General features: G+C 39.2%; 1 protein-coding gene across 2 annotated transcripts; it reads right to left on the bottom strand.

The window, feature by feature from the left end:
- Positions 1-40079: 40079 nt before the first annotated feature.
- KCNN2 (potassium calcium-activated channel subfamily N member 2) lies at positions 40080-109221 on the bottom strand. Of its 2 annotated transcripts, XM_065657635.1 has the most exons (8): positions 108106-109221; positions 107722-107817; positions 87725-88143; positions 61799-61940; positions 49762-49872; positions 47121-47248; positions 42471-42540; positions 40080-40632 (listed from the first exon to the last, which is right to left on the bottom strand). In XM_065657635.1, the coding sequence occupies exons 1-8, from the start codon at positions 109219-109221 to the stop codon at positions 40345-40347; spliced, it is 2370 nt and encodes a 789-aa protein (XP_065513707.1). In that variant the 3' UTR covers positions 40080-40344. The 2 variants fall into 2 exon arrangements, with proteins under 2 accessions (XP_065513707.1, XP_065513708.1); XM_065657636.1 differs by lacking the exons at positions 87725-88143; positions 108106-109221 and having other exon boundaries at positions 107722-107809.
- Between the last annotated feature and the right edge of the window lie 34958 nt (positions 109222-144179).

Below are 144179 nucleotides of genomic sequence, written 5' to 3' on the forward strand. Positions count from 1 at the left end.
TCTTTCTTATGTGGGTCTCCATTTGACATTCTTATGTATTAAGTCAAACTGGTATCTTTTAACTACAGAAAGCTTGTGATACTTTTTCTAGCATTTAGAAGTCTACCACTTGTTCTTTCCAACGGTTATCTTGTATAATCTATGTATGAGTTGGAGGTCTGTGGCTTTCTCTTTCATGTGCAAAGGGTACAGGATCAGTTCCTCTGTAGACAACCATCGGAAAACCCTGAGGCACTGTGATTGCAGGCATGGGCACTGCAGTCCGAGTGCTGTGCATCGCTGTGCCGCGCAGCAGTGAGCTCCCATGCCAGCCCCTGCCCCACAGCCTGCTGAGATAATGAAGCTCACCGCAGGAGCCAGCATACAGCTGGCAGGTGGTGGAGTACATGCTTTCCTTTAAGCAACAAGTAATGTGCCAGTAACTATGTCTGTGTAGTGAAAATTGTTCTTAAATATAGTAAACACAAGATTTTGAGTTTTGCTTTTCAAAAATAGTTATAGATGTGATGTAGTCTTGAAGGAAGAGAAAACTAAAAAGCTATGCTAAGAAGATAAGCATTAGTGTCAGATTGCTAAAATGCTTCTAACTGGCAAAGGGGTTTCCAGTCAGGAGATGGCATAGTTATTTTCCCAGTAGAAAATGCCTCAGAAACATAATGCTAAGAGGTTCTTCATGGCAGCTAATCTACTGTGGAAAATACGGGCAGAATATCTGTTTTAGTGCCAGGCTTGCAAGGCAAGTCTTGCTGACTATCCAGGAGGGTGAAAGTTTGGTATTGCTGTGGCTGTTGTGAGCTCACACATTGACTCCTGGGATAACAATCTTCCTCTCAGTTTTTCCTTTAAAACTGTTGAGGGTATGACTCTCAGCTTTAACTGGGGCTTAAAGTTTTATTCCCTTTCCATCATTCAAAGCTAAAGCTTCAAATTTTCTTATTTTCTTCAAGATGTTAGTTTTCAATAAAATAATTGGTCCTCTGGCCATTTTGTCACGAAACATAGCAAAAAAATATAATAACCTTCAGATTTTCCTCTAATTACTTCCTGCTGTATTAAGGATTTCTTTGAATTCCATGGTGGCATGAAGCACATCAAAATAGCAATAGGATACTGGTTATGTGGTAATAGGTTTGCTAAGCCTATTTGGTTTTTTTGTTGTTTTTTTTTTTTGTTTTTTTTTTTTGTTTGTTTGTTTGTTTTTGTTTTTGTTTTTGTTTTTTTCTAGTTTGTTGTGTGGCCTATTGAACACACCAAGGAATAGGTCCTTGAAAAAAGATGAGAAGATCCCAGCAACCTCAGAAAAAATACTTCAGAGGTCATTTAGTTTATTGCCTTGGCAGTACTAAGAGTTTTTCCTAGTGTATAAGTAGAGCTCTGTACAACATAATTTTAAAACCCCAAGCACAGGATCCCACATTGCTGTTTTACTGCTATGATATGCACTGTTGTACTTGTGATATGCACTCCATCCCACGTCACTCCGGTGGTCCACTGCTTCATTGTACAAGGAATAACAATAAACAAGGGAAACTTTTTGGCCCCCCAAAGATTCCTGATAGCATGCTAATTTTTACATAGAACACCTTATGCTAGGAGTCAGTTACAGTCTAATCAGCTTCTCAAAATTAGTAAGAGTAACGAGGTGTGTCTTGAGGAAGAGCCACAGTAGTGGTTGATGCAGACTATGGTTTGAACCATCCTTTCAGAGATGCTGGAGACTTGGAGCAGCACAATACCCTGCTCTCAGACCTCGCTTGAGGCATGTGTATGTGCATTTCCACAGGTTTCCTACTCCAAGCAGCTGGATGCTCATCTTGCTCCTCACCTTCATCTGAAGTGCAGTCTGTTAGCTGTGCTCATGTTGCACACAACTGCCATGAAGGGACAGGGAGAAGCATGCTGTTCTGTGAACAGCTTGAGCATTTCTAGCAAACAAGGGGAGCATGAAAAGATGATGCAAGTTAATTAGCCAGGTATGGATATTTGACACATAGGGCCTTATCGGCAATGTGAGAAGAAGCATGAAGAAAATTAAAATGCTGAGTAAAATGCTGCTAGCAGCCGTATTTAAGAGAAGGAGCAGTCTGCAAATAAGAGAGGATATGGAGGAGGAGAAAGCAGAGGAACAAATGAATCAGGCCTGGACATGTGATTTAACCTGTGGAACAACAGAGACAAACTTGTGTGTTTCCTCCTTTCTGCCTCCCTGTCTGAGTGCTCAGTCCTGCGTTCTTTGCTGTAGCAGCTGTTGTGGAAATGATAATGCAGAACTGAAACCTGGGGTGCTTCTCAGTTTTGTTACAATAGGAGTCCGTAGAGAAGAGTGGAAGGAAAGTGGTAGAGGAATGTGCTTTTTGTAGCAGTATGGCTGATTTCTCCCACTTTATATCATCAGACATAAATATTTCTGGGCTAGCAGTTCTTTCTCAGTTTTCTGTTAGATCTACTTTTCTTTAAAGTTCTTGTTAAACGTGTGTTTTTAGGTTAGTGATTGCGTTTATGTGTAGGCAATATAGTTTTCTTTCTTAATTATTCCAGTTTTCCTGGAGATAATTCTAGAGATAAATGCTTTGTTTCACGTATGACCACAGTAAAGCTGCTTAGACAAAATTTGTGAATTCCTTTTCCTCTGCAAGGAAATCAAAATTGTGCTACTACTGTTAGAATACCCTGTGGCCCTGCACATGCACGCATTTGCAATTTACCGTTCCTGCCACAATAAATCATTTAGCTGTTCTACCGCCCACGCTCTCCTGACTTTTTCAACATCTTCCTTGCGCCTTATTGAGAAAAGACTTCCTATTATGGGTAGCAAGAAAAACAATTTCATGCCTGTACTCTTTTCAATTTACAACAATTCTTCTTCCTTTCTTACCTTTGCTTCAGCTTGTTAAGTCTTCCAGAACTAGCCAAGTAGAATTACTATTTTGAAATTTAGAATTTTCTGCCTTCCCAGCTTCTACAGGTATGTGATTTGACTAATACATTTTTAAAAAATTCATATAAGTACCTGAACATTTTCTTCATTGATCACCTGTCTCTAGAGCTTCCAGTGGTCATTATGTGAGGATGAACACCCTATTATTTAAAGAGAAAAAAAAGTTTTGTGTCCTATCCTCCTTTGTACTCATGGTTTCTATATGGTGAAGACTTCCTATATCAGTAATTTTCATGCATTTCCCTTTTTTGAGATCTTTGTATGCTCTTAGAGTTTCATCTTCTTTTTATGTAAACAATGGTAAGTATCCTGCAGATCTTCAGGGATACTCATGAGAATTTCCTATTGCTTAAGGATTCAAACAGAGCCTTAAAAAATCTCTTCCTAGAGTAATATCCAGTGTTTGATTTTTTTGTTGCATTGGTGATCTGTGTGTCTACAGTGTTGTCCTACACATTGATTAAGAAAAGAGAGTCTTTATGAATCCAGCTTTGGAGTTCCAGGTAGGAACAAAACAACACCAGTTCTTTGTAGCAAAACTATGAGATATGATTAGCAATCAGATCAGGATTTGAGCTGATGTCCTAAGGGACAAGGTAAGTGTTATGGAGCTCTGTAATGATACCTTGTGATGGTTTTGGGAGTTGGAATCATGCTTAAAGCTAGATGAATGAGCAAAGGAAATACAGACATCCCCTAGTATGCACCAGAACTGAAGTCAACAATTCCACCTCTCTACAGCCCTCAAAGTGAAATTTTGAATCATCTAATTGAGAACAGGTTGAAATCTCTACACCTGATGAAAAGGAATATAAGACCTATGATATCCCACAATCCTACTAGAATTTAGATGAGCACTTTGAATCGTAAGACAACTTTTTCCTGAGATCTTTTAAATCCATGAAGCAGAGTGGTGACGTGATTGGGGCGGGAAGAATCATGTATGAAGCAAAGTAGGTACAGATACAGAAGTATGGCCTTAAAGCAATCAATTCAACCAGGGCAGGGAAAGAACATTTTTCATCACATGGTCTTTTGAAACAGCAAGTCTAAAGTGAAGTAAAATTTAAGTTAGTCTGTTATTCAGCTAGAAAATGCCAGGGATAGGGGTTTGTTGGTGTATGGGGCAGAAGAAAAGGTCAACAAAGAGGAAAATTACTTGGAATCAGCTGCAGCTTGAGGAACTCTCATCCCCAGCTGGCTGCAGCTTATGGCCAATATGAGTCCCATCAGGTAAGTGTCCAATGCAAAGGAATGGACAAGGCACAGAACTGGGAATATGGGAGCAGTTTTCAAGATGGAGCTGGAGGGCCAGTTTGCACAAGGGAAGATCTGAATGAGACTTGAAGACCCTGAAGTTTACAAGACTAGGAGTTGAGAATGCACCAGTATACTTATTGAATAAGTGACCTGGTCTACAGGACCATCTATCTCCGTCTGTACTTCCCTTGCACCTTTGGAGATGTAAATGGAAAAAGGATTATATCTGCAACTCGGGTACTGGCATATTTTTTGATATATTTGTTTTATTGTTACTGGCAAATGTCCAGATGACATTGCTCAGATTTTCCTACAATCCCTGTATCACCATTGAGCCACAAGTGAGGACAAACTATGCAATTGCAGCACTTAAGTTGTGGGTCCTAAATTTCAGTGCTACTGGTTCTTACTCTGTGTCTTTATGGTGAGTTTAAAAACTTCACTTCCCACTGTCATGGTTTAACCCGAGCTAGCAATACAGCCGTGATAGCTGCCCTCTCACCTCCTCCCGCTCCCCCACCAATAAGGGAGAGAATCAAAAGGGAAGGGAGAAACTTGGATTGAGATAAACACAGTTTAATAAAATAACAAAACACTAATACACTACTAGTAAAAATATGTATACATATATAAAATAGAAATAGAATATAAAATAAAAGATACACAATGCAATCCCCCACGAGCTCTGTCCACACTGAGCAGCCAGTCCCAGGAAGCAACACCCAGTCTCAACAGCTGATCTCAAAGAGAGAAGAAAGAGGAAAAAGGCAGAAAGGCTCAGAGGCCTCTGCAAAACGGCAAAAAGCTGAACTAAATGTTCCAAACCAAACTCCCCCAGCTCCGAAAAAAAGAGCAAAAAAGCAAGAGTGAGAAATGCTAGAGAGAGAGAGGGTGGAAGGTCCAACTGTCCCCTCCTTAAATGTGAAGCACGATGCAAATGGGATGGAATATCTTTTGCTGTAGAAAGTTGCTTGGTGTCCTCCATCTAGCCTCCCTCTTTCCTGAAGGGAGTGATAAGAAACGTACTTCACATCCATTGCAGTATCAAAATGCTACTGTACCATAGCCATTTCTCACAAAATAATGCACTGCATAGATATACAATAATTTTGACAACTTACTGTACAAGCAAAAAATAAAAACTGGCTTATAGAAGCATTCAAGAGAAGAATTTACATAATGAGTTGTTCACCATGATGTAAAGCAGCACAGAAGTCATAGATCTGTAATCAATCCTGTGCTGAATTCTTTTGGAAACTTTTGCTGAACTATGCTGTGGGATTTGAATGGTGTTCATTGCCAGACTACAACATTGGAAAAACAGACATTTCAGATTCTTCAGATTAATATTTACCTTCAGGATATCTGAATTTAAGGCATGCTAAGAGTCATTACGTGCAAAGGCAAATTGCTATCAGTGTAGTTAAATACTGTCATAAATCATTCAGTGTGTGTTGCAGGAGAAATCCAGGAATCCAGTTCCACTACGAACAAAACTAACTGGAAAGCATGTGGTTTTTCTTGTCTCTGGATCACTGTCAGTGCCCAATTAGAGGTGGCAAAGTTTTCATGCAAATGTATTTTCTTACTTTATGTCCCCAACTAGAAAAAAACTAACCTGACAAAATCTACTACTAATGTTGCAAGTAGACCAAAATGGTAATTTACTGAGAACAAATACATGGCAGATAAAACGAACACCAGAGGCAATGTAGGCCCACTGACAAATTGGGTGGGTGCCCTGGTGACAGGAGATACAGAGAAGGCAGAGTTACTGAATGCCTTCTTTTTCTCTGTCTACACTGCCTGAGACTTTCCTGAGGAGCTCCATACCCCTGAGGCCCCAGAGGAAGGCAAGACAATGGAGGAGTCTGCCTTGGTTGATGAGGACTGGGTTAAGGTCCAGTTAAGCAATCTGGACATCCATAAATCCGTGGGTCCAGACGGGATGCACCCGCAGGTGCTGAGGGAGCTGGCTGAAGTCATTGCTGGACCACCCTCCATGATCTTTCCCAAGTCTTGGGAAACAGGAGAGGTGCCTGAGGACTGGAGGAAAGCAAATGTCACTCCGGTCTTCAAAAAGGGCAAGAAGGAGGACCCGGGCAACTATAGACCGGTCAGCCTCACCTCCATCCCTGGGAAAGTGATGGAACACCTTATCCTTGGCGCCATCTCAAGGCATATCAAGGATAAGAGGGTCATCAGGGGCAGTCAACATGGCTTCACCAAGGGGAAGTCATGCTTGACCAACCTCATAGCCTTTTATGAGGACATAATGAGGTGGATAGATGATGGTAAAGCAGTGGATGTGGTCTAGCTTGACTTCAGTAAAGCATTTGACACCGTCTCCCACAGCATCCTCACAGCTAAACTGAGGAAGTGTGGACTGGATGATCGGGTAGTGAGGTGGACTGTGAACTGGCTGAAGAAAAGAAGCCAGAGAGTCGCGGTCAATGGGGCGGAGTCTGGTTGGAGGCCTGTATCTAGTGAAGTGCCTCAAGGGTCAGTTCTGGGGCCAGTATTATTCAATATATTCATCAATGACTTGGATGAGGGAATAGAATGCACTATCAGCAAGTTTGCTGATGACAGAAAACTGAAAGGAGTGGCTGACACGCCAGAAGGCTGTGCTGCCATCCAGCGAGACCTGGACAGGCTGGAGAGTTGGGCAGGGAAAAAATTAATGAAATATAACAAGAGAAATTGTAGAGTCTTACATCTGGGCAGGAACAACCCCAGGTTCCAGTATAGGTTGGGGAATGACCTATCAGAGAGCAGTGTAGGGCAAAGGGACCTGGGGGTCCTGGTGGACAGCAGGATGACCATGAGCCAGCACTGTGCCCTTGTGGCCAAGAAGGCCAATGGCATCCTGGGGTGTATTAGAAAGGGGGTGGTTAGTAGGATGAGAGAGGTTCTCCTTCCCCTCTACTCTGCCCTGGAGAGACCTCATCTGGAATACTGTGTCCAGTTCTGGACCCCTCAGTTCAAGAAGGACAGGGAACTGCTGGAGAGAGTCCAGCGCAAGGCAACGAAGATGATGAAGGGAGTGGAGCATCTCCCTTATGAGGAAAGGCTGAGGGAGCTGGGTCTCTTTAGCTTGGAGAAGAGGAGACTGAGGGCTGACCTCATTAATGTTTATAAATATGTAAAGGGTGAGTGTCACGAGGATGGAGCCAGGCTCTTCTCGGTGACAACCAACAGTAAAACAAGGGGTAATGGGTTCAAGCTGGAACACAGGAGGTTCCACTTAAATATGAGAAGAAACTTCTTCATGGTGAGAGCGACAGAACACTGGAACAGGGTGCCCAGGGAGGTTGTGGAGTCTCCTTCTCTGGAGACATTCAAAACACGCCTGGACACATTCCTGTGTAACCTCATCTGGGTGTTCCTGCTCTGGCAGGGGGATTGGACTAGATGATCTCTTGAGGTCCCTTCCAGTCCCTAATGTTCTGTGATTCTGTGATTCTGTGAATATCTAATAGAAAAACCCAACCTGTCCTAAGGCTCCTGGAATGTAGATTTAAAAGGGCAACAGAAGGACACAATCTAAAACCTGAAAATAGCTGAAATAAACCAGAAGCACTAGTTAACTCTGGGATAGAAAAGGAGATTGACAAGTCTAGGATATTGTCAGGGAACAAACACTCTGCAAGAGTCAGGAGCAAGACCTGAGGGTGGTAGGGAGGCCAGCGGGACCATGCCCACATCAGCCGGGGTACAGACCCACTGCGCCCCAACAAGGAGAGTGGTGCAGGGCTGGGACAGTGACATGGGGTGGCCAAGGCATCTGCAGCCACTGCACTAGCCCCACTGATGAGGCAGGTCCACAGTCAGCCACGAAGACAAGTCAAGAGGTCGGAGAAAGCCAGGGGCAATGGCCAAGGAGAGAAGGGTGCTCAGGGAGTCCTCTCACAGGTCTTTCGCACAAGAGCTAACCTCAAATAAGGACACTAAACGCTTGTGCAAAGGGAAAGCATTTGAGCATGTTTGTGCACTGAGTGCCTGATAGATACCAACTTTAAAAATGATAGGACGTGGAGCTGTTATCAGTTTCCTGTAAGTATAAATAAAACAGTCTAGAGTTGACTAACAATGTGGAAGACCCAAGAGAAGATAATTGGTACAGTTACAAAACCAAAAACCTGTGGAGAGATAATTAATGAAGATGATGGGATTATTTATGTCCCAGTAGTTTTCAACATGCTACACATGGAAAATAATTTAGTCAGAAGTGCAAGTTTTGTTTTCTTATAAATCTTTTTGCTGTTTTCGGCTGCTGTTTCCACAATCATAAAACTGGATCAGCAGCGTACCAAGTAACTCAGTGATAAAAATCTGACCTGAATCAAGCACGGCATGTGATTGTACTTCTGAAGAACTTGCCAAAGGATGTGGTAAAGAAAACAGATAAGGCAAAATCTTGAATTTCTTTCACTAGGCAGCATAAAACTAGCCTGACACCTGCTTATGCAAAATTGATCTTTCTGTGAGAATGTGATCTACCTAAGTTGGTTTATACCAGAGCAGGTCTGTGCAATATATGGTTCCAGCATCCTCTTGTCCAGCACTGGGAGTCCAAGAGCTAAAGGCACCGTGTTCCTAGCAGTACACCATTAAACCCTTCATTAACCACTGATTTGATGCCACTAGAATCACATCTAGAGCTTCTCAGTCATGTAGTTTACCCTGCCTTGAAAGAAATAACGTAGCTACTCTTGTGCAAATGTGAAATGTATTTAGAACAGACGTGGAATTTTGTTCTTTCATGGGGTTAGAATGTGAACTGCCTCTTGTTCCTTAGTGTGAATTATTTTTAAGAATGCATTCCTTTAATTCATACCTATTTTATTTTATTTTGTTTTGTTTTTGTTTTTTAATTTATTTTTATTTAAATCTTCTCCGAATTAAGGGTAAGATTTCAAACCTTTTCTGAACCCTTAATCTATGAGGATGATGCAGGATGATTTAGTGTTGGAAACCATGAACCAACCATATCATCTGTGGTCTCTACAATGATGACTGCATCCCAGTGTAAAAGATAGCTTCTGTTTGAGCTATACGTACATTTTATATAGGCTGCAAACCATGTAGTGTGCAACACTAAAGACACCAGTCAGAGTGGAGTGGAAAGCTGTGCTCATAAACTAAGTAGCCTCCAAGCACAGCAGGAACCCAGGCCCAGAAAAGACCTGTTCATGTTCATACACCCAAAGGCATTGAACACAAACTATCCTGAAATGCTGAGTTCTTCTGATTCGGTATTTATATCTCAAACCATAATTCTGGAGATATGAAGGCTAATATGGGAAAAAACAAAGGTTCCAAGGTGAAGGCACCTCAGTTTTAACATCTGGGAGGGCTATAAGCAATTCTAGACAATTTTTTAGCAAATAGTAGAAACTGAACAGAGAGAAGATCAGTGCTGATCTCTGCAAAGGGTGAATCTATACCAGACATTGCACACCAAGAAGCTGTTTGCCCCAAGACCTGGGGTTGTTTCCTACTGAGTTTGTGAAACTCACCATGGGGATTGCTATTACCAAGTGTTAAGGACGAATTGCCTCCTTGAGGCACGAGCCTGTGCATCTCTGCAAAAAACATCAAACTGAAAGGAACTCCACACGCATGCACAGACCCAGGTCTTTGTGCTTCTGAACTGGTTTTCCATTACTGGTTTGCTATTGTATTAAATTCAGTATACACATGCTGCTTTTATCTTGTGCTGGTGTCAGGTTTTGAGGTACAGAGGCAGATTTGTTGTTACATGCCGAAGCAATTGGAGGCAAACACAAATTGAACCAGCCTTCTGTGCTAGTGAACAGGAAGAAAGTAAGTAGGTTCTTACTATCAAAGTTTTGAAGGAAATTGCCTTGGTTGAAATTTCTCATAGATACTGTAAGGAAGTTGCTCAAACAATATTGAAATTTCGTATACTTTCCTTGTCCAATATGATAAAGGGAGTTACCTGTACCTTCCCATTCTGCTAGATGCCTTGCTTGTAAGTTTCATAGACAACTGCAGACATATGGATCACAAAAAATGTCAGGTGAAAATCATTAGCCAACTGCTATTTTGTCTCTTTTATTGGCTAGGCCTCTCCAAGTCTTCCTTCCTATATCTCTCTCTATTCTCATTTTGGTAGTGCTGAAAGGAGATGAAACACTCTAGTAGTATAAAACAATAAGAAAATGCATGTGGAGTCCTACTGGTGTACCTCAGAATTCTGGCACCCTCCAAATTGCGTTATCTTTATTCACTTCAACCCACACCTTTTGTAATCAAATGTTCCCTTCTCCAACAATAAATGTTAAGGGCAGGAAAATGTTTAGTGTCTGTCGAAATTAGAGAGATAGTCGAAACAAGTAGTGCCCGAGTAAGTTACCGCTGCAGGTATTTTCACCTCCTGAAAAAAAAAATCAACCTTCTGTTCTTAGTACTAAAGTTTGAGACCGTATCAGATAATTGCTCTTCCCTTTTCTCAGTCCCTGTCTCCTTGGGAATCATGTTCTCAAAAGGCAATAGTATATTCTGGTAGAAAATTCTGGTAGTACAGTGTGATTACAGAGGACAAGAGTAGCAAGTATTTCAACTACCAGAATCACAGAATCACAGAATCACAGAATGTTAGGGATTGGAAGGGACCTCAAAAGGTCATCTAGTCCAATCCCCCCGCTGGAGCAGGAACACCTAGGTGAGGTTACACAGGAAGGCGTCCAGGCAGGTTTTGAATGTCTCCAGAGAAGGAGACTCCACAACCTCCCTGGGCACCCTGTTCCAGCGTTCCATCACCCTCACTGAGAAGAAGTTTCTTCTCAAATTTAAGTGGAACCTCTTGTGTTCCAGCTTGAACCCATTACCCCTTGTTTTACTGTTGGTTGTCACCGAGAAGAGCCTGGCTCCATCCTCGTGACACTCACCCTTTACATATTTATAAACATTAATGAGGTCAGCCCTCAGTCTCCTCTTCTCCAAGCTAAAGAGACCCAGCTCCCTCAGCCTTTCCTCATAAGGGAGATGCTCCACTCCCTTCATCATCTTCGTTGCCTTGCGCTGGACTCTCTCCAGCAGTTCCCTGTCCTTCTTGAACTGAGGGGTCCAGAACTGGACACAGTATTCCAGATGAGGTCTCTCCAGGGCAGAGTAGAGGGGAAGGAGAACCTCTCTCATCCTACTAACCACCCCCTTCCTAATACACCCCAGGACGCCATTGGCCTTCTTGGCCACAAGGGCACAGTGCTGGCTCATGGTCATCCTGCTGTCCACCAGGACCCCCATGTCCCTTTGCCCTACACTGCTCTCTGATAGGTCATTCCCCAACCTATACTGGAACCTGGGGTTGTTCCTGCCCAGATGTAAGACTCTACACTTTCTTTTTCAGTTGCCCTTTTTGAAGACCAGAGTGACATTTGCTTTCCTCCAGTCCTCAGGCACCTCTCCTGTTTCCCAAGACTTGGGAAAGATCATGGAGGGTGGTCCAGCAATGACTTCAGCCAGCTCCCTCAGCACCTGCGGGTGCATCCCGTCTGGACCCACGGATTTATGGATGTCCAGATTGCTTAACTGCTCCCTAACCCAGTCCTCATCAACCAAGGCAGACTCCTCCATTTTCCTGCCTTCCTCTGGGGCCTCAGGGGTATGGAGCTCCTCAGGAAAGCCTCAGGCAGTGTAGACAAAGAAGGCATTCAGTAACTCTGCCTTCTCTGTATCTCCTGTCACCAGGGCACCCACCCCATTCGTCAGTCGGCCTACATTGCCTCTGGTGTTAGTTTTATCTGCCATGTATTTGAAGAAGCTCTTCCTGTTGTCCTTGACCCCTCTCGCCAGGTTTAACTCTAAGGAGGCCTTAGCTTTCCTAGTTGCCTCCCTACATCCTTTAACAACAGCCTTATATTCTTCCCAAGTGGCCAGCCCCTCTTTCCATGATCTGTAAACTCTCCTCTTCCACTTGAGTTTGCCCAGCAGTTCCCTGTTTAACCACGCAGGTCTTCTGGCTCACTTCCTTGACTTCCTATATGTCGGGATGCTCTGATCTTGAGCTTGGTAGAAGCAGTCCCTGAATGCTAACCAACTATCTTGGGCCACTTTATCTTCAAGCACCCTTTCCCATGGGATTTCCCCTAGCAATTGCTCGAAAAGGCCAAAGTTTGCCCTGCTGAAGTCCAGGGTTGCAATTCTGCTTGCTATTCTGCTTCTGCCACATGAGATCCTGAACTCCAACATTTCATGGTCGCTGCAGCCAAGGCAGCCCTCCACCTTTACTGCTTCAACCAGACCCTCCTTGTTAGCGAGGATGAGATCCAGCAGTTTACCTCTCCTAGTCGGCTCCTCCACCATTTGCGTCAGAAAGTTATCGTCACTGGAGGAACCTCCTGGACTGAGGCTGGCTGGCTGAGTAGTCCTTCCAGCAAACATCAGGGAAGTTAAAATCGCCCATAACAACCAGAGCCTGTGACTGTGAGGCCGCTCTCAGCTGCCTGTAGAAGGCCTTGTCAACTTCCTCACTCTGATCTGGTGGCCTGTAATAGACACCCACAACAGTGTCACCCCTGCCAGCTGCCCCTTAATTCTCACCCACAGACTCTCAACTCGCTCCTCAACTGGACAGTACTCTATACATTGTAGTTGCTCTCTCACGTAAAGAGCAACTCCACCACCACTCTTGGCTGGCCTGTCTTTCCTGAGAAGGACACAGCCATCCATGACCACATTCCAGTCATGTGAGCTGTCCCACCATGTCTCTGTTAATGCCACCAGATCATAATCTCCTGACTGAACGCAGGTTTCTAACTCCTCCTGCTCATTCCCCATGCTGCGCGCATTGGTGTACAGGCACTTCAGGGAGCGAGCTGAGTACACTGATTTCACCCTAGGGGCATGGGGGGCCTCCTGGTCTTTATTGATTCCAGCATGTTGCCCCACTGATGCAAGCCCAGCTACAACCCCATCCCCCTTCAAATCTAGTTTAAAGCCCTGCAAATGAGCCCTGCTAATTCCTGTCCCAGCATCCTTTTACCCTTGTGGGTTAAACCTTTCCCACGTATCACTGTGAAAACTAGAGGACTGTAGAGAAAAGTGCTTCTGAGTTTTTTGTTTGGTTTGGTTTTTGATGGTGGCAGATCTCCAAATCAAAGGATATATCTTCAAGAAACAGTTTTGCTAAAGAATAGATACCCTCCTAATTTGCAGGTAGAGATCGATTCCTGATTCTAAGCTTCCAGCTGCCTAACTTGTTTTGGAATGTTACCCACAGGGAGTCTAACCAGGAAAGCAGGCTGTCAGTGGTTCTGAGGCTCTATGAAATCCAGAGAAACTGGAGAAACTTCTAAAAAATGCCACACTGTTGTCCCAAGCAGTAGTTTGCTCTCTGAAACAATTGAGGAGAAAAAAAAAAAAAATTAAAAAATCCTTGGCTCTGATTTGTCTCCCCCTCCCAGCTCTAAAAAAAAAAAAGCAGAGGGTGAGGAATGGGAAAGAAGAGCCTTTCTTAAATGTTTGTTTATGTAATAAAGGGATAATATTTGATTTAGTTCTGCAGCCAATCAGTTGACCTTAGACTGCAAATGCAAACCATTTTCAGAATGATTTGAGAAGACTGTATAATAACCTTGCTCAGCAATACTAACAAACATGAGATCTGATCTTGCCTCTCTGACTTTGCACGAGGCTGAAATGTGCTGTCTTGCACATTGTCCTCATGTTGGCTTGGAGACTCATTCAGGAAGAAAATTTTTTATCTACAAAGCTTTGGGGCAGGACGAATGCCAAAATCTACTTGCTCTATAATCACTGCAATGATTCCAAAACACTTGGAGAATAACTCTTGCTTGTCCTGCTAGGTAATCTGACAAAAATCATAACTAGAATCCAGTTTGTTGTCCGTACAGCATGTGAAAGAATTGGCAGCAGTGCTGAGGAAAAGCACTTCTGGGTATTTTTTTGCAGCTTTTACAGGGTTAGTTTATCTCAGGCATGCTCAAAGCTGTAATTGTTCATATATATGCATAGGTTGCATCACTGTTATAAGAGAAAGACAGATTTGAGCTCTCCAGCAAACTGTGTATATTGTCAGAAACTCTCTTGCTGTAAGACAACACAAAATAGAACCAGCTATGGAATAATTATGAAGTACCTAAACGCACTTCAGAAGGGTTGTCCTCTGTCTGCTCTTCCAAAAGCAGCAAAGGACCAGTCTTTCACCTAGGAAGCAAGTCAAGTGTGTGAGGAGCAATATCTGGCTAGATATGTGAAGACATGTGAAGCACATGTCACTTCAGTGTACTTCATGCAAGTGTTGCATTACCTTCTGAAGTCCTTGATGCCTTACAGTGATGTCTAGAGCTCATGTTGTACTGTGTCAAATATTTGGACTTTCACCAAATGAGCATAAACAAGTCCTGATAACAGAAAACTTGCATTCTCCTGGAAGAAAAAACAAGAAAAGGTGGGAAAACTTTCTCAAAACAGTTAAAAAAACCCCCAAAACGACATGCTTCTATGCTTCCATGATTTACTGTGATCCTTTCCAAACACAAGGAGTAATCCACTGCTGGTTATGGGCCACAGTATTTGGTATGTGTAGAGAAATGTTAATAAGCACAGAACAATGTCTTCTTTGCAGTGTTGTTGATGCTGTAACTATGCAAAGAAAGCCAAGAGATGCAATAGAGTAACTGCAAAAAGGCAGAGGCTTCTATGGAAGCAGAGCAGTTCTTGAGTGTGAAAAAGAATATTTGGGAGATGTTGGAAAGCTCCGGAAATACATTCCCCTCCCTTCTCACAGTGTGGTGAGTGCTTTCTAAAGTCTTTTGCTGGGAATTAAGGTCAGCTGAGACAGAATAGGGTCCAAGAGCAGAAGATATGATTTTGTTAAATGAAAATGGATGTGATGGGGAAGAATAGAGAGACTATCAAACTAAGAACTCCTTTTTCATAACACTGAGTGACTTCTGGATAAGAAGCAGTAACAACAGGCCTTAGGGTGCAGTGCTGCTGCCAGCTGGATTCTGTCAGTATATAGCAGTTGTTGAAAGCAGAATCTTGCCCAAACACTGTGAAAAATTTGATATATATGACAGAACATGACTGTAATGTGTGTACTGTTAAACTAGTATAATTTTACTAATTGCATGGCTAAAACATCTTAAGCTGTTTTCTTTTGGAAAGCCGGTGTGAGTGGTGTGTGGGAACTCAATGCTTACCCATAAACAGCTGTATTGTTTGAAAATTCAGAGTTTCAGGGTAAAAATCTCTGTTCCTGAAGGAAATCAGAGTTAAAAAAAAAAAAAAGGAAAAAAATAAGATTGAATTTGAAAGATGAGATACCTCAGAGTAGCAGCATTTATATGCAGAAACTTGCAGAAATTTAGAACATGGTGCTACATATTTTAAAAGCAAAAAACTGTGTGCTTACCATAGCAACCTTTTTGCTTCATAGTTCACATGCCAAAAAAGATACATGTAAACTTCTTCAAGAAACTCCCACGCATGCCTTGGCGATGTGACCTTACATATTTGTAAAGATTTTGTGGAGATTAAGAAACAATTCCCAGCATCTAAATACAGATGTTGGGTGAGATAAGAGGAATGTGTGTTCTGTTCTTCTTGTAAAGCAAAAAATTTCTTCTTAAGATCACAAAAAATGCAAAGATTCAATGACGCGGATAACATTTGATTTTTCTGTTGTGCTGTATGAAAACGAGCAGTGAAATAGCAAGTGCCTGACCTACTGGAGTTGATCAAAATCAACAGCATTTTGAAGGTGCTCTAGATTAGACTGACTCTGCTGCAAAGGCAATCCTCACAAGTTAAAAAAAAGAAAGCCTCCTAATAGGCACTTAATTCACTGGAATGATTGCAACCAGTTCTCAGTGAGTGTCTTCAGAGATTTCTGATGTGTCCTGAAAACACAGTCAAAATTACTAATTGATTTGATACCTAGGGGCTGCAGTGCAGCAGAGCTGAAGAAACATGTGAGAGGGAATATCCCTTCCCTGAAGCAGATATAATTTGAGAATTCATCCTAATTTCTGTTTTTGAGAACTCCTGGGATCCCACACAGGCTGTGCAGGCTGATTGGCATACAGTTTTATGGGGAGCATGAGAAGAAAGTTCTGCTCTTCGTGGACTTCCCTACCTGCCACCCCCACTTAAATTCTGAAGGAACCCACCAGGCTGTCCTGCTTTCCACCCCTGGCAAGCTGGCTGCTTGTTAGCCTTGTGACATAAAGTAGGCAGGAGGAGGGCAGGAAAGCTGCTGCTCAGAACAAGGACAGCAAGGTGCAAGGCCAGGAAGCACATACCTGCAAGATGGCTCAAGAGAGCTGAGCTTGAGTGGAACTCCTGAGCCAATGAGGAAGAGGTGCTCCATGAGACATCTGACAGCTCTCCCTTACAACATAGCTGTTTTCAAAGGAGTTTTACCCAAGGCTGCATGGCTGCACCATGACAGAGCCAGCTTTGAACACAGATACAGGCAGCTAAACCCTGAGGAGCAGAGTGGAAAGATTGCAGAGTCTCCCCTCATCAAACAGGGCCCTGAACTCCTGAAGCATTTTTAAGACTTTCTTCTCACTTAATTTTTAGATTTAAACAACTGCAGCCTCATGCTATTATATTTCATGGGTTATTTGTTATACTCATCTTTTAATCCATTACTCTACAGATTATAGACCTGGAAAACATACTAGAAATACCAACATATCAGGCATGCTAATAAATTTGACTTCCTTCAAATGCTCAGTTGCCAGTAAACAGAATAAATGGGTATTATGAAATTATATTCTTCTGACTTGCTCATCTCAGCAGGCCATTGCAACCACAGAAAGTATTAGAAATGGGAAACACAGCTTTGTCTTGGTTGACCACCTTGCCTCCAGTACAATGTGCTGCCAATGGAGATCTGTGCTTCCCTGCTCCCGTTACTGCTGACTCCGCTCTCCAGTTCCAAAAATGAAAGTGGCAGTCGCACAGTCCTCCTCTAAACGCATCCCTTGTAAAACTCCTTCTCACACTATTTCTTCAAGCCAAGCAGCAGAAATGGATGTGGCAGAAATGGATGCAACTGAGCAGCTGCAGTAATGGGGATGGAGGCTTTGTGCAGGCCTGTGAAAGAGCCAAGGCGTTGCTCAGCCTTGACCCTAATGCTGTACAATCACGGTAACTCTGCTTGTTACCATGGCAGATAGGTGCAATGTTGTGAGAACTGGATGCAACATATTCTAAATGGTGAAAATATCACTTCAGTTATGGGGGCAAGGACTGCTTATACTCAAATGAGCTTGACAGTTCCCAAATATGAACTCAAATATCTCAGTTTCCTCTCTCTTCCTCTCTCCTTTTGACCAGATGTAGCATAAAAACACCAAGAAAATAGAAAGGTCAGATTTTGGGAGCATACTACACTGACAGCTCTGTTATGTGTGAGGGTGAAATCAGATTTCATTTGAATTGGTCAGGAAAAAGTATCTTTCTTATTTTCCTTGGCATATGTGGTACCTATTATTATTTGATATTGATTTCTTTCAGCTTTGGGTGTGCTGTGACTAACCAAGGCTGGGTTCTGGCAGACCTATCTAAATGCCATCTTCCTATAAAGGCACTCTGGAGTAGATGCAGCCCTCATATTGTTCAGCCGATTCTGTCTTGTCCTGTGGCAAATAACAGGCATGAGACTGCAAACGGGGTTGCAGACAGCAAGCCAACCCCTTGTGTGAGAAGTGCTGCAGAACCAGTTAAGTGCCCCTTTTTTGGCCGATGGGATGAGAGGGCTGGGGAGCTTGGGACTAATGCAGGGACAGAGGTCACCACCCTTGTTGTGTTTCTTTGCTCCCTTACTCTGTCTGCAAGCTGCCGTCTTGAGTTCAGAGCTGGAAAAGGGCAGAGGGAGGACCAATGCTAGAGTCGTGGAGACTGTCACTGTGCAGAACAGCTGCAGTTTGCTTAAGTCACCTTTAAGTGGTATGATTCTCAAACACCTCAAACCAGGGTTGGGTCCCAACTTGCCATACCCATGCATAGCTAACTCACCTCACTTATCGCAAATATTGCAAAATTCCTGCAGCCTATGTATATCCACGTGGTTTCTGATATCTGTGTGAAGAATTGCTCTTTGGACTCTAAATGGCTTTATACTCTCTGGGTTTGTTTTTGTTGTTGCTGTTTGTTTGTTTGTTTGTTTTTAACTGGGTATGCATCTCCTCTTGCCCTACATGTGCAGTTACAGAAGAGATGAGTTAGATACCGTGCAGAGAGCATCTGCTGCTCTCAGGCAGCTCTTCCTGGGATCTGGGTGTGCTGTGTCTCTGCATATATTATGAAGTTCCCCCTTGTTTAGATTTTGCACAAGTTTCAGTAGAAATGAATTGCTTGCCAGTACTACAAAGCCAATATTATGACCTATGCATACCAAAGCCTCCTATTTGTATTAATTGTGCATCTGGAAACTTCTGTAAAGCAATGTGTGCTGTGATTCCGTGTAAATATGTAGTGGCAACAACCAGAAAAAATGGCTTAGAATTTGGCAATTCTTTCACAATGCTTATAGTTGTCTATTTTTTACCTCATTAGGTAAAAGCAACATTTAGGAGACTTGCATTGTGAGTGATCTTAGATTTTTTTTTTTTTTTTTTAATACACAAGGTCAAGTATTGTCTCCATAGTAGTTGGTGAATTGGCTGTTTAAGTCACTTACCAGTGAGAGAACCACTATCAGTTATTGAAAGTCTGGTGGGTTAGTCTCAGCAAGAAATCAAAACAGATAAATGAGTTTTCTGATACAGGGGGGTTTAAAAAATTCCTCTGATCCTGGTATCAAGAGTGTTCTTTCTCTGTGAGGAGCCTGCAGTTTAAAAGCACTGAAGCTGAACTCCTCAGACACAGCTGCTCTTTACAGGCTATTTTATTTCACAGTCTTCCCTCCAGTACAGTTCAAGTTTCATGGTGATTTCAACAAGCCCTTAACAAACAGCTGCTGTGTTTTAACAGAAAAGACTCCTTGTCTGCTGAGCTTTCCCTCTGAGCTGCTGGCAGAATGGCTAATTTAAAACAAACAAACAAACATCAAAAAACCCCCAAACAACAAAACATGCGATGTTTCATTATTATCTCATTTTCAGAATATGATTTTTGGTACCAGTCTGAGCCAATTGAGCTTCCCTCTTATGACACCAGGATTGACAGTATTTATAGCAACCTAATTTAAGTTTTCACTTCCCCATATGGACATGCAGTTTATACTAAGTTTAAAGAAGTACTTGGATCTCCTAGCAGGCTCAGTTTTCTCATCTGGAAGGCTGTCGTAGGTGGTATTTAGCCAGCTGCTGGAAGACAGCCTTGTGCTCCCAACAGTTCAGTTGGTGAACTGGCAGTAGTGTTTGCTTTTCTCCTTTTAAAATAAATTTGCTCATGTTAATCTTCTCTGGATTTTCAGTCTGTTGGCAGAAATTAATGTCTGCTACAGGGCTACGGATCTACGGGGTTAAAAAACCTTTTTTAGGTGCTGCAGCATTTGAATGACAGGTTTCCTCTCCTGGGTGTGCTGTGAGTAGCAAGTTTTTGCATTTCATGATTATAAGCATCCACTCACTGCCCATCTCCACCTTCCCTTCCACAAACCTCTTTAAAAATGAATTAAGCTTCTTTAATATGGGTGCTGATTTGGGACACCATGGTTGTGTTCTCATGTTTTTCGTAGTACTTGCCAGTAGGTTAAAGAAAAGCTGAAGTAATGCTTGGTCAACCGGATTCCCTGCCACAGATTGAAGACAGTTCAGAAGCTGGTCACAGTATCATTGTCTGCATTTTATTAATGAGTCTTTTCATCTCCTTTATGTCACGCCTTGCCTTTTCAACAGCCAGTTACCTTCCACCTTTGACTGTAGTTTCAGAAAATAAGTCCCGTTGACATCTGATGATCTCAATCATAAACCAGGAGCTTTCAACAGATTCTTCACAAACTGCTAAAAGAACTTTTGAGGTGGGAAAACAAAACAATTCCATATTGTTCAGTATTTCAGGTACAAAGAGACAGATTAAAAAAAAAAAATAAATTCTTCAGTATTATCTATCCTAAAGCAGCAGTCATGCTAGTTTATTCCATTCTCATGAGTGCCTCCACATTCACAAAGGAGAATGAAATGACTCTTGATACTCCTCAGAAATCTTCCTCTAACCATCCAGCAAGTGATCCTTAATTCTGGTTCTGTGGCTTTTGAGAGAAATGATGCTGAATGCTGCAGTCAAAACAAAACTTCCAGGCTTTAGCTAGGACTCATACCATGACTAAAGGTAAAGGAACAAGATTTATTGCCTACTCATGAGCTCTGTTATTTAGATGCTTTCCTTGTTGTTCATGAGGAGACTACAGCTTACACCAGCGCAAGGAGGCTTACCCACATAGAAGCCGTGTTCATTAGGTAGCTCCAAGGCCAGCAGCCATGGTGCTTGGCAGGGGTAGCCACTGAGGTCCTGCATCTGTGGGAAACTGCCGTGTCTTCCTATGAAGATGTGGCTCGGGCCAGAAACACTGCTATCACCCAAACTAACCAAATCTACTTATACATATGAATTAATTTGTCCCTACCTCACTTCCAGTTATTGTTGGACAGACATGGCTGTATGAGGCACACGCAATATTCCTGCAAAGTACTGAACCTTGTCTTTTTGTTGTTGCTGTTTTTTGTGACTGCAATAAGCCTAAATCAAACCCCTTAGTTGCATCAGCCTCTGATCAAGACTGTAAAGCAGCAAAGTAAGATTGCACAGGGCTGAGACTCTCTTTCTTTATTACTGCTTTGTGCTAAGGGCAGAAATACCCAGTGTGTGCTTCATGCTCTAGCTGCACACTCTGAAGGTATGAAAGGCTTATGTCAGCTTGGGAACTCTCCACTATTCAGTGATACTGGGGCAGGGGGAAAGTCTATTTTATGCTAGAAGACAGTCCACAAAGGAACTTACTGCTAGTATAGCCAGAAATGAACTATTATGTCAGTGTAATCATGGCCAGAAGTACCATTGCCTAGACAAGTTTAGACTTAGTTATTTGTTTGCAAAGATAGAACGGCATTCAGTAATAATTATAATTTTTAAAACTGTGATTTTAGCACCTTCTTAAGAAACCTAGTATCTCTGACCTACACTTCTTAAGGTGCAATGTCAGAAGTTCAGTGCTAAGATGAACCTGGTTTGGTTCTGCCCTCTTCCTCTTCCTCTTCCCTCCCTCACAAAGGTCACAAGCATGAAAACACTGAGATATCTTTTCCTTCATTATCTCATATAGGAAGCAAAAAGGAAAAGGAAGACGTGTGTAAAGCCTTTGGTCCTTGGCTTTTCTGAAGCAGACTGTTTAGGAACTCAAAATACACTTATTTTCATCCAAAATGGGATTTCTCTAAATGTAAAAGAAATTTTTGGTCAAATTCATAAAATTTTGATAGAAACCTGTCTGCAATACAAAATTCTGTATTGGTCTCAGATACTGAAGAGCACAGACTGAGTGTCTTTGGACATATTCGATGCTGTCTGAGGCTACCTTTGACATTGTATTGGGGGACAAGAAGCCACAAGAGAAACAAGTGCAGTCGTTCGCTGTTGTGTTTGCCATCACTGGATCTTCACATTAATTCTTGGTTATAGTCACCACTGTATTTTGCTCTTCAGCTGCCACGGTGAGCTGCTCTTCATGTGAGAAGAAGTAGAGGGCTGCTCTCTACAAGGGAGACTGCAGTTAAGATTTATTTTGCAATATGATACTTAAACTTATTTTGCAACATGATACTTAACATTCTTACTTAATATGTACATAATATGAGCCTCATATTTTCCTTTTAGCATTAACTTATTTCAAGAAAAACAATTCTGCAGCAACTCAGGTAGATTTGATTATATCTTTACTTTCAAACATGTGTGAGGAAGACTATTTCTCTGGCAAAGAATACAGTAGTTAAGGCAGAACTGTTTATTCTCATATCTACTTTGACCTTATTGCTAAGGCCTTGTTTTTTCTTTTCATTTTCTGGTACTGTACTGTCAACTATTTATTGAAAAGACTGGAAGCACAGCTGATCGTTCTGCAAATAATTTTGTTAGCAGACAAGAGAAACCTTTCTTTTCACGAGGTCCTGCAGGAGGCCATCTGTCTTTATGTGCCCTAATGCTAAGCAACCCTTCCTCTTGTGTTGCTGGTTGTCCTAAATTTGCTTTGGAGAAGAAAAAAATGGACTATCCTCCCTAACACTTCCTGTTTTCTTTACTAAGTCTCTACCGAAATTTGAAAGATTCAGAAAAACTCCTTGAGATAGATACAGGGTCCCGACTGAAATTCAACCTGTTTAAGAGAATGGGTACTTAGTGTCTGCAATGACAGAAGCAGGTGATTCAAATACAGTTCAAATCCAGTTATTTGGAGGGTTCAGCCAAAGAATTTATAGTTGGCTGGTCAAATTAAACAATGTTTTTTTGTTTAAATTACAGGCAGCAGTTTCCCTTATTCACAGAACACCTGAAATAACTAGTTTAAATGGGATTTTCAAACTTTAGAATGGTATGCTGTTGTTTAGGGATGCAAACTACTATCCAAGTATTACAATATGCAAAGCATCAGGTAATTTGATAGAAGCTCATGTGTTCTCCAACCTCTAAAATTAAGCTGGTTATTTATGTGCTGGAATATTGATTTAGCAGCTATATGTGGACACTTAAGATCAACATGGAGAAATCAATATTTCTCCACAAACTTGCTCACTCAGAAATGTTTCACATTAACTATGTACAAAGGCTAATACTAAGTCCTGCTAACAGCGTTAAAACTTTGAAGTATATTTACTGGTTTAGGAAAAGAAACGTGTACCTTGTACTGCATCAAGCATTTGGTTTATATATTGACATCTGTTTTCTCTACAATTATTTCTCTCATAGCATCATTCTGTCAATTTATTATTTTTTCCATATGCGGCAAATAGAAGCTAGACAGATGTTCATATTTAATGAACTGGGCCCTTTAGGACAAACTCTTGAGGAAAAAGCATCCTAAAAAGGAAACTTGATAACTGATGTGCCAAAGTAATATCTGAAAGATTTTTATTGGCAGTGAAAAGCTAATGCTTTTTTTTGGAGAAGAATTTTGGTTTGTTTGAGTTCTTGCATGCACAAATGCAATGTACATCCTGTGCACTGGAGTAACATATGATTACTCTCTTCAGTACTGTAGACTTACACTGCAGAGGAGTCAGTCTTGGACATGACAGCAAAGATGTAAACAAAAAGTTGAGAATTGTTAGGAATGCCTGAAAATTTTTGCCAGTTTTGCATGTGCAGTGGAATGCATCCCAAAGATGAAAACATATTTCATGGATGTAAATGTTTACGAGGGCACTACTGTGGTGGTGGACTCTCTTCTACCATGAAAGCACAAGTTTGGAATATCTGGCAGAGTGGAGATGGGGTATGAGGGAATGAAAATCTTCAGCTTTATTGTCAGGCTAAAGACAACTGCACAACTTATTTCACTACCCAGCCTTCACATCTTAGGATCTTTAGGGGTGTGGACTGAAGTCTCCTACCACAACAGTGAACATACAAACATTGAAAAATAGAATTGATAGCTAATATCACATTATGTTGAGGAGAAATAAAAGTATCAGTGGTGAATGTGGGATGAAAGCAGAAGGTATATGTCTTCATGTGTACATGAGCAAATGTTGTTGTGTTTTAATATTTAGGTGGCTAGATTGCTCTGGCCTGAAAAGCTGTGTTATAAGAGAGTCTGAGGCATTCCAGATGCTGTGGACTACAATTCCTAAGGAGCTGCTAATGCATTGTGAGTAGTGCTGTAGTTCATGCATGAAGCATGTGTTAGGAGTCTACAGGCAAAAATAACTTATTTTTTTCTACACCTCCACCCACTAGCTGCCTCTGAAAGGTGGTTATGTGCATCATTGCCACAGGTCAGCCAGGAGATTTAATTAACAAATACCTGTGTATGAAAGGAGGCTTGAGGAGATGTCTGAGCTAGACATCCATTTTATGATTCTCTGAAGTTGTAGAGTAACCAGTTTTTGTGACTCAGGCAGTGATTCTCAATTCTGTGCAATAGCTAGCTAGCTACTAGTTTTGGTAGAGATTAGTTTCTCTGTGCTTTTACCTGGCTTCCTAATGCAATGAGGCATACAGAATTATGCAATCAATCAGTCCCTTCTTTCTTCTTGAAAGAGCTGGCTAATTTCAGACAAATTTAACAGTGGAGTAGAAGAGTATAATCCAATATTATTACAAAACTTCCAGGACCTCAGCAGCTGAGGAAAGAGAGGATCTACTAGTGTACTGCTGGAGGAAGTGTAGTGGCATGGTAGCATCCCTTCAAGAGCTGGATCCTCAGCCCAGGTCTGTTGGGCAACCAGTTTTGTGGTCCCTCCACTGATGGAACTGCTTATCTGTAAGTCTTTGAGAATCATATAGAGGGTGTTGAGTAATGTGTTTGGGAAGACTTGGTGGTGGTGGTTTGGAATCCTACACCATCTTTCTTGAGAGAAAAGACATGTTTTAGTCATCTCTTCTAGACCAATTTGTGAAAACTGAGCTAAAACCACCTCTCCAAGGTTTGATAACAAAGTTAATAGCTGTGCAGATCCAGCTACACATGAGCAGAAAGGGTGCTGAGGTTTAAAAACATCCATGACAGCTCCAGTTTGATTAAGTTGACATTCGGAAGTCAGCTGTCTCCTGGCATATCGTTGTGCCTGTTCATCTGAAAGACTCAGCTATTGTCAGAGACCCTCTTGCTGCTCTAACAACTGCATTCAAACTTGGAAATATTTGTCAGGAAAGTTCAGAGATCATGGAAGGGTTTCCCAATATCATTCTTGTCTAACTGGCAACACTGCTTTTAGATGTCATGGACTCCACTCTTTCCTTTCCCAACTTCATCTGGTACTACAAGCATTTTTGGTTTGGGCTCTGTTGGATTCTCCATAGAAGTTCACAGTTTGTTCGGTCTTAGTCTGCCTTCCCTCAGGGGTAAACAACTGTGTAAGGGCTGAAGTTCTTGGGCCAGATTTTCAAAGAAAAGAGATAAACTGGACAAACTGACAGGAATAAAGGACTAGAAAGAAAATACCAAAGATGAAATATGCAGGTAAATCCATTCTGGAAATACATTTTTTCATCTGAATTCTCGTGAACAGGTTGTCTACAATCCTAACTTCTTATTTACCTTTCTTAATTTTAGATAGACAGCAGTCTTCAAATGCATATGACATTTGGTACCCTTCCAAGTTAGTTGCCATGGCCAAGGAAGCTGCAGTAGATTTGTAGGCAAAGCTCAAACCCTGAAACCAACATAAAATGAGAAGTGAAATGAAAACTCCATAAACAGCAGCACAAAAATCCAAAGCCTTAGTAAAAGGGTTTACATTTTTTGCACTATCACTTGGTAAGGTCAAAGAGGTTACTTTGGACAAGAGATATCTTGGGCCGAACGTGCTATCTCAATATAGGACAGAAGCGGTACTAATAAAATTGACACACTGACATAATGGCACTTTAAAAAACAAAGAAACAAAAAAATCAAACCAAAATAAAAACAACCAAAAAAAAAGAAAAAAAAAAAAGGAGAGGACCTGGCATAACAGAAGCTTTGGTCATGTGAGATTTGCTCATTCGCTTGTTTATCCTGTGTGACCCTGACTGCCAAAGTTAGGTGTCAAGGATTTGCAGGTAATGTGTCTGAAAGGTTATGTTTTTTTAAAATACGGTATGCAAATTCCATGTGCTTAGCAGAGAACTGTCAAGAGCTTGCTGGTACAAATGCTGGTAGAGCAGCAGATGGCCTACGAGCTTAGGGGTCCAGCCTTGATGGAAACCTCCAAATTCTGACACAGTTTCATGTGGTGAGCTTGGTGGATGAGTTTCCCCCATGCTTTTAAGCTTGCCTAGACTTGGATGGCTTTGTGAGAGGGTCGGGATAGTCTCATTGCATGCAGTGACACCCGAAACACAAGAAAACCCCAGTCTTTACTGATCCAAAATACTAATAATAAAGAAAATAAACCAGAGAAGGTAGTGCATACTTTCAAATATTTGAGGATGGATTGTTTTCGGTGATCACACCCATTCATTTCAGAAGCCTGTTGCTTTGGTATGCTGCTTTCTGTTTAGTGCTCTGGCAGATGCCCAATACCTTGAAGAAAAGTGAATAAAGTAATTGCAAAGATGAACAGATTTGTGTAAACAGATGTGATTTTGTGCATCTCGAATAAAAGCCAGGAAAGTACTCTGCTGTTAATGAAGAAAAACAAAGGAATAACATATAAGCACCTCCTTTAAGTGAAAAAAAAAAAGTACTTTAAGAAAAAAACCCTCTAAGCTGCGCTTAACTGTAAAAAGATACAATTGAAAGGCTATGGGCTTTTAAACAATGACAAAAATGACATAGTAAGGTGCTAACTGTTCTAGGGGGTGAGGAAAATAGTGCTGAGCATCTTTGTGCCTGTAAACTGTGTTCCCACCTCCTCACTAACAAAATATGCTGGTGTAAGTAGTACTGCCATTTTCTTCCTTCTCAAAAAAGTTTAGCGGGTGTCACAACCAATCGACAGCTAAGAGCAAATGAATTATAATTGCCAGTTTGTATTACAGGTCTGACCTTATCCCTGCCTTTCTAACTTAGTCTACCTAGAAGTAAATACTGCTCTGTGCTGGGTCTGTCAACCAAAGTGTGGCACAGGAAGAGGCACGTGCTCTGTACGGAGAAGCTGGCCAAATGTGTTTTCAGGGAAATCAGTTTTTGTCATTGAGGGCGTATTATTTAATGAAGAAGTGTTGTTCTTCTTCATGACTTAGAAAAAGTGAGCGAGACTTCTGCTGAATTGCAAATGGATATGTGGCTGAAACGTGTCCCATGCAAGTATAAACTACCATTATTTGATAGGCAGAAAAATGCTAGTCTTAGGTATGCTGCAAAGCAGGGATTGAGCCAGCATCTCCAGGAATAACCCAGTACTGTGCCCCTACCAGTACACTGTAGAACCACTTACCATTCACCATGGATACATTTGAAAGGCTTAATTTAATTTCTGTTGTTCTCATACAGAACAAAATCAAGTATCAAAAGCTGAACTATTTCTCCCTGTCCTCTGCAGTTAGATGGCTTCACACCTCCCAGGGACTGCTGCAGTGATGTGGAAGGTCCTCTGCACTGTCCCATAGTGCTGGGGAGCCACACAACAGGCACTGCTTTTATTTGCTTTTCCTTGATTGTCTTTATTTGCTAGAAGCTGTAAAAGTAGTGGACTTCCCTTCTGTCCTCCTAAGGAGCAAACATGCAGCAAAATACCTTCTTTCTTTTGGAAGATGTAACAGGTCATTAAGATCTAGTGTGCAAATAAGTAAAATTTTTAAAGGACTTAAGAAACTGTTAATGCTAACCAAGAAGATGAATTTATACAGTAACACAGATGTGTTAATCTTACAACAATGACAGATGCTTTAGAATGTTAAATTATTTATTCCTTTAAGTATTATTTCTTGACTGATTTGTATTACGTGTGTGTGTGTATATGTATATATATATACCAAACCAAAAATTGAAGTATGGGAGCACCATTCTGCATGAATTACTACTTATTTCCTCTCCACTAGTGTAAGGGAGCAGCAGGATTCTCTTTTTTTATAAAGCAATAAGGCCTACAATTAACCACGCTTACAGAGGGTGCCAGCTATTTGATGTTCCAGTATTCTCCTCCTGGCATTACCTGACTTCCTCAGAACTTACAAACAACCAGTTGAAAATCCACTGGGAGGGTTTCTAGTTAGCAAGTAGGCAGCTGCTGCTAAAGTTAAACCTTTACAACTTGTGGAAGCAGGAGAGTCACTTCAAGAGAGGGGTGAAGAAGTAGTTCAGCTGTAAAGCGCTAGCAGCAGTTGCGTTAACTCCCAGCAGAGTGGAGGGTGAATGCTGTTGTTCATTAAGAACTGAACAGATTATTTCACAGAAACCAGTAAATATATTCACAGTTGAAACACTGTAGCTGCCACAGGTAAAACGACACTGGGTCTCAGCATCTGACCAAGAGGTAAGATGTAGTATTAATATTTACTCTTTCTGGTCCTGTTAAACCATGAAGGGCTTTGTCTAAAACCTGTTGAAATCTGCTTAAAATGCTATCATCAATCTAGACTGACTTTGTTTCTGAAATTCTTCTGTGTTTTTTTGTTTGTTGGTTTACTTTTGTGTGTGTTTGTGGTTTTAATTAATAACCTTTTAAATCTTCCTGTAATTCTGTCCCCTACCTATTCCGTTATTGGCATTCCGTGATTCTACTGGATATTTTTCCCCTTTAGTTGTCTTTGTTATAGAACTGATAGGAACTGGCTGAAGTTAGAGGAACGTAAATTTCCTGTAGTCCAATGAATCTGGAACTTTTTTGGCTGGCCGGAACAGTGAGGTGTTCAGTAACAAAACCATGACTACCCATCAGTTGATGTGCTACTGGTACCCATGCTAGACTTCTGTGTGTTTGTCAGTACTTAAATACAAATGAGAAGTGTGTGGAAGTCCGAAAGAAAGCAGGACATCAACAGTGAAGCAGGAGCCAATTTTTATGTAAGGTTTGAAAGGAGCATCCATATTTTAAAATAAATCTTAAAACGCTGCATGGACTTTTTTCTTCAAACTATAGTGCTCATCTCTTGCCAGTAATTCAAAGAATTATTTTCAGGTAATCTTAAATAATGCAAATCTGAAAGAAGGAGGAAGTGTAACATGTCAACTTAACCCAAGTACTTTTAGATTCTAGTATAGATGAAAATAGTAATGTTGTGTAAATATTTCAGCAGCAAATCCCCGTATGATTCCTTTTAAGTGACTGTTAATGCCCAGATGGTTGCATGTTACAACTTAACTCTGAAATTGTTGAACCTCTTGTAAAAGAAACCGCTTACAGCATTTTACGTATCATTGAATTCTTGCAATGTTTTAAGTGAAAAGTAAACAGCAATAACACTGCTGGTTTAGCTTTTTCACTTCATTTAATGTATAAGCAAGTATTCTAACATTTTTGTTTGTGTGTCTGCTACAAAAATTCCTATATTATGCCCCTACGTTATGCTCTGGGAGTTTAGAGAGACCTCATTTTACTGAGGGGAAATGAAGTTTGAAAATACATTAACGATATTTTAGAACCAGTGCTTTCAAAAAAGTTTGGGTGCCATTCAACTTGGATTTCATATACCTCCTTCCAAGACAGCCAAGCCACCTAGTGGAATACTCAGATCTGGACTTGGCATCCAAAGCATCTCAGAAAATAAAAGGAAGAACTAACTCGGCATACAAAGGTGATGTAGTGGGCCAGCTTGTTTTGGGGTACGGCTTGGAAGGATAGTGGAAGAAAAATGCCCAGATACACAAAGATAGCTAGGTAAATTGGGGTGGGGGAGAAGGATTTGGGCATTTAACAAGTACTTCTCCCTAATTGGGTACATCATTCCACTCTTCTTGGAGTTAAGCTTTTTCTTGTTACATTCAACTGCCTCTCAAATCACAGCTGACGAGACTCTTTATCTCCCAGTTCATCACTAATAAGACAACAGGTGCCCAAACCCTTCTATGAGAAATCAGCACTAAAGTGGTAGTTATTACCCTTAATCTCTGAGTTTAACAACACAGTTTTTGTAACTGTTCTGTAGATTTCATGTCTCAGCAATTTTATCCTTGATCAGACTAACCTTTCCTATAACCATAACTCAAATAGCATACGGTCTAACTTAAACCAGCTTGCTAGGTTTGGCCCATGTGCATCAATAGTATAGTAAAAAACCAAATTTACCATTGTCTTCCTGTTTGCTTATTGCAATATATGCAACATAATATTCCATAAAAATATAAACACATCCTTTATCATAAAGTCAGCACTCCTTAGTAGAATTTTAAGCAGCCATTTCTGTGACCTTTTAAACAAATCTGTTTTCCTAAAGCAACAAAACGTACAGTATGGCACAGACTCTTTGATGATTCATGTAAACGCCTGCATTTCTTGACTATGGGAGTGTTTCATATAAAAGTTTCTAGTCACAGTACTGAATTCTAGAGTTTAGACATCAGCTTGCGTTAACATAATCTTCACTCAGTATTTAAGGCTGTGATGGGAAAGTGGCCAAAATAATCTGGTGGGCCTGATTCTAAGATGGGCCGACATGCCTGGTGTCTCTCGGGGCTGCAGTGGTGCTGCCAGAAGCACCAGTGGGCAGGGCTGGCCAGGGACTGCCAGCCGCAGCCAGGGAGCAGCATTGCGTGTCCAGGCACCATACAAACACCTGCCAGGCAGAAGTTTCTGCCCCGATGATCTGCTGGCTGATGGGTTGTGTTCATTTGTGGTACATTACTGTGCTCAAAAGTAGTGCTTGGACAGGTGAACAGCACAGATCAGTGTTTATTTTCATCATAAAACCAAAAGTACGGGTAACCTGTTGTGCTGGAGATGATCTACGTGTTTCTGAATGCCAACAGGGCAACACAGCTATGGAAAGCAAAAGCACTGAACTTGATAGGGCAACCTGTGAAACTCTTTGTCTTCACTGCTGGCCCCCTATGGGTTTAATCTCCAAAGTGCAAAAGCATTCCATTATTTCTAGAAAAAAATATTATTTGTTCGTTCTTTCTGTTATAGAAGAGCTGTTAAAGCAATTAACTTTTTGGTTCCTCTTTTAAAAAAGCTATAGGCATTTTTTTTTCTTTCTTGACCACAAAATCTGGCAGGCATAGACAAAGCCTAGGACTAACTTCTCAAGAAGCATTTAAGGATGGCAATAGTTCTCAGAATGTTTCTAGCACTTGCACCATTGAGCTGCTCTCTGTCTGGGTTGCTTCCAAATCCCACCAGAAACAGCTGCTTTTTTTTTTGATATTACACTCGCACATTGTTACCTGATGAAAAAGTTCAGACTGACTCTGAAGAGGAATAAGCAAAGCAGCAAGTCACTAGGGCTTCCTCCTAGCCAAGAAGACAAGAACGAGGCTTTAGGAAATATGCACTTATATGTACTTAGTACTTTCTATGGGGATCTGAGCCCAGCCTTCCTGCTTTCTAGGGAAGAACATCCTGTCACAGGGAGAATTAAGCTGATGGATGGGTAGTCATTATAGCACGCACCTGGAAAGGAGCAGGAGAAGGCGTCTTTATATTTGAGTCATCTGAGCACATACAGAAAATTAGACAGCTGAACCAAACCACCTTGCAGAAATTATTTTTTTTTCCTATGAGCATCATTGCTACCCTGTTTTGGGTTAATTCAAATACTTTTCCTCAAAAACAAACAAAAAAAACCAACAACAAAACAACAACAACAAGAAGAAAACAGAGAAACAAAACCAAACAGAAAAGGAAATGTCTTCTCTTTTGGCAGAAGTATTGAATGCCAAGGATATTTACAGGTGTGGGCAATTCATGTCCATCCCTGAAGGATTAGAAATCAAATCGCAGAGAAAAGAGTGGTATTTCCTGTTGATTATTTTGGATAGATAACTTTATTGTTCTCAGGGACTTCCCTTCCATGGGAGAGTTATCTAGCAGAAATGTGAAGGCCTGTAACAGAAATGGAATTACTTGCCATCAAGATTTTCTGACAGTCATCTTGCAAATTACTTGGCGCAATAATACGCGTGTAGTTTCAGGGAAGTTTTTGGCTCTGTTTAAGTAAATTAAACAGAGCAGTGTGGTAGTGCTTCTTCATTCACAAGACGGAAATCACCACACCATTTGCTGGGCTCCTTTGTGCAGTTGCCTTGTACCCAGCCTTGGTACTCAGCCAACATTTATCATGCACTCAGCTGAACTGAGTCAGAACTGTTAAAAAAACTGTAAAACAATTTGTGAAGCAGTGTGAGGTGTGCTATTCTGTAGCTCCTTGCAGGACAAATAGTGTGAGTCAAGGCAGGTGGAACTTCACATCCCAAATTGTGCATTCAGATGCAACCAGCTAGTATCTGGGCATTTCATACACACGTAAGAAGCATTTTCTCCACTGATTTAGGTTACAAAAGGTATCTGACAATGTCTTCTTTACATCCACTAAGTAAAGATCAAAGAGGGGGAGGGTGAAGACAGCTTTAAAACAAAGAGAGAGACTTTGCCAATCTGCTTGTCATTTAGAAAAAGCTTAATGTATAAATGTCATGGAAACAAGCTGTTCCTACTGAATAAAACCAATACTGTTTTTCATATTTCTTGCTTCTTAATATTTTTAATGCAGAGGAAAAAGAAAGCAAATGTTAAACAGTTAAAAGCAAATATTTTCTATGGTAGCAATCTAGCTGTCTATATTTTTTTTGTCTAGCCCTCTTTGAATATTGTATGCTACAGCTGGAGATCTTCGAGTAGAAATCTGGCATGGAAAGTAGATGTTCACATGGGCAAAGTGTGGGCTGCAGACAGATGCTCCTGTGCAGCCATCACACACCAGACCTTGTCTACATTGTGTGTAGAGATGGCCCATGTCTTCTCCATGGCAGACATGGACATGGCATCCAAAGGACAATTCAGGTCTATCCATTGACCACTAAGAGAGAGGCTGCAGGCTGTGCCAGCTGAGGATCAAACCCTCTCTCTATCCTATTTCTCCAAAATTTGTTGCAAAACTTATATGGAAAGCCGACCCGCTATTTGCCCATCTCTCTTCTGTTTCACTTCTGCTGAAAAGAATATCTGCAATTCTGGAAGTGCACATATTTCATACTGCTGTATTACAGTGTTTGCTTCAAATTGAAAATAAATACAGCTGAATCACTAAATACATTTTATAGGCTGGAGAAAACAGGATAGCAGTGCAGGAAATATAACCCTGAATATGGAGTTCTGGAAAAGCAGTCTACTTCTTATGTACAATTTTTATGTTTCTTATCATGCACCTGATAATTGAAATACGTATGGCCTAATTTCCTACCACTGCACTTTCGATACCTGATTAGCTTCCTCTGTGTATGTATTGTAACTGCAAAGTCTGAAAGAACACAAACCCTTCCATCTATTCCTGCATTATCTTCCTAAGTAGCCTGGGAAAGCTACTTCTTTCAAGACCTGATTGGGGATGATGTGCTGAGCAGCCACTGGAAGGTGTTACAGCACCTGCAGGCCAGGTGAATTCATCTTCTGGAAAGTCAGCAGAAATGGCCTGGCAGCGATGCCAGCTGAGCTGCCTGCAGTCAGTACACTCCTCAGGAGCTCCTGAGCCCAGCATCAGGAGATGCTTTCAAAGCATGTTGAAAACACAAATAATGTGATGCATTTGATTCACTGTTATTAGCCAAACTGACTGAAAGCTCAGTTTCAAAGGAAGCTAATGAAGCTAGCTGGCTTGCTAGCACATTTCAGCCTTGGGACCGTCTTCTGAACTTGTGCGCTCAGGAGTGAATCTGCAGGTCTTTTGTCTCACCATCATGCAGCACAAGTGAGACTCAGCACAGACGCCAAGAAGGGCTAATTGACTTCTCCTCTTGTATCATTTTTATCCCCTTTCTCTTTTTTTTTCTTTTTTTTAAGTAGACTTCAGTGGTCAGCCACTTAGAAGCTAGGCTCCCAAATCTCATTGCTCAGCCAGAACACCTTACTAAGGTTAATTACCCTTGATGACTGGTGTGGGTGGAGTGCTGTCGGTTTCAATCTCGAAAGCATGCACTTGCCTGGACGGGCCCTGCTGAGTGGCACAGCATTGCCCCATGCTTGCAGTGGAGCAGCAGACCTTGTGCTTTCCTCGCAGCAGTGGCACAGCCTGTCAAAATGCATGAGGTCTAATCACGCTTGAGAGGTTATGGGAAAAGCATTTTTCAGTCCATAAGACCATTTGAGAAATAGAAGAACACAGTGATACAGTGATGTGGGAGGAAGAACGGCTGGAGTCATTGTAACCCTCAGGTTATGTGCCACTGCCCTGCTGAGGGGGCCATGACCTCCTCCAGGTTGGGTCCTGCTGTCTGGTCTCTCCAGCTACACGCACTGGGCCAGTGGCTTCTCAAGTGCCCAGGGGCCACCTTGCTTTTCAGATCAGCACTGGTGACTGCTGGAGGAAAACACACAGAGCAAAGGGTTGAGGGTGGGTAGGAGCGACGGAGGGAGTGTGGGTGGTGTGCACTGTTGAGAGACCTTTTAGCCAAAGTGTATGCACATGTGTGTGTGGTTAAGTGATGTTTACAAAAATAACGTCTTGGAGTTCTGACCATCACTGCAATGTCACATATTTCTAACTTCTCCAGCAGGAATCTGGACTCAGTCACTTCAGATAGGCATACCACTGTCACAATTCATTTTGCACAGATTTGTGCTACACAGCATATTGTATAGGTGGGGTTTTTTAAAGAGCAATTCTGGGTGTGCAAAACTGCTCCTGAGGGATTTTTTTGTTGGATTTTTTGCTTGAGACCACTTGAAACCTCCTCTTCTGCAATTTTTCTGGAAGCTAGGTGCCTGCCTTTTGAGATAATAATCTAGCAGAAGGTCTTTCAATTTTTCTCTTCATTTCTATCACAGAGTTTGAACACACAAACAGTGTGTCCCTATTGTTCATTGTCTGGAAATACAATTGCACAGTCTCCTACTTCTCATCGATATCCATCGATACCCACTTTTAGACCTGGGAATGAGGCTTCACTTAAACCTTTTCTAAGCTCTGAAGATTGTAGCTGGTCAGTTCACCTACTTGAATGTTTTCTTTTAACTGCATTATTATTCCTGGTCCCATATGGTAATTTGATCATGTATCTGGAGACGCTCTTTGGCTCAGAGACCTGCTTTGTTGTAACCACATAGCAGAACATGAGGCTTCTCTTTAGACTCAAGATATTTGGAAATGCAGCTTTGGAAGGCAATGAGAGGGCAGAACAGGCATCATTTTAAAGTAGAGCCTTTTACTCTAAATAAAAGCTTGTTGCTTGCTTCATGTATAATTGAAAACAGTCTGGATTCTCCTAAATATTTGAAGATACTAATGGCTTTAAATGAATCGGAATGCAAGGGAATTAAGCATAAAGCATTTCATGCTTCACTTCTCCATCTGATGTTGTTACTTGCCATGTTAGATTGCAACAGGCTCATGTTTGTGGCTTACAGGTTTTCTTGCACTGCAGCTGTGTTGCATATCCTCCACTACATAGAAAGCCTTGCAGTCCTCTACAGGAGAATCTTCATATAAAAGCCTGAAAATTATTGACCTAATGGAGCTTCAACTGTATCGCTGTAGTAAAATCTAATAAATAACAGTATGGTCATGCTAACTCTGGCAACTGCCTCCATTTTAGCTTTCTCAGAGCATTTCTACACACCCAAGCCCCAGATTATGTTGCACCTGTTCCATCCATGTGCTGTACTGCCCAGCTGCAAGCAACTCTTGACAGAGAATCAAGTGTCTGCATTAGGCTTGGTGCTACGCTAAGCTGTGAGTCTCGAGCAGAGTTGCATAAATTAACACATCTCTTCTCTCTTGTTTATTGAGATCATCTTGCACATCAAGCTGTTCTTGAGAAACAGGGCTTATTTGCTCAGTGCTGTGCTAACTCACTTTATAGTGAGTGGAACCTGTGGTTTCTGGACGAGAGTTGATATGCAGGTGGTGAGGCACTCAGGCAGGTCAGAGCCATACCTGTGTGCACCAGATTGCAAAGTGTCTCCTAAGCTTCTCTTTTTTATTATTTTCTCAGTTATGGAAATGGCAAAGATCCTTATAGATATTCCTGACAAGGTTTGTAGCAAAAAGTCTAACAGACATCACAGCTCAGTCTTCCTTTGTGTTAACAGGTATAGGATTAGATCCATAAGCCCCAATTGACAGATGTAGGTTAATTTTATTTGCATACATAAAGTTCCACATACGTAAATGGTTGGCTCAATGTGTGTGAGCTTCAGCTCAGGACCATACTGATAGGGCAGTGCTCTTCCTGGGCTACAGCTGGCTTATAGCAAGGCAGCCAGGGGTGCTGCTGGAGGGAATCTCTGACCCTTTCTACTTGATCATGTCCAGACATGCTGAGGCAGGGTAGGTTTCTGAAAGTGAGACACAGCAGTGTTAGCTGTTTCCTCCCTTACCCTCTTTATTTGGCTGCTTCTCACCACTTAATAATTACTTTGAGAGGGTTGGACTAAAAATGCAAAAGGACTCTAAGGACATTCTTTTAAAAAAAGAAACAATATGAGCAACAAAAAAATTGGCAGATGGAGAGAACAGACTTACTAACCAGAAAATCTTCCTTCCATAGATAAAAACTGCTAAGAATTTTTAATAGATTTTAGTTAGGGGAAAAGAGCTTTCAGGCAATTTCCATTTGTACTACTGATATGGGTAATAGGTTTTATTCTGAATATGAAACACTCGTATTTAAACCATTTACTCTTTTATGCTTAGACAGGCATATCAATTTGAATGTCCACATGTGATCCCACATGAAAAGAGTCTTACAAACTGAGCGGCAGCAAAACAGTATGCCTAGCACCTATCTTTCATCTCTGTTGATGACAGTGATTCAGACCAAGTCTGGAGAGCCAAGCTTTTAACCTAGCTCAGAAGGAAATGTATGGACTTCCAGAAGGCATTCAGAGCTCCTAAGCTGGATACTTAACTTTTAAACAGTGTAGCTCTTTCTATATAAGATCCATCCTGGAGCAGCAGGAGGTAAAGAAAGTCTGAGTCTCACAAGTCGGTCTGGGAAGAACCACAAGCTTACAATAGATAATGATTTGCAGAATTAAGAACTGCAGAGCATTTGCAAGTATAATATCTGTGAATGTATTATTCTGATCCTGCAAAACTTAAATGTAACTAAAAAATACTATTTAAATCAATGTACTTAGTTTTAAGCACAGTGAATAGGCCTATTTGTGATTTTACGTTTCAGTCCTTACAGGCAAGATATCTTTGCTATGTGTCATTAAAAATGCAGGGATTAGCAACAAGACTCCAAAGTAACTGATAAATGCAATCGGTGTCTGCAATACAGTGAAAAGGAAAAGTACAGTAGCAACTGAAAACTGAATTTCTCTATTGGTGGGACTAAAGCAAGAGGTGCTAAAGCAAGAGGTGCATGAAGCTTTTCAACTGTAACATGGTAAATATGCCATATGCTTTCAGAAAGATTTCTCGTTGTTCATAAACAATCTTTCAAAGAAAAATCTAAATTCAGCTACACAAGCAGTTTCAGAAATTTATCATAATGCTACTTTTTCCTTTTGGTGAGCTCACATGCTGAACATGGTGAAGGAGCTTAAGTTTTGGAAATAAAAAACTAGTACTGTAACTTGTGGTACAGCAAAGCCCAAAGGAAAGATTAAAAGGAGCTTTGTATCATGAGTGAGAAAATAAAACCCATACTGCTTTGTGCTCTCCTGAATATAAGTTTTTATCTGTCTTTTCTTGTACTGGATTCACATGTAGCACTTAAGTGCTTTTCATAACCAGATATTAGCAGAAAAGAATCATCACTACCAAAAATGCACATAAAATATTTATAGTGAGATTTAGACTAAATTAAGCTATCGAACTGGAGGACTCCATGGTGTCATCATTTATCATTTGCTTTAAAAACAAAGAAGGGAATCCAAAAGAGTTTGGCAGATTGTTACAGAATGCTACTGAAAAGGACAGTTTTGGTATACCTCAGAGCACTGCTTGCATAAAGCTGTTGCAAGAATTTAGAGGGTCAGGCTCCTGAGTCAAGAAATTGAGAGGTCAAAGATGACAGTTGCTCTTTCACATTGGAATAAACCAGCTCAAAACTTATAGCTAGACCTTAATTCAAAATTAATTGTGACAGATTGGCAAGAATTTTCAATGTGGAGCTAGAGTTCTTTAAAAATCCAGTTGTACAATCCAGAGAAGAAGAAAAAACAGGTCTTACAAATATAAAAAAAAAGATGTTGTAAACAACCAAAGAGCTAGTTCAAGCCGACAGGACAAAAAGGAATGTATCCAAGCTACAGCAAGTGTATTTCACAATGACAGGAAAAATATTCGAAATTATTAAAAACACAACAAATGGGAGAACAGAAAACCAAAAATATTCAAAAAAAGAATTCTGAAATCTGACTGCTCAATTCTAGTATTATTAATCACTACTTCTAATCCTGCCAACAGTGTAAAGCAGGTGGCCTCATGACCACTTAAAATATTGTAGCTTAGGACTGGGCTAGCACAGTATTAGCACTAAATAATATCCATATTTTGGAAATGAATTTCATAGAAATAAAAGCAGAACTGCAAATACTGTGCATTCTGCCTATTTTTTCCAGTCACAAAATACCACAGACGGTAACCAAGGCACTCCAAAGGCATGCAATTGTCCTGCTCATCTAGGGGGAAAATATTGCATCATCTTTCTCAAGAACACCAAAAAATATTGGAGAAACTCTTGACCTTTTCATAAATAAGCAATGCCTCTGGATGTAGCTTACATTCATCAGTTATATATTTCGTACCCCACAAAAAGGCAGATCCTTTACCTCAAACAAGCCTAAAATGTCTCCTGTTTTTCACATCATGTATTTGGCTTGGGGAATTTTTGGGTGCTGGGAAGAACAACTCTTCTGTCTTACCCAGCACAGCCCTGTCCTGACTTTCTGCATTACTGTCTTCCTCACCTGTGGCTACTGAACAGAACTCACGTCTCATGGAGCAATCAGCATTTCCTTCAACATGCATCTTAGTTACTTCTAGGCAGACGTAGTATTCCTTGGACACAATCAGCCATGCCTACTTTTTATATTTAGCTATGGTGTCACCCTCGCCTGTAAACTGGGGGGAATGGGACTAGTATATTTCATAAATAGCAAGTACTAAAAAATATTTCATAAAGGCAAATAATTTCCTGTTTATAATTAGGAACTGCAAATGCAAGTTGCATGTGCTGAGCATTTAAACTTACCTAGTTTTGCTACTCTGGAATATAAATCAGGAGAAAAGGCAGAACTTCTTCACAAATGTGTACCAAATGCTTTGTGGGGTTTTTTTAAGAATGCAGAAGACCTTATTATTTGTCCATGAAAGTAAAGTACTGCAGATACTCTACTGCCGTAACACCAATCTACAGCAGAGGTTTTTACAACAGTTTTTGGAAATATTGCTAAAAGTGTCTTGCTAAGCTTGACTGCATAGCAGAAACCCATGGGGATTACCCAAACGTAATATATACAGAACACGGTTCTGCCATCCCGCAACTGTGAATACTATAACTCTGTGTGTTAGTCATTCACTCCAGAAACATTAAACACAAAAAGGGGAGTGGAGAAAGTAGCAACCTAAACACTTCCAAACCCAAATAGTGGGAGGATTCCAGCTTGAAAGTGATGCTTCTGTCTGGACATACTTACCTGGCACAGTTATGAGACTCTGAATAAATGAATGGGACCTTACCTGTGCTTTTGCATGCCAGTAGCTTTACAAATAGTCAGTTTAAAAGATCTTTGCCATGGGTATTGCATAAATAATTTTATATACATAAGTATATATGTATATATATTATCTATGTGTGTGTATAAACGCATGATAAACAAAAGCCCTAAGAAGATTTAAAAAACCCATAGCATACTTCATACTATTTGCTAGGATAAACTATATTTTTAATTAATCACTTCAGAAATCGAAGCTGTCAGTGACCTTTTAAAATGACTATACATATACAGCACACTGTTAGATGAATATTGGTTTTTTTCCCCCTCCACTGCAAGCAATGTTTAGAGAATTAGTTTTCATACTGAGAGATAATTATCAAGCTTCAATTTTGTTTCTTAAAATTTTATAATTAGGCCTTTTGATTGTGAGCATTTTTTAGTTAAGTCCAAGTAACCAAGCAACTATGTGCAGAAATTAACCTTTTTATTATATTATATAATATACTGTAGTAGTAAAGTTTGTTTGAAGTGCATGAATAAAAAGTTAGTGACATTACAGGAGGAATAATCTAATATAGCAATAACAGGTGCATTCACTGTGCATCTGAGAGGAGGAAGGGGGAAAAAAGAAGAGTTTTTACTCATTTTGGCCTAAAATATTTTCAGGTTTCCAGCATTCTGACATCAGAACCCAGATAACACTGGTTAGAACCATAGGGCTTTACAATAAAAGCTAAAATATTGACCATATGATGGCAAAAAGTCTTTATTTTGTGGGTAACTTATTCTCTTCTAGCTACTCTCTGATGAAGTTGGTGGTGCTGTGGAGGATGATCTCCTTCTTCTCGACAAAGACCGTGATCGTTCAGCACTGTAGGCAACATGCTTATCATAATTTTGTATCTGAGCCTCAAGGAAATCCCTCTGTTGCTGGCTGATCGTCTGGCTAATCAGTCCAGGGAGAGCTTGAATGCTACCAATTAAAGTTTCCAGTTTAGTTTCTAGAGTAACAATTCTCTTCTCAAAATCTTCACTTCTTTCATTTAAGTCAGAAATCATGTCATACATGATGTTTTGAGTCTGAAAATAGAAGGATGTAAACAAAGTTTTAGAGAGACCTTACAAACATTGTAACAAGAAGCACAACTCTACAAAGGTTTCTAAACACTTTCGCACTTCACAAAAGATATGAATATTATAACAAAACTTAGTCGTGTGAAATAATTTTCCTTGTAGATCCAGAATAAACTTTCTATCAATTTTCTTTTGAGCAGAAATGTAATGTATTTTGAGCAGCACTTCAGATGTCAAGGTCTAAATGAATTAAACAGAAGACAAGACCTTTTATGGAAGTTCAGGTGCTTAGAAGTGCACCATGCTAAGCTTTGTAAATAGTCAGCTGTTTTAGCAACCAGGAGACTGAAGGCTCTAAAGCCATGATCTATCCTTGACTCTTCTGTATTTCCTCTCATTTTAAACATCCTCATTCTTCTAAGGAGAACACAAATGTTGATCGTTTGCTTTCTCCTTAAACTGACCAGGTTTTCTTGAACTGGCTGTAGTAAGAATTGTCAGGTGGACTGTTTTTGAAATGTAGTGCAAGGAGTAAAAATTCAATTGGGTGCTTCTCTCCTTCTGCCCTCTACAAAACAGCATGCAGTTACAGCAAGTATATAGGGTGTACATTAAAATGCCACAGCGGTCAATAAAAATGTAACCTGAAATGTTTCATTTTATACAGGCTTGGAACTGGTTAAAATAATGACTGAATTTCTCCCTCTGATAGGCTGAGACTTCAGATTAGAAAACGATAGTCAAAAGTGGATATAATTCAGTACACAAACTGATCGAAATTTATAAACCATCCAAATAAAATTAAAATTAATTGAATGACTGACTGCCTGAAGTGTGAAGCACTTCGGTATCAGATGAGTGTCCATAACCCATTTCTTCGCCCCCCTTTTCAAGATGCTAGCACAATCCTTGAAAGCAAAGTAATCTACATTACATAGTATCTGAAAACTCCTTATCAGTTGCTAGGAACATTAGATTGAAATGTATTTTCAGCAACTTCAGTTGTCAAGTGCTTCTCTAAAGCAAAAGGGGAATGAACAATGAAGAGTTTAATCTTTGCTTTGAAACACTTCAAATTGAGGAGGGTTTTGAGGTACATAAAGAGATGTACAAGAAACCCTCAGGAAAAGCCCATTAATGCCTCTAATGTAGCCTCAAGTTAAGATTAAAGTAATTGTTGAATACCGAGGTCTAAGATGAAACCTAGAATGCTATCAGCTCAGCCCTCTAACTCTCTAGGTATTATTTTATACTAATGAGAAATCCCAGCAACAAGAGACAAGCAGTTTGCAACTGAGTAGCCTCTTTTACCTCATCATTAAGAAGATTAATAAAGCCTTATGATATATCGTCAAAGAGGCAGCTATTATTTATTATAAAGACTTAAGCAAATGCAGACCTAAATTCACTTGTCGACAGTCAATGCTGCATAAGACAACAGGAAAAGAAAACCATAACTTGTGATTCCAGTCTGCATGACAGCCTGTGTACTATGGTTCCTCATGGCACAGTCAATATCACTGGATGGGAAATATCTTTACTATTCAGCACTACACTACTATGACCCACTCACAGTACAGCATTTACCGTGACCACTGCAGTCACTTCAGGAGCTCTCAGGATCAGCTTCTCAATTGTGAAATATTTTTCAAATGTACCAAAAACAATATGGTGCACTCAAGCTTTGGTCAGAGCTTTCATTCAGTAGGTGTTACCACAAAACACACACATATTTTCATTTTCTACAAATAACAAACTTGTTAACAATATTTGCATGTATTTTCACTTACAAAGTTTTCATTTTGAGAGGAAGAATATTAAAACAACAGTAATTGCCTACTAACCTTTGCCAGGTCCACTAAAGTGTTGGCTTGATCGTTCAGTTTCCTTTGTTCCATTTTTACGCTTCTTAATCTAAAAAGTGGAATTTTAAGTCAGATTTTTTTGTGTGCGTGTGGTCATGTTTGATTTCTAAAGCATGCAAAAAACTTACAAGAGCAAATAACTGCATGGACAATGCCTTGAGTACTTTTTGTAAAGTCAGAACTGGTCATGTGTCTGCTACAATGAGAAGCATGCTTCTTTAACACCGCAAAAAAGGAAAGAGCAAGGAGATGTGATGTCTTTGAGAATACCATTTGCCATGGCCAAAGTTGAATTCAAGAAGGGAGATAACAATTTATCCAGACTGTATGAAAGAAAGCCAAAACATTCCTCAAAGCCTCAGTATCGTGACAAGTAGATATAGGAAGAAACATAGAACTACTGTTTTTTGTCATTAATGTCGTAGCAATGAAGAATCTTCCCATGCCTACATGACTAGATACAGGTATTAGCCCTGTTCTGTCGGAAATGGATTGGGTTAGCAGGTGTTTGAACCTGATGGAAATACAGTGATAAGTGAGTTTTGCATTACTTTAAACAGAACTTCCATCTGACCAGCAGCTAAATAACCAACTTACTTGCCAGTACGTTTGATTTTCTTACATAATTTGTGAATCTAAATATGATTACATTTTAAACTTACATTAGACATTCCTTTTCAATGCGCTATTTAAACCACAGCATTGAAAAACCATGGAAGAAGCAGCAAGAGTATGTTTTTCTCTTTGATGCCTACCTATCTGCTCTATTATTAGTTATGCACTTTCTTTGAAAGACACATAGATGACCTTTCTTTTGTGTTCCCTGAAACAAAGTCCATGTTTTTCAGACTAACTACTAGAAGAGTGGTTTTTAGATATGATTTTCACAAATAAGCAATTTCTCCCTTAAGTGTGAGTAATTCGTTCATCAATTCCCAACAGAGAAATACTTAGACTTTGAACAACTTTGCTGGTGGCTGTTCTAAGCAGGAAATAGCATTTTTCAAAAACCACATATCAATTTATAAACAATGTGTGATAAGATACCATGCAGTCTACTAGTATATAAAGGGCCAACCAAACTAACCATTTTGTTAACTGTCAAACAAAAATACGTTCGGCAGCATTCTCTGGCAGGTGGGTTGCTAATGCATACTCTGCCTTTTTCTTTGTGATGGTGCTACTTAGAAAGCTAGTTTAAAGAAAGCCTTCTTGGAAATATTCCAAAATCAGGAATTTTCTCCTCGTATCTGTAGTTACTGAGCACTTCCTTTCACATCTAGGCTAACTGTCATGAGAAAATAAGTTGTAAAGAGTGAAATATCTTTTAAAACACGTGGAAATAACTCTGTTAAGGTACAAGCCAATTGTTCACATAAAACTGACATTCCAGTGGGTGGTCACTGGAATGTCACAGGCTCTTCTTTCCTCTGGAAGCTTCCTTCAGGGCATGACATAAATGCAGACCGTAGGAATGGTGCTTTCAGAGGCTATGTCCTGGAGCTTTTCTAAAGTAAAAAACATGGAGGAGTCTACAAGGTATGGAGTTATATAATTACAGTCTCAGAACAGAATAATTACTCAAAGGTAAGCATGTAATGATTTAACCAGAGAATGATAACCCCAGCGTTTTGGTGAGTGCCTCTCAAATATTTTGCAGACCATGTGTTTTCTGCTTTTCTTAAGATTCATTGGCTCATCTGTTTCCCAGTTAGTATTTTAAAATTCCAAGAAATCCATTGTTATTATAGCAATACAAGTACCAGCTGACACCAACACGATAATTCCTCGTGGTAACTAACCCAATACCTATCACAGACTGTAAAAACATATCTCTAGGTAATGGCAAGTCTTTAGCTGCAGCAGCCAGATTTAAAGAAAACTGTCAGACTTTCGTTCCTAAATTCATTAAGAGAAAATATGAAATATCTTGATTTTATGAACTTCACTTATCACAGGAAAAGATCATGATTCTGGACCGTGTTTCCATGGCAGCAATCAGACCACCGAAGTTCACAAATAAAGACTCTATTTTTTGCATGCAGACAGTGGTAAATTCTGCAAATTTAGAAAGGAACAGCTTATACAACTTACTTCCGAGCTCTATTTTCATTTTGTTGAAATAAAAAGACAAAACAAAAGAAAACAAACTGTAAAATATACTAAAACAACAAAATGAGCACAGTGGGCTCGATTCAGCATGTGGAAAGTCCTAGGGAGCTGCTACTTCTTTCAACCAGTAACTGCCTGAGGTGGAGTTTAACTCACTTGCAGCCACAGTAGCTTCAAACCTTCCCATTTACTATCATCTGTAGATTTTTTTATATGTACAATACATAAAATGCCTTTTAATAGTATAAGTTAGAGTGATTATTTCACCTTCATCTTATTTAGCGTGCTTGAGAAGTGAAAACAACCCAGACCAGCTAAAGGCAATTTTAGAGCCGTGACTGTGAGTTTGAGACTGTTATCATGATCTCCTTGGGTTTCTTGGACAAAAATGGCCCTGAACCTTCACTCCTGTTATTTCTGTCTCCAGTGAAATGGTTGGAAAGGTGAAGGAAGGGGATCAAAAAAAATCCAGAAAGATGGAAAAGAGCCATGAGTCCCTTGAGAAAAGCTCAAACATGCAAAGAGAGAAAAAGTAATTTGCACCCATCTACTCTGCTACAGCTGGAAGAAAGCAAACTGCTAGAGCAATGTTTTAATCCATGGCACATTGTTCAGTATGTTGAGAATTTTTTTTTTTTTTTTTTTGCTTAAATACAAAAGTTTCGGGAATATGATGCAAAGTGCTAAAAGACTGAGGGAAATGCATCATTAACACAGCTGTTCAAAGTCTGCTGGCACAGACAGGAAAAAATTACTGCTGCCACCTTCTTCACCCCATCCAATTAATGGATTTTTAAGGCAGGTGCAGAACAATACTTTACATCTTGTGAAGCTCTTCTAGGCTTAAATGATATATAAAGCTGCAGATCAAGCCCGCTGTGCTTTTTAGGTTCTTCGCTGAACATGTGTGTGCATACGCACAGACACACACACAAACACACAAAATAAATAGCAAAGTTAAAATGTTAAAGAATACCCTTTGCAATCAAGGATTCAAGTCTAGCAAAGGATGCACAAGACTTGCCATCCTCTGTTCTAGAACTGCCACTGCTCTCTACCTCCCAGACCTTGAAACTAAGCATGACGACCAAACTGGGAAAATAAACTTTTTATATGCACATAAAAAGGCTTCAACTTTTATTGTCTCTTTATTCCTTCAAGTATTTCTGCAATAGCACTGTAATATATCATCCTGCAAGTCTGCTAAATAATACGTAATAAGGTTAATAATAAGTAATCAAGGTTTATAGAACACTTCATGCCTATGAAAGAGAGAAACAATGACTGCTAGCCTAAATTTACTAATTGGAAATATGATAACCTGGCTTTTCCTTCCTGTCTTTCCTGCAAGATGACACATATGTGTTTTTTTCATGATGGATGCTTCCCTCACATCTCAGCTTAGACACAGACCCACACTAAAAAGTTATGAAAACATCAGTTCAAAATTAAACTTATTTAGTTTATCTGCATGTCCCCAGTATCTCAAGGAAACTAATTTCATAGGCTGTACAAATGGCTGCCTCAGGCTGGATGGGGACATCAAACAGAGCAGACAAGTAGTGGCATGGGTCCTGACCATTCCTCAAGAAGAACCTGTGGTTCCTGGTGACAAAAGTCTGGTTTTTTCCTCCCACATAGCCCACGGAAGAGTAATCAAATCATTGTGCAATTCTGCTGGTTTTGATGTGCTTTCTCACAAATTTGTATTATGAGTTTTAGATAAATATTTATAGTCTGGCAATACCATAATTCAGATTAATCCTACTGCTGGTTCCAGTTCTCAGGCTTGTTTTCAACCCCTTAAGATTTCAGCAGCGGGGAAGAACTCATCTGAATCATGCCAGAGGTGCTCAAAGGTCACATGACTGTTGGCATATACTCCTGTTTTCTAGAACAGATGTCAGAGGTCATGGCTGACATACCAACATTTGATTTTATGCACTCAGAATATGTGGTGGAAAAAGGCAACTAATTGCTGTTGAACTGTACAGTGATGCTTGATGCATATACTTTTCATTAACCACCACATACAGACTCATAGACTCTCTTCTGTCACATCATTCTGACTTTATGTTATTAATGTCTACTACAAATAAAACTTTTTTCATTTTCTTCTGTCTATTGTTGCTTGTATCTTACTACCTGTAAACCAACATGTGACAATAAAGGATAGTCTCAGTGGCAAAAGACAAAAAATCTTAGATAATTCAAGAAGCATGGGAAACTTCTAAAAAAATATAAACAAGTTTGATTTACACCATATTGGACACACACGGCCCATGTACTTTTTTACTTTTTTGTAAACAGGTAATACAGAAAAGCCTTATCTTTGTGTTACTCTTAGAGAAAAATCAACCTCAAGTGTGATGTTCTGTGAAGGAGGAGAGAGAGTGGGAAGAGGGAGAGAAGAGAGGGGGCAGGACAGGAGATAGGGACCAGGAGTGACTGTGAGGGAGAGGGAAACTAAGAGAGAAAAGACTTCGGAGAGGAAAATCAAAGCAAAATAGTACTTACTGATGAATAGCTTGCAAGAATTTGCGTTGATGCTTCCTTACTTTCGCATGGTCTATCTTTTTAACCAGCTTCGTGTTTTTATAAATTAACCATGTTTCCCTGAGTACATTGGCTGCTGCATTTTTCACCTGTTTAATAAAACAAAAATACCAGGCTGACAAAAGTAGCATTATGTTATGTTTTCTCTTTTCTGGTAAAATCTCTTTCTAAAGCACTTAAGACGCTGCCTAACTATGGGAAGTGGGTGCATCAAGAAGCTGCAGCACTGAGGCAGAAAGTAATAATTGGACCAAGGGGATTGCTGAGCGATTTCTGTGTTACTTAGAAATGTGGTATTGGAACCAGCTGTCTTTTGCATCAGGGAATAATTTGTCCTTTTTTAAAGAGTTAGCACTGCCTACTGTTTATGGCAATATAACTTACAGTGAGGAAATACTAATGCGTTATCTGTGTGGTAATTAACTGAATGTATTTATTAAGATCATAAAATTTATCTGTCTTGTTCTAAGGTTAGTATCTCTTATTTCTCTTGGCAATTAAACAGTCTTTTAATTTTACAGAGCTGTTTGACCATACTGGTTTTGTTTACATTTTCATTCTTTTTTCTCTTTTTATCATTCTCCAAGGAGATTAAAAAATATCCCACCTGTTAATGTGGGCAGTGTTCTACCTCATATGTGGTTTCAATATTTTAAAATGAGGCTTTCCATAAAATGTAAGGTAAGAGTACCTACAGTTCCTTCTTAGGCCCTACAAAATTTTCCAGAACACTTGAAAACAACAGACAAAGAATTTCAATGCAATGTTGATTAATGACAGAATGACTAGGTTACTTGCAAAGGAAAACTGTCCTTATTATTCCTCTTTATTTTGTTTCCCTCCAACTTTATATTACGCCAGTCACTGCAGTGTCAGAACTGAGCCAATGTCAAGGGAAAGGCAGTGCAGGGATGCCATGAGTAGCTCTTCCCAGCAAAAGGTCCCCACCTTGTAGCTGTAGAAGTGTCGGAGAACTTTGGTCTTGACTTCAGTGGAAGCACAATCACAGTTTAGAGACCTCTTCACAATCTTTACCTAGTCCTTGCATTTCCACAAGGTATGGCTATCTCCAGGTTGTGAGAAAACTCCTCTAGTATCTGTATAACCAATTTGTGATTTGATGTGCATCTCAGATTCATTTACTTAGTTTGCTTTTAATGCGCTCTGAGTTTCATAAGTTTGAAGCTACCAAAGCACCACTTGGATACACTATTAGACTGAAACTTCGATTTATATGAAGGAATAACTGAATAAAATGAACTTTGAAAGGCACGAATGAACACCAGACTCAAAATCTGACCAATCTTTACAAAGCTTTTTTCTCTCCTGAAAGACATTTGGAGCTCCGCTGTCATACTACACTAGAAAAGTGCCTGAGTTAGGAAGGGACGAATTGTTGTCTGTGGTCTAGTGTCAACAAGACCTTAACTGACTATAATAGGAGTGTAAAACAATGATCTCAGACAGACACTTCGAGTCAGGCACCCTTTATACCTAAGAACTGCCTTTCCACTCATCCTTAATCGTTCCCCACCGTGACTGCGTAGAGGGAGACGCGGCCTGCCAGCAGTGGCCAGCACAGAAGGGAGGGAGCCAGGAGAACCAGAGCGGTGTGCTGACGTCTCCTGGAAGCACGAAATGCGGACACGTGAAAGGGCTCTCCACAGCCCAGGACCCGTGCCAGCGTGGGGCTGGACCACTGCGTGGAGCCGTGCCGGGGCAGCCAAGCTCCATCCCACCTGGAGCAGAGCCCTGGCCTCCAGTGCAAGCATCATCATCCTCCTCTCCGCCCACCAGTAAGCACAAGCTCTGCTGAGCTCCGGCTGCGAGTGTGAGGACCTTCCTCTGCATACCGACTCTTCGCAACAACGAAGGTTAAACACACTGAGAGGACTGCGTAGCTCCTTCTCATTTTCTTGCTCTCTCAACACTGATCTATTTTATTTCAATAAAGGATATATTTTGCCTTGCTTGCAACGTTCTTTCATTATATTATTACATTATTATATTTAGTAAGGAAAATTTTAAAATTTTTTTACAAATTCTAATGGTTTCTAGAGGGTTTTTAAAAATAATCACTTCTGAAAATATTACTATCTGCAAACATCTTTCAAGGCATTTCAGTGCAGTATGCTGCTAAGTGAACCCTGTGTTGAGTACACAAAGCAATTGCAAAGGCTGTTGCACAAACTATGAAGGTCTTTTTCTTAAGAACACCCTTCATGGCTTGAAATTCTTGTATCAGTCTTTTCACCTATTTTAGCTGCAAAAGTTTTATATATTCTTCTCATATGCTGCCTGAAAGTTTTTTAATTTAGTACAATAGTCTTTCGTTTCACAGCATTTAACTGTTGGTTATACCAATTATCTTCCAGCTGCAAGGACTCTCTATAGAAGAATATTTCAAACCTTGAAATCTGCTGAGAACTCACAGTTGCCCTCAATTCAGAGAAAAGCTCAAGGCATTTGATTCCTCCTCCTTGCAAAATTACATCCATGAAAAAGATCAGTAGCAGAATGGAGCAGGAGACTATTTAAAACAAATGCAGAAATAAATTAACACACATTTCCTTCTCAGTTGTGAATATAAAGGGTGACTTACTCTTTTAGTTAGCTGGGTGTCCATCATGAAATTATGCACATGTTTTTCAGCTTTGGTAAGTTCTAACTTCCTTGCCACCACAGCTACCACCAGGGCAGTGCACCCAGCACCCTGAAAACAATAAAACAAACCCCCAAGATGTTACTACTCCATTTTGCAGAGCTTTTAGTGGAAGTTCCTCCTTTGGTGTTGAAGTATAGCAGGCATCAGGTGATTCATCCTTGGTAAATATAGTGAACACGCTACCGCTATTTCGGTTCAGAGTAATAGGAAAAGTCAGTAATTACAGGCTGGTAAACTGTCAAGGCATCAAAATAATTAGTGAGCAGCATCATTTAAAAGTTCTGTTTTCTTTCCTTCAAGGCTTGAAAATTTGAACACATCCCATTTCTAGTGCATAAACAAAGGGGTTGATCAAAACAACTTTTAAAACCCAAAATATTACTAAATAAATACAGAATACCCTGTTCTTAACAATGGTGTCAAGATTTCAGCAACTGCTAAAGAGGAAATAAGATTAGATTATTATTTAACACACACAAAAAAGCTTCTGTAGGGCCTAAAAATGATAATAAATTTAGTATTTAATCACCTCAGTATACTTCCCTGTTGTTCTCTCAGTCTTCCAATGATCTATTCCTATACTATTTATGCTTATCTTACAACCATTTGAAATAGCACATACGCAAGACCATTTATTCAAAACTTGGACAGAGAAGATACCGGTTTTCTAACTTGTGCTGTATATATGTATGCATATGCATGTATATACATGGACACGTATGTTCACAAGTCAAGCCAGTAGGTGTATGTCCCTTTGAAATGACAATGCCTTTACCAGCATCATAAATTTTAATGCCTTTGGGGGGAGCAGGAAAGGAAAAGAGGCTAAAACGAGCCAGATAATGAGAAGTAGCATCTATTACACACATCTAGAGGTATCATTTACTTTACACTATCAATAAATTCTGCTGCCTTAGGCTTTTTTTTTTCCCCCAAACCCTTTGCAGGGTCTTTTGAAAAAAGTACAAAAATCACATTAAATATATAAGGCTGTTTTTAATTTGCAGATCCACCCCAATCCAGTTCTTATTGCACCTGTGTCAGTTACTCTCCAGAATAAAGCAATTTCTTGTTGCATATTGAAGCTTACCACATTTTCATATGCAGAGCTTTCTTCTACTCTTTCTAGATTTCTCCCATTAATTCACTTTCTCTCCATTCCTCACCTCTATAACTGCCTCTCTCCAGAAAATCTGGAAGAAATCACTGAATCTAGCTTCCAAAATACAAGTTCCATTAATACACATATAATAACTGCAAAATAAATTAACTGATTTGAAACCCTTATTCACATGGCATCCTCAAAAAATGAATCTGCTGTCTCTGCTTACTTACTGAGGCACCAAATCAATTTTGTGAGAGTTTCCAACTAATTAATCCTCCATTTCCCTGATAGATTGTTGCAAGAAATCTACCTGCTCCCTCACAAACACGTGATTCTCTGCAATTAGTTCTCACCTATCAAAGCTTCTATCCCCAACAGCTCTCAATATTCCCTTGAATGAGTCCCTTCCAATTTTGCTGCATTTCCTGTTACTCTTCTGTTCTCAATACTAAGCTTTCTGGCTTTGCTGTTCCCTCTCCCTCTGTTCCCCAACTCTGTGTTGGTGGAAGTTTGTAGAAATTTACTTCAAGTCCTGCTCTCTCCGTGAGATGAGTTAAAATGGGGATGCAAGTTCCTTTGCTTCTCCAGATCCCACTAAGAGGTAAGACAGAAGAAGACAGCCAACACGGCCTATGGCTGAGCACTTCAGAAATACATCGAGGCTTCTGAAAAGAGGACTAGGCAGGAGATGACCTACCACGTGCCACACCTCCCCAGAAAACAGACAGCTCTCCTTTGGTCTCCCTCCTGCGGAGGAAGGAAGTGCAAATATGCAGAAGACTTCTCTGTAGGCAAATAAATAAATAAGTAAGTAAGTACATAAATAAATTACCCTATACAATAGCAAGAACACGAAGAGAAAGGCAGACATCTTTTGGCCCGGCATGTCAGGACAACCGAGGCCAGACATTGATTTAATGACGTAACTTGAGTTCTGCCTGCTCACAGCAAGGATGCTAAAACGGAACAAGATCGTTAATACAGACATCACCGCAGCACAGAACAGCCATTTCTGCCAAGTTATCACGGCAGAGAAATATTAGATACCCCTGCCCAGTGCCGCCCCACCTCCCCCCAAAAAGGTGGACAAAAGGAACTTGGTTTGAGTTGAAATAATTCCAGCCTTTCTGGTTTAACTCCCATGCTTCTTCAGAGTGGCACAGCAGTTACAGGGGCCAAACACTGTTAAAAACAGGAGCTTTGTATCTCACATGAAAGACACTGCCCACAGCAGAATATTGTCACTGGCAGGCTGTGACCACCACCTCCATGCACTGCTATCTTCCTTATCTCCAGAACAGCTTACGGCAACAGCAAGGTATTCTAGGTTCTGGTTACCCTTCTTGGCTTTGTGGGATATGAAGGGATCTCAGGATATCAAAATGAGCTCTTTCAGCATTTCTACAACATAAGGAAATATTACATTGTCTGCATGTTTACATTTCGTGGTACCTTGAAGGAAAATGAATGACACTCATTCTTTTAACGACTAACAGCTTACAGAAATAAGACTGAAATTCCACTTCAAGTACATGACGCTAATTAATATTTTATGTTACTGTGCTATGCACTATTATATAGCTCCCTTAAAGAATCAGTATCCTTTAAAATATTAGTAAAGTGAGAATTATTCCATATTGCAGAAATGAAATAGAGGCAATACAGTTACTTTAAAGTGGTAGCATCGTTAGAATCATACTTGCCACGTTTTTGAATATCCTCATCCACATGAAAATCAGTAACATGAATTCTATAACTACTTTTTTATTAACATTACTTAGGCTAAGTAAAAGTACCACAATAATATTTCAAATGCGAGAAGGGCTTTTTTGAGAATAAAATTCTAAAAAGTCTTATATTTGTTTACTGCATTTTATAATCTCCAATATCATTATTTTCATAGTGTTTTGAAGTAAATAATAAACTACATTACTGTTTCAAGCTCTTGCTTAACTTTCAGGGGAACTATGTATCATACATAGGAAATTTAAAAGGCAGGAATATATATATTTTCAAGTATCAACAGAGTAATTAAATATATTCGGAATTTGCACTCCTCAGTCAGCCCCCTGTCTGCCTCTTGAAATACAGTTACTGTAGTGTCTTTTGGCTTGGTAAGCAACACGATTTTAAGGGCACAGTATGCCAAAATTTGAGGAAAAAAGAACGCATATTTGTAATGTTCCCTCATCACTCCACTGCACCTTTAGCTAGAGATACATATAACTGAAAGCCATCAGCTTCTACCTTATTGAGCAGTCCTTTTCAGGTGTGCCTGAAGTAAAAGATGAAAAAGCAAGTCTCAGATTTCAAAGAATTAAAAATCATCGGTTTGTACTAGTTAGTAGATGTTCATATCTAGGTACATCAGAACTGAAAGGTCTGACTTAAGACTATTTCACAAGAAAGGGAAAAGATGACCAAAAAAATTAGTTCAATTTAGTTCATGCTGACTATTCAGTGGGAAAGTTTATCTGACTTGCAAAAATATGCCATTTTATTACTGTGAAAGACAGTTTTTCTTCTTTCCACTTAATGGAAACAGGTAATAACAGAATTAATCATCCATTAATTTGATTTCTTTCAAGTACTCTGTGATCAAGGGTTGGCCAGCAACCACCAGTTTTAAAAGCTGATCTACCTGAATTTTTCTGTTTTCCAGAAAGCATGTACAAACTGAACAAACTTATCTACTAAACCAGGAGAAGCGATTAAAGATCATAGATTTAAAAATGGGCTTCTCTAAAATGGCCAGACCAGGATTCTGATGATGAGCTGAGCAATGCCTGTTTTCTGTTTGCAAGGATCTGCATGCAGAGTCTTTCTTGCTTGATATGAAATTGCGCATTTTAGTCTTCAGTAAAAGCAAGAAATCTGAAAACAAGCATATATTACACATTCTTGGTCTTTCCACTGGGCAAAGCAACAAACACTGGACTGCACAATGGCATCAGATCTTTGATGGTGATGTAAAACCTGCATTTGTGAGCAGTAGAATCTTGAAGCATAAGGTTTACAGACATGTACACTGGACAGAATTCGCCTTGACTGCCGATCTGTTTAGCCGCTGTCCTGTATGAAAACATTGTGATGTATCTGCAAACAACTTTAGGACATTCCTAATATCTTTAATTCTAAACATGCTGCTCCTATTCAGGATAAAGAACAATGTCTCAAATTCAAATGCTCATGCAGGTAAGGAATACTCCATGAAAACTCTCCTTCAGTACGCTCTCTGATGCCTAGAATCCAAAGTGTGTTGCCCTGATAGAAAAACGTGTATGTGGGTATTTGACCCACATATATATGTAGATTCTTGTTAAACACTAGTAGGCTAATTATTTTCTCAGTTATAGAAGCCTAAATTATAACTGATTTTCCTTAGAAATGCAAATGGAGGAACAGACTAAGTTGAGGGGAAAAAGATAAAGTGTCAACAGGCATTGGCTTTTTGATATCAAGCCCATACTATTTGAAAACATTAAGAGAAGAAAGGTGAAATTAATTGAATTTTAAGTTATATTATACTTTAAATTTAGGAACTGAACAAAATGCTTAAACACATCCTTCAGAAAAAACAAAACAAAAAACTATTACTTGCTGTTGTCTTTAACTTTACACTTAGACATCATAAACTTCAACTTTTCTGCCTACACAGTCTCTCTTCTTGGCACTAAGTTCTGAATTATTGCAATCTTCCTTTAACCTGCTTTAACAAAGCAGATTTTCTTAGCCATATCAGAGATTGCTGCTATGGTTATTTTCTTTTCCTGCCATTTTTACTATGTTACTCTGCTCAGTGTTCATTTATTCTCTTCTCTATGGCACCACATATAGAACATTTGCCCTAAGTTGCAATATTTTATGACTCCAGACTCTTCCATCTCATGGATTTGAGCTCCAATAAACCCTTTCAGACAAAATCTTTTGCATCGTCTCTTGACTTAGGAAAAGCTCCTTGGAAACACATGCAAATCTAACATACAGTTTTCTTCCAAATTCATCCCCTTCCTGTTTAGGATATTACTTACTACAAAGTCTAGCAAAACAGTGAAGGTACTTAAGATTCTGCTGTGCCAAGATCAGTGGTTTTGATCCCACATAATGCCTCCTTGTTGCTCACTCTCTTTGCTATATGGAGATGTTAAACTGTTCAGGAATTTGGACTATGTATTTCTACTGTCTTTATACAGCACTGGTATCACCAGGATCAGGCGTTAGTCCTGAAGTGCTACAGAAATATAAATAATAATAAATAGAGATGGCAGGTCTGTACTAACCAAATATACTGTACACATCATAATACTAGACATGAGTTTGTCTTTTTTCTCCTTCATATCCTGCTGTGGTTTACCAAGATGATGTATCAATATACTTATTATATACTACACCAGATGAGATGCCTTTAGCAGTCCAGCCACAGACCTCTGTCCTTCTCTTCACTGATGCAGCCCACTCTGAGCTTTCTGCTGTTATCACCAAAAGCACTAGACCAAAGCTGACTTAAAGTTACCACAGAGAATTTTACATTATGGTAAAACACAGCAGACATAGCCACAGCACCTAAAGGGAAAAAGCTGGTGTTGCCTAAAGTATCCGATGGGGGTAAGGCTATGAAGTTTGGAACAAGACCATGCCTTTTCTACCACTCAGAGGTGCTGAGGGTTCACAATGGTGCAATACACAGTGATTGCAAAACTACAGGGGTCAGGCTTTAATAAAGTCTTGCACTTACATATAATATTCTGGTAAAGGCCCAGTTGTTGTGATAACCAAAGAGAGGTGCTTGCAACTCTTCAACTAAAGGGTTATCTAAGGTAAAGGATGGTTAGCACTGGCTGATAAGCCACACAGAAAACAGCATTTGATCAGCAGAGAAAACCTGTTATCCTTCAAGTAAACACCTCTGGCATTTCCACTTGGTTCTATTTTTTTGTAACATTCAAAAACACCTTCCCAAGAAAACAGTGAATTGCAGCATTTCTGCAGCTGCCTGGAGGTTGATGTATTCGCCTGGGGGGTGCTACTGGTGAGGAAGGAAGCAACACTGTGTATGCATGTCTCAGCTGAAAGCCTCCTGGCAGCTTTGGCTTGTGGGACGGGAAGTTAAGTGCAGTCTTTAGTGCTGTAGTTGTCACAAAAATGTCCTGCTATACTTGCCTGTAGCTGAAAGAAGGCAGTTGCCACATTTCTTGCTCATTTCCCTTGGGATCCACTGAGGGAGAGAGAAGGTCCGCTTTGCAGACATATGGTTCTGGTGGGAAATTTAGCTCTGCACCAGAAAAGGCACAACATTCCTCCTGCTGCTCTGCATAAAATGAAAATCCTGTAAGAATTTAAACAGGTACTCTGTTTATTTGGCTGCCTAGAAGGTAGACTTCCAGGACCATCAGGGAAGGGGAGAAAATAATAATAAAAAAATAAGCTTGCTTGAAGTAAAAAAAAACCTCTCCAAAACAAGCAATGGAAAAGTTGAGGGCGGAATCCATCCACAAGACAGACAGAGGCTATGGAAATGGTGTTGTATAAATGTGGTTTTGCATTTGTCATTGCTTGCTGGAAGAGATGTGTAACCTTGAGCAACACTGAAACAAAATAGGATGAGTAAGAGGACAACAGCTACGCCATCTCAGCCAAAAAGGTGACCTAAAATAGTTTTGCGTTATTTATACTTTCATATATTCAATATTTGCCTGGCTACTATTGTCTTCAGTGGAGTTTGTCTGCACCACATGTACAATTCTATTGCAACATTTTGACTTCTATCTATACAACAGCAGATGAGAAGATTCCTTTACTAGACAATGCCCTCAGACACATGGTGTGAACCGTGGGGTTGTCATATGCAGGGACAGGAGTTGGACTCAATTATCCTTGTGGGTCTCTTCCAACTCAGGACATTCTATGATTCTATGACTTCTAATTAGTACATAAGGTTTTTAGCAATGTTCCAAAAATAAAAATGATGAAGAGTGTGAAATATCATATACAAATACGAAACTGACTAAATAGTCCCAGACACAGTAATAGGTAGTGGTAGCAAGGGTGAAATAAACTCCTTTTCTTGAGTAATGTAAGCTGAGTACTGGGAAAGGCTTCTGGAACAGCACAGAAAATGATGATTATAAAATGAAGAATCTCCCTTCTACAGGGCAACCTACAAATGACAGCAGTGTTAACTCAGAGAAGCCCAGGAATTGAATGCACCCTGGTGGCTGGGCTCCTGGGAAACCTCCCGTGGTCATATCAGCTAAAAACCTTCTGGAGATCAAGACAGCTTCTGCTGATGTGTGAAAAACCTTTCTGCTGAGCAAAGAGGTGAAACCTGATTTCACTAAACGGGCAGGCTCAACAACCTACAATGCTGACGGGAAACATTAATAATTCAGGATGACGGCTATTGATGATGTTCTTGTCCAACACCTGTGTTGTAAATATAAAAGTTTCATGAGAATACATGTAAGAGTATATTAAAATTGCTGTATTAAATATGAAGTTATTGCAGATGAAATTACATTTTTTCAAAACAAAGCCGATGTTTTGCTGTAGCAGTCGTCGGGTTCAGTCATATCTATGCAAACAAAGATATCATGGGACAATTGCTGTTCATTCCAACGAGTAACTAACTGCCTTTGAACTTGCTGAAATGCATCTGTAACTCTTTACTAGAACTAAGTAGGAAACAGTTCCCCTGTCCTCTGACACTTCAAAAACCTCCCTGCTTTACTGGTGCAAACTGAAAACCTTGAGAGGAAGGGTTTTCTTCCTTAATTTTTATAATTCTAAAGAGGGTTACATCTTCCAGGAGATTTTGTTTACTCAAATGGAGGTAGCACCTCTGCCGTTCCCTCAGATTTCAGATTACTGCCCTAACTTCAGGGATCACTTTCTGGAGATTTTCAACTTGATTTTCATCATTTATTTTTCTTTACTTTCGTTAGAAATTTAATCCCAACAAGACATAGCCATTAAATAATCCCAAACTATGTTTGTTCCTTACAGAAGTTTCCCTTTTGGCAATCTAGTAAGCTGGAACAATAGTAGAGGAGCTGAAGAATTTCTCAGCAGCCCAACTTTTAAAAGATTCAACTGTAATAATTCAGACATCACTAACTGTGTTCTCCATATTACATTTCTGCTTGACATGCCAGTTAGGTTGTATTACGTTCGAAGGAAAAAACATAATCTGTTCTGAATCCTGACGTCACATATTTATTATTGAATTCTCAGAACCAACTGAATTAAATTCTACCATTTATCTGAGACATGGACTCAAGATGAATTTCCATGAAAAACTTTCCATATTTTCCTGTACACTCAGGAAAGTACAAACTGAGATCTGTTCTGCATTTCTGAAATTCCTCTGGTAGTCTTCTCATCCACAAAACCATTCACCACATTGCCCTGACCTTTTACCACCAGATATTGTAAATATTACAGTTTCTTGATCAATGTTGAAAATGTTCTAGGTTAGCCTTTAAATAGCAGTACAACTTATTATTCCTTTCCTGTTATTATAGCAAACTGAGTTGCTTCTAGCAGTTTAAACATACCTGTTTGCCCACAAAACAGCCTATTAGTCTTAAACATACCTTTTCAGCTCTTTGAGCTTAATTCAAAATACGCTTCTGTGTTTCATAAACAATTGTGTGTTACCACAACTCATTACAGAATTAAACAATGAAACAAAAGTTTTCACAAAAAATCCCACAATGTTTTAAGCATTATTACGCAAAATAATTTATGATCTTTTTATACACTGTCCATAGACAGTTCTAGAAAATAATTTTCATATTTCATTGCTCAAACATGTTTAGCTTCTTTTTCACTCTTTAAGGAGTCATCCTAGAAGATCTGCAGCCAATGTTAACTATGCAGTTAGAATCTACAGATTTTCTCTTTTTCTTACGATCTAGTAACAATTAAATTTCAAAGATGTTATAGTTAGATGTTGCTACCAACAAAAATCATATGGCTAAAAACTATACTACTTTAGGTGCCATGTTCCTCTTGCAGATCTCTGTATGTATTGGTAAGACCAGGCAGAGTCTGAGATAAAACTGTATGCACAAACACCACAACTGAACCCTAGATGAAGAGTCTTGTGTTCTCATAGCAGAAACACCTCATCCTCATAACTTTTTTCATGATGCATAGGAAACAAATTGTGATTATTTTGAATTAAATGCAGACTTGCACAAGGACATTAAAAGCTGCAGCATGAGAAGCTTCAAAATCAGATCCGATTAATTTTTTATTAATGAAAACTAGTATCCCTAAGTTCAGACTGGACATATTGACTGCATTGCGACTACTCCAATAAGAATTCTCCAGCTACATGAGTGGTGGTCAAATCCTGTAGTTAAAAGATGCTACTTAAAAAATTTTCCAAAAGAAACATCTAGTCTCGTCCACCTCTATGATACAAATTTAAGAAGACTGTCATGATTTATTTGGTTCTTTGATAGGGTTAACGTTCTCTTTGGAGTTCATTACAATAATAGACCATTTAAGCTGCACTTTCAGCATTAGCAAGGCAGACACTCTGAAATAACAGCTGTTTCATTTAAAGCAATTCTCATCCAAGCTATAGTCAACCACCCTGTGCATCCTGTGACAGGGCAATTGCAATTAATTTCATTTCATTGCAGCAACATGTGTTTGACCAACTAGTTCTGAATGTCTGCTTCTAACTGTTGGTGGTTGGCTCTGCAGGAAGATTCTGTATCCTTAGCTTTGCATCATACAATAAATGCACTAGCTCACCACATAATGCTGGATGTAAAAGGAGAAGAATCCTTCTCAAATCTTTGCAACAGATCCTTGTATTACAAGTCTAATTTTCTAAGAAATCTTGTTTGGCTGTGAAAAAGGAACACCATGTGTGCAAATGGTACATAATAATCGATACTTCAGTTTTTTACCAAAGCAATGGAAGCAACCACCATAAATAATTTTACATCTGAATCCAAATGGTGCTATCATAAGCAAAATGACAAATCGATCTTATAATTTCAGCTTCTGTGTGTTTATTCACAGTTGTATAGAAAAACATTTGCAATAATGTAGAGTCCGCTTTTCTGATTTTATTTTTACCTTGTTTTCTTCTTAATAAAATCATAAGTCCACCCAGAGCTATTCATGATAACAGTCCAGATGCTGCTATGATTTGCACTGCATAAACCAAATAGCAGTGTGAAACCCACAGATGATTAGTATCAATGCTACTATTCTAATTGCACTTCTGCAGGGCTTTGAAGCTCTTAGATTTCTGTTACCATGTGTTTTTTGTAATGAAATGCTGAAAAGTGCTGAACAATTTGAGTGAAAAAAAAAATCTGATACCTGCATTTTCAAGTATTTACTTCTTTTCCTCTGAGAAGAAATAAAGCATTATAACAGGGTTCTGTCCCCCTTCTGCACACCTCTGTGGCAATATATACTGCTTGTCCTCGTTTTTTCCTCATGAACTTATGATCACAGTTTTTTCTCTCTGGCATCAATATCCAGCTCAGAAAGAGAAGCAAAGGCAAATACCCCAGAAGATGGCAGGTTTGAGCTTAGCCAACAACCTTTAAAAAAGTCTTCTGAGTAATTTCTCTGCTTTCAGCCTATGCTGTCCAACTAAATTACAAACTCTGTGTTTAAGGGGATATGCACTTGCCACCACCAGCAAAATGTACTGGAAGTCTTCCTCAATAAAGGTCAATCACCTGAAACCTGTCAGATCTTAAAAAAAAAAAAAAAGGCATTCAGAAAAAAATACTTATATATTACTAAAATGCATTGATCTATTTTACTCTTTGGACATAAAATCCAGTCTTATAAATGAAAATTTTACCAAAACACCTGCTAAAAAGGGGAAACTATTTGATAAATTTTTGTTTTCAACCATAACTTCAAAATACCTCTTTTAACAGAAGGTAGATATTGGAGCTGCATTACTTGTGATCAATGGCAAAAATTCAGAAACAAGTATGTATCTTACTGTTATATACAATATCTATGATGCTCGTTCTGCCCTTCTCATTCACAGGGACATTTACACAGGAGTTTATACAAATAAAAGTGTCAGAATCTGGAGCTTTTTCACTTCTAATTTGCTGTAGATATGCATACATTTTCCAGACATTTTAATACATCCCCTCACTCCCTGCCTAACTTTGACCAAATGGTGCAATACAGGAAAATTAAAACCAGTCATGAAGTACAATTAATAAATATATACTGAATATGCATGGACTAACAATTGTTACATCACACCAATGGTAACAAAACCTCTTAAAGTAAAAATTGCACTACCTAAATCCACTTAAAGCAATGGAATGCTATGGATAGGATGCTATTAGACTTATAAGAAATCAAGTAAAAAACTATGCTCAAGCAAAATGCTTTAGAAGACTAGCCACCATCACGTTTCTTTGTTTGTGAGTAACTTAATTTTAAGAAATAACAGTCAGAACTATAGATTCATTATTACTCCTGGCCCAATTACACATGTCAAAAGACAATCAAGATTATATGATACCTTAAGATTGAATGAAAGACTCTGTTGAGACTTTGATATGAAATGATATTATTAGATATGATACCTTAAGATTTAATGAAAGACTCTATTGAGATTTTGAAGTTGAAAATTACATCAGGGTGCAATTCGTTTCTCTGTCTTTCACTACACAGCTGCTAAACTTTACCTAAAGAAGAAAACCCTCCATTCCATTACCAGGAATGAAAGACCATGGGAATGGTGTATAATACGTATACTCTACAAGCCAGCAAATAAATATTTCTTTATGATTATCACAAGTTTGGAGGTTAATTGCAGCAAACTTAATCTCATATCCAGTGAGTAAATTCAGAAACACTCACCATGATTCCAGTGAGTAAACAGACTCCTTTCCCACAGTATGTATTAGGTACCATATCACCATATCCAATGGATAGAAAAGTTATTGAAATCAACCACATTGCTCCAAGGAAGTTGCTAGTAACATCCTGTTGGTCATGGTACCTGAAAAGAAAAAGAAAACCATTTCTTTATTACAAAAGCTTTTGTTAAACTTTTGTGCTGTCATAAATAAATTGCATTAACTGGTCATAAAACCTTTCCTGTATTCTACAGTTATTTCCTTTTTAAAAGCAGCTATAAGGAATTAAATAAAACTCAAATACAATTACATCAGCAGTAAAGAAACAGAAGGTACAACAATAGCACCAGCAGTAGAGATATTCAAGATGGTTTATAATGCAGTATTCTGTTGTTATTATTATTAAAACAGAAGAAACTTCTTGGTTTTTAACAGAATCTCTTCATCAGGGCTACCAGTCCTGCTCACCCTCTGCAGCAGCATAGGACACCAGTCCACTATAGTTGTTGCCGTCTGAGGCAAATATGAAAGTCAGAAAAGGATGTGTGGGCAAGAAGACAGCAGGGCACAGTTACATCTCCTAGGCCTGAATGAAAGTCTGTGCTCAGAAATCTAATCACGCTGTCATGTAAATGCTGACTTATACAACCTAAGATCTCTTGTCCTTCAATATGTTCAAGATAAATAGAAAAGCATGCCACTGTGTTACTCGCCATCAGAAGATCTTTGTGTTAAATACAGCAAAGGCTCGCTTTTGTGTTGAGTCTGCTATTAAACGGAATTTCCCAATTTGTCTTCTTAGTTTTAATACTCATTTTCTCCTTCAAAGAAAAGTTCAGATGAATCATCTTCACATAGCATATATACCTAATCAAGTGGGAAGCCATAAGAACACATTTTAGGGCTAAAACCTGCTGTCACCACTGACTCTGTGGGAGCCTAACGTGGGTAGAATTTTGCTCCCCAGACTGAGTAGCTCTGCAATAGAGACAATCTGTGGCGGTCACGGCAGCCTCAAGGTTGCAAAAACCCCTGCAGCTGCTGTGAGGCCTCAAGTGAGCTATCTCTGCTGTTGGGTCCTCAAGGGTATTATTTTAGCCAGTCCCTAAATCCGTGTCTCACAGTGGGTCATGGAGGTCACAGAAGACCATTAGGGAATTAGTTGACAAATCCATACGCAACCTGCTTTCCACAACTGAAAAAATTGCTTCAGTTTTCTTCCCTTCTGGACTGCAGTCCCCATGGATGGAGCAGGAACTCAGAGCGAGCATAAAGATGCTTTCAGGAAATTCTCTACTCTCCCACTTTCAAGATATTCACTATAAATACCTGAAAAATGTAATCTTCAAAGTCCTATCCACACCCGGATTGTTACAACAACCTAAAAACTCTTTGACTGCCAGAGACTACAGCAATCACTCCAGACAAGTCTGTTCCACATTTCACCTGTACTCTTCGCGTGTCAGTGTCGTCTTTCTCACATTCTTTATAGAACCTTTCAAAAGGTTTTTATTCTGCACCTAGAACAGCACAGTAACAGCTCACATTTGGAGCTCCTAAGGATGACAGTGACACAAATAATGAGAACCACAACAGCAACAACAGGAGTAAGAAAAAAGACAGCAAACTTGATTTAACTCATGACCACAGAGCTCTGCACAACAAAGAGAGACCTGACATTGTTGGTTTTTTTTCTTTCCCCAGGCTACAGTAGATGTTATGGATTTTAGTCTCCCCTTAACGAACATGGCAAATCACAGCTATGAAGTATATGGATGCAGAGAGAGAGAGATCATGCAAGTCCCTACACAGTATCAACATAAGTGACATGGCCCATAGCCTTTAGATGAGCTTCACAGAAGGGAGTTAAATCCACCACACATATTCTAAGCCTAGCAACTCAGTTAAATACCATAAATATTTATAGTACATTCCTTTAATGCCCCTCTTGGGTTTTGAACCTGGCCATTTCCCTACTTCAGACAGAAAACAGTTTTCCTATGAAGATTAAAATGAAATGCAATGTTTGTAATTTTTTTTTCTATATTTTGTTGAAATAGTTACATCCTTACAAAACCAGAACATTCAAGTACAAGTCAGTAAGTTCCTGAAATAAACAGTAGTTTCACATAAAGAATGCCAAAACCTCTCCTTTAAGCCTTGAACAACACAGGGAAAAGATAGTGTAGTCTTTATCCATTTATTCTCCTTTACCCACACCAGAAAACACAGAAACCAATCTACACATAGATCATTTAACAAAAGTGACATAGGGTTAAATTTAAAAACGCACAACAGTCATTTTTCAAGTTTATTTGGAGACACGGATCTTAATTAGTAAGGTCCCCTAGATGAAGTATTCATTAAAGCCACCTGCATCCATTCGTAACAGCACATTTCAAGGACCTGTTGAAATGTTTTTATCTTGTTAGCTGAGTGCTCTTGGATCACCTGCTCTGAATATTTCACCTGGATGTGGTTTTAGGGTTATAGTTCTGTAATTAAGTGGTGCACACTAAATTTAAATACCATAATCAATAATTACAACTTTACTGTGACTAAGAAATAAAGGATACTTTGCACCCTCTCTACGGGCTCAACTGCTCAAGAATGGCAAAGCATAGAAATTACAACCTAATTCCCTCTTTCAACAAAACCAAAAAAGTATTTTTCTCTCACAACTGTACAGGGAAAGTCAAAAGACTGACTTCTCAGGTTAAAAATCTGTAAGTAAAATAGACAGAGTCTAAAAAGATGAGGGGCTGTGTGTGTGTGTGTCACTGTCATGATGATCCCATCATTTCTATGCCAGATTTACAGGAAGGTGGGTTGGTTTTGTCTTGGTTTTTTGCAGCCTCAGTCATGATTTTTTATCACCCTGGTTAGTAATTCTGGTACCTGCCTAAATCCTTCAGATTTTCACAAGATTACAGTTGTGCCGGCATATGATTCCAAGCCTGCTATGTCATTAGGCACCATCATCACTCCAGATTCAATCTTGATTGAGCAAAATCAGATGAGTCTTTGGCTACACTGCATCCGCCATCAGGTAGCAAATTATTACATCTAATATCAGAATAGGAAAAGCAATTTCTTAAAAAACTAGGAATTGCAACATCTTATTTGTACAACCATGGGAATGGATGAAAGTGAGCACTGGAGGCATTTAAATTGCTTTGTTTTGAGGAGGGGGAAAAAAATCTACTCATTGCCTTTTTGACTTGCTTTCAAAGTTATCACAACCCTAAAGACTGAGTTTCTCCATTTGTGCAGGGAATAGTAAACAAAATTCCCATCACTGTATTTTCCAATTCATAATTGAGACTGTCCCAAGTGAAGAGAAAAGCCATCCAGATGAACAGCAGGAGCACAGCTGTCTGGCTCTCTGTCACTTGTCATCAGCCGCTACAGACATCTCCTCCTTTCACCAGCTGGACTGTGACAGACAACTTGGATGTAACACTCCAGAATTCAAATGCAGTTTTCCTAAACAACCCGTTCACTCTGCATCTGAGAACTCTGACAGGAAAATACTGTAACCATGAACAACTCTGAAACTCAAAAGCTCAGGAAGTAAAGAAAAATAAACGGAGAGTTTCTTTCAGCAACAAGTTCCACACAAAGAAAAATCCAGCCTTTACCAACCAAATTCCAACACATAAGCTTTTCGTCATTAATCTTTGCTTTAATAAAGGTTTTTCTTTTTTATAAATATTTTAATTTTCTAAATCACTACAGAAATATTTATTTAAATATTTAAAGCCCTCTATTCTTAGTCAATAACAACTTACACTAGAAACACATTGAGCCACTTGAAGATAAGAGCTAGTATTTATGTTAAAACTGCAGCTATGAATAAAGGGTCATTTAGAAAAGCTGTGTATTCCCCCAAGATAGGAAAATCCTTGGCTGAAATCACATTTTATTTGCTAGTTTTTCTCTCCTTCTCTAACAAGTAATTTGCTACCAGGCAGGTGGTGCTGCAGCTGGAATATGCTACTCACAGGCAATCCACATCCTCTGAAACACAACTATCCAGTTCTCACCAACCAGCATACATCAGTCCTGAGACTACTCTAATTTAAACCAAAAATAGCTGAATGATTAGATTTGCGCAAAAAATAGCATGGCTCGATTCCTTCCGAAGCCAAACTGAGTGGGAGTTTTACCATTCATCTCAGGAAGACATAAATATATTCCTCAGCTGACAACACTGCAGTGGCTTGGGCTGTCAAAGCAATATTCCAGATTCTTTATGAAACAGCAGTCCTTTTCTTCTGGTTTCACTAATGGTATCATGATTTTCAGTACTGCCTTCCTTTAGAACTATGTTCATATTTGATGACATTTCATTGAACTGGTAAAACATCTGCTTTTTAGCTGCACACAGTTATCATGTATTGATGTCTTGACATCTAAGACACATTCATCTTAAAAAGTGATGAACAAGAAGAAACCAAGTATAACATTAAGCTTGACCACTGGAGTGTTAATTCACACTTAGCAGTCTATCGTGCCCCCATGGACAGCCTCTGATAACTTTGCCATCTTTAGGTTTACTTTCTTGAACAAAAGGAAAAACCTGGAAAAAAAAGGTTGAAAAGATGACCCTTTTTGTAGGGCAGAAAATTGCCTGCTTTTACCATAACCATGAAGAAATTCCTGGCCTGCACTACAATGGCAATCCAGGCTGAGTTAGTCTTGTCGAACCTTAAAAACTTTTAGACTAATAACAGCTGGAAACAGGCTCAGCCCATTAAATCAGAAACTTGTCAAGACTGCTGAGACACTGATTGATCTAACCAGCTATTACAGCTCTTCCACAGCACCAGGCCATTCTGCTATTCAGTGTCATTTTAGTCTTAGTTAGATGGTAGGTACTGTCAGCTTTTTATCTGTTAATACAGTGGTGATAATAGATGTATTTTTATTCCCTCTCATTTCCTCCTATTTAAAAGAAAGGAAAAAAAAAGAAGACCACAACAGCACTTGGAAGGAACAGCTGGGCTGACTCCCAGTCTAGGGAAGTCAACCAAAGCAATTTTCCATGCCTTGATGGGTTTATGATCAGAAAAGCAGCTTGAAAAGTGCATGTCACTCCTTATCTTTCTCCTGGCATGGTTGTTGACACCCTCCAAATATTTATAAACAGCAGTAAAAATCTTGTCACAAAAACCACTTCATGAAAGTGCAAAACACCATGGCAAATGTCTGGATTTCATACAGACAGACTCACATCAATAGTAGTTCTGAACCCAACCAAAAGCAATAGATGTCAGTAAGCTGTCCGGATTGCTTCTACACGGGTCAAAATGTTAATGATTTTTTAATTAAAACTATGTGTGAACTATTTATGGAAAACTAATAAATCCACAGAGAAATGTTAAATATTATTACACAAGTAGCATATGTTACTACATTACCTTAGATGATTGGAAAAAATAATCCAAAAGAAAACATGAGGACAGAGGAGACAAATAAATCACACAAAAATAGAAGGGTCTGATGGCATATTTTAAGAATTTTTATCATTATTTTTGTATATAAATTGCAGTTTAAACATAAATGTGAAGACATAGAATTATTTAAACCCCTAGCTGTTGTCAGATAAATACCTCTCAGTGGATGGGCAATGGGTAACCTGCCAGTAGAGAAATAAGGACTAATTGCCATTTTTTCAAAGGGTACCAAACTTTTATTTGAACTCCACTGGTGGAAGTCTTCCCTTGTTTTCCTGGTGCTGAAAAGAGTTGGTATTCTGCTAAATCGATATACCTGTCTGTAGCCATGGTGGATGGAAAAATTTTCCATCTTTCCAAGGGAGGACATTCAGCCACAAACATAATATGAGGATATCAAAGTTGCTGAAGCTCCTTGAAAGTATTATCTGCTACATTTTTTTTTAGCCTGCATATAATAATTCTATTAAGGGGAATCTGTTGAATGAATTCTGCAAGTATTGGGAAATTGGGAAACCTTTAAATTTGTGGCAGACAGCAATCCACTACAAGGAAGAGCAGCAAAAACAGGAGTGCTCAGTTATCAGTACAAAAAAGTACTGCTGTGAATAAACTGATAACTAATGCTTCAGAAGGTCTTAGACTATAAGAAAACACAAATGTGTCTTATGAAAGTCTTTAGTTTGTTCAAGGATAACTTTTCTTGCCTTGATAAAGAAACACACCCACCATCCCCCAAGCCCTACATTTGGGACTTATTCTCCACTATAATAATATTATTATTCCCACTGTGTTCTCTTCAGCAGTTTCAAGCTACTCTGTTAATGTAGTGGCGTAACTGAAGTAAAACCTTTTCTCAGCTAAGGTCAGCAGCAAATATCCCATTGACTTCAGTGGGACCAGGATTTCTTTTTTTTTTTTTTTGGCCACAGTTTCTGCTGACTATCCTTTAAAATATTTCTGTTTAGTGTTTCCATGTTTATCCATTTCAGAATTCTTACTTTGCCTTTGTCTTCATCTCACATTTTGAATGTCAATGAAGCTTTGCTGTTATGAATGTCATTATGCATATCAAGAAACATCCTAATAAAATTGCTAAGCTAACGAAACTAAAAAAAAAAAAAGTAAAAATGTATACTTCTATTCAACATTTAGAAGCATAATAATGAACTTAAATCCTTATTTGGAGATTTAAAACTAGCTATAACATATATTTACTTCCGATATGCTTACTGTGACCCAGTAGAATAATGAATAACACTAAGGATCTTGGAAAGCTGTCACCAAAGTCTTAAAACAACCCTTAACTCCTATAAGCCTGGATGAGCTCTGCTTGCAGCAGGATTTTTTAAACATACATCCTGACTGCTTTGAAAAATATCAGGTTCACTGTGTCTAAACATGGCTCATTTTAAAAAAATATGCACAAGAGAAATATAAAAGAAAGTAAGGCTAGTAGGAATACCTTTCTGTCTCTCAGAGATGAAAGCTGGGACTAATTGTCATGAAGGTCACATGACAGATTCTTCTCATTTCAGAAAATGTGTATTAATTTTCCCTTGTGCAAAATTTTGCCCAATGTTAATCATTTGGACGACCACATTTTATTATAGTCAGACAATCTTCTTTTGCATAGATATATCTCCCTCACGCTGTGGAGCAGGCTTGGGGATTCAGCTTTTCCCAGCTCTACTGAAATTTATTTATATCTGATGTTACTCTGCCTCCAACAAAAACAGTTTTCATGTTTCACAGAGTTGCCTTCTGATTTTAAAAACTCAACTCTCTAGCCTTTCGCAGCACCTATATACGTGTCCAGACTGTGCAGAAATACTAAGCGTGCTGCATATCGCTCAAGTTCTGAGGCAAACTCAGGCTCTAATGGTTATTGTTAGCTGCTGGATCAAGAGTAGCATTTGGCACCAAAACAGTAAGGTCTGGAACAATCTTTATTCATGAACTTCAGTGCACATATTACAATGTCCTCCATAATTCCATGATTGTATGCTACTTCATGAAAACACACTAGTACCTTTTTCAATGCAAAGTGCAGCTCCGCTCCAGGGATTGACAACTGTAGCACAAAATACTTTATTGTCATACAACTTTCTGCCTCATTTTTTGGAAATGAAAAATCAAGTTTTAATTTTTCATTGCTCTCTTACAGATTCCCTGCATGAAGTTAACCGTCTTTATTACAACTTATCATTATTTTGGTGGTCTTCATTTCAGCTGTAATAAAGATGGTTAACAGTTTGATTAGCCTGGGGGCTCAAATCTCAGACTAAAAACCAAAGAACTCAAAGTCCTCTAAAATTACACATATGTTTAAAAATAAGTCTCTTAAATGAGATATCCAAAAGTCACATAACACCAAAATTCTTTCCTTTGCCAAAAATGGCAGCATGTCCCGAAGCAGCAAAATAGCCCTTCAAATGCCTCAGTATCCCTACGTGAAGCAACATGGATGGAAAAATTATTGGGGAACAATTAACCAATCAGGCTTCCCATGATGCAGTGGGAAAAGAGCTGTTGATAACCTTTTTTCACTCTAGCATCTTAATGATGAGAGCATTGACCATGTGGAGCAAATTTGGTTTAAGTCTCTTCTCAAGCACAATGCAGATTCACATCAACACCTTCATCTCACTGTCCTACCTGTTAAGATATAGATTGTGAAAGTACATCAGAATATATTTTTGAAGCTATTTCAACTATAAATTGAATTCAAAATGCAGAGGGCATAACTCTTTAATCTAGTGGAATGAGATATTGCCTAAACGGTTTAGGAAGGATCCGGAGAAGGGAACATGTCTGTTCAAACCCCTGACAAATCACTTTTTTGAGTAAACAATAACTCTGCTTTCAAAGCAAAATTCAAGTAATCGAGAAAGTACTGAGACTGCAAACAAATTGACTAATAGAAATAAACCCCCAAATATCTAAGCGCTGTTCTTTTTGAAGTTCTGTATATCAACTTTATCAAATAAGGTTCAGTAAAAGAAGCTACTATAAACACACAGTTAAAAGAACATTGAATATAAAAGAAGTAAACTGGAGTGACATAAGCAATCTTGAGCGAAAATTTTTATTTTTCAGCACTGCACTTCGTAATCTTATTTTAAAAGATATACTTATGTATGTATGTTTCCCTTCTGCAGCCATATTTTTTACACCATATAATCTTTGAAATCTTTGTCAACAAGGTAAGAACGAATCTTATTTTTAAGGTTTGCTTTGATTTTTCAAAGTCTGTAACAGCATTCATTAAAGCTGTGTTATGATAGAAATATGAATCATTCAAAATCAAAGAGTTTATTAATGAGCTTGACTGTGAAACATTCATTATATTCACTAGCAACTAATTCCCTTCTAAAATTTTCCTGTCTTGCATTTTGCATTTTCTCTGGAGATACTCTGTTCCTGTTTTACAAACAAGCCCTCTGCAGAAGGAGCAAAAGTTTGTATATGGTTCTTTTTTTTTTAAGTCGAGATCATCAGAATCAATTGATGTCTAAAGAATCCAAAGTAATTTGCTGAAGAAAAAGTTCAGAAATAGAAATTTTAGAAATTAGAAATAGAATTAATCATTATGCACTTAAAATTAAGCCCACCCTTTTTCTCTGACATAAAATGGCAGAACTAGGTAAAAATTAGTCTTTCTTTTCTCCTATATGTAGAAAAATGTGGGAAGAAAAGAGAAGGAGGGGAAATTCTACAGCAAAGATCATGCTGAATTCTCAGAGAAGACTTTCTGACAAAATGGGCACTTTGAAGGTATTTTGCTCTCATTGAACTAATTTCATTTATCATCATGCAAATTACAATTTTTTTTTAATATCTTGTTTTGCTACAGTAGAAGATGGTGTGTTGCCTTCCATGAAAAGGAATGAAGTACAAGACTATAGCCATAAAACCTGCTTTTTTTTCTCCAAACCTCGTGAGAATATCAACGGTTTTACCAACATATGCATGTTCTCTAATGCAATGAACACTGGAAACAGATGACCAAAAAAACCAAACCAAAACAAAACCTACAGATTCATCAGAATGTACATTCTGGATAAACTGAAGAATAAAACTTTCTGTATAGCACAGCATCTTACAAGTAACTATTTTACAAAATCTAGGCAGATTTTCTTTAAAACTAACTTTGGATCAGAGTGGAAGCCTGCAGTCAGTGGAAAGAATTTCATTGACTGTCTCAGATTTGGGACTAGGTTCACACCATGTATCATGGACACTGCTGGAGCCATATGCTTAACTTAAATCAAGCTGAAGTGCACTTATTCCTTGAATATATTTCAATTTCCTTTATGAAAAGGAAAGGCTGTATTGAGATTAGCTTCTATAAGTCACACTGCTTGAAGCTAGACAGATTTTACCGAATATTTATAAAGACAATTCCAAACTGAAAGTCTGTGTATTTTTGAAAGTCATTTGAAAGTTGTGCCAGATTTCACTAACGGCTGATTACTGATGTACTGGGGACAGTTAGTATATTTAATGTTATGAAACATAAAAAAACTACAAAAACATAACTATATATTGCGATATAGCAAATGAAACAAGGAAAGCACTTGTAACATAAATATTTTACTAATATTTTTATGTATGAAACTTCAGCATGAGGCTGTCAATAATAAAAAAAATAGAAAAGTATTTTCCCTTTTCCCATTCTGTTCTTTTCATTAAAACTGAGCAGAAGGCTAGGAAAATACCTCAGGGTGAATTTTGTGGTAAATCTAGAGATGCTCATTTATGAGGGATTGAGAAAGGTTATCTATACAGAGGACAAATTTTTGTGTCTCTGTGGTGCCGTATGCCTTACACTGGAGCCAGTGTGTATACAGATCACTTATGGGACAGACTTCTGCCACAAGTCTCTCAAGGCAAATCCAAGCTGAGAAAATACTGTAGTTTCAGTCAAGCTATCAGAAATGTAATACTCTATACATAACGTAATATACTGTATGTAAGTGTAATATATTTTCCATAGTGCTTAACTCTGGTGATGATAATATAGGAATATCATCTTCATTTGCTTATACAGACCTCTACAGTGCCAGATTTGAAGACAGAAGTATTGGCCAGCTAAACATACCCAAAAAGAAAATGCTTAAAAAGCCTTCACAATAGAATATAAAAAACGCCATGGCTTCTTCACTCTGTTTTAGGCCTTGGTCTGTTGCTGTGAAATTCTGTAACACTGGGACTGTGATATTATATGAAGTCCAACTCTTCTATTTTCCTCCCTGCTTTATCATTAAACAGGAGATTAAAATCAGGCTTTTTTGTTTTGTTAATTTTGCATTTTCAAGTTTGCTTGTTGTTTGCTTTTGGGATGGAGTAGCTTCTAAGGTCACTTATCCTGTAGGGATCATTCTCATTTTGATGGCAGTATTTTCTCTAAATATCATGCACATGAAAGAGTTCTTTCTATTTCCAAATTCACTTTACCAAGACCATTTTGTTGCTTGATATCTTGGCCTTCATTCAAGACTTTCAGATTTTTCGTTTCTATTGATTTTGGTGAAGCACTGAAAAAATGAATGAAATTCTGTGCTCTAAATGAACTCCAGCAGGTGACATTGTCAGTAAGAGCTGTTACATATCGCCACTCTGTGTTGTACTGGAGAGGAAAATTCCAGATGGAGTGGCAACTGAACTTAGATTTTGCACTGTCTACACTTATAACATGTGTCTTGCAGTCTACATGTTAAACATGTTGGAAAAATCCTTTAATAAAACAGAAATTACCTAATGCCTACTGATTGGTCTACTGGTAACTTTTATGCAAATCATACAGTAAATGTGTGAACGATCTATGTGACTCGGGCAGGCAAGGACATAACCAGGGGTCATGCTTAACTAAAGATATACAGGGTGGCACCATGTGAATTTGGGCATGCTGTCTGTAACGACACTAGCTTGATATGAAAACTAAATTTAATTTCAACTATTACTAATTATTCCTTTTTCAGACTGTGGAATGGTTCATAAAGGCTGCCAACATAATTAGTATTAAACTGCAACAAAAAGTACAAGCAGGAACATGGAATGTTAAACAAACCTGCAATCTAATTTACAGTGCTCTCTTGGTCCTAGAAATTAAACAAGTTCACTGCCAGGACAAACACAGGCAAGTGTACATATATGCAGAAGCAGGTCTAGTTATAGCGGGAAGAATGCTGTCCTAAGGGAACTATTAATCCTCCTTCTTTCACTCGCTTGGCAGAACTGGCCTTCTGCAAGACTTTACAAATACAATAGAAATTGAATCAAATAGAAAAGAATAAAAAGATCACAGGCATTTGTAGAGCTCCAAATGTGATTGCAGAGCTATAGCTTCTCTGGTATTTTAACTGTTTCAGCTGTCCTACTCAATAAAAAGTATCTGAGATTATAACTTCAAAGCATCACAAAGGACAACAAAAAGATGCTTTTTTTGTTGTTGTTTTTTGCCCCTCATTTTAAATTAATAATGACCATTAGCTTGAAAGTCAGAGACACATTATTCCATTAGCAAACGTCCATGCCATTAAAGAATAAACAAGTCAGAGATACTCAACAGGAGGTGTTTGGTTTGAGAGAGCAAGAAGAGAATGGAACTGAAGATGTGTGGCTCATCCTAGTGGAGCTGGGACCACTTTTATACCAAAGCTGTATTTCTGCAGCTACAAAATACTCACAAATATAAACAAGGCATACTTAATATAGAGTGAAAAATTTGCTTATAGGAGTTCAACTACATTTGAGCGTGACCTTTCATAGATCTCAAGACAATATGTGACTAAAAGTAGAACGATCTTTCATCTTTAAAAGAAGAATATCTTCATTGTCTCTAGACTGCAACTTTTCAGTTCAAGAAATTTAGTCAAGAGTTCCCCAAGGGGGAAGGGGACAAGACTTCCAACTCTACTGATTAAAAATCCCTGAAAAGACAGGAGATCTTACACTCTTATGTTTCCATGCCACTCAGCTTCAGTCAATTTCTCTTTTAGGTTCAGGAGCTGTGACTGAAGAGAAGTAGGTGTGGAGCTGCAGTACAGCCACACAGCCTTCTGTAGGGGAAGGCCTATGTTTTCTGAATATCATTCCCCGAAGTGTGAGAAAGCAAAATGTAAACATACAGAATCAACAGCATTTCCTGCATTTTCACGTCCCTCCCCTTGCTCCTCAGAATGTGTACAGCTAGATTGCATCTCTGCCTGTACACTGATTTTAAATAATATAAAAGCCTTAGCACTGCAATCATACTTCAATAGGGCTTTTTGCTGGGTGAGTAAAATCGTTTTGTTATTCAGTATGAAGACATCACACCAAACAGTAACAGTAAATATAATTCTCTTCATGGAATAGATACAAAGAGCTAAAGTGACTTTGCTCAAGGTCGCAACACGACTGTGGGATGGATTCTCTATTGCATGCTTTAACAAACAGGACATCTTCTGTGACAATAAATAATGGCATTTTCCACTAAAATTGTCCACTTTTAAATACTTTTACAAATTCATAAATTATTTTATAAATTTTGCGTACTTTTTGGGTATACTAAAATCTTTACTTCAATGTTCTATACCACCAACACCACTACTGCTAGTTACCTGAATAACAGCAAAGCATTAGGGTTGATCCTATTAAAACCACATTAACACTATCTTAGTCTAAATTTTTCTCTGAAAGAAAGTGAAAATGAATGGATAGAGTGTGTAGTTCCTGGTGCAGATTGTTTCGTCTACAGCAGACACTAGAACATCACGCCATGGCATCTGCTTTTTGGCCAATTATCTGTGCTAGATCTCATTTTCCAAGAATCAAGAGAAATCATACTCCTTGACATCAGAAATATAATCACTGAAGGACAACAGTGTCCTGCTGCAGTACATCGATTGCATCAGCAGGTCCTCTGCCTCCCAGCACAGAAAGAACAAGGAAAGCAGCCAATGCGATCTGCTTGTGAGGTGACTCAACTGCATGAGCAAATATCACTCTAAAAGCAGTATTATCAAGAATTATCACGCACAAATTTTGTTAAACACTGGTAGTCTTGTAAAAGGAAGAAAATTAATGCTGCAAGTATTACTGAGAGCTGACAAGGGTCTTTTGTGTTAAATTAACTAAATGTAACATATAATTTGCTTTTGAATACCTTGGAAAGAATCTACTGTGAAAGACTGCAATTTAACACCAAAGTTTAAACAGTCGAAGTTACAATTATAGAAGCTCATTAGTCTGAAGGCATATGATGATTTTCTGAGAAGATGAATGATTAAAAACAAAGTCAAAAGGAAAAGACATTTGGGCAAGAATATTTGGTCTGAAACCTCGCTGTTCAATTTCAGCCAATGTTGCATCTCTGTGATTTCAGATTGTGGAAAGTTTTGCAGGTTGCATTTATTCATTCTTTAAAGTATAAAATAACATAAGAGATCACCTATAACGCAATGAATTAGAACATCAAATATCTTCTTTCTGAAACTCGGTGAAGAGATAAATCATTTTTATTAGAAGACTACAACTTAATGTAAATCATTTGCAAGGTCGTTTCCCACATATGCTATTGCACGCCCAGAAATATGCAGTCCAGCCCCTGGACTGACACTAAGATCTCAGAGGAAAACATTCTGGACAATTATCAGGTCAAGCCAACAGATCAGGTCTACACAACAGATAAATCTGCAGTAGCAAAAAAGAATGCGGTGGCTGAAATAGACAGGACAAGGATTAACGTCATGCCTCTGTAATCACCAAAAGTAAGCCTGGAGCAGTGAAACCGAGGTGCACTTGCCAAACAGCACCTGCACAAGAGTAAACTCCACATTCTCCTACCACCACCTCACTGCAAACCCAGCTGTTGGTGTGCGACGTTTTACAAACCCATGTTCAAGTTCCCGCCTCAGATGTACCATAGCCAAATAGTGAATTCAAAACAAAGCCACTGGTCCTTCTGACATGACTGATTATTAACCAAAATACCTTCCATGCCCTTCAATACTCTTCTGCAGAGCTGGACTGAGGGAGCAGCTTCTCCCCTTTAGATCTCATGTCCTACATCCATCCTATATCTACTAGAGAGGTAGCAGCAGTAGAAAACAGGCTAAAAAAGGAAAATGCATTAATCCAAAATCCTCCTCTCCCCTCAATCAGCATCAAGCTGCAATAGGACTAAAATATTTTTTCTTCTATTTACATAAAATCTTTCTGTTTAACACTTACACAGTCAGGTAGGACAACACTGTCTTTTGACTCCTTATTGCTTCTTTTCATTTTAAAAATATCCAGACAGCATGAGACAGTTAATATGTAGCAAACTAAGGGGACAAAAGCATTACTGGCCCATAGTCTTTTTTGCAAGCAAAGAGAAGGTACTTCTGCTAGGTTTTTTTTTTATACTATTATCTCTCATGCTTGTGAAAAATACCATAGCCTTTGAAGACAATAATTAGGCATTGGTTTAAATAGTATAAAAATGACACTTCCATATCACAGAACTGTTAACTCCTAGATAACTTAGCACCAGTTTTTCAACCAGGACCTATTTCTGAACACAGGTTTTCATGGCTCAAGCTGACTTAGGTTATGAGACCATGAGATCACCAGGTCATAGGATTTGAGCCCCAAACTTTTAGAGATTTTTTTATCACAGCTCTACTTAACTGTTTGCTTTACAGTGCAATGACCAGAAGCATATTAGTTTGAAACTATGTCTTTTATATCTTAGTTGGTCTGCTATTGATCCTAAGAAAGTAATACTCAAAAACAGACGCAAAGATGAAATAAAACGGAAGTTCAGCTGCTCTTCCTCAAGCAGCAAGATGCAAATGTTTAATTTTCTACAAATGAAGAACATGCTCCAAAATGGATTAGCATAAGCTAGCTGTTCTTTGGGTCATAATCACTAAATTTTACTCTAACTAGAAGGAAGTACACCTCTGCTTGAGAGGGACAGTTAGTAGCTCAAGGATCCAAGAGGTAAAACCCCAACATGAAAAGGTACAAAGTCCTGAAGGTAAAAAACAGAAGGCCAGTTCCCTACAACTCCAATTATTTTTAATGCAGCCCGTACAATGAGACAAAACAAATGCTATGTAACCACATTCGTATCTGGTCAAGTTTAGAGTTACGAAGAATACTCTTTAACATGAACAGGGCCTGATTTATTATATCATCATAACAAAATAAGCACTGATAAGCAATTCATCACTGCACTCCCAAGACTGGGACACAAGCTGGCAGTCCTGGCACACCAACGATATGAATCCCATTTAGTTGATATTAAGTGAATCATTTGTTTACACTTCTAGGTGATCATGATTATCAAAGAAGACTACATTAACATTAATAAAAATCTTCTATCCTACAATTACATTTTTAATCACTCTGTCATTTCTTGTTTATGTATTACAGTATGTTTTATTGTTTGAAAGACAGCATACACTGTTTTTCACTTCTATTTTCACTTTGCAAGTAGTCTTTTGCAAGTCAAAGTTATGTGTAAATATTTAGTGAGTTAATAGAATAAATAAATCTTTTAAAAACAAAACAAAACAAAGCAGATCTTGTAGCTATTGCCAGAGATGCTTCCCCCTTTCTGTTTCATATACATGTGCATTGAGATAGATATTCCAAGGTGATAATAACATGGCTTTTCAAGCACACCGATGCCAGTAACGGTGGTTGCAGATTTTTTTTCTGCCATGCATCCCTATTTCCAAGCATTACAAAACCTTTTTTTAGACCTGTACACAATTCCTTACAACTGATACACGAGTTTGTACCAAAGGGTCATCTCAACGACTTGGCATGATTTGCATGATTACACATTCAGGATGCAACATTTTAGCTCCATCATCAAAGGCCTTGAAGTCAATGCAAGTTCACTGGCTTCCACAGATTTCGTGCCAGGTTCTAAACCAGGCTGTAGCCCCATGGCAGTGACACCATCTATTACTGTTTCTGCTCTTCCCCTATTCAAGTATCTGCTGCCCTGGGATATCTGGAATGTTTTTTACCTTCACTGCACCTTCCCAGAGATCAGAGACTGGTCTCTTTTGCTGTCAAGCTTGGCATCGGAAGATACACTTAAGCATTGCATCACAGATGCCAAAATTAAAGCATAGCAGAGAGACCCCAGTTTAGCACCAGGCCGTTTGAACTCAGCCTAATGTATGTTTGCAGAACAGTGCTGTGCACAGCGCTTGCACACACTTAACACACGTAATTGACTGACCCTACTAGATAGCGGATTTTAAGGTCCCACCATCAGACCGACATGAACATAGCTTCTCCTCTGCAAATCAGACTCCAGAGCCTCCCAGCTCAGCCTTCTGCACTTTGGGCAGTGGGGAAAAGAAGCCACCTAGCAGGGCCTTACTCCTGCCTGGGCAGCATTCTCAACACAAGCTGTCACCACAGCTGGCATCAATCAAAACTGAAGGGTTCATCTTAAACTGCTATATCAACACATGAAGTCATTCATCTTCATCTGAATATTACCAGTTTCCAGAAGTGTTTAGTCCCTTTTTTCGTCACTAGAAATTATTACATTTATTAATACCGCAATATCATATATATGTTATTCTCAGATGCCACTGTGCTAAGCAGTGTGCAAACACAGAAAAAAGGCAGCCCCTGACACAGAAGCTTGCAACTTGAGTAATCCAAGATACCTGTCCAATTCACAGTGTAATCATAGTTTCAGTTTTCTATTAACATGCTTAAATTCAGTGAACCACTCTTGTGGACACTCATAGGAATTTTGCCAATGGAATTCATTTAACACAGAACAGGGCTTAAAAAGAAATACTGCATATCACTCTGTATTAGAGAAAAATAACTGCAAGTAGATTCATGTTCTATTTTCTAATTCAGGAATGTTCTTGATTGATCAGCCTAAAAGCTCTGAACTAGTATAACACCACTGTTTTGGAAGTGTGAGTGCAGATGATAACGCACAACAACACTTGCACAGTTAAAAGATTAAGACAGTCACATATCATGGCCCTAAGCCTGAATTCATTACTAGTGAGCACTGTGCATCTGAGAACACTGAGATCCCAGGAACACATACAAACCCCACTGATAATAGTAGACCAAAAAAGGCTTAGTTTTAAAAAGAAATCGTAATGCATTCCTTCTGATTCAATGGCCCAAATACAAATGTCTAAAACATACTAAAAATGTTAGAATGTAGGGGATTTTTATAAAAATATTTAAAATAAATTGGTATAAATAAAAGTGAACAAGGTGTCTGGATTTCAGTCCAGAAATATTGAAGTTTACAAAAATAGCAGTAGCAGGATATGGGAATTCCTGTGTTTTGGGCCCAAATGAGGAAGAGCCTTGTCACTTGTACCAAATATAGAAGGCAAAATGTCCTTCCTCTATTACTACATCACTTTTCCACAATCTTTTTTTTTTTTTAATCTATATATATAAAACCATTTACACATCACTCCACTTCAGTAGTGACCGTCTCCTGCAGCATCAATTTCTTCCAGTCAGCAACACAGACGAAGTCACGCAGACCAGAGCTGTGACTATTTCCCCTCCCACTAAGAGAAGGAATCTGCCATTTCTAAATTTGATAGCAATATCTCAATAATAGTCTCAGAAGGGCTGGTGATGGGGCCTTCCCACTCACTAGACACTGGTCTGCAGCATGACACAAAATTAGGGCTCCCTGTAATTGCTGTTAAACTTTGTTGCAGGTTTAAATATCAAATGTTTCCATAGGGATTATGAGCTTGTGTTGATAACTGAGCTGTTCCAAAGGAAACACTGTTGGGGTTCCCTTGAATAAGCAGGTTTAATGTAAAGTTTTTTTTTCAGCTCCACATAAACAAAACAGTACCAAAATACCTGATAAAAAGTGAAGGAACCTGTAAGTATCTAAAGCTATGGGACATACCACTAGTAAAGATTAGTCTTGTGAGCTGTACTCCCCATATATACGTTAACTATATGGGGATATAGTACAGCTATATCCCTGCGCAGAAGTTCTAAACATAGGCTGGCCACTAGCATGATGTCTTTGCAATACTTATTACCAAGTTTCTATAAACCACCTACCATCTCGAGAACAAAACCTACAGCTTTGAATTTTTCAAGGCAAAAAAATACCCAAGCAAAAAAAATCTGAATGTATTGAGACAACAAATTAAAACTGGGAGGAGCACAGAAAATGAAAACAAAGAACATGTAAAATAGTTTAAAAGCATCTTCTTATGTTTCCCTCCATATAACCACTGATTTCTTTAAACTGTGCAATTCTGCCCCTCCCCCTCAACTATCTCCTGTAATTGACCCTACAGACTTGAATTTTTAGGACTGAATTGTAAATTCCCAATAAAATAAATTATTTTATGTCTAAGGTCAGAGTTCATTTAGCATATCACCAATTCATCAGCGCTGAAGTGAGAACCAGGTTACAAACTCCTCACTGTGGCCTGATATCCAGATCAAGAAGCAAAAGAAAACCAGTAAGCCTAAATTCCTATTTCGGTGTGCATTTTTTAAGTACATTAAGCTACTGGAGCAACAAATTATATTTTGAAGTGATAAGAAATCAACTTCTCCTTTAGCATGATCATCTTTTCTAAGAATTGCTTTAAGGATATTGTGATAAACTCCTTTTGAAGCAAAATATTCTGGATAGTTTAAGGTGTGGGTTGCAAAGGAGAGGAAAAATATGAGCTACCGCATTCAAAAATGCAAAGACCAGATGATTTATCTTTGCATCCAGTAATGAAATAGTGATAAAAAATCCATAAATTGCTCTCTTATCTGAAAGAATATGGAATGGATGCAAACATTCTTGCTGAACAGAAGAAAGATCCCTGAATCGTGTTTTCCAGATTCAAGATTAAAGGGGGGAAAAAAAAGGCACTTTGTCCTCAAAAGTAGGTAAGTACTCCTTTGTAGGTATTCTCATTCTTTTCAGACTTTTGCATTTAGAAAAATAGTTTTCACTTTGCTCACCATTTTTATGAGACCTTGAAACTACACATGAGCTTTTCCACTTCATTCTGTTCATAGAACCAACTGTTGGATGTGTAAATCTTTTGTAAATAAAGGGGAATTTAACAAAACAAAAAAATTCCAGCTCTATTTAGTTGACCCTGAAAAACAGATATAAGATCTCTTTTAGGTAAGGAAGGAAATTTTTATGCTTGTTTCTTAACTTTTTGTCTTTTGCGTTCCTTTCCCCCAGGTTGAATCTGCTAGTTTTTGATTACAGAAATACTCATCTATCTTGGCTTGATAAATTTTTGTGAAGGGATGACTATATCCACTGGGTTACCGTACCAGTTATTTTCCGTAGCTATAAGGCTAATTCTATAAATCCAAACAAACTGAAGAATATGTTCTTACTTGTATTCCCAAAATACTGCTACTGAGAATATACAAGCAGCGTTGTTCCAAAGGGAAGAAAGATACGAATTCAAAACAATAGCGATCAAAATCTACCTGCATTAGGATAGGTGCCTCTGCTTAATCCATCACATGGGGAAACCTTATGTGGCCTTTCAGTACCTAAAAGGTGCCTATAAGAAAGATGGGGACAGACTTTTTAGTAGGGCCTGTTGCGATAGGAGAAGGGATAACGGGTTTAAACTAAAAAAGGGGAGATTCAGACTAGATATAAGGAAGAAATTTTGTACAATGAGGGTGGTGGAACACTGGCCCAGGTCACCCAGAGAGGTGGTGGATGCCCCATCCCTGGAGACATTCAAGGCCAGGCTGGACGGGGCTCTGAGCAACCTGGTCTGGTTGAAGATGTTCCTGCACATTGCAGGGGAGTTGGACTAGATGAGCTTTGAAGGTCCCTTCCAACCCCAAACTATTCTATTCTATGAAATATACATAAACTGTTTTGTCCTCAAGCAGCTGAAGAACACATGATTTACCCATTTACCCATTACCTTCTGGATACACCTAGCAAACCAATTTTTATTTGGATCAATTGTTCTTTTTTGGATCTGGGTTATGTATATCAGACATTCACTGATGTACTTCTGTGATAGACTCCTTTGTTGCCTTCACTATTTGATAAAACAATATATCTGATGTCTATTGATAACATTTGCAATGAAAATGCAACCAGTTATATCTACTTTTAGTTATGAGTTGCTTTGACAGGTACATATTATAAAAGAGTAACCTAACATTTACACTGAATCTACCCTCAGTCTGCAAAATCAAGAATTAAGACTAGAAGGCAGAGAATCATTCATTTATAGCATGTGTTGAATATTTAACAGTTAACATTTGCCACCACTAGAGAAACCTGACTGCAAGTAGCACATTTTAACTTCAGTGAGCCAAGAGAAGGTAAAGAACTGTGATAACAGCCACCACTGTCACTACACAAACGTTATTTGATCCATTGACAGTTCTTAGACATATTAGCTAGAAAAAATAAAAACGATACTTCATTGCTTCTGAGCTTTTGGGACTAAAAATAAGCTTAAAACTAAAAACCCAAGCTTCGTGGGGTTTTTTGTGGTTTGGGGTTTTGTTTGTTTGTTTGTTTTCATTTGTTTTTAAACTACTAGGAAGAATCTTCACACTGGCACTGCAGAGACTTCTAAAGGCAATTTCCAGTGGAGTGTGGCCTTGGGATTATATGTGCAGTGCACAACCTCAGATTATGTCCTCAAGACAAGCCAAGAAGTCAAACACATACTGCAAGGAAATTAGATAGCTAAGAAACATTTTTTCTTGCATGAATTACAGCTGAAAGTCTGACTGCCTCCACCTGCTTGTGTCATATGAATCCTTAACATTTGCCGACCAGTTGTCTGTCATGTGTGAGCTGCTTACTGGAAGCTTTGTGATGGCATCATATTTCCAAGAATTAAGAAAGATATTTATTTATTTGCAGAAAACAAGAATGAGTAGAGAGCAGACAAGGATTTCACCTTCACAAACGGATTTTTTTTAGTGATTTTTTGTTTGGTTTTGTTTTTGTTAAAGCAAGGAAAGAACATAGAGCAGAAGCTAATGGGAGGAAGTAATGGTGACTGAACAAACCACTCAATCTGAACTGACTTCATTGCCAGAAGTTAAAAAGAGGTACAAACAGAACCAAAAATGGTGCCAGAAATGTGCTCTTTGGAGAAGCAGAAAATCCACTTCTGTTCTCAGTTATGTTGCTGTAAATCCACAGTAACTCCAGGCATGTGACAGAAGCTGCTCTGGACGTACAAGAGTGTAAAGTGGGTGCATGTGATTCATGCTGCCTTGATACATGGGCATTTTCTGGGCATATTCTAGTCCTTTCTTCCTTTGCACAGAAAAAAAATGAAAGATCAACAAGAGCAACTACCTTCTACTTACCCTAGAAAAGCAGCACACTTAAAGCAGAGACAGGTCTTCTCCAGAAGAGCAAAGCAGATTTGTCAGACTTTTCAATGACATAATCCTATACATACTAACTTTTTTTTTTTTTTTGAGAAACCAAACATTTCTATTTTAACTGCCACAAACAACTGATGACCATGCACAGAGCTATTTCAGTAACAAGATCAGTAAGGGAGCCTGCAAAAAGTAAGCTGCTTACAGGGCTCACAATTCATATATGAAAGTAACATATTCGTAAGTGTTCTAGACCACGTGCCTCCGAGATGTTATAAACACACATATCTACTGAGTTAGACGTAATAAAAAATTTAGATTTTTCATCATGAAGCCAACATACGACTGGCAATGAAAAGGCAGATACTAAAACCTTATGTAATGTAATATTCCCCTCAAACCAGACATAAAAACCTGAGCTATAAAGAAGCAAGAGTTTCTGGCAACATTTCATGCTTTCCCCACCTTTTCCTCCCAAACTCCCTCAGTTAGATTATTCTGCAGCCGTAGCAACCCATTTATACTCAGCTGGCTGTCCACCATCATCCCACATTCTGCCCTCACAGATGGCCTTACACTGCAATCCTGGGAAACACCTTGCTCACCAACCCAACGTGTCACTTGCCATAATTAGCATTCTGGGAGCTAACAATATAACCATCAAGGCACTGAGAAAGACACACGTCCTGCCTTAGTTTGGCCTATATCAAGTGATCAGTCAGATGACCATTGAAGTGGTGAAGTCTTTATTCACACGGCCAACTTGCCTGCCTCAACCTATAACCTGTATCCACAGGGTTTTCCTTACAGAGATGGATAATGATGCTCTTTCATGTTACCTTCCTCTCTGTGCGGTGCTTCCAAATTTCCCTTCTTATTCCCAGGACAGACTGCAGTGGCAAAAATCTGACTTCAAATGGAACGACAGTCTCAAAATCAGGCTGTGATCCTGCAGCAACAGCTTTTGCTGAGCACACACAAATTCACAGTAAGGACACTGCCTACTGCAACCTCCTCCCTCATTGAGGACAAGGAATAGCAAGAGAATGTTTCATCTCCATTCCAAAATTTTAATTTTTTAATCTATTAAATCTTATCACCATCGTCTCATTCCCATTTGGGTGGCCAGCTAACTGATTTAATACACTGAAGAAATACTAAAACCACTAGTGCAAAGCTTCATGTAAAACTACTATAGAACATAAATTGAAGTGCTTGGTGCTCAATGGATACTGAGAACCATTTAACACCATCAAATTTCATTCATGTAAATCTTCTGTCATCAAAACAAAGCCACCAGACTGCTGCTTAATTCCAAATTTTTGCTGAATGTATCAAAATTCATTAGACTTTCATGCATAGTGTCAAGCTAAATAGCAAGTATTCTTTCTAATTATAACATTTATTTTCAGGATGATTTTGTGTACATAGAATAGTCTGTTCCAAGAGACAAAGATTCCCTCTAGTTAAAAAAGAGAAAAAGAAACCAAACCAAACCAAACAAAAACTTAAGAGCAGCTGAAAGAAATGTATTTTGTTGTGTAAACTAAACTTTTAACTACTGATCTTGGGAGACATCTTCTGAGGACTATGACCTCTACACAGCACAGAATGGATTCAGCAGCCACGCTTTCCCTTTCCCACAACAAATGGGTATTGTATCTGTCTCCAGCTACAAAAAAAGGAATGTTTAGCTTCAGAGGGCAGAGTGTTAAGAGCATTCTGATGTGTGGGGTTTGGGGGTTTTCTTCTAAGATCTTTTTCTAAAAATGTACTTCTTTATGGGCTATGGACCTACAGGTTTTTGGTGGACTAATTAGTACCTGAAATCCCAAGCCAGTATCATTCATTTGGCAAAATACTTAGAAGGGAAAATCTGAGGCAAAACAAACAAAATCAGTCGTGCAACTAGCATGAATGACATTACTATCTAATTCCCAAAGCCAAAATATATCCCTTTTAGTGTTTTTGAAACATAAAATTAAGAATTTTGTTAAAAGGATATAATCTTGGACTGGACTCCACTGACAGCATGTAATTATACTAGAGACATATTAATCTAATTCTCACTTCTATATTTAACTTGCTTTTAGTTGTGTTTTGTTTCAGTTTTAGATGAGTCAGTGGCTATCCAGCTTATTGTCCAAACCATTACAGTCACTTCAAGGACAGCAACTGCAAATTAAAATGTGGAAAATACATTACTAGTTTAGCAGAGAGTTGAAGAAAACTCAGCCTTGTTTGCAACCCTGAGTTCAATGTACCTGACCAAACAAAATAAGCTTCTTCGCAGGATCACAGTGATGCAGAAGTCCCTCAGTTTCTAAATAGAAATAAACACACTCACAAAATCAAAACTTTGTGATAGTGTTTTCTTCACTCTCCCTGATCGGAAAATAGCTGAGGTAGTCTTCATTTCTTTTAGTATTACTTATGCAGTATACATTCTTGTCCTGAGATCTTTATACTGGTAAACAAAGATGTTTTACAAATGCATATCAGACAGTAGTTAATATTTTTCAGTAATTTGCACTGTGAGAGGCGCAAGCTTTATAATCTTATACTGAATGTGCATCTATTAAAAAGTTAATAACATAATGACTATTTAATGCTACTTTTTAATAATAGTAATAACAATACAGATTATTAACCAGCAATATGTAAAACAATGACAGCAATGAATGCTGAGGTTATTCAGAGCCACTTCACAAGTGATAATTTGGGAAATGCCTGAGTAGACACTCAGGAATTCCTAAGCAGTAATTCCATTGAAAGAAAACTGCTGGGAACTGAGGTGAAGAATGTGAGACAAAGAGGAGAGGCTTTGCAGAAGTCAGTTAAATCTGAAATGAAAACATGCTTATTAAAATAGAACTATTATAGATTAAGTTGATATCTAGGGTGCTACATCTGCTCCTGCTATGGAGAGTATTGTGAAACTACAATATGTCACTGTTAACATGGCATTTTAAGAACATTCCTAAATGACTGGTCTTGCCATAACATGAGGAAAAAACATTGACACAAAGTATCTACCATAGCAAACCATATTCTACAATTCTGGCAATTTTAACAATAAAAACTACAATATCAACATGATCCCTACAGTCAGTTTATAAGATCAGCTGTTTTTCTTTGTAACAAATTGAGAAGTAATGCAAGGAGTATCTTCCAAAAGCATCATAACCATAACAGTTGGAGTGCAATTTAACTGCTGATTTAAATCAGCTACCTGTCACAAATAACTCCCCTAAACTGACTCTAAAATGGGCAGACACGTAAAGGAAGAGAAAAACAAAATGGTCAACAACTAGCAGCAGAAATGTATGTTGAAGATCTTCCAGCTGAAATAAGGAGAAATTCATTCCAGGATCAAGAGTTGTCCCAGGCATTAAATGCTTCATAGAGAATCGTCCTAATTGTCTCCTCGGAGTCTCATACTCCTAAGCAATCCCACTCAATCAGAAGCTCATTTCTTTTTTCATTAAAGCTATGCCTGAGAAATTAAAGTTCAAGCTGTCATCACTGACAGCCATTTATTCGGCACTTACACTGAAGTCTGTGGGAGAGAGAGGTTGGAAAAATAGCAGTAATGAATGAAAATCCACCTCTGAAATGCACTTCCTCTGAAATTTTTTTTTAACAGCACAAGAAAAAACAAACAACAAACAAAAAATTTCCATTGGGATTTTACATGGTTATTTCATCTACCTTATCCTTAATAAATTTAATTTACAAACAAAATAAATGAAAGTTTATATCAATGCAGAATATCATCAGCTACTCTTAGAGACATTCTATTGTACCTGTCCACTGTGTTTTAGCAAACATACATAAAGTTATATCAAAACACTGAAATCAAATTGCAATGCTACAGTAAACCGTGTGTCACAAACCTCTCTGCAGAAGTCCTTCAGTTTAAAAGGCAAAGCATTCCTGACAATCTGTGACACAGAATCCAACCCATCCAACACTCAAAGTATCAAGGACCTGGAAGCTCCATTTCATTAAACATTCAGGTCCCCCGAATAAAAAACTGAAGAGGTAAAACAAGATAAAAACCAGAAAGGCAGACAGAAGGAACTAAACAAACAGAACAACCTTACCTTTCACAAGCTCGGACAGTCCATGCAGCAATTATCCATAATGAGATACTAAAAACCAACAGTACAGTTCCTGGACATATTGTCATTAGAGTCTTCATAACAAAACGGGTATTGAAGTTTATCTTATTTAATGCTCCAATGCTTCTAGATGAGGCATCAGTGAAAAGTTTGCTATGCAAAAGCATAACTCTGGCAATAAGATATAGTCTTAAGAACATTGGTATAGATAAAATAATATCCACATCAGCTGTTGTTGTGGATGGAGCGTAAGAAAAGGCGAGCCGGGCTGTCCATGTGAATGTATAGTTCCCAGGTATGGGATGTATAGCACACACCAGTATTTCCAAGCAGATAAAGAAAATACGCTCATAAGTCATGGCTATTCTCCAGTCATCTGCTCCATTGTCCACCATGAACAACTGAAATAATAAAATATAAGGTTAACTTTAGTATATCATTAACAAACCTTGTTATAATTCCATTTTAAAATACCATAGTTTTCAGAGCTGCCAACAACCACTAAAAAGAAAATAAATATGCCATTTCAGAAAATGACATTACTACACCACTATGAAGTGAAACATAACTTTGGTTAAGACAAAAATAAATTTTTCATGCATTATTTTTAAAACTGTACCTGAAACCGAATTTTTACATATTATTTACTAAGAATTCCTCATATTTTCTGTAATTGTCATTTCTGACAAAACAAAACTCTGGACCAATTAAGCCTTGTCCCTTCAAAATCAATTGCTTACTCTAAGTTCATAAAATTGAGAAAAATTTAAGAAAGTGTTTTCAGAATAGATATCTAAATTACAATTGAAAATGCTTTCTAAAATGCAATGTTAAGCCTGTTCTAAAGCATATCCATGCTTCAGCCAGGGTGATATTATAGCTTTATTCAAGCTTCAGGCATCAATACAGATCCATGTAGCATGCAAAACTACACGAGAAAAGGCAGAAAGACTCAAAAAGATATCTTGTGGTGAAAATCTGAAAAGCAAAGACCAGCAAATATCAGAGTAGCCCAGGCACCAGGTGGTGTCTACCCATAGCCAAAAATTAAATGTACATGTTGGTTCTTGCACAATCAAGGCCTTCTGTTTGCCACTCAGGAACAAAAGTACAGAAACATTTTATACTGTTTAGTAAATCTTGTTCCTGATGATTTACTAAAGAAATACTTAATCAAACAGTATTTGTCACTAGTAGAGAGTTGCGGTATGCAACAAGATGCAAATAGGCAACTTTTCAAAAAGGAACGTAACCCATAATGATGAAGAAGACACAATCTCAGTGACAGGAGAAGACCTCATCACTTCAGCTATAGTCCAAATCTAAACAGGGCTGTTCAGTAAACAGAGTAGAGGAAATAAAAATTCTTTTGCAGGATTTTAAAAATTAGATTCTTCAAAAGAATGTGCTCCTTAATGTAAGAAAAGTGTTTTCACTTATACACATATACACAGCCAAAAACCCAGTTACTCATCCGCACTGCTCTCTGCCCCTTTCCATCTTTTAAGAGTTTAAAAATACAAGCCTGATCTCCCTGTATATGTTTTTAGAGATCAAAAACATAGTCAACATCTCCTTCCAATACATTCAGTTTGTCTTTCAGAAAATTGCTCCAGTCATTTGTTTAGGAATGTGATAACCACAGATTAACCCTTATTATAATTGAACTGATACTAACAAAAAAATAAAGAAGTTAACCATAGTAAGAAACAAAAAAAAAATAATTTTCTGTATTTGTGCACCCGTTTTTCATCCATTTATCTTCTTTTCCTTCATCTTACTGTATTGGGTGTCAGTGATAAGGGTTTGGTACTGGGAAGGCTGCAGGGGTGGTGTCTGCAAGAAGAGATCAGGGACTGCTCTGCAATGGACCAACTGCAGGACACAGCTGAACTCATCAGTGAAGCTAGTGGTGCTTCTGTGAAAGCATATTTAAGGACGGGTAAAATGCTTCCCAGGCAGTGAGGAGTGGGGGAAAAAAGTGTGAGAAACAACCCAAGAAATGCTAAGGTCAAAGAAGAAGAAGGAGAAGGAGGTGCTCCAGGCACTGGAACAGAGATTTCCCTGCAGCCCATGGAGAGGCCTATGACGAAGAAGATATTTCCCTGAAGCCCATGGAAAGGACCACACTGGAGCAGAAAACTACACTGCAGCCCATGGAGGACCCCCGTGACAAAGCACAGTGGATATTTCCTTCTACTGCGGAGAGCCCACACTGGAGCAGATTCTCCTTACAAGAACTCACGCCCATGGAAGACCCATTCTGGAGCAACTTTAGCCTGAAGGGCTGCAAGCCATAGAGAGGACCCACACTGCGGTAAGGGAAAAGCACGAGGAGGAAGAAGTGGCAGAGAGGAGCTGTCATGGACAGACTCCCATTCCCCATATGCCCTGTGCCACTCATGGAGGAAAAGACAGAGGGGCTAAGAATGAAGGAGAGATGTTGAGCCTGGGAGGAGTGGGGCAGGGAAAGGTGTTTTAGTTTTTGTCTTTCTTTCTCACAATCCTGCTCTACTTTTAAATGGCAATAAATTAAATTAATTTTCACCAAGGCGAGCCTGTTTTGGCAGTGCTGGTAATTCACAACTTTATCTCTACTCATGAACTTTTTAAACTTCTCTCCTTGTTCTGTTGGGGAGGGAGAGTGAGAGAGTGGCTGGGTGGGGTCTGGCAGCTGGCCAAGGTCATGCCACCACACTTAGGTATAGTTCAAGGAAAGAACTCCACTGCAATACTGTTAAAGACAAAGAAACACAATGTTGAATTAAGCTAAAGAAACACTCAGTGAATTCAATGCATACAACATGAGCAGATACACTTTCTTTTACTTGTGGTCATTCTGCAAACTTTGCCTACTAGATATGTGAATTGATACTGGAAGGCCAGTTTATAGATGTGTGTGTATGTATGTATGTATTACCAAAAGAGTGCTGGTTTGCAATTAGCAAACGTACTACTTGGTATGAAGGACCAAACTTTCAAAGTACAATTAAATTAATCAGTATTCCCTGAAAATAAAACAAACAAGTACTGTAAGGCTCAAGTGCATTTGATTCTTGTGACTAGCCTGTTAATGCTATCGGTCAGATCAGAGACGTGCTACATTAGTTATGAAAAGGTCCAGGTATCTAGAACATCTAGAATATAGATGAATAGTAATCAGCTTCACTGAAAAAGAGATAGATAATATAAAATCTCTCAAATGCTGTGTGAGTTTCAGAAGAAAAGAATAAAATAACAACAGTTAAATATTTTGATTCTCAGATACATTTTCAAATACATGTCAAACTGGCAGTGTTTTAAAATTTCCTTTAAAGTTTCAAAATCTGCTGAAAAAAAGCAATGGTCTTTTGTCCTCCCTTGTAACATACCATCTTCATAGATTTCAAAAAGAATTCTACATGCAGAAAGGCAATTCAAGAAAAATGATACCTTAAGTAGTGATTCAATTAAAAAAATGAGAATAGAAGAATGTGTAGTTAAACTTAGGGATTATAATTTGATCTTATAATTTTCATAGAAGAAAATGTTATTTTAATCACTGAGCTTTAAAAAACTTTAAGATGTCATTATGGAATATATACTTCATAACATATTCACCTGTCAGCAGAAGAAATCCTAACATGCTACAAATAAAGAACTTTCTCAGTAGTGCCCAGTGGAACGGGTTATGTTTGCAGACACAGAAGACCCACATAAACTTTCCTTGACCTTAGCTGTGACAATTTCTTCCAAGGAAAATAATATTTTAAAGTGATAATATCTTCAGCTGTCTTATAATGAGATTTAGGAGATGAAAACATGGAAGGTAGAAAACACCAGAATCCACAAAGGACCATAGACCCAGTACAAACATTTCTATTTCATAAAAATGTTAACAGTTCAGACTAATATCTATGAGGAAGATTTCCTTACAATTCTGTGCCTCGAAATTCAACCTATGATGAACATCAAACTCTCTGGAACAAATATGCACCTCTAAAACAAGCTGTGAATATCAATTAAATTCAGACATACCGAAATGACACAGAAATTAGTACAGGATTTCATGTACACTTCATATACTTGCAATTATGCAACCTACTAAATGCAAGTTTCACTTTTAATTTGGAAGATACAGAGCTAGTTGTGTGCACCTGCGTGCTTGGCTAGGTACATTTCCTATTCAGAAAATGAGGAAGGTAAATGAATGAAGAACAGAGAGAATAACTGAACAGCACAGTTTCAAGGGTATGTATACACTCTCTCAGCTGCTTTCAGTCGATTGTGTTATAGTAACCATGCATTAATTTCAAGATACTACTCTCCATTTGAACAGAGAATGATGCTAGCAATAAAAAAAACCCCAAACATAATAAAAGAGTGACCAACTCTTCCTATAGAATTGAGTCCTATGCTCTACAGAGAAGGTCGAACTCCAGTCAAGGTCAAAGATGTTATGCCTGTTCATAGATTTCAAATTTCTTATAATTATTCAGTGTTGAAATCTAATGCAAGTACTTCATCGGTGTTCTGCAAGATTCTTCAAATACAAAATTCTCACATACCTTTACTAAGTCTGCATTCTATATGAAAAATTCTAAAGTTATTTTCATCTGAAATTATGTACTGTATTTCCAGCATGTTGTATGTAAATATGACATAAATCAATCTTTAACTTCAAATAAACTAATACTTTTAATGCCATACACTAAAAACATAAAAATAAATATAATATCATATATATTTATACTGCTATGTGTATATTTACATAACATTTTGTTAAATTCATGTAACACCAGATCAGAAAAAGTGAAACACATTAAAAGCAGACAGATTGCACACGATGACAACTTAGATCAGAGACTCCCTGAAGCTATTTAAAACAAAAGGAGATAAGTTAATTTTGTAAATCATTAGTATATCAAACCAGATTTCTAGCAGGCTATCAGAGGATGTTAGTGAATGCAAACAATAAGGAAACTAGCCATTTTCTAAAAATGCCTTTACAATCCAGGTAAAAGAAAACATCTGAAAACTGTATCACTACCTTGCTGTAATACTGTGGAGATATGTTAACACAGGAGTAAAAAGGAAACAATAAATAGTAATAAAGTAGGATCAGCTGTACTGGAAGCATTCCTTGCGGAAGGGGAATCAACTGTACTCACAAACATATTATTGCAATTGTTTAATTTAAAAATCAAAATTTTAAATGGTTAAATACTGGAGCCATGTAAACCCTATAAAAGGGTTGATGGGATTATGATTCAGAGTACCAAAACAGAGCTGCTGATTTTTGGCCAGACATGATTCTATAGTTTGTAGTCCCCAAAATATTATTTATACAATCAGAAAGACCATTATGACACCCAGAGAGGAAGAAGATACTGCTTTAGTCTCACTACTCCAAACAGCTGAGTTATTCTCTCACAGCACCCCGTTAAATAAAAATGATGTAAAGCCATATGGCAGTGGGAGATAGACATTTCATGCCTCTAACAAAGTTCCCCCTAACTAGGGGATGAAAAAGACCTTCTTTTATCATCAGAAGGCACAAAATCAGGTAGCCTGTTGGTTATCTAAAGGTCTGTCCTTAACCATGGAGAGCCTGCAGCAGTTCCTGAGGGCTGCTGTACCCCTCATCCTAAATACAACGCCACAGAGCAGATACCTTGGTGCATTTAAGTCATGTGTAAAGTCATGAGGCATCAAACACCTTCTGCATGCAAAGTATAGAAGGCAAAGGGCTTGGCTATCTTATGTTTTCCAGAATGTTTCCAACATCCAGAGTTAAAACCAAACTTTCTAGTAGGTCATTAGAAACTGATCCACAAGGTCTTGTGGATATAGCGCTTTACCAAATGTAACACGCTTGGTTCATTAAAATGGGGAAGCTAGACTGCGCTACCACTTATACACGTATACATGCATATACCGCTCCCCGCTCTCCATTATAAAAATGCCGATTTAAACAGAGGATTGTAAAAGTGCGGTACTTAGCTTCAGCATGAAAGTGATTATTTGCATAGTACAGTTATTTAAATTTGGCATCTCTGTGCAAAATGAGTTTTTCATCATTATTGATATTTTGCCATAAACACTGTGTATGTCAATGCATGTAAAGAAAACATGTTAATGTGTGCTGGTTGCTAAGCATGCTCAAAATACTCCGCTCAAAGACTGCATTTTAACCTTACCGTCTCAGGAAGAGAAGCATAAAACAGGCTCAAGCCATTTATAGTCTTTGTGAACAACATTTTCAGAAGTGCAGCATCAAAAACTTCATATGAAAATACATCTGAATAATACATCTTAGTTACTCTGACAGACCACAACCATTTCAAAAACCAGATGTGTTAAACAACAGTCTTATCAGGTTTGTCTATATCTTTTTTTAACCTCTGTCCTTCAGATCAATACAAAAAACTGACCCCAAATACTCTACGAGATTCTTTACAAAGAAAGGATATTTATCATCACATAAACTAACACAGGGTTAAATTCTGCCCAAGAAGACAAAGTTAAATTCTGCCTAAGCATATTTCCCTTCTGTTTTAAATCACATACTGGCAGTATTCTTTTTAGCATTCTCTCCCCAAAGATAGAGGCATTGCTCAATATTTTAAAATGGTACTGGCCAGGCTTCCAGCTCTATCATTCATCTCAAACAACTGTGAAAGAGCTTAACCCCCCAACAGCCTACAATGACAGAAGACCATTATAGCACTCAGCCATTGCTGGGAAATATGTAATTTCTTTTCATATAGGTTTCTCCATATATATGTATGTGTTCCAGGGAACCAAAGAAGGTAAGATGCTCCTAAAAATGCCGTTCTTTCTACCCAGTAACTTTCTATGCAGGTAATAGCGTTAAGAATTTAAATCCAAGGACTACAAAGGAACAAAAAGGATATTCCAAGATATCACGATTTCTTTCCCAATGGTATGGAGAAGAAGAAGCCCCTGAGAAAAGCATAATTATGCATCTAACTAAAAATCATCACAGACTTATAAATATATTAAAAAATAATTAGATAATAGATTTATTATTATTAATAGAAAGGTCTGATAAAAATATTAATATCAAAACAAAAGGGGTTTTTGCTTGTATTATCTTTTGTTATTTAAAAGTTATTTCAAAAGACAATCTCCTAATTTAATGTAGTTTCGACTCTTGCTGGAACAATCACAGGGGAGCTTCCTCAGATCTGTAATCAAGAGGTAGATATTTAGGTATATGAATTTTTATGAACCTTTGAACCAAATTAGAGGTCCAGCAATAAAAGTCCATCACTGAGGGTTACTATATTTATTTGAGATACTCAGCAGACCCACCAGCAAGTGACTGAATTGATTGAATAGGGAGTTTCTACAAAGCAAATGTCCATGACAGATACTTCTGCATTTTAACAGTATTCTTAATTTAACAGCTATTTCATCATAGCAAAATTTCAGATCCCGCCCTCTCCAGCTGCTTAAAACACAGTAAGTTCCTTAGGTTAACACATGTAGAAGGCTTCCATCCAGAACCAGTAGATCCCAAAAGCTTTTGTGACTGGGATTGACAGTCAAAAATGTTCTCCAAGCAGATACAGAAGGAGCATGACTTAATAAAGCTCTGAATAGCACTTAAGTGCAAGAAAAATAACAGAGAAGGAACAGTTGAGATAGGTCTCCTACATATACATGCAAAATGGGAAAATGGGACCAGTTCACTAAAATAGCATTGATCTTGTCTTACACTGTTTATTATTCTGTTATTTAAAAACCAAGGAAGAAACAACAAAGAAAATAAAAATACTATGTACATTACTGCATAACAGATGTATTTGCTACAGAATGCACTGGGTGGCCCAGAGCAATCCAGAATACTGGCTTCATACACTTGACAGAGATGGAATGAAAAAGACAGATAGTTTTCAACAACAGCTTTTTTCCCCAAGAACCTAAGGACTGAGCAAGGTTATTTGGATGCAGCAAGCCCTTAGGAAACATTTCAGCACCTAACCTAACCTAACCTAACCTAACCACACCACAACTTGTTCAGAACCCAACTTCCATTAGCCACCACTCCACACTACCCCCTGCTTTTGCCATCCTGCTCTGGCTCACTCCCCCTGCCAAAAAGTGCAGCAGGACACAGGCCATGCCAGCTTTATGGCATCTGAAGGGAAAGCTGCAAAGAAATAGTGAATTAACTGCTTAGGTTCCCTTTGCACTTTCACAAATATAAACAAATGACCACAGTGAACAAATTACCACGCTAATAAAATAATCCCAAAACAACAACAAAAAAAATCTCCTTAAAAACTTTTTCTGCTCTTTTAGGTCTACTACAACTACTACACTGATCTTGGCAGTAAGGGGATGGAAGATATGGAGAACACAGCACATCTTCCCACAAAATAACTGTGCTATTTTATACATCTTAGAAAGCATTTTTTTAAAGAAACCTAGTGGTCTGTTACATTTTTCTCCATCCCAAGTACCTCAGAAATAAAGTAACTCTGATTCTATAATCTTCTTGCAGAAGTAAAACTCACTGGGGAGAACTATCAACATTTCAATATTTTTATGTTGTCCATTTTAAATTATTATTTTACAGTTCTTCATTTAGGATTTGTTTTTCTTCATCCGGTACTAAAAATAATTTGTTCTACAGATCACTGCACGAAGAAATGCCATCTCCCAAAATGGCTGCCATCTGCCACTGTTCCCAGTGCGAGAAAACCCTCATTCTCTTCAGGGGTGATCAGCTTCATTACTCCTAGGAAAACTGGAACCAATCGAAAAGAAAAATACGTATCCTCTGAAGAAACTGGCAATGTTTTTGCAGGTGAATAGGGGAAACAGAAGTTAAAGGAAGAGACGCTGAATCTGAAGCTAGATAAAGTGGGCTCATTCATTCTGCCAAAGGAGTACACAAGTGATTCTAAACTTAGGAACTTGTTTTTAAGGAATGACTGGTACCAACACATCATACACACAAGAATCTATCTTCTCAGTTCTTCCTTTAGTGTTTATTTTTGACATAAATACTTCAGGTATTTGGGGAAGTTTGCAATTTTTTTTTAAACTGGGCAGATTTTTATGTAACTGACAATGGGTGAACACATATCAGCACCAGAGGAATTACAAAGCCCTTGTAGAGTTTTTACTGTCTCAGAAACACCATTAAACTAGGAACTTCATTTAAGGCTATGTTTAAAATAAGTCCAAATACAGAAATGCAAAATCTAAGTATTTAAGCGTTGTTCTAAGGCATGACCAGATAAATAAGGGAAACCAGGAGCTAGGCAGCAGGAGAGGCAGAGTGGAATTCAATGTACTTGCGGATTTAAAAATCCTAATAAACATAGCGACACACTAATCCTAAGTGTATAGAGGCATTCCTGCGAGACCTGCCTCTGTAATCCACCCTGGCAAGAAAAACTGGGAGGGAGCAGCAACGTTGCAGCTATTTAGTTAGTACTTGTTACTCCTGAAGGCCTGAAGTGGGGTTCTGGATAAACCATACAGCAGATAAAGTCTTCAAACTGCTTCAAAAATTAAGTTAGAATATCTTTAAGAAGGGCAACTTCCAACTAAAAGTTAAACATAGGCACGAGTTTCTTTACAGGTATTTACCTGTTTTACTTTATAGGTAAATACTGTTTTAATTGATCACTACTAATTACAACTCCAGGTGCTTCCTCAGAAAACAAACAAACAAACAAACAAAACTAACAAAAAACCAACCAAACAAAAAAACCCAAAACAAACAAACAAAAACCACCAACCACCACCTCCCCAAACCCACAAATCCCGGCATAGTCTGTCAAACACCTCCAGCATACACAGTTCTTGTTGCTGCCCCATTAACTATTTGAATGTTACAGCTTTGACAAAGCTGTCTAGTTTACAGTAGCTCTCTCTGGTAAAAGATGCTCTTGCTGCAAAGCTACTTTTTTTTTTTTTAAGAAGTCTGCAAACTAAATACACAAAACAAGCCTGCATTGAGTGCTGCCAACCCCCTTATCTTCCATGTTTTAAACATAAAATTGCTCTTCATAAGATTTTAGAAAGCTTAATTTTCACAGCAGTTATGCTCAACAGGACAGTTCATAGCAGAAACGCTGATGTTAAGCAGTTAACACAGGATGATACCAACCACAGCATACATAAAAGAGTCACAGGTGAAATGCACGACTTACTGATTTTAGATGAGCTCATATCTCTGATCACAGGCTGGACATAAAAAAACCCCTGTTCATCTTTTTTATTTTCATTCCAAGTGCCAAATGGCAAAGGAAAAGAATAGTCTGTCAGCTTACAGCCACACTGGTAAATTTCTCATCTGGCTTTGCTGCATCCCATTCTGTTGCTGGGATGTAGACAAAAGCCTGTTTTCCTGTTTGACGGCCAAATCTGGAAAGCGGACTGGACATGGCTAGTCTTCTATCATTTTTTAACCCATTTTTCCATTAAACTATCTTAAAACTATATGGAAGCTGAACCGAGAATCCATCAGGCCCAGCACTGGTCTATCCTACTACATAAGGATGTAGTTATTCTAAACTATCATCCTGCAGAAATCACAACAGAATGCAAGTTATTGACTTTTACCATGAAGCTCAAGCCTGAATGAGAACAAAAGGAGGGGGTGGGCTTAGTGTGAAGCCACTTTATCCATCATACCATTCAGATGAGGATTGTGTTCAGTAGTAGCTGTCACAGGGTAACTTTTCAGCTATACTGGAGTATGGATGGATGAAAATTTCTCCTGTATCAGCCCATTTCTTATGCAGAGCCCAGGAACAACTCTGGCCAATGTTCTACAAGGAATCTACAATCAAAAGAATCCACTACAATCTGGTTGTTGTAGCTGCATGGCCAAAACTGAATGTTACATCTATGGCAGAGAGCATTCAGTGGGCAAAGGAGAAGTTTATTCATAAAGCAATGTCTGTTCAAGAGTTTCCAAGTCTTCTTGAAAAGATATTTTAATAACGACAAAGCTGTCAAGGATCAAATCTTTAGCATTTAAATTGAAAGGCTCTAAAGATCCCACTAATTTAGATACTCATAAATTAAGATTCTCCTCTGAAGTCAAAACACACCTCAAATGCGCATGACATGTAAAAATGTTAACTAACGTTCTATCAAAAATGCAGGGAGAATACTTTCAACCAAAAATTAATTAAACCTAGGTGCTATCAGTGAATGTTCAGTAATCATTATTGCTGGCCATATTTATTATTTGTTTCAGGTAGGAAACAATTTATTTTGTGCTGTCTAGCCACAACTGAACATTCAATCTTTCTCCCGTTTTACAGACTGAAATCAAAAGTCCTATGCATGTGAATTTTATGGATGCAATGGTACAGACTGAATCAAAGCTACTATGCAATTTTTGTTTTTAATCAAAGATATGCTTCATTCCCTCGCTGCAACAGATCTTATTCTTAAAAGCGTAACAACCATCAAAAAGAAATAAATGCCATTCACCACCCGGGATGAATCTTTGTTTTTTTAAGAGACTGAAGATGAAGCATTCCTTCCTAATGAGTTATTCTTGTCAAAGACGCTACTGACAGAGGTCAGGAGTATGGCAGGTGTGAACGTCTGCCTACACCTGTAGTAATGTTACAGAAGTTGCAGTACTGGAATAAACAATTGTAACAGGAATAAAATGCTTCATGAAGGTTCGCAACAGTATCTCATTAGAACATACTGTGGAGCACTGCATTCATTTTACATTGCAGTGTTTGGGACATCTGCTAAAGCAGGATGCTCTTGAAAATTATAGGCATAGCTGGATGGCAACAACAGTGTCTTATTTATGTGACAAAGGACTGATTTGAGCATAAGACTACAAGATAGACAAGCCTGAGCTTCAGATGTAGTTATGAAGCCTTCCCCCAGATTACTTCCACAGCACTTGTACTCTTGGTCTCAGCATACCCTTTTGTAAAAGCATCATTTAAGCGACAGGAGAAAAAAAAGAGAGAAGATTTGTCTAGGTTATTCCCTTTGACAATGAAAACTACAATATAAATGCTTGTTATATATGTGGTTCCTTCTTTACAGGCTAACTTAGACCTACACATCAAACCACAGAACTCATGTGTAATTATTTATGGAAGACACACAGTTAAGCTCTAAAATACTACAATCAACAACAGTTATGCAGACTATAGGTAAGAAAGCTCAGGAAGCTCTTTACACACAGGTGACAGTAAAATCTATAGATTCGAGCCCATATATATTTATTCCTCAATTATTTTTTATTTCAGATATGCTCTTTTACAAGCCAAAACTCTTCCTTTGCCTCTGTTATAATCTTCTGAATACCCAGATCCAGTATCAAGCTAGGTCCCTTCCTTCAGATGAATCCTTACCAGCAACAGTGTTTTTGCAATACAAATTATACTTAGAGTTACACCTGTACAGCCTTTTAACTCTGACCTTCATGGATCCGGCATTCTTCAGTAACTTTGTGATATTCAATTAGAATTCAATAAACAATCCTGTTGGTCAGTCACATAACACAGAATGCAGGTCTCCTCCATTCATCAGGATAGCAGTAAAGTATTAATATGCATAAACGTTTTGAAGGTGCCACTTCAACAGAGTGGGTTTTTCTTTTAATAAATAAGTTTCTTTAAAGAAAAACAAACAAACAAACCAAATGAAAACATAAACAAACAAACAAAAACCAACCCAGAGCAAATTACTCTTAAAAAGACTAAGAGTAGTGACTTTAAAATATAAAGATATTTAAGGTCTAGCCTTTGATTTTTACTTTATATGGAATTCACAGGGGCATTTCCATCTGTCATGGAAAGGCCTAGTATTTGCTTAAAAGGAATTTAGTTCTGAAAGGTCTGTCAGTCTCCACCAAAATGAGTGAGACAAGTAAGCACCTCCGAAGATGCACACAACCTGCTTCAGAATTCATTGCTCTTCTCTCCTTTGTTTTTAAACTGTCAATATAAAACTATGTTTACTAAGGACTGTTTTCACATAGATGACGGAGCACAATTGCAGGGACTGTTCAAGAGGAAACAGCTGAATGAATCAGTAAGTTACAAATGTGTGATTCCTAGAAACTACATTAAAACAGCATTATATAAAATATTAACTGAACATTTTCAGTTTCAAAGGCCTGGGTTCACATACACCAGTTCAAAGTATAAAATGTTCAGGTTCTACCACTGCCTTTACACAATAATTCTTTCTAAGCTGTAAAACATGTTCTCTTGACAATGTCTTATGATCTTCTGAGAGCCATAAGAAGAAATTACTTAATGTAGCTTTCATTAAAATAATGGGACAAAATCAATTTACATTATTTCATTAAAAATATGTTATACTGTGATACATAGGTATTCCACATATCACATTTTTGAATGGAAGTTTTTCCATTCACATTTTTCAATATAATATAGTTTATGTTATTGAGGAAAAAAAAAAAAGTGGGGGGAATGAAAAAACTGAAATTAAATTCTATGGGTTTTTTGTGTTGACATGATAAATAACTTTTCTCTTTTCCACAAAAGAAAGCTGTGGAAACTTCCTCACAAAATTACTTGTGTTTCTGCATACTTATTTTCAGCTAATAAAAGAAACTTTGTGCAATGACCAATATACCCACCTTACCTGAAAGCTAATTACAATATCAATTACAGCCTCTTCTCTTAGGGGTAATTTATATCTTAAAAGGAGCTTCATAGACTCAGCAGTAATTCATTCTCTGGTTAGGGAGTGTGACAACAACTTTCATCACCAAAATCAAGAGTGAAAACAGCTGATTGAAGTTGTGTGAAGCTTCTACACAGCTTTTTAATTCTCCCAAGTCCTAAGCAGCAGCCATTCCTGGTTTTGGTCGTTGCTCAGAACAGACCACAAATAAGTCCCAAATCAAATTCAAAGCCCGGAATACTACATTTAATAGATCACATACAAACCAGAACTAGAATCAAAAGAGCATTAATGGACGCTTGTCAGTCTTGGCACACTTCCACATAACCTCAGGCAAACCAGAGCTGCAGTCAAGTACCTGACAGAATTTTCTGATCTGAAGTCCCGGCATCTGACATGTACAATCCTTTCAAATTAAGATATGCATGCAGAATGCCTCTAAGACTGTAGACAACAGTATCTCTGTTGATTTCATCTAAGCCACACAATTTATACAATTCCAGAATCTGATCTCTGGTTACAAATGTTCTCCTCTAAGAGGGGCAATAACTTACCTTCTCACACTTCATTATGCACTACTATGTCTTGGTAACTTCTAACAGCCTCAATAAAAAAATGCTGAGAACAAAGATGCATGTGAACAGATAAGCCTAGATATGGCCAGTCCAACCATTCAGTGTCCTGAGCATCAGGTACAACCTCCTCCTGCATTCTAATGGAGCCTGTTGGAAATAGAGGCATCTTCTATGTGCCACGTTAATGCAAAAGGCCTCAGATCAATTTGGATGCCAACCAATGTCAAAGGATTCCCTAGCCTGCCTTTAATGCCATACACATTACAGCGTTGTGTTTCGGAGACAGAGCACACCCGTAACATTTACTGTATCCTGGATCAAAACAGCTACACAATGAGTCTTGTTGTTCCCTGATCTAAGGCCTACTAAAATAAATAGGAAAAAAAAAATATCACTAATTCTCAACAGGCTTCAGATCAGAATAAAATTATCACTCAAAGTTTATTTCTTGATTTTCACTCATTATTCTTATTCTCTGTGGTCTTAATCTCAACTCACTTGTTTCTGCAGCTGAAGTTTGCAGTCTGTGTGTGCAATCCCTGATACCTAAGCAAAGGCAAGTGAGACTGAGCACAGAGTTAACAGATTGCCTACAAAACAGCTAATGAGATGCACACGTTCCACCCCAGTGAAGATGAAACAATAATATAAATAAAAACAAATAAATAATTTGGCCTGCAGAATACCCATTACTTCTTATGGCAGGAAACCATAAGGGAGCTTAACTTCGGATTTATTCACAAGTGCAAAACTTTTACTGCAGAACTTTCCACTGATGCCAATAAGATAATGAAACTCCCGTGAACAGTGCTTATTGCTATCATGAACTATGGAATATATCTGTACAATAAACAGGTCAAGATTTGTATTTATTGCCATTCTTTGTCATTCCCTAATACTGCCTGTTCTATTAGTTCAAGTTTTCAGGAACAGGGAAAGAAGAAAAGACTCTTGATTCTTCAGCAAGATATTTGGGCTCTTGGCTATGATAACTTTCCATAAAGCTAACGAAGACTGAGAGTGTTTCACTCCAAATGCATTAGTCGCACATTATTTTCTCACCACTTCAGAACCATCTAGGGACTGAAAGTGCTTTCTCCCTGGAGCCCTGGGAGGCTCTGCTGTGAAAGCAATGGTTTAACCTTAACCTTGGAGTTTGCAAGGCTTTCCACAGGCGTTCTACATAAGTATGAACTACCAATACATTTTAGAAGTGGTTAGAAATAACAACTGACACAGAGAAAATTAAAAAATAAATTAAAATAAAAATACTTCTATTCACTTATATCAAATACCAACAATTCTACCAAATACCAACAACTTTCATGTTTCTGCATGAGTGAAAGCATCTACACCACGGAGAAGGAAAGAGGTTCAGGTTAGCATTACTGAGGTTACTGTTATGCAGGACAGGCAACAGAAAGGTAATGTTTATTTACAGAAGGGATACACTAAGCAGTCCAGCATCAAAGCAAAAGTGTTCCACTGGATATATTCCTTCAGTGACCATCATCTCTCAAGAAGTATCAGGATATGGTATGCCTCCTACTGGCAACCTCAGACATTTTTTATTTTAATCCCTTGCTCTGACTAATACAAGAAAGTGCCAGTAGAACTTCGGGACTGCATACTTAAAAGAACCTTTCTATCTCCAGCAGTACTAGAGAGAAGGGGAGGTCTACTTTTCAATAAAGGTAGAAAAACTGCAGCTTTACAATGTAAAATGCCACCCAAAGCTTTCTTAAATTCCACCTTCTTTTTTGATCTAACAGTGAATTCCACTAGAGAAATATGGAATGGAACAATAAGTTGTGTAGGAACTAGAATTTTAACCATGTTCCATGCTGCTGCTTTAATTATGTAAAACAGTATTAAGTAACAAACTGTTTATGCATGAAGTGGATAATTTACACATCAAAAACTATTATGATAATTGGATCATGCTACCTTCTTAGCTCTTCCCACCTCCCCTTCTTCAAACTCTCAAGTGGAGTAATAGTCAGAGAAATACCTGTCCTAGGCTGGGCTAATGATGAATTACATTTTTCCCATTGATCTTCCAAACAAAGGGCACTTGCTCTGAAGAACTGAATCAACAGCCATACACGCTTGGGGAGAAAGCAATGCGTATTTCATAATTTCCCAAATGTGATGTTTTTAACAGCATTATAGGCATGACAACAATGGACCAAAAGGAGAACACACAGATTTGGGGTTGATTCAACATTGCTACTGTTGTTCATTTGGATTTTTTTTTTCTAGGAGGGGTGAGGGAAATTGCTTATAATTTCTATTCTCTTTCCTGGAAATGACAATGTAAGCTATGAACTGTCATTTAAATCCACCAGGTTTCATTTGACTTTTATTATACTCTTTGCACTAACATTTATTAAATTGAATAATAGCTCCTGCTTTATTCTTAAAGTGATACAGAAAAACTAATACAGCGAGACAACTGAAAACCTATTTGACAAAAGTATTTTAACATTTCCAGCATACCACAAAACTACACAGCACCCATACAGTAATTCTGGTTTAAATAGTGCAGCCGCACCCTTCTGGAGACTTCGGTCCCTCAGATGCAGAGCTCTGGGCAAGTTCCCGGGAATTCAAACACAAAGCCCGGCTGCTGACGGGTCTCGAACGCGGGGCTACCGACTCTTGCCCGGGGGAGCTCACCTGGAGGCGGGGCGGGGGCCCCCGCCGCTGCGGCTGCGCCGGGCCGTGCCGACGCGCGGAGCTGTCTGCGGTGCTGAACGGGCGGCGGAAAACCTCCCCCCCCGCCTCGAGAGACGGAAGGTGCTCCAGCCCCTCCACTGCCCGGTCCAACCGGCCGAAAAGGACGAGATGGAAAACTCATCTGTCTTCACGTCCACAGCTCCCGGGAGGAATCCCTGCAAGTCTTTATAAACTTCCCTTCTAACTCCCTTGAAATGTTCAGCAGGTCTGGGACAAGCAAACTCCAGAGTTTGGTTTAACTGACTAGCTGACCGTCTTCAAAGCAAATCATACCGGCAAGGTCATTTTCAAGGAAAGACTAGAGTCACCTGCTGTGCTGCTAGGCAGAGCCATAGACTTGCTTGCAGCATGGCTGTTCGGACTTCCTACCAATAAATCAAGGTCACATACTACTGAAAAGAATGAGATTGCCCATTTCCATTTGCAAGCATTTTAGACCACCAGGAATTTCTAAATATTAAATCTGCAAGCAGTAATAATTACTAAACTGTCATCTTTTTATTTCCCAACATGTTTTGTCTCATGCTTTGTGGAAAAATCTACTTATGTTTAGGTTGGTTTGCTTCTACCGGAGTATGAAACATAACACACTGCAAGCAGAATACATTGACCTTCTTCTGTTCTATAGAACAATTTTTCTTCTATCAATGAACTCCTGCTTATTTACACTACACCAACTGGTAAAGTCTAAATAAGCTTCCAAGAAGCGTTAGAAAGGAATGTTCAGATTTGAACAGGATTGACAAATAGCTGATGCAAACTGTCCTCCACGACACAGCCAACCATCTGTAGGCATGATTCTACAGACCTGATTCATTCTACTGCACACGGCAGGATATTTCCTTGAATTAAAGGCACGTGGCCTTCAGTAAACTGTCACCTTTAAAAATTATTTTTAAAATATTGCATTATCAGGGTTACACAGTATTTTCTTTGGCCTGGAAAAGATTCCTTATGTTCCTAAGCCAAAGTATTTTAAACATACTCCTTTTCACATGTCAAGTGTAACAAATTTCTGACCATAGGTGGACATAAATTTTGCTCTGCATGTTCTTCACCTTATTTTTTAAAAGTCAAGTGTGTGTACAAAACCAGACTGTGCCTAAATTAAAAGGTTATCAGATATCTAATAGCTAAGGGTGGTACTACACCCTTTCCTTCTAACAGCCTCCTTGAAAAAGAGAACTTCCTTTTCATTTTCAAGATAAATGACAGAGCCCCTTTAAGCTGCAGCTAACTCCAGGCCTTGCCATGACTCCTGCAGTTTTCAGCGTCTCTCAGGCGAAAACATAAAATATTGCTGTTACAGGCAGGTATAGTTGTGTTCTGTACTGTCAGGCAGCACTGAGAACTATATCAACCTTGATTAAGTCACATGATTGCATAACTCCTTCCATGTAGTCCCATACATTAGGAAGTTATTTACAATGAATGATTTAAAAAACGCAAAGAAACAAACAAACAGAATTACAACTTTAGTTCTTTAAGATCGTTTCTTTTCTGATCCATAACATACTCCTAAGGGTAAGAAAATTTGTAACTATTTACCTGAGAAAAAACACAACCAAATCTTGGAGTAACTACTCAGTATAAGCTGATGCATATAGGGACCTACAATCAGTTATCTTGCATAAAATTTTCAATTTAAAGCTTCTAGAAAATGCATAGAGTAATTCAAATGTTTACCTAGATTTTCTTTCAGCTTTGCTCTTCATGCCTCAATCACCACTTGTGGGAAGATACACCAGAGAAGGTGGCTCCCTCATTGCAGCAGCACCACTTACTTGTTTTTATACAGATAAAGAAACCTCTTCATTAGTACTCTAGTAGTTTATAAAGATGCTCTTTCACCAGAACACTTGTTTATTGACTACAATATCATTAAACAGCTTTCAATATCTTTGATATTAATGCAGAGCAACTGCGTTATGAGCCAGGAATAGAAGTTTTGCATATGCAAAGACTGCACAACAAGATCCAATTTGGCAAAGAGTCTTCAGTAACATAACACTTCTCTAACATTACCCTAAGTAGGAGACTATGGTACCACTTCACATTGAAACTACAGCATTCATTTGCATGGAAGCAGGGTACTATACAATTCTTAATCTTTTTTCTTTTCTTTTTTTTTTTTCTGATTGGTACTAATGGAAAAGTCGTCTTTGCCCTTGAAAGCTGTCATTTCAGCTTGTAGCTCAAAGTATCAAAGTATCAAAGCTCTTAAGTAATCTGAAAAAGCAAAAGCATCAATGTACCTATGAGTAAGTTATTTTTACCTTCCCAGCTTTGAAATCTGTTGTAAGTTTCAGCTGAGCCGAATGCTAAATTTTTATTTCTTGGTGAAAAAAATTACAAATGAAATTAGAACTAAGTCCCTTGGACAAAAACCTGTGACAGCATTTGTAAGACTTATTCTGCATCTCTGATCACTACGTTTCTCCTACCTTTAGCCCTTCCATTCTTGACAGTTTTCCTCTGTCACATTCCTAGCAGCTGTGCGACACTAAATAAAACAAGTCAAACATACGTCTTCCCCCTCCTCTTAAACATTCTCCTAGCGTACACTCACATCTGGGACAGTGCAGTGAAGATTACATACCTTTCATGGTGAAGATAATTAACCTTGCCATCAAGAGAGAATGCATGGCATGAAATTTAGTCATTGGGAAACAAAAGATTGTTGCTGTACATCTGTTACAGAAGACAGCAGGCATGTCACCGAGAAAGCGCGTAATAACTTCAGGGATAAGCGATCCTATATCACAACTGCAGGCAACAATCCCTGGCAGGCCAAACTTCCTGGTGAATACATGCCCACTGTGTTTCTCTCCAGGGCTGAGGTTCGTTTACCAAACTTCAGCAGATCAGCAGTGAGCACTTTTGCTCTCTGAACCAGCGCGACGTGCCAAGTACTTAGCACCACTGTGCCCTTACACAAACCACCTTGCACGCGCAGCTATATACCAGCAGCACTCGCCAGCCCACAGAAGGAAACGTTACCTGGATTTCCCTTGCATGGTACACGACGATGAGCCCAAGCAGGATAATCGTGGAGAGGCTAATAAGGCATTTCAGAGCGAGAGAATACAGCGACTCCTGCAAGAGAAAAGACATCGCTGTCCCTGAGACCCACGGGCACGGGTCGCTCCCGCCCCGCCACAGCCCCCAGGAGGGCACCTCGCCTAACGGGGCCGGCGGCAGAGCGGGGGCCGGCGGCACCCCACCGCAGGGCGCGGGGAGCGCCTCGGGACGGGGACGGGACGGGGGACGGACGGGCAGCCCCGCAGCGCCGGGCTCTCCGAGGGGCCGGGGCCGCCCCTCCGCGGGGCCGTGGGGGCGGTCGGACGGGCTGCCGAGGCGGGCCGTGCGTGAGGCGGTGGGTACCTTGGTGTAGGCGCCCCAGGAGAGCTCGGTCTCGATGACCATGACGACGATGCCGAACATGCCGAAGATGAGCGCGTAGTCACTGAGACGCTTGCGTTTCTCGAAGAGCGCCCGGCGGTGCCCCAGCTTGTAGCCGATGTTCTGGTTTTTCTTCTTGCTGGACTTGCCCCCGCCGTTGTTGGCGCCGCCCGGGCCGGGGCCGGGGCCGGCGGGGCCGTAGAGCGCCAGGTTATTGGAGTTGTTGTGCTCGGGCTTGGAGACCACGATCTCCGGGGCGGCGGGGGTGCCGGCTGCGGCGGGGCTGGAGACAGGCTGCTGGAGCGGCTGCGACTCGGAGTCCAGCTCCTGTAGGTTCCTGCGGGACGAGCTCAGGTTGCTGAGCGGCCGCATGACGCCGCCGTTGTACCTGCAGCTGCTCATGGCTATTTCGGTGAAGGGGTTGCTCTCCCGGCGCTGCTGCTGCTGCTGCTGCTGCTGCTGCTGGTGGTGGTGATGGTGGTGATGGGTGCTGCCGCTGCTGACACTGCTGCTGGGGCTGGCTGCCTGCTGCTGCTGCAGGCTGTGGCACTGGTGGTACTGGGGGTACTGGTGAGGCTGCCTGGACGCGCCGGCATGGCTGGAGGGAGTGAGCTCGCTGACGTTCAGCTGGCTGCCCTGCCGGGAGGAGGCGGCAGAGGAGAGCGGCGAGGAGTGAGTCCGGAAGGCGCCCGAGAGGGGCGAGGAGGCGCGGAGCAGCAGGGGCAGGTTATCCCCCGCGGCTGCCGCAGCAGCCCCATAGTAGGCGCAGTTGTTGCACTGGAGGCATGGGCTTTGCTGCTGCTGCTGCTGGAGGCTCTGCTTGTCGTGGCCGTGCTGCTGCTGCTGACAGTGCGGCGGCGGCGGGCGCTGCTGCTGCTGCTGTTGCTGCTGCTCGGAGCCGAAGCCCGCCGGGAACTGCCGCGGCGCGTCCATGCCGGGGCCGTTAAAGCCGCAGCAGGACCGGGCGGTGGTGCACCCTGCGCAATGCGTTATGGTCGGCAGGGGAGAGTCCTGCTGCCGCCACGAAGGGCCCATCCCGGCTCCCGTAGAATCCAGCCGCCGCGTCCGATTGGTTGGGCGGACCAAAACAACGGGCATCACGTCACCTGAGGGGGGTGACCGGCCGCGGCGTGAGGCGGCGGGGGCGGCGCAGGATCCCCCGCCGCCCCGCCCCGCGCAGGGATCCCGCCTCCGCCCGCGCCGCGCCCGCAGGTAAGGGCTGCCCTCGCCCCCCGCGCCCGCCCCGCCCGCCGCGGAAACACGGGGGTTCCCGGAAGCGGGGAGCGCGCTGCTCCCGGGATCGCCCCCGCCAGGAAGGGCCGCCGCCGCGGGTCTCCCCGGCTCCCCCCGCTCCCCGCCGCCGCTCACATCTGCGCCGTCTCCGGAACATGGGCGCCGCGCTCCGGAGCTGTCCAGCGGCGCCTCCCGCCCGCCGCCGCCGCCCTGCAAAACACAGCGCCGCGCTCGCTCCCCTCCGCCGCCCCGGCGGGCCTGCGCCTCCCGCCTCCCGCCGCCCGCGCCGCGGCCTCGGGCCGGGGCCTGCGCGGGCCGCCGGGGGAAACCGGGGCGCGGGGATCCCTCCCCGGCACATGCCGGGCCTGTCAGGAAGGGGCGCGGGGGGCACTTGTGTCGGCCGCGCCTTCCCGCTGGCCGGAGGAGGGCCGGCCGGCCGGCGGGGTGCGAGGCCGCCGCCCGGGCACTGCAGGGGCTGGTTTAGCGGCTGGTTTAGGGGCTGCAGAGCTGCTCCGGCGGCTCGGCAGGAGCTTTACCGTGAAACGGGATCGGTGCCACCGAGTCGCTCCGCCTGGCTCCGGTTTCCTGGCGCGCAGTGCCAATGCAGTCCTTAGGCTGGTCGCCTGCTACCATTTTGCCTTTTCCCCTTCTGTCCTTTCCCTCCCAAACTCTCGCTGAATAATTCATTCCTGAAGCTCCTTTAGGCAGAGTAATGCCTGAACCAGGTAGTCTCTTTTCTGCATTTATTTAAGGGAAGATTCTTTAAGGGAAGGACCATGAAAACGGTAAGTCATTTACCTTGTTACACCTGTGCCATTCTTGTCAACTAGCTGAGATTATAAGAGCAGCTCTAGATTTCTTTTTCTTTTTTTTTTTTCTCAGTCAGGCAGCACTGTTTGGCTTGAAAAATCAGCTGCACGATTTTACCGCATGGAAGGTTTCCTTACATCTTTAACTTTTCTCTAATGTCAAAGACAAAATACACTAAGCCTTCAGCAGATAAAAGCCTACATCCATATTATTTCTGTGTGTCACATAATATTCAGTTTCCTTTGAACCTCTGCACATTTGAATACCTTGCATTTTAGAAATAAGAGTAAGGCACTGTCATTAACAAAGCTTTTATACTCTGCTGTAAAATTTCAATGACTTAATTCCTAACCAAAGTGTACTTTTTGAAGCAAGCAAATATTGCACACACAGAGTCAAACAACCCTCAATAATATTGTAAATATCACGGTTATACCGTATAGGTAGATTATTCAGAGAGTGACCAAAAATTAAAAATTTGAGTATATTTACATAGCATAGGTTATTTTGGAACAAAGCACCCATAAAAATAGTATGTGTGATATACAGCATCATAATGCCTTGTGATAATTCACAGTTTGTTTAACAATCAAATTTTGAATAAAAATCCACACACACATTCTTGTATGAATGATAAAGCACTTTCCAAATACATCAGTCCATGTTTTTAAATTATACTAAAGTGTATTTGGAAACTCCCCATTGCACTCAGTTCTCCTGAGCACCAATGGCCACGACAAAACAGGTGGGTTTATTTTTAAGAATGAACAGTCTGTTTAACACAGCTTCAGATCTTCCACTATTTGAAAGGACATGGTGCCGTAATCCCATCTCACTGGTCCTATTTTGCCTCTGTTCTCAAACACACACCTGAATTGCATGTAGCTTAGTAAATGAAAATTTTATGGAACCCAGGCTGTTATCATTCTGTAAATAAAAGTCCTGCACAAAAATACTGTCAGAATATAAGTTTTGTGCACTGGTTAAAGGCTTAGATAGGCCTGGGTTTCATCTTTCTTTCTCTGTGCATGCCATATCCTTAATATTTGCTTAAAGATACTTTTAAGATGTTTTATTTAGAAGCCACCAAGGCTCTGTCCTGTAATTTCATGTAGTCCAGTCATACGAGGTTTTATTAGAATTGTGAAGAAAAAAATGGCCTTCAGAGTCTTGGTAGACTAAAATATATGATAGCTGTGTTCTATATGGGAAAATGATTGCATTTATTTTTCTAATTCATATATAAATGTTACAAGTCCCAGTTTTACTTCATCTACTGCTGCTATCCTATTTATTTGTAGAACTGGCAAGGACAGTGCTGTTACTAGCTTTTGGATTTTTCGCCTATGTGCTTGATTGTTTCATTATGCAAATAAACAAGTGAATATTCCTGTTTTTTAACACAAGAGGTCATACTAATCACACAGCATGTTATAAAGCTTATCAAACAGATGTTTTACTTCAGTTCCATTGTGCAACCTGGGATTTCTCATCATGGTTTCAAAGTCTAAAATACGAATTGTAGAGAGTTTGCATTTTCATAGCTAAAGAGATAAACCTTCCTCTCTGTGAGACTGATTAATGAGACAGAATAGAAAGATGCTATTTAATCTAACATCTTCCCTTGTAAAGTAATGTCAAAGTTCACTTTTATAAATGAGTGTATTTATTTTCAGAAATAAAATATATTCTTCATGTTAATTAAATTGTTATATTCTTTTGCATCACAAATAAAATTTGCATGGTCAACTTGGAACTACTATATCATACTAAACTAGTAACAGTGAACTCCTCTGAAGCAAACATTATCTGTTTGGGATTGGGGGACTTGTTTTTTTTCTACCTTTGCATTATATACTGGATGGAACTGCTCTTACTGATTATCGTGGGTCCTGCTGCTGCTCTGCCAAAAAGGTTGTTTTTACACACAGGTGTGTGTGTACATGTGTGTGCATGCACACCTTTGTATAAAGTAAGAGAGAAACAACTACTGCAGGTGACATTTGGTAATGATGATTATTGGAGACATTTGGAAAACGTATTTTTTTCTAAACCCACTCATCGCAGGAACAAGATAAATACTGTTGAGCAAAACTGTATCAATAGCAAGAGGAAGCTCAACAGACACAGGAAGAAAAATGATTTCCGAGAGGAAAAAACACTCTGGAATATTTGAAGTGACAGCTAGTGGCTAGTCATTTGAAAAGCTCACGTAACGACATCCAATGGAGATGCAACACCTACAGTCTACAATAAAAGGTATTAGAAAGCTATTTTGGCTGTTATCCTATTTCCCCTACTCATGCCAGACACCTACTAAAATCACTGAGAATTCTGCACTCATAAAAGTGTCAAAAAATACAGAAAGATAGTAATGAAAAGGAAACAAAAGGAATGAAAAGGAAAAAAAAAGCTTAGGAAATTCCATTCTGTAACAGTATTTTGAACTCAAAGTATATTCTGCGCAAGACTAGGAGTTTCTAGAAAGCACTAAAGGAAATGGCCTTGTCCAGTTCCAAAAATGCAAACAGGAACCAAGCTCAGTGTATACACAGACGATGCTATTCAGTGAAAGCAGGGTCACATTAATAAAAACAGAGGTAACACTGGCAGCAGTAGGGTATCACGAGATCATTCAGGAGTATCCATGCAGCAATAAAAATGTTTAGTGAGACAACACCAAAATGACTGCAGTACAGCTGCATGGAAACTAACCATATGAGCCACGTGTGTAAATTGCCTTTTGCATACCATCTGGCAGGGTTTGCTCACCAGATGTCCCTGACATTCACCCCAGCAACTTCTGTTGTCAGGTAGTTATATGTCCTAGCTGGAATCCCACCCCTGCTGGACCTGTGCTCATTTCAAAGACCTTTTGATAATGTTCCACAGCAGTGGGGGAAGGAGAAGAAACACTAAGTGACTCCATGCAGATAGTACAGCTACAGATTAGGAGGAGGCATGCTTTACTGTCTCTACTTTTGATTTTATACTGTTCTGCTAATCTACACTTTATTCTGCTTCTCCTGCATACCACCAATGAAAATGCAGATTCATTCCCGTTTAAAATCTTCGTCTATTATCTGGACCATATAGAATACAAAAGATAAGGGTACTGGATTGACAGCTCTAAATGCTAAACAAAATTTTCAAACATGGGTACACCTTAATTCGTGGGGGTGCAGCTTAAGAAATACCTAGCATTGCTGCACACCTTACCTCGCATCAAGGGACCTTCCTCAAGGGATGTATTTTTTTCAATTCTTTGCTAACAAAATTTTTTATTACTAGTAAACGTTGAAAATATTGCATGTGGTCCACAAAATGGCTGGGAAAGCTATTCATTTTTCCATCCTTTCTGGGTATGTTTGTAGTACTTGGAGATCACACAAACCTAATGATTTCCTTTCTTGCCCCTACTTTTTTCCTCATTATCAAGCAAGGGATACTGCCACCTGTAAGGAATTTCTTAGCTAGCTAATTGCATCAGCATGAATACTATTTTGCACAGCCGTTACAGGTGCTCAGCAGGTGACTATTACATAATGTTTAATCTGACTATCTTTTATTATTGTCACAAATCGGTGCAGTTTTGTAACAGAACTTTAACTCAGTACAATTACATAAATTATAACATCATGCAATATTTCTACTTCAGTCTGTGTGAAAGTATAGAGTGACATTGTGTGTTGGGTTATCAAGTGTGTGAGCTTATGTTTAACCTTAATTATTTGAAGAATTTCGACCCATTGAGTCCAGTGAGACAGTGCTCATACCTAAATATAAGATCATACCTTGCAAAGTTGGTGATGCGTGAATTGAAGATGTTACCAGCACTTTTCCTCTCCATAAAATCTGTCATTTCTGATCCATGTAGCAATTGATTCTAAATAATTAAATTTAATTTGCCCATATTTGAAAAATATTTTTTCCATTGGTCCTTTACTATCACTGCTTCCATTTTACCATGAGAACATAGTTACTATGGATTTGTGCTGGCATTGTCGTATTTGGAAAATCCATTCTAGTTTACTTAATAATATGATCCCTTATTAGGCTGTAAAATGTGAGAGGTGGACTTTGCTTTTATCAGGTGACAAATGTGTGGTGTGTATGATTGCTTTCCTATCTTAAATGCACTGTAGTTCTTCCAGTCAGTAGCCCTCCTAATTCAAAACAAGCATAAAGTGTAAGGTTGCTCCTTTGGTTGTGTTTACTGGGGGCTTTTTTATTTTTTCTGCAGTCCTGATACCCCAAAGGATTCTACAACTTCCACAGCACGTTGAAAAAAAGTCCATTTGCTCATTGTTGTCATCATCATACCTAAACCCTTTTGGATACATTCGTAAAACACACAAATTTCAATGCATGTTGTGGTCCTGTTTGCAGAAATCATATTTCTTTAAAAAAAGGAAAATGTATACATTTGCAGAACAAATGGAAGCAGGTAAAAGATGAAAGGGAATGTCCAATTTTATGTTACCTGCAGTCAGACTTTCTACTGGATATACACTTAATTGTATTTGTATGGTTGTTTTTCTAAGTTATGGGATGGGTGACTTGAGGAATGAATTCGAGACAGAGGAATGGGGCGGTCACAGAGGGAAGAGCATCTCACTCCTTCCTTCCTAGCCAGGTTTATCCGCAGCACCTTATTTTCTCCACTCTCCTTCCTTCCCCATTCCCCCTCCTTCTCGTCCGTCCCTACTGCAGAGGAGATGAGACACTCTTTCAGCACTCGACAGCACCTTTGGGTCAGGTTGTGGGAGACACGCAAGAGTTGCGCAGCTCAGCTTTTGTCAAAGTAGGGAGTTATTCAAGCGATCTCTGCTTCAAGGTGGCTCTGGCTTGATAACCTCAGCGAAGAAGCAACTATTTGAAGAGATATTCCAGAAACTGCTAGGAAGATCTATGAAATTTTCATTCTCTGAAGTATAATTCTTCTCACTTCTCTACTTTATCCCTCATATTTCCATACTACTTGACCAAAAAATAACTATGTTTTTGACAAAAGGACTAGACAGTTTTAATTATAAAAACTAAGTTTAAGGAGAAAGGGCTTAAGACATTTCGCATAGCCCATAAAATCTTATCCCATTCAGAAAACATTTCTGTAGAATTAATCTGCCTTCCAGCTGTGTAAAAGCCATCTCTGCAACCCAGTATATCAGATTCGTAGCTCTTGTATTAGCAAAGTGACATTTAAAAATACATAACACTGTAGACTGCTTTAAAAAATTAACATAACCAGACCATTTCTTGAAGTGAAAACTACAATTTTTTAAGATTCTGTTTACAAATTCACACATTCAAAAGATAGTCTATGTTAGAGAAGTCTGATTTCCCATTTATATGGGAAATATGTGGACAATATGGTTTCTTCACTCCTGACCAGCATTTTAGATTCTTTATCTTTTTAGAAGGTCAAAACCAAGTTTGAACTGGAAAAGATCTTCATCTTTAATTATGAAATCTCTGCTGTAACTGTTATAAAGTATGTCCTAGATGTTCTTTTTCAGACTAATTTTCCTAATATTAAAAATGTATCAGTGTTCAAGCTGGTCTGAATAAAACTAGTTTTTCTGTCTCAGAGAAGCTTATCCTCTGGAGAAGAAAGCCACCCATGTGCATGGTAGGGATCCATTTCCCTCTTTGAGATCATTACTGCAGAACAAACAAGGCACATAGGCAAGAAATCTTCCTGTACCATCTTGGGAAACAGCAATGCAGATGTCAGACAGTGTTGAGAGTAACAAGTCATCAAATTATCACATACTGCTTAGTAATGCAGTTTCTTTTTTTTCTTTTTTCTTTTTTTTTCTTTTTTTCTTCTTTTCAGTATTCAGCCAGCCATGTTCTCTGAAAGGTGGAGATGCAAATCCACCTGCACCTCCATGCTTCTCATTTCTAGGCACCTGACCCCCTCTGCAGAGGTCAAAAACGTGGATTAGAGGAGTTAGCAACCTAGTATGCAGAGCTTGAGCTTGCCAGGAGTGTGAACTGAGGATAGCAATGCAACCTGCAGACCAACAGTTAGCTGATTGATGACTCTCCTGTTCAGAACTCTTTTCCGATGGGGTAGGAGCCTAAGCATTTTCTTGTAAACACCATCAGCAGTTATGTTCTCATCTTAAATGTAAGCTGATTTCTTCTCCACCTAAACACAGTTGAGGAGAAGAGGCTATTTTCTGCTCTGCCAGCCTGCATGGACTCGCATGCACTGTCCATCTCAGAGAGCAGATGCAAAAAATCAAGGTGTATTGTAGGTGGGGAAAGGGACAACCAGTTGTTCTCCTTACAGTTGTCTAGTTGTGAAATGCAAGACGATTCGTTGGGTCAGATGGAATTAGAGTACAAAAGACACACAGATCTATCTAACCAAAAAATGGTCATTCTTGTCAGAGTAGGAGCAGGAATCCCCCTCTAAGAAATGAAGATAGACCCTTTGACAGACGCTTCTCCAAGAGCAGTGTGCAAATACCCACCAAACCCCTGCAACATCCACATCTGCCCCCTTTGGAGGAGCCACGGGAGCCCGCTGACCATCTCTGGACTTCCTCATGTTCAGGCTTCTATGGTTGTTGGGGCATAGTAACAGTGTTTGAGTGCTCAGGGGCACATGCAGCACTTTGAATCCTAGATCTTAAAGCTACTGTCAGAATTGGCCTGAAGCCTTGAGGCTCAAATGGCATTTGCTAGAAATTTCTAACAGTCTCTAAGTGTTTATTCTGACCTTCAAGAATCACTTATACTTTAAAATCCCTCAAACAGTTGTCACTGTTAGTCTTGTGCATGAAAATCCAGCATTTAATCTCTTAAGTATCTAGGAAAAGGAGAATTCACTGCAACCTAATGTCATCATTTTAATTTGTCATTCAGTTAACATTCAGCTGTCAGTTTGGATGAGTTTTTGTCCTGCTGCCCTTCCCATGCACATTCTACATAACTGACAGGACTGTCATTCCAAGAGGTGAAGCTGCTATGTGACTGATAGTTTAAAGCAATTTCAAGTGTCTGCATGTGCTCTTTCCTAACTCTAGAGAGCCTCTTCATCTTTGGCAATTTCTTTTTCAAGTTCATCAAGCTTTTTATGATTTATGCTTATTAATGTGTTTTGCATAGCAGAAAAAAGAAAAACTACTTTATATCTGATGTATGGTATCCATAATTTTATTTATAACATGGGAAGTGTGGCATTAATGAAAAAAGAAAAAAGCTACATTATAAGAGGTTTGGCTGTGTTTATTCACAAAAACTGCCTGGACTATTTTTACTCTAATCTGCTTGAAACTTAGTCTTTAAACTCCTGAAGAAAGCTTACCAAATCAGTATTCAGTGGTAGCTAAAAGGAAATACCACATTTGTCCCTCAGATTTTCCTGTATTCTAGACCCAGTGGCCAGTTTTACAAAAGTTAGTAGTTTCATTCTACTTTGTTTTATTTTTTTGACTGCTGTGAACATAGACAGAATATCTAATTTACTATTGAATGGTATGACTTTGCAGAAAGTACACTCCAGATTGTACTTGCCTATTAGATTAGTCAGTGCTACCATGCAAAAAAAAAGCAATATCAACAAAAATAGATAAGTTTGCAGAACTGTGTGCTATGGCAATTCCATAAAGTCTAGAAGTATTTATGATGAGGAATAAAAATAACATACTGCTAAATACGTTTGCAATGCAAATTAAAATGAACTGTCACCTTTTTGCATATCTGGTTGAAACTGCAGTTCCTCCAAAGATGGATAATCATTTGGGATATTTTCCCCCTGACAGATACATTAAAAAAAAAAAAGCCTATTCCCAAGCTCTTACATGACAGAAGTAAATAATCCGAAATTGTACTGGTAAAAATAAATAAAAACCCAGCTCTACTTTCTCAAATAATCAGCTGTTATTCAGTGATCCCAGTTCAGAGCCTTCTTATACTCCCTTCTGTGCACGAAGGAATTAGAACAGAAATTTTTGTATTTCTCCTTCTGAGGCAGTTACATGTAATGTTAAACAAAATGTCACAGAATGCAGGCGTGCTTTTGAAGTCTGGCAGCTAATACTCAAAGCTGGAAACCATCATTTCTATTCTTGTACCAATGAATAGCTAGCTATCCAGTCCAAAAACATACCCAAAGTGTGGCACAAGAATGTCTCTGTTTAGAACACGTTTTGCTGTCCCATGGGGCTGGATCCTCCAGGCAAAGCCAGAAGTGGACTGAAAGTTTGCCATGTCCTGAGTGACTTAGTCTAACAAAAGGCCTGCTGAAAAAGGGAGAGAATAATGCCACCTACTACTATCAAATTATGTGTTAATCTATTTTCCTTTTATTGCAACAACTAAACCACTTTTTTTTTTTTTCATTTTAATTACATGATATTACATGTAGGATGTTTCTGGTTTCAACAGGGATTAAAAAAATCTCTTAAATCTAATTTGATGTGAACATAAGCTTCCTAATGATCCTGCTGAAAAATAAATTATTCACAGTTTTACTCCTTCCAACTTTGTGCAACTATGTTTCAAGTATAATGCTTTCATTTCTACAGGCAAGTATTTACACAGACCAAATGTGTGTGCCAGTGAATGTTTGTTCATGTCTTTCTACAAAAATATCTCTTTGTAGATGTAGATCTATATTTTGTAGACGTAGTCTGAATGTTTGCTTTTGAAAACTGTCCTAGAAGACAGTGGCAGTTGTAATTCCAGAATCTGGGTCAGGATGATAAATCTACAGCAAGTGAAATGGAGGTAGCATTAATAAAAAGCCATACAATTGTAGGTGCCACTTTCTAATGAAATGTAATGGCTTATATCTGCAGAAAGGTGGCTGCTGTATGGTAGGCACAAACTCTGCCGATATATTTGCATCTACATGTGCAGCTGTAACTTCAGGGCTGCAAGCAGGCTGGGAAGTTAGGTGCTAAAGCACTGGAAATGGATGTCCAGTTCCCACACTGGAGGGAAGAGTGGCACTTCCACCTATTATGAGGCAAAGCGTGAACTTGCATGAAAACGGCCCCTAGTATGCTCATAAACAGTTTCTTTGTAAGTGGCTAAAAGCCATTCAAGTGAATCGGTCTTGCTTTTTGGTCTCTGATCTGTGCTATAAAATATCTCATGACAGTGGAGCTAGAAATGAAAATAAGACAGCAGTCACTATGAAGGAATACGGGAACTATAGACATGAACTGTGTGAGCTGGAAAGAATGGGGATAAAAAAAGCTACAATTCCAAAATAGATGTGACAGCAGATGTTTAAAAAAAAAAAATCTGAGACATGGGAACTGAAAAGTGTAATTACAAGAATGAGAGGTGGTATTTTCGCCAAAAATACAATATACATAGAAAAGAAATTGACTAAATTCAATGTGCCTCCAACGCTGAATTTCTTAAAATGCAAGAATGTCAGTAATTAAATGATAATGATACATTCTGGGAACAGATTTTATCCACGTAGAATACAAATATCATTTTGGCCTAAGTCCTGAACAATGAAAGTTGGCTTGCTCATGTAAGATACGTGCTCTTTTAAGAACAGTTCTACCAGCGAGAAGATCTTGTCGTCTTTGCAAACTTGATCCATGTCCTCAGCAGATGGAGGAGATGGCTGACACATCCCTTCTTCTTGTGCTTGGCCTTACAAGGCGGCTGAGGCCCGCGACCACCAAGCCTGCCCTCTTCATGATCTGTGGGGAGAAGGCAGCACCCAGTCTCCGCATTTAGATGAGTACCCTGTCCCTGGTGGGAGCTAATCAGAGATGCAGTAGACAAAGAGTGCTAAGGGCTTGGCAGTAGATACAGGGATAATCTGTCTCCCTTGCTGATGCTTACAAGGGCAGAAGAACGGTGATGTCTTCGAGCTGACTCTGAGTGGCTTGGGTGACTGGTGCAGAAAAATGGGTCCGTGTGGAGGGAGGGACAAGCATAGCTACTGGTAGGAGCCCCTTTGGTTCTTCCTGTAGGGAAGGGGCTGCCTGTCTGATCTCAGCTCTGTCCCATCGTAGTTTTGGCAGTGATGGCTAGGAGATCGTAGATTGGGTCTCTCTTCCAAGGTCTCTTGTTTGAAATGCTAGATATAAATCTAAATTGATACCCCAACGTCTTGTAATCTCTCCGAGCTAAAAACTCAGGCCAACCAAGACAGTAATTTGCAAAGGTTCATTTTTTATGAAAAAAAGAATCCCATTATACATTTTGAATATTCCAATTTCTGAAATTTCGTTTACTTTCTGCTAACTTTTCTGGTAAGAGAGAGAAGACACAGGTCCTGTTCTTTTTTCTGTAACATATTTTGGCTTTAGGCCCTTTTATTTAAAACACTTTTTAAAACATTTTTTTGTTATAACATTGTGGGGTGCAGATATTTGGAAAGCCACTCCAAAAAGCTAAGGAGTAAGGAACACCTCTAGTAGGTTTTTTCCACAAGTGATTTCTATGCCTTGCCAACTGAAATTACTGCTTTCTCAAAGTCCTTTAGTACTGAAGTGCTCTTCCTGAAAGGAAATGCCCAGTGCAGCACTTCAAAGAAGGCAATTACTACATTCCCTTCAAAGTTATTAGGCTATTCTCCTTGTTATTGTTTGTTCTATTACTTAGGCAGCTTTTGCTGCAACTCTGCAACTGCATATAAAAGCTGTTCACTGAGCTACCTGCAGTGGTGGTTCATATTCCTCCCTCAGGTGACTTTGTAAAAGAAATTTAAAAATTGTTCATTTATTGCTACATTAAAGCAGTAGTTTCCTAAGGTTCCCAACTTCATATTATTTGTTGAAGCCAAGCTTATCAAGAATGTCCAAGCAAAAAACTCGTAATTATTAATGACCAGCCCACTCCAAAATAATTTTTTTTCTGTGAAGGCATGTACAAAGATTAACTCACCTTACTTTTCAGGAGACTTACAAATGTGCAAGTTTTTGTAAATGTATGTGTAACAGAGCACTGCAGTCAAGGGGACATATTAGTTTCTGCTGTACCTGAGAAGTATATGTCTCAAGCACTCAGCAAGTTATGCCTAACTCTTGGAGGGAATCTCCCAAATCTTTTGGAACTTCTTAGGTTATGCATTTTGCCAAACTGACAATTAGATCGGGTGCTGAGCAAGTCTGAAACTTAAGCCAATTAATATGATACTGTCAGATTTAGTAGTTTTTCTTAATTCTAGTACAAAAGTTTATTTTTTGGTTCTAGGCAGAAGAAGGGTATGAGTATTCCAGGCCTAAAGAAAACAGTGGCACAGTGGCTACTTTTCATGGTGGCATTCATTCTCTTGTAGTATTAATGTAAGAGTATTAAATAGATATAGACATCATCTTAAAAAGAGATTGCTGGAATTATGTGAGTTCAGGGAGGAGAGAAGAAAAGAGGTGATAAATACTAAAGTCAGATGTACTGGAAAACTGGAAAGTACTTTCTCAGTAGCAGATGACAGTGGACACAAATAAGACATGGTAGATCAGAAGAACTTTCAAAGAGAAGCCTAAGAAATTTGTATCTAAAATTTGAAGAACTCTGCACAATATTATTTGGTTTGACTATCTGCTGTAGTGGTCTTGCATTTCTGTGTAAAGAGGTTGCATAAATATGTTTGCTGCATGAACGTGTTCTATATGTTCTTGATTGTATATGAATGAATGAAACAGGCAAGGGGATTCAAAGCAGAAGACTCTCTCTACTTCTTACAGGAAGCAAACCCTTAATTTAGTTTTATATAGTTGTCTGGCACAATAAGGCTTCTAAGGAATCTCCAAAAATATAGTTACCTGATAACAATTTTGTGTAATTCTAGAAATTTCCTATGCTAAGCAGTCATCCCTTTACACATATTTTACTACAGAGAACCTCTCATTTTGCCTTCCTGAAGGAAAATGAAAGAATAAGGTAACTGATGAATTTTAAGATGTTTAACAACAATAGGCTTTAACTCTGAATAAATGGTTAATGGTAATGAATAATCATAAATTGCCTGCTAGCATTTTTTCCCCACAACTCCTGCATATAGGAATAATATTTATTGCATTACCATTTCCAGTCCATCAGGGATGTAAACATCCACTTCTTACAATAAACTATAATTATTCTCCTTTGACAAGAGGAATGTCAGCACTTTTATAACTTCTAGTAAAAATCTTCGCATAGTCTTAATTTTCTCTGACTATTTGCATTCCCTGAGTATCTCAAGAGTGAACTTTTGTGGGGTCATTCTTTTGCCACTAAATTCCCCATCTTCAGGCAGATTTTTCAGTGATCCAGTTTAGCACTAAGTACATAAGCAAACTGGGATGAGAATGTGTCATCATCCTGATACTTGAGAAATGATACAGGATCAGTGACACACAGAAAGCTGTCCTGGGCTTTATCAAAAGGAGCATGGCCAGCAGGATGAGGGAAGTGATTCTCTCCCTCTGCTCTGCTCTGGTGAGACCCCATCTGGAGTACTGCCTTTAGCTCTGGGACATTCAACATTAGAAGGACGTGGACCTGCTGGAGCAAGTCCAGAGGATGGCCATGAAGATGATCAGAGGGCTGGAGCACGTCTCCTATGAAGACAGGCTGAGAGAGTTGGGCTTGTTCAGCCTGAAGAAGAGAAAGCTCCAGAGAGACTTTATAGCAGCCTTCAAGTACCTAAAGGGGACCTTTGAAGTTGATAGTTGAAGAGGGACTTTTTACAAGGGCGTGTAGTGGTAGGACAAGGGGTAATGGCTTAAAATTGAAAAAGGGTAGATTTAGATTAGATATAAGGAAGAAATTCTGCACCATGAGGGTGGTAAGGCCCTGGAACAGGCTGCCCAGGGAAGCTGTGGATGCCCCATCCCTGGAAGTGTTCAAGGCCAGGCTGGATGGGGCTTTGGGCAACCTCGTCTAGTGAGTGTCCCTGCCCATGGAAGAGAGGGTTGACTAGATGATCTTTAGTGTCCGTTCCAACCCAAACCATTCTATGGTTGGCAAAAGAAGAAACAGCTAGAAAATTATCCAGATTAAGAGCCCTACAATAGCTCACAATCTTATCTGTGAAACTGTGTTTACTTAGTTTTAGAAATTAATTTTATAAGGTGTTAGACAAATACATGTTATATGTGCTGGAATACCCTTTCTCATTTCAACGTTTGCCTGTTTTGAATAACTGCTCAGTAGCTTGCATATTGTAAATTCCTGGTTCCAGAATATTTCCTACTAGACAAATTTTGTAATAATGATTTACATTATTTGTCTCTCACCTAAGTACATCTTTTCAATAATTGTGAAAAATGATGAACTCTGTTATACTAGAACATAAATGATACAACTCTAAAGCATTTAACCAGTGAAACTCATCACTACTGAACACCCACTCAACTCCACAGAGCATCACTTAACTTCCATGACAGGAACTAGAGGTTCAAAAATGGTGTGCCACATCAGCAATATAAATAAATACTGTATTTCTCAGCGCTATGACAGTTCTCGGGTATCTAGCCACTCATATAATCCAGAGCCTTTAGTTGCCAATTACAACTAGAAACTTTGCACAATACACTGCAAGAGTCATATAACTGTGAGATTGAGAAGCAAAATGTGAACCTGACCTAGCCAGGCAGCAACTGCCTGGCACTGCATGAAATAAGATGCCACCATACAGTACACAGGATAGGCTCCCAGATCCAAAGTATTTCCTGGGGCACACTATTTATCTCTATTCCCTGCAAAACAGAGGGGTGGTGGAAAAGGGAGGAGGAGGATGCAGTGGTGCCTGTGCCATGTTTCACCTGCTCAACACATGCCCAAGATGCAAAACAAATAAGGTCAATATCTTCCTATGTTTGATAATCTTTGAAGTGCATCTCTTAGCTCAATGCTTTAGCCATTAACCTAGGAGGTTTTTTGAAATGACGCTCATAACAGAATACACTTTAAATACTCATTAGTACAGAGACTGGAATCAAGGCTTCCAAGTCTCAAATTACTTCCTCAGCCATTAGTCTGTAGAGCTTTGCGAGGGCTATTTAATTATTCTTTTCAGTAAGAGTAATTGAGAAAACCTTACCCTATATTCTGGCAATTAGAGAATTCAGCTCAGAGGGATTTAAGACAGGAGAGATATACAGGATGGTCTCTTGCATGACAGAGGACAGTCCTAACCCCTAAGATTTTTTAATAAGTGAATATGTGGGAACAGTTAGCAGCACTGGAGTTGGCCATGATGATGAAAAAGGTAGAAGAAATACTCAAGATCAGTTTGTTCTGGCAGACATAGACATGAGCTGGGGCCTTAGCTAATTGTTACATGAAAGACTTTAGTCCTGTCCATTCCCAAAACCAAGTGATTTAAGAATTTAACTAATAGAAGGGAAATCATCTGTATAAATAAGCAGCAGATATGATGGAGGCCTTGAAGCCTTGAGTCCTCATCTTACGTCTTTCAACAAGTCCCCCATAAAGAAGGGATCCAGACAGGCCATTCGAATACCTATCCCATATTGATTTCTCAGTAAAAGAGGATATGGTAAAAACGAATACGGGACAGAGTATCAGTGAGTATTTACCTATGCATTTGGTGATTTGAGATGAACTAGCTGAATTACTAACTGCAAAATAGATAACCTCTTTCTGAAGACTGCATCACCACCAGACAGCTAGCTGATGGCCGGTGTGATCCAAGGTTCATGGGAAGGTGACACTATAGGCCCATAAACCTGATGATGTGACTGCAAAACTGAGTAAAAACTGTAATAAAAGATAGAAGTAATACACACAGGGATCAATATGATTATGTGAAAGAATCAACTTTTTTTTCTTCCTCTTAAGAAGGAGTCCTATCTAAAAGTCCAATGTATTTCCTTGAAGAAATAACCACAATTGTGTTAACAAAGGAGAACTATTTCATACACTTGGATTTTTCAAAAGGCAGTTTAGTGGGGCCCTGAAATCAAGTTGTCTTTGCAGTAAATAGTAATCACTCTTTTTGCATCGTATATTTTTTCTTAAGCATTAAACTAGACTGTTACTACATCGTTTTGTTTACTGAGGCAGAATAGCAAGTCACTTCATCAAAACTTTTCAAACTCATTAATTCTAACAGTATTTTCTTTCTCTCTGCATATACGCTTGAAGATTATAATTGTAAATACTAAGAGGATGTGTAGCAGCCCTTGTAATCTTACTGCTCTTCCACCAAGACCCTACTGTAAATATAGTAAAAAAATGAAAACAGCAGCTGAATATGAACAAACCTTGAATTAAAAACCAGCATACCTTTATTTTGCACGTTGTGAGTGTGTGAATCGTGTGGCAGAAATACCCCTGCTGAAATGACTAGGTGACTAGTCAGCGGGCCAAGAAGAGAGACTCCTCCATGAAGCCATTCAAGAAACTAAATCCTGAAGAAGGTTTTTGCTCTGATTTTAGGAGAAAACTATTCATTCACATGACCAAGTTAGTGGGATAATCAGAGCAATTAGATTTTAAAGTGAACAATAAATAGCCTTTATTCAAAAGTGATAGTTTCATCAAGGATTATACACAAAAGGGTTTCTCCTCCTCTTTTGTACAGTGTATGTTTTTCTCCCTTTCCCTGTCATCCTATGTGGATGTGGATAACTTGAGTTTTATACATTGCAGGCTGATCTAATTTCAAAAAAAGGTGGGGAATACAGTCTTTGAGTTACTTTTTGGCTGACAGCTGGTCCATACTTTTAATGCAACATTTTTCTTCATCTTCAAAAAAGCAATCTTGTGACTAAAATTTGTTTGTCATGGGGAAAAAAAAAGAAGTTTCAGATGTTAAGGATTTTTTTCCTTTTCCATTGCACTCTATCTCCTTCAGCAAACTGGATTTGGGAAGCAGTTTTAGCTGACAATATCAATTTCAGTTATACAAAGAGGGAAGATACAGAAGGATTACTGAAAGAGAAACAGGAAAAGAGGAACAGTGTTGAGAAACACTGATCTTACCAAAAGAGAAACACCGCTGAACTGGAGATATTCAGTTAATGAATAATAAGCCAAATCCACTTCGTATATTCATTTCTCCTTTGAATTCCTTCTCTTTCATCTAACAGGAATAGCATTAGCAATCTACATGAAAATAATCGTGTTCATCTCATAACCTTGTAGGAAAAATAAAGGAGAAATAAAGAAACTGAACTTCAACATTTGCAGCTGGAGTATTTATATCCAGTCTATAAATATATAGGACATTGTTTTGTTCTCCCTTTGTTTTATTGTACTCCCCCACATGGCTAAGCAAAAGACAAAGAAAGATCTATTTTAGATTTAGTTATAGCTTTTGCAGCACTCGGTATTGTGGAAAAGACAGCTTTCCACTTCAGTACTGCTTCTCATAATATTTGTACTTTGCAGATGAGTTACAAAAGCTTTGATTTTAATTTGGGGGAGAGGAATTGGAAACTACTGAGGCATCAGAGAACTGGATAATCCTTCTAGATCTCTTCTTCATAAACTGAGTTGAGAGCTGGGTGACACAGTGTGTTTCTTGTAGGATAATACAGATAACCATACCTTATGTTAATTTGCTTAATTCATTGGTCTGCTTCCTGAGAAGTGCTTTGCTAAAGAATCTAATCTTTCTATATCTTTCAAACATTTTTTTCAGATACAGCTTTAAATTTTGTCTGTCTTATTCTTTTTTATACATATACTTGCCACTTTAAAAAGGCCTGAGTTTCAAAAGGTGTCGAGAATCCAGTCTCAAGTATCAAGCCTTGTAAATGTATGACATTGAGCACCAAAAGCAGTAGTTCCAATATCATTGCAGGCTTGTAGAAGTCTTGGTCTTACTATCTGTCCTATATAACTGCAGCTGATTCAAGGAGAACTATCAATCCCTATGTAAAATCTCTGCCAGAGTTGTGTTTGAGCCTACCTTTTAGTATGCTGTTTTCTGAAGTATGTAAGCCAAATTCCTCACCTCCAAATCAAATATTCAGTAGGATCAAATGCCTGCGATAGTTAAGTGAAAAGATATTAAATTCAACACGTGCTGGGTCAAACCTCTATGTACAGTAATATCAGCTACTCAACCCTCTCTGTATCTATCACTTTGAGCACACTATGTCATGAAGCCACTCTGGTGCCACAGTGCAGAGCATTACAAAATCCTGACTTTCAGGTAGTGGAACCCAGCCTTAAGCACTTAGGCTCCCTGTGAAGGAGAAAGAGGTACTTCCAAACACGATCCACAAGAACTAGATAATAGGTAAACACAAGTGTAAAAATGTACTTTGTTTGTGCCTGTTCCCCAGGTTAGTAAGCATCAGAGGCGAGCACCTCTCTCCACTTTGAATTCAGAGCCTGAAACCTCTCCTGAACACACATCAGTGTAAAAGAAAGGGAGAAACAGGAACAGCATCTTCCCACCTACATCATCATTTTGGGATTAGAAGCTCATCTCCTACCTTTTGGAAAACCGCCCGGACAAATATTTTACTGTTTGTATCTCTCCCCTGCCAAAGCATTGAATAAAGTCTTTGAGGATGAAAAAGAAAAGGAGTGTGACTATACAGCGTACAGGATCCAGTATTCAGTGAGGCAGGGATTCCCGATGTCCAAGACTCAATATTTGTCCTATACCAGTCCAAAGCATCACCTCCATGTCCTCTTCAAGATGTGTTTTGAACAAAGCAGTGTCTGCAGTTACATTTCATGAAAAGTGCATTCCTCTATATTTTGCACAACCTGTGCTGTATGAAAGTCTAACAGACCACTACCTCAAAGAGACTGATCGAGTAACATCTAATTTCTGCATCCAAGGAAGACTATGTGTTAACTGTTCAGCAAAGATGAGACAATGCTTCCTGGTGCAGGAAACATTTAGAGGCAGAACCTAAGGTGGTCGTGGATTGGGTTCTGTGGATTAGCTCTGAACAGACTCCCGAAGAGCTCCCGGATGAAAATTAGTCTTTGTGAGTACTTGTCATGTTTTGCTGGTTGCTTTCAGGTGGACAAGGAGAAGAAAGGGTATAAAAGACCCTCCCATCATGTGTATCTATGTATTGACACAGCAGCAAAGCACAGCTGCGGTCTTGAGCTGCCTTGTGTTGCCATTTCTTGGCATGTCTACCCCGCTCCAGTGATTCAGAGTCTGCCTACATGTCCCATGTGACTGGTCCCTAATAAGAAAGAAAAGACAAAATAGCTGTCATTCATTTGAGGTCTCTTTTTTTGTGATTCATCAACGAAAGCTTTAGGATTTTGTAAAAATATGTTTACTGAATTCAAGTGAGATGGCTACATCTCAACAATGATTCTGTCTCTGCTAGTGACACCCCAGGGTTGAATTTTAAGTAATTATGTGTATTTTACTATATTCATCTTTCTAGCTGTTTTTTTTTTTTCCCCCATGAGAATTGTAGATATGTTAATGCAATAGATACAAATTGAATAAGCAAAATTGTTGAGACCACGTTATTTTCAGCTAGGAAGTACAAATTGCTTGTCCAGCAATTTTCACCAGCTTAGGTGAGTCCCACAGCCTTGGTCCCTGCACTTACAGTCTCAGGGTGAGCAGCAGAAGGAAGGAAGCCCAAGTCTGTCTGACCCCATTGGTATAAAAATGCCCTAAGCCTCACTGGTCTCCAAGGCTTCTGTCTTAATCAAGCATCCTCTTCTAGTAACTTGTGGTTCATGGTGTGGAATTGCCTTTCTGAGGTAGGAACCTCTCTCCTTTTGGGGAGAAAAAAAAAAAGCTGTCAAGAAAAAACAATAAAATGCAGTTTAGAACAGGTTTGGCATTTTGGATTTGTTTTCTTTTGTTTTGTTTTTGTTTTTTGCAGGACTTGGATTCAGTGCCTGCTCTGTGTAAGGTAATTCTCAGGGAGAGCACAGGTCACCTTGGTCTGAGTGACAGATGGCACCCTCAGGCTTTCCTCCTGAAGCTAGCCCACAACTTGCAAAGAAAACAAAATTCAGACTGATTTAAAATTTCCTTATTTGTTCTTTCATAAGAAATTAAAGCAAATACATTTAAAGTTTTTAGTAAATGAAGAATACCAGGTCAAATATACATATTAGCAATTACTGAAGTTGACTATATGTATACCTTATGTTATCAGGTGTAGAAATCACTTTTTTTCCAGTTAGTAAAAGAATTGAGCCTCATCATCCTTGTCAAACTAATAAGAGTATGTTTCTTGATTCCTTTTCTATATACTTTTCATGACTTCTGCCATGTAGTCACAACAGTGCAGATATGTGTAACTACACAGTGCAGATATCTGTAACTACAAATATGGGGAAGCCAAAGAAAATGTTTACTTAGCAAAATTCTACGAACAGACAGAAGTATATAAAAAGTTGGATCATCACCTGGGTATTTTATTTGTGTGGTTCTTTGGAAGAAACAACAGTGATGCAGCATAATACAGCTGCATAACGAAAGCTAGAAATGCAGGCATTTAGAATGCATGGAAGATTTTACTGTAATGGTTATTACAGCAGAGACTTGCACGTCGGTGAAGCAATTCAGCCAAAGAAAGTTTTCTAGCCATTAAAGCAGATACTGATGAGGTGAAATTTCTTTCCTGTATATGCTGACTGAGCAAGGTAAATTTCATATCTTTCGGTTTATATCTTCTGTATTTTCTGGCATGCCCTAGACAATCTCAAAGGGAAGAATCACGTTTATTCAGAACAACAGATGTCATTCTTCACTTATGCTCTCCTGTGCTTACTTATACTGTGATTTCTCAGTGCTCCTCTCTGTGCCAAGTCTCTCAGAGAAACTCTGGCCCCAGCACACAGCCAGAACAACAGAGATGTGTGCTCTGTGTGCCTTCAACATGGACCTTCACCTGGTGTTCATCCAGAAATGCTCCTTCTCAGCCATTTTCCTGTTTCATTCATGAAAACTGATGCGGTTTTTACGTCATGCTGTAAGAGTGTTGTAATTTCTATTTTCCCTTTAGCAACCTTAGCATAGAGAGGTGTCTTTCTGTATGTGAGCCAGTTCCTATCCTGCCTTCCAGTGACATGGTAAGTCTGTAAGCCACCAAAACAATGCAGTTATTTTGCTCACATCTCAAGACTTGCGTGAGTTGTTCCTAGTACCAAATAGAGCCTTAGCACATCTGAAGGCAAAGCAAGGCTACAACCATATGTGGTCCCCTCCCTGTTCTTCATCTGCAGTAAAATCACTAGAATAACAAAGTTACTGAAGGTCAGGAAGCCCCTTTTCAGCCTGAAAAGATCCTGTTTCTTTTTGGTTGCTATTTGTGCATGTTTAGATATATTAGTGAGAATGTTCTGGTTGAAATCCTGCCTGTCATACCTGTGTGATTAATCACATTATGAGCTAAACCTTGGGAAGGGCTAAACACTTGAAAGCGTGATTCATTATGTCTTGATGTAATAAGTATTTGTAGTTCTTGTTGATTTAAGCTTTTGAGTTCAGTACCTTTCATCAATAAGGCTGGATTTCACCCTAAATATTTGCCTCTAAAAATAAAATCAATTGTAAATGGATTAAACTCAGTGTCATCCAAGCTGTAGTCCCCAAGATAGACAAATATTTGATTATGTGATTTGTAATTGTGCTCTAGCATTCCCCTAAACCCTTTTGAAGTGATAAAAATGAAACACCTTTGCCTGTCAGTTAATTTTTGGCATCCTTCTAAACTGAAAAGGAAACTAAAATGTTTTGGAATTAAGTTTGATAACATAATGAAAATAATAAATATTTTCAAATAGACAAACACAGGGCTTGACAACTGTAATTCTTGTGCCATCCAATATAATCCGGTTGTGCCTCTTCAGAAGGAAAAAGTCAAATCTTCTTTGTAAAACAAGCTCCCTTCAGCGACCGGGTAGCATAATACCAAGCTTCCAGAACATCCCCGCACCACCTGGTTCATTTTTTACAATTAAGGCTTCATTTTTAAGACACAGTGTTCTATTCTCTCAGCATTCAAGTAATCTGTGGCTCCTGTATGGTTCCCAGACTTCCATTATTTATTACTTTGCTATTATTCACTCTGTATTTAGCCATACAAAGCATTAAGTGCAGGCACATGTGAAGCTAGGGAATTCTTCGTATTTTCTGTTGATAAATAAGTGACAAAAGTATTAACACAGGATGGAAGTATTAAAATAATCAACAGCCTTATTGTATGACAGCATGGTAGCCATACTAGTAGGAAGATTCATATCATTACACATGCACTGCCCTTTAATGATACTCTGAGAAATTTCTCAAGTGGGTGAACACTAAAACTGTCTGATAGAACATGTAGGTGCTATATCTGATACATTCCTTGAGCATTTTTGCATTCACAAAACTGTAAGCTGAAGAGACTACCATGATGCTTTTACTCACAAACATTTCTGCATCTTCTATAAGTAACCTCACTTAATACAAGTTGAAGAACAGAAGAAGGTTCTCACTTCACACAATATTCCTAAAGATGATTATTCAGTTTTAAGAACTCTGTAGTGGCTGCCAAATGTGTTAGAAACCAAGTAAACGCCTGCAGCAGGTTCTGTTCGTTGTTAAAGATGTTGTTTCATGAAGGTAATGCAATCATTCCAGAGGTGATAACCCAGAGCAGAGTCTAGCCTTCACAAAAGGGCTTCTGCTACCTAAGACCCCTGTAACTCAGTTAACAAAAGGTGTGTGACATTCTCTAGTACCCTTCTAAGAGACACACTATATTAATTAAACTGAGCAAAAAGCTGGAAAACAAACTGTTGCTATAGCTGAAGTATGGGATGAAGTGGAAGTATTTCAGTGAACAGGAATTTCAGTCACTCGGATTTAAGCAGTTCTTATATTGCAATTTGACTAAGGCGGAAAAAGATTCAGGTGAAGATCTAACCCTAAGTATTTTTGTCAGTACAATATCTCACGCATTTCCCTTAAGTTGCATTCCTTGTGGCCACAGGTTGGACTAGAAGCATGTTAGCTCAGTTTTGGCAATAGTAGCAAGAAAGGCATCACCTATTCTTGGGGTGCACTGCCCTGATGAATTCCCAGCAGCCAGACAAGCCAGCTGCATAGATCCAGGGTAGCTGACTGCATAAGTGGTGAAAGCCCTCATATATTTACTGAAAAATTAATAATAAGATCATGTTATTCTTTCCATGATAAAAGAAACATTTGCATTTAAGCGCAAGAAGGACTTGACACTTTTTTGCATTTGGGAAGTGTGGGTGAAAGAAGAAGGAAAAGGAGAGAAAGACAAATATATAGGTTTTTATCAAAAATCAGTATAAGGTTATCCACAAGAATAGAATGAGAATGAGAAAATTAATAAATATTTCACTGTGTCTCCTGGTTGTAGGAGGTGGAGCAATAATCCTGAATTGCATATAGGTTAGATGGTTTTGAGTGTGTGGATGGTAAAGGCAAGAATGCATTATGTAGGAAAGAGTATAGCGTCTCCTAGAAAAAAACTTTTGTTAGGAAACTTTCAGATAGAGTTCTTGATGTTGGGAATGAACTAGGTAATCTTAAAAGATTTGTCCTAGCCGTATTCTCTATTGTTCTATCTGTAAGAGCTGAGCATCCAGCTCCTGTTCTCAACTAGTTTTAGAAAGCTTCTGACACAGTCTTGGCCCAATGTGTATAATGGCTCACTAGCTTAGATCATTAATTTCCTGCTGTGGTCCTCATCTACACAATGTATGCTATTCTTACCGCAGTCAATACTGCTGTCTTCACTGACCTCTGCAGCACCATGGTCAAAAGCCCATGTTTTCTGTCCTACATTGTATTTGTCTCTCTGACATACTAGTGGAGGCCAGATTCCTTTTCCAAAGCCATAACTGTTCGGCTTTTCATTAGGATGTATTTTAAAAACTTCAAGCAGTAGTCTAACCATGGCCTTTTTCATCAGCAGCTCTGCAGCAGTGACACAATATAAGTTCCGTCGACTGGAACACAAAGAAAAATAGTTCTCCTTACTCGGCGTTTTGGGACTCTGGTGTTATGCCAATGCCATATGGTGCAAATGTGAGCAACATTGTGTTTGCATGCCTGTTGGAGCACAATGTGCGGTGCAGCACAATGTGCGGTGCAGCACAATGCCATGTGTCAGCTTTTGTCTGCTGATGGCAATAACCCCTTGAGCCAAATGCATCAATGTATCAGAACAATAATAGCTTTCTTTTTTTTTCTTTTTTCTTTTTTTTTTTTTCCTGTTCCTAATTTAGAATAACAAATGGTTTTCCTTTGTTTCAACCATAGTTAGTTCTGGTGATAGAGCTGGACTGATATCCACAGAAGACAAAGCTGTGTGTTTACTCTTTCTTTTCTGTTATTGCTGCAGAAAAACAGTTTTCAGATACAAATACTTTAAATATGGCGTAGGTAATCTGTCTGATTAAAAGAAAACCAAATTCTTCTCTCTCCCTGCTATCTCATTTAAATCAGCACAGGATTATCTGCAATAATTTAATTCACTTATTTATTTTTCATCCATAGGCAATGGCTTAATATTACTGAGAACAAGTTCTGGTCCTAATTATGAGAATGATCCATATTTTGGCTGAGGGAATGACAGTCTCCACTCCTGGCAAACTTCTCTCAAATTTGAGGCTTGTCATCTTCTCTGATTTTCTTAGCAATTCTAGATAGAGAAATTTTGCCAGTTACTCCAGAATCTTCAATGTCACTTCTTCAGAAAAGCATTAAAAAAGGAATGAGAACTAAATTCAGACATCTGAAATCAGCCTTCAGCATGGAGATGCCAGGGAAGTCTGGAGTATTAGATATCAGAGGACAGATTACCTCAAAAAAAGCTGGCTAGAATACAATTTTACATGTGCATCCCAAATTGTCTTAATTTACCAAAGACTAGTGAAACTTAACAGATCACTAAATCAAGATAAAGAGGTGACACTAATGGCAAAACTGCCCCTTTGTATCTCCAGCTCACTAGAAACCTCTGCTCTACAAAGACGAATACCTAGTTGCAGCGACCTTGCTTGCATGTCTTCTCCATCCAGGACTGTGGTAAACCTTGTATGTGAAAAGCATACACATCTAAGAATGAATAAAAATGTAGAAATAGTTTGGTTATCATGCGACATGCCAAAATCTGTCTTAGCTTGCCCATGAGAGGCTCTAGTTTGTTTTCACCACAGATTTTTGAAGATGTGGTTACTCCTGAGGCACATCCCTCTCCAGAGTCCTCCAAGACCACTGCGTTGTTCTGAAGCGCGGCAAAGCCCACAGGTTAAGTAAATGAGAAGGAGGGAGAAAAACGGTTCTCTTTGAGGACATAATGGATTGAATTTCTGGAAGAGATCAATTTACCTGTGCCACATGGCAGAATCTGTGCTGTAGAAATTCTCTTGACCATAACCATTGAAGGGGAAAAGAAAGAGATGTGTGCTATGCATTCTCCCTCCGGCAGATTCGTCTGTACAAGCACAGAAGAAAAGCCTAAAGCTCCTTGCAGTCCACCAGGCATTCCTGACCTGCAAGTCCAGTTTGCTAGGCTATTGTCTAGGTGACAGCTGTTTTAGAATTTTCCTGTTGCAGAATAACACTCTGGGCAACCATTTATTCAGTAATTCAAAACCAAATCATGAATATAAACAAGTGTTCCCGACCCCTTGTGACTCTCCTGTGAGCTGCATAGTTTATGAACTTGTTTGCACCCAAAAGTGTGTGCTAATTAATAGATTCATTATCACAAAGTGATAAGCGTAATTGATTTTTTACGTTGTCTTTGATGCAACTGTCATTGGCAATATTAAAATACATGGTAACTACTTTATCATATTATTATCCTTCTATGCATGTTTAAGTTTTTCATAGCTGCAAAGCATTGATTTTGTTCACAATTGGGGTTCCTGTACACTGATATCTCACTTTAGCAGTTTAAAGCAAGAATTGAAATCTTGCTACTAAAACTTTTCTTCATTTTTTTTGACACCTCTGAGTGACATTTTAGCTTCCTTGAAAATTCTTCATCTTTGTAATGAGCAGGAGGATCAGTTGCTTTTGCTTTATAATGCCTCTCTTTTTTTTTTTAGCAAATTAGTATTTCAGTCAGTAGAAAAAAATAATTATTTCCATGCATCAGTCAGCAATCAAAGTAGAATTTAAAATGCCAATATATCTTCATATCTTACAAAAGCAATTCCATATAAAAACAATTAGCAGTTGCAGCTTTGCTGCATGAGAGCTAAGTGCTTGGTATTTTACTAATGTTGCGGAAAAAACACCTACATCCACAGGCCTTCTCTGCCCCACAGTTGGAAGGAACATCCAAGAAAATTGTGTAGTCATTTTGCCCATGACAGAGAGTATCTGCTGTGCTCATGCCCTGGATCTATGTTCTCTTTTAAGAAGACTGAGGCAGGCAGCGCTTCCTGGAGAGAGGGCAAAGGAGAGGGCTTTGTGCTTCTACTTGGCCCTTCTCAAACTGAAGCCCAATCTCAGGGGTAGATGTTCCAGCAACAGCAGCATTTGGCTGGCAAGAGAGCAGTGGACTTATGCAGTCTTATACAGACCCTTTCTATTTCTCTTCTGCCCTAATTTGTTACTTTGGGCTTTCTTTATTTCAAAAGATTTACATTTCTATTTTTTCAATGAAAAATGGGATTTTCTGATTTTAAAAGTTTTTTGCTCTTCCATTAGGAGTTCATTATAAGGAGAAGATCTGAGGAGATCCATCGTAAGAGTTTGGACATGGTTAGCCTCCCATCCAAATGCCTAAAAGGCAGTATATCTTCATTATTGGAAACAGTCAGATGATACTTTCCCATCACTTTACAATTTAATTTAAAACTTGAACATCATACAGTGTCATGGTCACCAGGTGATCTAAACATGGTTTCAGGTACCTGAAACAGGGTCAGTGCATGCTGGAAAATGAAGAGAGTAACATCAATGAATAAATGACACATGTAGAAAAAAAATTGGAGAAGAAATAGAGTCAAGGGACAGGTTTTTATTTTTAGGGGCCATAGAAAAAGGGACTTATTTAGGGAATGTATTGGGGATTTTTCCCTTTTATAGTTTTTGAAACAGGAGAGTTCTCTTATTGCATCAAAGACAAGTAGTGATATCTGAATCTTATGAATAAAGCTCTGCTTATGTATCACACATATTTTTTTCCAAATCTGGCCTGACAAGCAACTGCACCTAATTCAAGTAAGTTTAAAGAATGGAGAAAGAAACATAAGGGAAAAGATAATTGCATGACCATTAAAAAAAGAAAAAAAACAACCAAACAAAAAAACCCCACAAAACCAAAACCAACCTCTCTCTACCACAGGACAATGGAAGTGTTAATTTTAGTATCTATAGTTACATTAAAAGCTGGACATAAATGTTTCTGTTTTACTAAAACAAGACTTGTGAAAATAACCTAGCCATACATTCCCTAAGAAAAGTGGGAAATCTTATATTGCAGCATTCTGGCATTTTGAGACTATTTCATACAACCTACGCTTCCAGCATATCTAGCCGGAAATCACTCTTTTTCACTGACATTTCCAAATTAATGTCTGTCCCAAATCAAATCACAAAATGTTGATGTTTCCCACAGAGGGGAATGTTCCCACAAAAATTTCAGAGGGAAAATATCCAAAATATGCAAATGATGAGGGACTGCTAACACCTTCCTTGTCCAAGCAAAATAATTTGAAATTTTTTGTTTGTTCATTTGCTCTTATTGCATGTAGAGAGAAAATTAAGCTAGTAGACCTCAAAATCATTTATCAATTTATCAAAGTAAGTATCAGAATAACTGATTGGAAACAGTGTCTTTCAGCCTTTGTTTAAGTACTTCCATCAAAATAGGGTGGGAATCAGAGACAGATGCTCACTGAAGCAATTGCTACAGTGGTTCAAGATGTTATTGCCTGAAGTGAAAGTTCAATTCCTAAGCCAAAGCCAGTGGGATGAATCACTATCTTCCTCCTTCTCAGAGTGATGTCAGCAGCTTGGTTGGGTTAATATTATTTTCTTTGTCCTAAAGGTAATGATGAACACAGGAAAGATCCTTTCCATTGATTTGTTTTAAGCTCTGGCAAAGAGTCAGTAGCAAACAATCCTAGGAAAATAGCTTTTTAATCCACTGCATTTCTGAAGTGAACATCTAAGTGAGGCTTGATAAATTTTTAACTGTTTTAATTCTACCATCTAAATCATCAAAAACCAGGCACCTGGAGGAACTTTTAGCAGCATACCAATGAAATATGCTGCAAACTAATCCTTTTTCTTTTCCTTTTTCTCTCATGAACTGTCTCTTCCTTCGCACAGACCATTGTGAAGCCATACACATGCACACAAGATTGTAGGCTTCTTTTATCTTTGGTAACCTATCCAAAGCTTAACTGAACGTGAATGCTGAAAGAAGTTACATTAAAAACAAATGGGACTTAATGGACCAAACTTCCAGCCCACAAGCTCCTTTCTTTAGTGAACGTGAATCAGCGGATTTGAGCTAGCCAAAGGTTTCGACTTGAAAATTAATTGAAAAAGTAGCAGCAGTCCTTGCCGGCCTAAAGCTAATAAGCCATACAGCCACGTTTTGTGCATATTACACTTCCCCTTCTGAAGAGAAAGAGGACGTTTAATGTTTGCTGGGGACACATGGCATTGAGCCACCCAGCTTGCATCCCATTACTTTGATTTACTTTAAGCTGGTACCAGTAGCTCCATTCTACTGCCTTGAGGCATAGTTGCAAAAAGGGAGAATGAGGGAGACAAGTGCACCTCCCAGCTGCTGCTCACCCCTAGTGTAGCAGAGGATGGACACAGGGAGATTTAATCCCCCTTACTTATGGTGTTTACGTGATGCAGTGGGACAATGTTCAACCAACCGGGTCCTATAGAGCACCAGCATGGAGAGTGCCTAGGTTGATAGAGAATACACTGTATACAAGGAAATAAAATCTTACATCTGAATTTGACAACAATTGTAAAATTTGTTTATTTATTTTTACTTCTAAGTATCATATATAATTGAACTGTTCATGATTAAAAATCCTAACAGGACACCACAAAAAAAAAGGAAGTGATGTTACTGGCTACACACACTGCAGTGATAGAGCAGCTGACCTGATATGAACTTGATCGCTGTCACATTGTCACATCACAACTCTAAAGTGTGGCCAAATGGTGGCTACTGACTGTGGAGCTAGTTTTAAAATGGTGCTGTTGAAAACTGAGATATCATAGTATTTCATTGCATAAAGGCCATGAAAAAACATAGGTTATTCTTAATGATGAGAGGAATAAATTGTATTTTGAGCAGCTAGAAGAAAAAAACTGGACTTGGTTTGGGTTTTTTTGGTTGGTTGGGTTTTTTGTTTGTTTGGTTGGTTGGTTGGTTGGTTGGGTTGGGTTGGTTTGTTTGTTTGTTTGGGGGTTTTTTTGTACAGGTTGCTTTCATTACCTAGAGCTTTATTTCCAAGGTGGTACAGATATGCTGAAGCCCAAGGTCTGACACTGCCTGCCAGACAGCACATCAGCTACAGTGAACACAAAGGTGCCTGACGGCATGCTGAGAAAAGAAGCTTTTGAAGGTGTTGGGGTCCGTCAGTGTTGGTCATTTTTTAAGTACCACCTACTAAGAGCACAGGATCAGGCCATTCCAAAATGCCAAAAACCTAGCAGGTGAGGTAAAAAGCCAGCTTGGTTGAGCAGGGATCTTTTTCTTGAAATACAGCAAAGAAAGAAATTACATCGTCAGTGGAAGCAAGGTCAGGCAACATGGGAGGACTGCAGAGATGCCACTTGCCATTGTAGGGAGGAAATTCGTGCCGCCAAAGCTCAGTTAGAATTGAAACTAGCCAATACTGTGATGAACAATTTTAAAAGGCTTTTTAAAATATATTAATGGCAAAAGGCAAGCTAGAAATAACATTGGCCCATTAATTGATGAGCATGGTCACCTTATTAACAAGGACATAGACAAAGCTGATACGTTTAATGCTTTCTTCACCTCAGTCTTCAACACCGATGATGGACTTGGGGTCCCCTATAACCCTGGGCTGGAAAACCGTGGCTGCAAGAATGATAAACTCCCAGTGAATCAGGAACTTGTATGGGATCTGCTACTCCAGCTAGAGCCCTACAAGTCGATGGGGCCTGATGGGATTCATCCGAGGGTGCTTAAAGAGCTGGCTGATGTCATAGCGAGAACTGTCTCCATGATTTTTCAGAGCTTTTGGGAATCTGGAGAGGTCCTGGAAGACTGGAAGCTGGGAAACGTTGTCCCAGACTACAAGAAGGGCAACAGGTATGACCCTGGCAACTACACTCTCACTTCTGTTCTTGTCATGGAGAAGATTGTTCTGGGAGTTATTGAAAAACATACGAAGGACAACTCAGTCCTTGGTTCCAGCCAGCATGCGTTCATGAGGGGAAAGACTTGCCTGACCAAATTAATTTTGTTCTACAACAAGACTACCCACCTAGTCAACCAAGGGGAGCTTGTCAATGTGATCTTTTTGGATTTCAGTAAAGCCTTTGATACTGTCTCTCACAGTATCCTCTGGACAAGATGTCCAGCACACAGCTGGGTAAACACACAGTGCGGTGGGTGAGCAATTGGGTGAAGGCCTGGGCTCAACCGGTTCTAGTAAATGGGGTTATGTCGGGCTGGGGATCAGTCACTAGCGGGGTTCCACAGGGATCCATCTTAGGGCCTGCACTCTTCAACGTCTTCATAAATGATGTAGACTCAGGACTTGAGGGGTTGCTTAGTAAGTTTGCTGATGACAAAAAATTGCAGGAGCTGTCGACACTCTTGAGGGCAGAGAGGCCCTGCAGAGGGATCTGGACAAACTGGAGAACTGGGCAATCACCAACTGCATGAAGTTCAACAAGAGCAAGTCCCGGATTTTGCACCTGGGACACAGCAACTCTGGCTGTACATCCAGACTGGGGGATGAGATGCTGGAAAGCAGCTCTGCAGAGAGGTGTCTGGGGGTTCTGGTCAACAGCAAGTTGGACATGAGCCAACAGTGTCCCTGGCAGCCAAGAGGGCAACCGTGTCCTGGGTGCATCCAGCACAGCATTGCCAGCCGGGCAGGGAGGGGATTGTCCCGCTCTGCTCTGCACTGGTGCGGCCTCGCCTGGAGCCCTGTGTGCACCTCTGGGTGCCACAGGATAAAAAAGTTATAAAGCTACTGGAGAGTGTCCAGAAGAGGGCTACAAAGTTGGTGAAGGGTTTGAAGAGGAAGCCATATGAGGTGCAGCTAAAGTCACTGGGTTTGTTCAGCTTGGTGGAGACTGAGAGGAGACCTCATTGTGGTCTACAGCTTCCTCACAAGGGGAGGAAGAAGGGCAGGCGCTGGTCTCCTCTCTTTAGTGACCAAGCAGAGAACCCAAGATCACATCTGTGTGATCACACATCAGGAAAAGGTTCTTCACCCAGAGGGTGGTGGAGCACTGGAACAGGCTCCCCAGGGAGGTGTCACAGCCCCAAGCCTGACAGTGTTCAAGAAGAGACTGGACAACACCCTCAGACACATGGTGTGAACTGTGGGGTTGTCCTGTGCAGGGACAGGAGTTGGACTCGATGATCCTTGTGGGTTCCTTCCAACTCAGGACATTCTATGATTCTATGAAGCCTTTTTCCAGGAGAATGGCACGATAAATTGCAGGATTTTTATTTGTCTTTTAAAAGCCACCAAACTTAAGTAGCAAAACGGGCGAGAGGAAAAGAGTCAAAATTTGCAGGTAGATCCCTTGCAGCCACAATGGGAGCTGAAAGAAATGCAAAGAGAGCACAGGGTTTTACAACTTGACAGGGAAAAAAACCTGGAGTTATGATGAATGCTCATCATGCTGTATGCATTACTAGCCATGAAGGGCTCATCATACTAATTTTCTCTTTCTCACAATTCAGAAGACTGTATGTATCCCAAAAAACTACACGTATTTTCACATTTTCCTACTCTATCAGTGCAGTGGCAGTCCTCTTTTGGGTGAGGATAGTTGCGTACAGTAGCAATAGAAAAATGATAACAATTATATTCTTTACAGATCATGAAGGATGCTAAGTTTAAGGGTTGTCAAGGAATTAGTATTACTATGGGAACTGATTTCTTAGTTAGCCACGCAATGTATTTACCTCGCTCTGCACTTCCATGAAAACTGTTCAGTGATTTTGTTCCAGGGCTACCTGAGTTGCATGGAAAGAAGTGTTCAGTTTATTAGAAAATAACCCACTGCAGTAAGGAAAATGTTTTTTTTTTCCTATGGTGACACATTAAATTAAGCCAGGCTACAGTATTTTCTGATGAAAGTTGGATGCACTTGTAATTCTAACAGCCTTGAGGAGTGACAGAGCAGTTAAACTCCCAAATCATGACAGCCCCTGCAAGGCTGCAGAAACTGTAGTGCCTAGCCTGGTGCCTAACTGGCCGACCTGTGTGGAAAATTCCCAATGGCTGTTATTTCCTACAGAAAGGGCAGAGTTCTTCTGGATTTACTTACTGAGATCTCACAATTTCCGTTCGACAGTAAGATAAGATTACTTCACAAATGATGTCAGACAACAACAATGAAAATTCCTGTAGATCCAGGATGAAATTTGTGTCAGAACACATATACATTCATCTGAAGAAATTCTGGCATTTGTCTGTAACATGGGAAACAAAGGCCCAGGACTTGAACCAGGGTTAAATTTAAATGTTATGAGATGCTTTTCCTCTTATAGGTTCTACTCTCATGACATCTACCCTATTGAGTTGTGTCACAAAACTGGGGCCAAAGCAGGAGGCCATGATGAAAAGGCTTTGATTTCTTCCCAGATCAAGTGTACAATTATGTACAAAATCAGGTTTTTTTCCAAAGAGCTCAGAGAGTAAATTGTCACATGCCTTTAGAGAATCAAAAAATTGCTTACTTGTAACACCGTTTTATTCTTCTTTTATAACTACCTGCGTTAAATATTTGTGGATCCAAGGCACAATATGAGCCAGAAATGAGGCAGCATTTTTAAAATTTTTCCAGTTCACTAAGAGATGGCCAATGTTCAATATTTTTGCAGAAGCCATCCTTTTCCCCTTCAAAAACATTTTCTCTCACTCTCACAATTAGAATAAATAAACATATATTACATCTATGTCTATAATTTATATAAAAACCAGCGTTTCAGACTCTGTGTTTGAAAACCAAGAACAACACTTGCTATGTTTACACTTCACATATGTCATAGGTTTTAGGTATCCTAAAATAAAACAATCACTCCAGAAACTTTATTCACTTTTTATTGTTTCAAAATTGTTATAAAATGCAATACCTGTAACATCCTCCACCTAAACTACCTTTTTTAACTACCCCTGCAAGTCTCAAATAATCATCTGAAGTATACTGCAATAAAAGATGCTAGTAAAGGGTGGAATGTGGCCCTTGTGAGGTTTGCATGTGTAAGAAAAAACATATTTGTTTTAACGGTGCACTCTCTGAAGAGTGATAAATTGTTACAGAAGGGAGTCTTGTGTTTCATTAGGCTGCATCAGAAGTGACAAAATATAAGGTTCTGACAGAGCTAATGAAATAACAGTGGATCATCCACAGACTACACCTGCTAGCTACTGGGAAACTGATAAGCAGACGATGCCTTGGGATCTAACTTGACAGTAAAAGCTACCAAACCAATGACAAGAAAATCCACAAAAAATTACTGAATACCCAAATATATGCTGATACACTACAAAAACTGGTGGGCAGAATTTAAAGTGCTCTCTTGATGATTATTAACTGCGCTTTTAGTATAATTTGGCCTGAAGATTCACAGCTTGACAGAGGTTAGAGAGCAAAACTTAGCTGCCGGGGCTGAGACCCCTAAATTCTCTGCATTTCTGCATACCCCTGCTTTCCTCTATTGCAATTCTGTCGATGGGATACATGGTAGCTTTCAGGTATTTTGTTTATTACAATCTTTCATTTTAAAAAGCCTAGAAAATAAAGAAATGAGGTTTTTTCTGGGTAACTGAAGAAATGCACTAACAAGAGGGCTTGAGGGGAGTGATGGAGATAAAGAACAGAATCACTTAAGCTCAGTGGTACCTGAACACGGAGTGTCAGGAGGAAAACAGCAGGAAATCATACTTTGAGTTCTAATTTCTACTGTTTGTAACTTAGAGTCATACATGACAAAAACAATCCTGTTTCGAGAATATAGGACCAGTAGAAGTGCCTTGCCCTTGGTGACAATAAAAAATTGGCAGGACTTCAATTTTCTAATGTTCAAAGTATAAAAATCCATTGTGTGTGGTGCGGGGGGAATTGTGCCTACCACTAGGCTCATAGTTCAGAGAGAAAGGATTACATTAAATACAAACAGTATGCAGTAGATTTTGGCATTTTGATAATTTTATGGCAGATCTCAATAACCACAATGAAAGTTTTCTTGAAGTATGTGACACGGACTTAGAGAGTGTTATTTTACATCCAAGTTCTGGGTCATTAGCATATTTGGAAAGGAAGGGAGTACTTCATAGTACCTATCATATTAATATTATCATACCTCTTGCTATAAAAATAATAATAATTTTCCATTAGCGAAGGGCAGCACTCGTTCTTTATCAGATCCAAATCTCACTCCTTACTAGAAGCAGCAAGAGGCACATTATTCTCCTGTGGGTAACTTTCCAATGGTGTGGCTGTCAGTGAACATAATTTCCATGTAACATACAACCACCTGCTTCAAGGTAGCAATTTTTCAATGTCTTTTGAGAATGAAAAGCAAAATCACAAGTCACAGCAGTTTTGAATCATGCTTCTTCAGAAAAGGAAGAAGTTGCTATTGGCTCATAGAAAGTTTTCCAACACAGCTGCTTTTCCTGGAGCTTTGACAGCAGAGCTGTGCCTCCGAATTGTAAACATAGCTGCTGCTTTGGCCATCAGAAATTTGGTTCAAAAATATAAACATTTTTGAATAAAACAGGCTTGGGCAGTAATACCCAGTGAGTTATTGAAAAAGATACAGATACAATTGGAATCCATTCTTTCCCAAAAGCTCAGAAAACACAGCAACAGTAATTATTTTTCCTCAAATGCTTTTAAATTCACTCCAGCCATTGTTAAGTGATTTGTAGGCTCTGCAGAAAAG

The sequence above is a fragment of the Caloenas nicobarica genome, chromosome Z, assembly GCF_036013445.1.
Source record: "Caloenas nicobarica isolate bCalNic1 chromosome Z, bCalNic1.hap1, whole genome shotgun sequence".
Lineage (NCBI taxonomy): Eukaryota > Metazoa > Chordata > Aves > Columbiformes > Columbidae > Caloenas > Caloenas nicobarica.

Excerpts from the sequence above, each read along its gene's own strand:
- KCNN2 (XM_065657635.1), bottom strand. The coding sequence starts at position 109,221 with ATGCCCGTTGTTTTGGTCCGCCCAACCAATCGGACGCGGCGGCTGGAT. Across the intron at positions 107,818-108,105 it reads CCTGGGGCGCCTACACCAAG|GAGTCGCTGTATTCTCTCGC; the intron begins GTACCCACCGCC and ends TTTCTCTTGCAG. Across the intron at positions 49,873-61,798 it reads GTTTACTCACTGGAATCATG|GGTGCTGGGTGCACTGCCCT; the intron begins GTGAGTGTTTCT and ends TATTGTTTTCAG.